Below are 144,179 nucleotides of genomic sequence, written 5' to 3'. Positions count from 1 at the left end.
GAAATTGTATGGATGAGACTGTGGCTCATTGTGGAGTCTTGGAGTACAACTACAGATCTATATTTTTCTGAACTTAAGAGTCATCAGTGGGGCAAAGAACATAAACAATTCACAAAAGAACAAAAGCAGCAACAGATGTTTCCAATTCATGTTCCCTCCTGTTTTAAGTAACTTGGGGATTTTCAATTTAGGGTCAAAAAAGAAGGAAAGAGTTTTAAAGGAAATCTGAAAAGAGAAATAAGGGCAAGGGGCAAGGACATTAAGGGAGCATATGAGTTTCCTGTTGCTGCTTTAACAAATTACCACAAATTTAGTGACTTAAGGACAACACAGATTTATTATCTTAGAGATCTGGAGGTGAGAACTCCAAAATAGGTTGTATTGAACTGAAAATCAAAGTGTTTACAGAACTGCAATTCTTCTGGAGGTTCCAGGAAAAAATCTGTTTTCTTGTCCATTTTTAGCTTCTAGAAGTGGCCTGTGTTTCTTGGCTTGCAGCTCCCTTCCACCTTCAAGGCAGCAGCAAAGCACTAATTCATTTAACTCTCTCTCTCTCTCTCTGTGTGTGTGTGTGTGTGTGTGTGTGTCTCCCTAATTCTTAGTTTCCTATCTACTCCCTTTACTTATAAGAATTCATGTGTAATTGCACTGAGCCAATCCACATAATCTGAAATAATCTCCTGCATCTGAAAATTCTGAACTTAATCACATTAACAAAGGTTCTTTACTATTGAAGGTAACATATTCACAGGTTCTGGGATTTGAAGGTGACATCTCTGGGGCCATTGTTCTTCCTATTGTGGGGAGCATGACATACTATCCCCTTGCATACTCTGTGGCCAGAGCCTTTATAAAGAGAGTGGGTTGTGACTAAAAGATGGAGGAGCAATATTAATAAAGGCATTTACAAGACTCTAAGCATAAGGTGGTGTCCTATATGAAGCCCCGGTGACATTTCTGCCACTGTGCTACCCACCCTAAGTGCAGTTTTGGAACACTGAGGGCTTAGGAAAGCTACCGGCAAAGCAAAGCTGCGACTAAGAGAGAACACCAGCAGCAGAGGACTTGGGTGCAGCACCTCCACAGTGAAGAAAAAACTCTTCTGAGATACCACCAAACTGGGGATGACCCACATAACTGGAAAGTCATGGTTTATGGGAGCTGAGGGCTTGAAAGAGCAGGTACAGGTTAAAAATAATCATACTTTATGCATTAATAGAAGCAATGCAACAGTAATAATAGCTATCATTTATTGAGTACCCACTATGTAAGGTATGTTTTTAATACACATATATTATACTTACATAGGTTGACTGTGACCATGTTAGTACTTACAGGTTAGCCAAGCCTGGGGTGTTCTTACAAATGTTCATCACTGGGGGGCCTGGGTGGCTCAGTTGGTTAAACGGCTACCTTCTGCTCTGGTCATGATCTTGGGATCAAGCCCGGCATTGGGCTTCCTGCTCAGTGGGGAGTCTGCTTCTCCCTCTGCCTGCTGCTCTGCCTACTTGTACTCTCTATCCGTCAAAATAAAATAAATAAAATCTTAAAAAAAAAAACAAATGTTCATCACTGTTAATAATCAGAGTGTTGTCTATTAAATAGGAATGAGTTTTTAATCTTCCCATTTAATTTTTTAATTTTAATTCCAGTGTAGATAAGATATAGCATTACATTAGTTTCAGGTATACAATATAGTGATTCACAAAACTACATTGAGATACCACCTTACACCAGTTAGAATGGCATAAATTAACAAGGCAAGAAACAACAAATGCTGGTGAGGATGTGGAGAAAGTGGAACTCTCTTACACTGTTGGTGGGAATGCAAGTTGGTATAGCCACTTTGGAAAACACTGTGGAGGTTCCGCAAAAAAATTAAAAATAGAGGTACCCAGCAATTAGACTACAGGGTATTTACCCCAAAGATACAGATGTAGTGAAAAGAAGGGCCACATGCACCCCAATGTTCATAACAGCAATGTCCGCAATAGCAAAACTGCAGAAAGAGTGGAGATTCTCGTCAGCAGAAAAATGGATAAAGCAGATATGGTCCATATATACAATGGACTATTACTCAGCCACCAGAAATGATGAATACCAACTTTTTGCATCAACATGGATGAGACTGGAGGAGATTATGCTGACTGATATGCTGCTTATTAGTCAAGCAGAGAAAGTCAATTATCATATGGTTTCATTACTTACTTACTTACTTGTGGAATATAAGGAATAGCACGGAGAACATTAGGAGAAGAAAGGGAAAAATATACTGGGGGGGGGGGCAGAAAGAATGGGAGATGAACCAGGAAAGACTGTGGACTCCAAGAAACAAACTGAAGGTTTTAGAGGGGAAGGGTGAGTGGATGGGTTGACCCAGTAATGGGTATTAAGGAGGGCACATATTGCATGGAGCACTGGGTGTTATACATAAACAATGAATCTTGGAACACCACATCAAAAACTAATGATGTACTATATGGTGACAAATATAACATAGTAAAAATAATTATAAATATAGTGATTCAGCAGTTTCATATATTACATTATATCAGAGTTCATCAAGATAAGTATACTCTAATCCCCTTCATCATTTCACCCATTTCCTTACCCTTCTACCCTTTTGCAGCCATCAGTTTGTTTTCCACAGTTAAGAGTATGAGTTGGGGTAAATTGGAAGGGGAGGTGAATCATGAGAGACTATGGACTCTGAAAAACAACTGAGGGGTTTGAAGTGGCGGAGGGGTAGGAGGTTGGAGTACCAGGTGGTGGGTATTGTAGAGGGCACAGATTGCATGGAGCACTGGGTGTTGTGAAAAAATAATGAATACTGTTTTTCTGAAAATAAATTAATTAATTTAATAAAAAAAAGAGTATGTGTCTTTGTTTCTTTTATTCCCCTTTGTTTATTTGTTTTACTTCTTAAATTCCACATATGAGTAAAACCATATGGCATTTATGTTTCTCTGACTGGCTTATTTCTCTTAGCACTGTACTCTTTAGATCCATCCATATTGTTGAAAATGGTAAGATTTTATTTTTCATGGCTGAATAATATTCAATCCATTTATACATCACATTCATATGAATTTATATATATATATATATATATCACATTTTCTTTATTCATCTGTCAGTGGACACTTGGGCTGCTTCTATGCTTTGGCTACTGTAAATAATGTGGCAATAAACATATGGATGTATATATCCTTTCGAATTAGTGTTTTCATATTCTTTGGGTAAATGCCCAGTAGTGCAATTACTGAACAGTAGGGTAGTTCATTTTTAACTTTTGGAGGAAACCCCATACTGTTTGCCACAGAGGCTGCATCAGGTTGCATTCCCACCAACAGTGCACAAGGGTTCATTTTTCTCTACATCCACACCACTATTTTTTGTTTCTTAAGTTTTTGATTTTAGCCATTCTGACAAATGTAAGATGATATCCTTGTGGTTTTGATTTGCATTTCCCTGATAATCAGTGATGCTGAGCAGCTTTTAATATGTCTATTGGCCATCGTGATGCCTTCTTTGAAAAAATGTCTGTTCATGTCTTCTCTCCATTTTTTAATTGAATTATTTAGTTTTTGTATAAGTTCTTTCTTATATTTTGAATACTAGCCCTCTATTGGATATGTCATTTATAAATATCTTTTCTCATTCAGTATGTTGCCTTTTAATCTTGTCGGTTATTTTCTTCTTTTTAAAATTGTGTTATGTTCATCACCATATTGTACATCATTAGCTTTTGATATAGTGTTCCAAGATTCATTGCTTATGTATAACACCCAGTGCTCCATGCAATACATGCCCCCCTTAATACCCACCACCAGGCTATTTTCTTTTACTGTGTGGAAGTTTTTTATTTTGATGTAATCCCAGTATTGTATTTTTGCTTTTGTTTCCCTTACCTCAAGAGACATATCTAGAAGGATATTGCTATGACCAATGTCAGAGAATTTACTGTCTGGGCTCTCTTCTAAGATTTTTATGGTTTAAGGTCTCACATTTATGTCCTTAGCTTCATTTTGAGTTTATTTTTGTGTATGGTATAAGAAAGTGGTCGAGTTTCTTTCTTTTTGCATGTAGTTGTCCATTTTGTCCACCATCATGTATTAGAGACACTGTCTTTTTCCCATTGCATAATCTTGCATTCTTTGTCAGAGAATAATTGACCATATAATTGTGGGCTTATTCCTGGGCTTCTTGTTCTATGTTCTATGTGTCTACTTTTGTGCCAGTACCCTATTGTTTTGATTACTACAGCTTTGTGATATAACTTGAAGTCTGGAATTGTGATTCTTCCAGTTTTGCTTTTCTGTTTCAATGTTACCTTGGTTATTCAAGGTCTTTTGTAGTTTCATACAAATTTTAGGATTGTTTGTTCTAGTACTATGAAAAATCCTGTGGGTGTTTCAATAGGAATTGCATTAAATGTGTAGATTGCTTTGTGTAGTATAGACATTTCAACAATATTTATTTTTCCAACCCAGAAATTTTCAATTTCTTTCAGCAGTGTTTAATAGCTTTCAAAATACAAGTCTTTCACATTTTCATAAGTATATTCCTAGACATATTAGTTTATTCCTAGACATATTATTATTTTTATTTTATTTTATTTATTTTATTATTTTTAAACTTATTATTTATTTTATTTTATTTTATTATTTTTGGTGCAATTGTAAATGGAATTGATTTTTTAATTTCTCTTTCTGCTGCTTCATTATTAGCATATAGAAATGCAATGGATTTCTGTACATTGACTTTGTATCCTAACTTTACCAAATTCACTTATCAGTTTTTTCATCTCTGATTTAATTTCCTAATGTAAAAAAAATGAAGCAGATATGTATATAATGAAATGCAAATTCATGTGCTACTAATTCACTATTAGTAGCTATGCAAACAGACACAATTCTTTTAGAAAGCACTTTGGCTTTTTATCTTCTGTCTTTCAAATCATAAAATGTTCATACCTTTTGACCTAGTAAGTTCATTTCTTAGGAATCTATTCTAAGAAAATAATCTAAAATATGTGAGGAACATGATAAATACAATATTTTTATCATAGTAATTAAGGAAAAATTGAAAATATTAAACATCAAATATCCAAGTTTTAAGAAATGTGCAAGTACATGGTATTAAGAACTATCTGTTGTTAAAACAGAGAAGAAAACATTATTATGAAGACCACATATCTGGGGGTGCTTGTGTGGCTCAGTCATTAAGCATCTGCTTTCAGCTCAGGTCATGATCCCATGGTCCTGGGATCAAGCCCTGAATTGGGCTCCCTGATCACTGCTTCTCCCTATTCCTCTCATACTCCCTCTGCTTGTATTCCCTCTCTCTCCTTGTCAAATAAATAAATAAAATAATAAATCATAAATCAAATAAATAAAATCTTAAAAACAAACTACATATGAACCTGAAAAATATTATCTATGCATATACATAGTTATTATAATGTGAAGTGAAAGGTAGGACCTGACAGCTTATGTATATTCATGGTAGAATTATATGCAATTGCCAAAAGGTAGAGGTAGACCCAAATATTCATTGATGTATGAGTGGATAAACAAAATGTGGTGGGATATATCCATACAGTGAATTCTTTAAAAGGAAGGCAATTCTGGGGCACCTGGGTGTTGCAGTTGGTTGAGTGACTGAGTCTTGGCTTCATCTCGGGTCAAGATCTCCAGTCACTGGGGAGATTGAGCCCTGAGTCAGGCTCTGCCCTACATGACAATTCCGTTTAATTTCCAGGGCAGAGTCTGCCTGAGAGGTTTTGTCCCTTTCCTTCTGCCCCTCTCCCTCCAAATAAATAAACGAATCTTTTTTAAAAAAAAAAAAGGCAATTCTGACACATGTTAATCTTGAAGATGAATCTTGAAGACATTACACTAAGTAAAATAAGCTGGTCACAAAAATACAAATGCTGTGTAATTTCACTTATAGGAGGTATCTGGAGTAGTGAAATTCATAGAAACAGAAAGCATAATGGTGGTTTCCAGGGCCTGGAGGCAGAGGAGGAAGTGGGAATTGTTGTTTACCTAATAGACTAAACTAATAGAGTTACAGTTTTGCAAGACAAAAAACTGGAGACAGGTTGCACAACAATGTGTATATACTTAATACTACTGAACTGGAAACCTAAACATTTTTAAGATAATAAATTTTGTGTATATTTGACCACAACTAAAAAATGTTTGACATTTCAAGTATATTGTAATTATATGCCTAGGAAAACTCCATATAAATAGGATAAATACACATAAATTATATTAGTGGTTATGCTAAATGGCAAATTATGGGAGATTCTTCATTTATTATCTAAATTGCAGTAGAAAATGTAAAAATAGTCACCAGTAAAAAAAAAAAAAAATAGCTCATTCTATATGCTTTTGGACTAGCTAACTCTGAGTCCTTGATATAGACTAGTGATTTCTAGACAGAGCAGCTTATTGAGAGCAATTTGGGACTGAAATGGAAGTTTGAGGACCTTTGATAGTGGTTTTGTTATCATTCCAGTTAAAGCGGCTGGCACACAGCATCATCAGACAGATAGATTTTTCTCCAGACCAAATAACATGCATAACCTAATTACTCTTTTGCCTGTGACTGACATAGCCTGCCAGAGCAGATGGTCTGATAGCTCAGACCTAGAGGGTGCTTTTGTTTCTCATTGCTTCCTGGTTTTCTTGCTGTTGAAATATTGAGCAATCGTTTCAGACTTCCTCTTATATCAAGTGTGTATGTCAACGTTCCAGCCTCAGACTAGAGGGGTTTGGTTCCTGTCATAAGCTTCTGAAAAGAACGCCAAGAAGATGTTACTTTATGGCAGCGATTTATATGGTATTGTAAACCCTGCAGGAATGGGTTTGTGTCCAAAAGGCATGGAAGTGCTATGCCCAATAAACTGAGGGAAGAGTTCATTTCAGAGCAAGGGAAATGAGGTAGTTTAAAACCAAACTCAAAATAAGCTGGAACTTCATAGAATAATTGTATTGTAGGGACCCTGGACACAAACTGGATAAAATGATTAAGTAGACTGGAGATTAGGGAAATTCAGCATTCCCTCATTTCCAACCAACACCTCTTGATCCCCAGTGTTCTTGAGGATATAGCCCTGCCTATAAGAGATAGCAGACTCAGGAATGTCTAAAACCAAAGAAGATAGAAAATTTGGCCGTATGATAACCAGCTTCTTTATCCCTAGAGCCAGGTCCCTTCAAATTCAGTCTGGATTTCCTTTAGCCAGGCCTACCAAGAGAAGCCTGCAGCCCTTCCATGACAGTAGTAGGTATCTTTGTAGAATTAGGAGGATTTTCTAGCTGTTGATTCTCACCTGCTATCTCAGTCATTTCCTTTGTTTCTTCAGTATAGACCTAAGAATCATATCCACATGGCTGCCTATCTTGTACTTTCTACCTGCTTTTAATCTAACCTGATAAAGTCCCTCCCTTCTTTCTAGTTTCTTATTGCCTTTCAGTATGTCATTTCAGAAATTCCCCCTTGCTATCAATTTTCTGCCTGCTGTCTTTCCCTGATTATCAGGGTGCATCATTTCTGCCTAGTGTGAGTCAAGCCCACTGTGCTTAGGAAATGCAGTCCCAACTACATTTACCAGTCAGTGCTTCCATCTCCTTTCTTTAGTGCCCACCTTGGAGCTATGCAGGAGAACAAGACTGGCCAAAATCCAGAAGCAGAAATACGATACTTTATTACACTTGTGGCATTTTTCTTTGAATTGCCATTATCTGCTTCTAGACTGCACACCGCTTAAGGGCAGGGTTTTATCTTCCCCATCTTTGCATTCCACATAGCACCTGACATCTTGCCCAGTAGAAGTACTTGATAACTAGTAGTAGTAGTAATTGTTGTTGTTGTTGGTAATGATGATGACAATGATGATAAACTTTCTTTCCTCTTTGAGCATTGCATAAAACTGGTGAAGCATTAGTTGCCTTGAAAGAGACTTGCACTTTCCAGACACTCACTGGTTAGGAATGGGAATAAGGAAATTCCCTTTCCATATGGATTTCAGCTCCCACTCACACCCGCTTTGACTTGTGTGAGCAGAATTCCACAAGCAGAATTGAGATTTTTGAAATCCACCACTGGCCCTTGGGATCTCAGCCTCAGTCATGGCTCCTTCAAAATTAATTCATGGATCAGGGATGGAAAATCTACCATCTCATGCATGACTGCATTGGATCAGAGAGTGTATAGAAATATCCATGACTTTAGTAGGCTATTTTTAGGCCACTGGTATTGTCTCTTAAAAACAAGGGCCATGTTTTCTATAAACATATTTTTATAAGCACAAAGAAACAGAAAAGATACACCTGAATTAGCAAGGTTTGGGTCCTGGTTTCTCTCTTTCCTAGCTATGAAACTTTGGATAAACTACCTGACTTCTTTGTGTCTCAGTTTGCTAACTTCTAGAGTTTGTGTGGAGTAGAGTAATCTACTACAATGAGTAGATTAAAAATGAGTACCTGTAAGAGTACATGGCACACAGACAACATATAATATTAGATTCTATGAACTTATTTATCAGAAAAACAGTAAAACATTGACTGTGCTCCAACTGAATTCTATTTTGGAGTAGAATTTACAAATACTAAGTTTCTTAAAATAAATTCCTCTTCTAACTGGATCATCCACCATGAACCACTTCAGAGCTATTCCTTCTTGTTTACTATGATAATTTACATGCCTGTTCAACTCACATCAGACACCCAATTAATGTCCCTCTGATCAAAATTCTTTCCAGATTCTAACTGAAAAGATTTGCATTTCCATGGATACTAACCTAACCTAAGTAAATCTTAGCTGAGTTTCCCCTTACCAGTTAGACAATCAACATGTCATTTTATGCTGTTTTGCCTGTTGATTTTTGTCAAGTGTGTTAAATTTGTCACCACAATTTAACCTTTAGCTTCTTAGAAATAACACTTTATGATATGTCATCTTTACTTTGAATATGTGACACAGGCCCAGAGAAACTGTCTGCCTGAAAGGACAAAGCTCAGTCCAATGTAGTCCACTCTGCTTACCACTTAGGAGGAGAAACATGTACTCTAGTTCTTCCAATGCTAGGCTTTCCAATGCCTAGCGCCATGTTGAGTTTATTACCAGTATTCATTCAATATGCACTTGTTGATAAAAAATGTCATTTAAGTGCTAACTGTACTTCTTTAATGAACACATGAGGCCTTCCCTAGTGATGGTCAGATGGAGACATTGAGATTGCACAGGCATGTTGCCATGACAACTAGTGGCACAACAGAGATGATCCAGCTCAGAATAAATCCTCGATTTTTTCCTGAGAATCCCAGATATTCTAAGTCTAGCTTGTTTCCATGTCATCTTTGCAACCAAAGTAGGAGCTTCAGGCAAACACCAGTTCAGTGTCTGGGTCTCAGATTCTCATTTCAGAGAATCAGAATCCCCCACCTTTATCAGAATTAATTTAGTCTTCCAAAGGACCCATAAATAGGGATAGAGTAGACCATCTAGAATTACTCTGCATCAGAGGGAATCTCCCAGACTTAAAGAAATGTATACACAAGTGACAGAGAAAAAACTAGGCAGTTGAAGACCAAAAAACAAAAACAAAAACAAACCATGGTCTAATGTCTAGGAAAGTTAGATTATCTTCTTAGCTCTGCTACTATATTGCTTCTGAAATTTGGGAAAATCACTTTCTTTCCCTGAGCTGCAGGTTCCTCATCTGCAAATTGTCCAGTTATATCTAGTTGATTCTTATTGTCTCTTCCAAGTCAAATAACCATAAACTAGTCTGAAAGGTAAAAACAATGAGTTTTTATCAAATACTAACTCTGTGTCATCTGTCACTACTTTCTTTGACCCAAATTCCTTCCAGGTCTCTGTAATACAGAAGTTTTCATTTGCTTGATTGTATACCTATTTTACCCCTAGTCAAAATTTCTACCTATTAAAATAAAAACTCTACATTTTATTTTATTTTAAGATTTTATTTATTTATTTGACAGAGAGAGAGATCACAAGTAGGCAGAGAAGCAGGCGGGTTGGGGGGAGCAGGCTTCCTGCTGAGCAGAGAGTCCAATGCGGGTCTTGATCCCATGAACTGAGCTGAAGACAGAGACTTAACCCACTGAGCCACCCAGTGCCCCCAAAACTGTACATTTTAAACAGAAACATCTTAACATTCTTAATTTTGTTGCTGATTAAAAAGTGTAATGGAGGCTGAAGCAAAGAAAAAAAAATTTGGCAGATAGAATACAAAACTTCCCGTAACTCAGAGGTCACCACTGATAACATGTATTCCTTTTCAATATTTTCTCTGAGGGTATGTGCACAAATACAAATAATAGAGATTATACTGTGTATTCCATTTTATATAAAATTTAAACTTAATACTTTATTATAAAAGGCATTTTTTATGTCTAAATGTCTGAATAATATTCTATCAAAAAACATATCAGCATTTATCCAACTGATTTCCTTTTGTTTGGAGTATTTAGGATGAGAAAAGGCTATTTAGATCTAAGGAAAAAAAAGAAAGGCTTTGACAAGGGGTACCTGGAGTTTCAAACTTGTTCCCACTTTACACTACTAGGCATGATACAGTCAGCACCTGATAAAGGAACTTCCAACCATTGTTTTTTTCTTGGATTTACATGTTTAAACATTTAAGCCCAAAGTCACACTGTACAATAAGAGATAGTCCACACTGAGACTGGAGCTGCTGACTCTGAGTCTCATGTTCTGAGCTACTCACTCAGTAGCCATTGCTCTGAGTATAGGGGGACCTCTATTGTTCCCTTCCCTTCCACAACACCTCAGTGACCCTAGTGACATTGAAAATAACACAAAATAAAACCAAAGATCAGTTTTCAGGAAGTCAATACAGTTTTCAACCTACAAAGCTCACTTTCCATCTGATGGTCAGAAATACAAGATAACCACAGTTTGGCGACCGTGGCCATTGCTGCTATAAACATTGGGGTACAGATGGCCCTTCTTTTCACGACATCTGTATCTTTGGGGTAAATATCCAGTAGTGCAATGGCAGGGTTATAGGGAAGCTTTATTTTTAATTTCTTGAGGAATCTCCACACTGTTCTCCAAAGAGGCTGAACCAACTTGCATTCCCACCAACAGTGTAAGAGGGTTCCCCTTTCTCCACATCACCTCCAACACATGTTGTTTCCTGTCTTGCTAATTTTGGCCATTCTAACTGGACGAATGGATAAGGAAGATGTGGTCCATATACACTATGGAGTATTATGCCTCCATCAGAAAGGATGAATACCCAACTTTTGTAGCAACATGGATGGTATTAGAAGAGATTGTGCTGAGTGAAATAAGTCAAGCAGAGAAAGTCAATTATCATATGGTTTCACTTATTTGTGGAGCATAACAAATAGCATGGAGGACATGGGGAGTTAGAGAGGAGAAGGGAGTTGGGGGAAATTGGAAGGGAAGGTGAACCATAAGAGACTATGGACTCTGAAAAACAATATGAGGGGTTTGAAGTGGCGGGGGCGGTGGGAGGTTAGGGCACCAGGTGGTGGGTACTAGAGAGGGCACGGACTGCATGGAGCACTGGGTGTGGTGCAAAAATAATGAATACTGTTATGCTGAAAATAAATAAAAAATAAATTTAAAAAAAAGAAATACAAGATAACCAACACAACAACAATGAGAAAGTATACACACACACACACACACACACACACTCACACACACAAATACACTCACACCCATATGCAGGGTTTAATTAGGTTCCTTTCCCATATGATGCAAAAAATTTTACATAGATGATTTCACACTGGTTTTTGCGTTCTTACATGGAAATGCACAGCTCTGTTTATTTAATCTACTGTGGTTTGTCTTCACAATGCTTTCCTTGATCAAAATTTTCCAGCAAGTGAAGAGAGATACACTGTATATGGGGAAAATTAGATCACTGGCATGAGCTTTTCTTTCACTTCCCTTCTCTGATTTTCTTCCCAATAATAATTTGTAATAAAAGAATAAACTTTTTAGTTTCTTTGTGAGATGTTGATTTCTAGGTGCCTTCTTTTAATTCCTTGAGAACTATCACATAAAAATCTTTCTCACTGACATATGGATGCTCACTGACAGAAGGAATTGAGAATCAGCCCAAAGTCACACTGTACAATAAGAGATAGTCCACACTGAGACTGGAGCTGCTGACTCTGAGTCTCATGTTCTGATCATGTTCCCTACTGCTGGGGCCAGCTGTCTTGTATTCCTTTGGGGTAAAGTAAGGACAAGATTTTAGCAAATAATAAAAGGACAATAGCCAGCATATGGGATGAGTATTCCTTAGGAAAAAGAAAAAAAACTCTCTGTATGGAAGTATAAGATTGGTGAAGAGCTGCTCATCTTCAGAAAAAGAGCAACACATTTTGAATAATCTAATCGCTATGTATTAAATATTATGTGCAAGTTGCCTTGCTAGGTACTATATATATAAGACACAAGAAAATTACAACATTTAATGTATGCTTACTATGAACTAGTTAGGTAAACATGCCATTTACAAAAGCTATAGAAAAGAATCTAACATATAACAATTAATATGTAAATGTTTGATCAGTCAGAGTATATAATAATAACACTAGCTGAAACATATTTAGCTTTTGCTATTTGCCAAATCACTCTCTTTTATTGCTTACAAATTTATGAAAAAGATAGTATTATGTTTCTCAGCTTGCAAATGAGACCTAGAAAGAATTAATAAACAAATAATTTTTTCAAGGTCATAGAACTAATAAAATCAGGACTCAAATTAAATCTGTCTGGCTCCAGAGGCCCTTAACCCTAATACTGTATTCCATTCCTTTCCTCAGGTTACACTCTCTGCTTGAGTGTATGAGTTTAGATAGTTAATTTCTACTTTAAAAGCAAAAAAAGAACCCTTAAAAATTCAATATCAATTATTCATATCAGTGCATAATGTCTCCTGGTTTTTATCAGCATACAAAAGTGTTTTATGCTATTGCAACTGGTATGTATTCGTGTTTAGCTCTTTTTACTATTGTTTTGTACAAATAGTTCCATATACTTAAAATCCACTAGTTATATATTATATGCATACTAATACTCCATTAAATATAGATCCTTCTACTAAAAGTCTATTAGAAGTAATAAATGAATTCACTAAAGTTAAAGGACACAGAACTAAGATACAAAAATCTGTTGCATTTCTATACACTAATCATGAAGTAGCAGGAAAAAAAAATAAGAAAACAATTCCACTTATAATTGCACCCAGGAATAAACTTAAACATAGAGGTTAAAGGCCTATATTATAAAACTTTATAAGACACTGATTAAAGAAATTGAAAATAACACAAATGAAAATATATCCCATGCTCATAGGAAGAATTAATATTATTAAAGTATCCATATCACCAAAAACAAACTACAGATTCAATGCAATCCCCATTAAAATACCAGTAGCATTTTTCACAGAACTAGAACAAATAATACCAAAATTTGTAAGAAAAACTCCAATAGCCAAAGCAATTGTGAGAAAGAAGAACAAAGATGGCAGCATCACAATCCCAGATTTTGAGATATCTTACTAAGCTATAATAATCAAAATAGTATGATGTTGACACAAAACGGACACGACAAGGGAAGAAATAGTATACAATGTGAAAAAATGATCTCTTCAATAAATAGTGCTGGGAAAACGAGACAGCTACATACAAAAGAATGAAACTGGATCACTTTGTTACACCATACAGAAAATAATCTCAAAATAGATTCAAGATGTAAATGTGAGACTTGAAACCTTTAAAATCCTAGAAGAAAACATAGGCAGTTATCTCTCTGACATCAGCCTTAGCAACATATTCATGGATTTGTCTCTTGAGGAAAAAGAAACAAAAGCATAAACAAACTATTGGGATTACACCACCACCAACAACAACAACAACAACAAACACACAAACTTTTGCATAGCAAAGGAAGCCATCAACAAAGCAAAAAGACAACCTACTAAATTGTGAGAAGATATTTGCAAAAGACATAACCAGTAAAGTGTTACTATCCAAAATATATAAAGAACTTATAAAACTCAATATTAAAAAAACTGATAATCAAATTAAAAATGGCAGAGGACCTGAATAGATACTTTTCCAAGAATACATGTGGATGGCCAAAAGACACACAAAAAGATACTTAGCATCATTAATCATCAGGGAAATGCAAATTAGAAATGTATATGTATATGTATATGTATATAATGGAATATTATTCAGTCATCAAAAAGAATGCAATCTTGCCATTTACAGTGGTATGGATGGAACTAGAGGGTATTGTGCTAAGTAGAAATAAGTCAGTCAGAAAATAAAAATACCATATGATTTCACTCATATGGAGTGGAATTTAAAAAACAAAACATGAACATAGGGGAAGGGAAGGAAAAATAAAATAAGAGGAAAACAGAGAAGAAGGCAAAGCATAAGAGACTCTTAGCTATAGGGGACAAACTGAGGGTTGTTGGAGGGGAGGTGGGTGGTGTGATGGGGTAAATTCATGATGGGAATTAAGAAGGGCACTTGATATAATGGGCATTATGTATTGTAAACAACTGATGAGTGACTGAAACTAGTAATACAATATATGTTAATGAAATTGAATTTATTTTTAAAGACTTTTTTATTTGAGAGAGAGATTGAGGTCACAAGTAGGCAGAGAGGTGGAGGGAGGGGGAGTAGACTACCTGCTGAGCAGGGATTCCCAGGACCCTGAGATCATGACCTGAGCCGAAGGCAGAGGCTTAACCTCTGAGCCACCCAGGCGCCCCTGAAATTGAATTTAAATTGAACATTAAGAAAATAAATTTTGAGGTTAATACTTTGCTTATGTACTGTAGACCAAAACTGATTCCTGCTTTCAGAATAACAATTACATAAAACTTTTTAAAAATTAAGAATTTTGAACTACTCCTAAGATAAAAGGTGTAATTATATTAATTCACCTTTTTTTGTTATTCAAGATGTAGAGTCAACCTAAATGCTCATAAAAAGGAGATGTTAAATCAACTACAGTAGATTATACTATGGAATATTGTGTCAAGTTTCAAGACAATGAAGTAAATTTTTATGCATTGATATGAAATGAAACCTAGATTTATTATTAAATAAAAAGAGCAAGTTATAGAACACAGAATGGTATGTACAACATCATCTTATTAATATTAAATACTTACACACACCTCAAATCTGTATAGATACCTATCAAATTGACAAGACTGGTTCCCTCTGGATGGAACTGGATGGGAATCAAGAGAAACTTTTGACTGATTTGTGTTATGCACATTTAAAAAAGAAAAAATAAATTACTGTATTACTTGTTTGAAAAAATTAAGAAAACAAGAAAAACAGGTATAACAATAGCTGATAGTTTGATATTCATTATCTGAAATGTACCTACTATTATGAAAAATTAACGTAAGAATACTAGATTGTATTTTTATAAGAAAAAAAAAGCTATTGTATACACGGGAAAAAAAAACAGCACAAAAATCTATTAAATGACTGAAACTACACAGACAGGTTATTAAATTAAAAGAATTCTCTTGGGGTGCCTGGGTAGCTCAGTTAGTTAAGCATCTGCCTTTGCATCAGGTCATGATCTCAGGCTTTGGAATCGAGCCCCATGTCAGGCTCCCTGTTCAACAGGGAGTCTACTTCTCCCTCTCCCTCTGCTCCTCTCCCCTACTTGTACTCTCTTTGTCAAATAAATAAAGGCTTTTTTTAAAAAGTAGAATTCTCTCACATATATGCATATATCTACATATATACTTTATACATATAACTAACTAGATTTATACTTATATAAACTTTTACATATATACTTACAATACTACATATTTATACACTACTTAAAATGTATACAAATTAGGGGTGCCTGGGTGGCTCAGTGGGAAGCCTCTGCCTTCAGCTCACGTCATGATCCCAGGGTTCTGGGATCCAGCCCCGCATGGGGATCTCTGCTCAGCAGGAAGCCTGCTTCCTCCTCTCTCTCTCTCTCTGCCTACTTGTGATCTCTGTCAAATAAATAAATAAAATCTTTTTAAAAAATCTTTAAAAAATGTATACAAATTAATCTACTTTGCAATAGCTTTTTTTAAAAAACAACAATAATTTATTTTGAAAGATTTTTTTTATTTTTAATTCCAACACTTAAGGCTATGAATTTTCAAAGGTTAAGGAATACCTTTCACTGGATAGGCCGTAACTTATGAATGGGCATCTAGATTATTTCTAGGTTTTTGGCATTTCAAAATGTTTCAATGAATATGACTGTATATATCCGTGTATATGCATATAGATTAATATAGATCACATATCATATAATAATATACATGATGTATATGTATCTAATTAATATGTAATTGAAAATATTTATAATATATACTGACATAGATAAATACATGATATACAGATGAATATGATACCAAATTGCTTTTCTAGATAATATACCGATTATATTTTTAGCAATAAAATATGAAAATTCTTGTTTCCTTATGCTCTTGCCAACTTAATTATTGCTATTCTCACAAAACAAAATGGTGTCTGTTTTCCCTTTTTTTCAATAATTATTAAGATATACTAAATGGTGCTCAGTATCACTCAAATTTAAGGAACGTTTGTTTCAGTGATATGGTTCAAACGAGCTGTGAGCATTTATACGGAAGGGATAATGAGATTCACCTAGAATGAGATGAGATTCACCTAGAATAGACTTGAAATAACCAAGTAATGTTCATTTAATTTGTAATATACCGTCCAGATGTAAAGTTCAAACCCTAAAATTTTCACATATGTACAAAAGGTTATTGTTCTCTATTAAGCATCTATCTCCCCAGCATATCACAATGATTTTCTAATGGCCAAATATGATGAGTATTTCTAATACTTCGATCACTTGACTTCTCTTCGGTTTTCGGCATTATACAATAATCTTTCCTAAAGATTTTCTCTTCCTTTTGCATCTTGGACATGTGTTCTAGGTTTTCACAACTCTAATATCGTCCAAATTTGATTGCAGGATACTCTTCATTTATTCATCCCCTGATTTTAGTGATCCCTTAAAGATGATCTTTAGCATCTCCCCACAGTGCACACCTGCTCTGACCTACATATTTTATTTCCTTGTTAGGTACCTGGTGATAAGTCAGAAATTTTGATATTGGTTTAGTCTAGATACCTCCTTGTGAGGCACTAACCCATATAATTCACTAGAAATCTCATTCAGAATGAGATTTCTGGAAACTTAACACATCCCCAATTAGCTTTTCTCTTTTTCTCCACCACCACTGATGAGGTTTTTTACTTCCTTCTCTATGCTGTACCTATAAACAGCACTGCAATCAATTCAATCACTCAGGCCCTACGCCTGGACTGTCACCTCCTATAACCATCTAGTCATTTTTGTATGAGTTCTTCCTTTAAAATAATATTGAAAGATATTACACTTTGTGTTTCACACCGTCCTAAATAGTCCACTATATGTTTTTTAAATGGATATATCAGTAAATAAATCGGATAGGAAGACAGTAAAGTGCAAGAAATGATAGCACATACTACTTTATGTTAATCACTAGAATAGGTTTTACGTTTTTTGTTTTTCAAAGTGGTTTTTCAGCACTTTCAGTGTCATGAAAATGGACACCAGTTGACCTTTTCTTGTACGTGCTTGCCTTTCTTCCCCCTCCCTCCCTTCATGCGCATCCTTTTTTCCTTGTTTCTTCTCTTTCTTTCTTAAGTCGTGCCTTTTTTTCTATCTGGGACCCTCTCAACGCTTCTCTTCCGTCCCTGGCCCAGCGCCCTCCCTCGCAGCACGCTGGTCAGCTCCTCTGGCCAGTGCACCCGCTCAGCCCCGCCCACGCGGAACTCGAGTCGCAAGGCTGCGGGAGGTGCGCTGCGCAGGGGGCGGGGCGAGACCGGCGCTCTGCAGCGGGCGTGGGCGGAGTCGGGAGCAGGCCACCTCTGCTATATCTGCGCCTGCGCTGGGCGGCTGCGGAGCCAGTCGGGACGGAGGAGACAAGATGGCGCTGCGGGCGATGCGGGGGATCGTGAACGGGGCCGCACCCGAACTACCCGTGCCCACCAGTGGGCCTGTGGTGGGATCTCGGGAGCAAGCTCTGGCAGTTAGCCGGAACTACCTTTCCCAGCCTCGCCTCAGTGAGTATCAGAGAAAAAGACGAATCCTGTCTTGCTCCTTAGCTCCAGCCTCTTGCTTCCATTCACCTGCTTAGCGGGGGAGGGGGCTTTATTTTTCCTTTCTCATCCCACCTGCTCTGACTTATTAGTCTGTCTCTAGAAGGAGATTTGAGTGTACCTGATGTTTTCGTAATATAGGTGGCGGAGGGCAAGAGCGTCGACGAGAACTTTTTCCTGGGGTTGGTGGGCTCCTGGCTATTGACCCGCCCTCTCCAACTTCCTCGACTGGAGCACCCTCGGGCTCTTGCTTCTTGTCACTTCAATCTTAATCACCCTCTGACCTCAGCGGGATCTGTAGGGGTCGAGGGAACGCCTCTTCCCATCTCCTCCCACCAGTGTAGATCTTCAGGGCTGGTCAGGAGTTCTTCCGAGGGAGACTAAGTGCCATCGCTGACGTGGTCTGGCCCTTGGTTGATGAAGGTCAGGCCCGCAGCCAGAAGGAGATGTTCTGTGGAGGGGCTGCTCCACAGGAGGACACGTTGGTGTCAGAGACGCTACAGCTGAAAAGTACCCTGTAGGTCATCTAGTCTAACCCTCTCATTTTACAGTAGGAAGCCTAAGGTTCTGGGAGGGACAGGACTTGCCAGATTTTAAACAATTATTGGCAGAACAGAAACTAAAATTTTCTTTCTTTCTTTCTTTCTTTCTTTCTTTCTTTTTTTTTTTAAGTAGGCTCCATGCCCGGCGTGGAGCCCAACACTGAGTTTGAACTCAAGACCCTGAGATCAAGAGTCACCTGCTCAACTGACTTGAGCCAGCAGGCTCTTCTGAAATTCCGTTTAATTCTCTTTGGTCCTCCTTTTTTTTTTTTTTTCTTTTTTTTTTTTAACCATTGTCTCTTCATTTACTGACAAGTTAAACCTAACACAATTAAGTGCAAGGCTATCTTGGGGAAGCCAAGCAGCTTTGGCCATATTATATAGTATTTTTAAAAATATTTTATTTACTTATTTTACAGATCACAAGTAGGCAGAGAAGAGGTGGGGATGCAGGCTCTCTGCTGAGCAGAGAGCTGGATGTGGGGCTCGATCCTGGGACCTGAGATCATGACCTGAGCCGGAGGCAGAGGCTTAACCCACTGAGCCACCCAGGCACCCTCATATTATATAGTATTATGTGCAGAATATATCATATGCATGTTTAAGTGCTGTGATTATTTAAAAAAAAAACAATCCTGCCTTAATAAATGCGGTTTTACATGGACTACCCAGTAGTTCCAAAAGAAATTTTTTTTATTACTAACCAGTACAGTTGTACAGCGGCAGAGCTCTTCACAGCTTCCTTCAGAATTCAGGATGAGCCTTGGAAATAGACTCTTTTTAAAACTTGGGAAGCTGATGTTTCCCCAGGTGGTGAGACTATGTTTGCACTGGTTAGTTGCCAGAATGCTTGTTTGTGGGTGGCTCATTGCTTTAAAAGAATTTCAGATGGAAGTGTTTCAGTCTAGCCACCCTCCAGTCTGACTAATCCTATCCTGATCTGTCACTAGGTCATATGACAGCACTGCAGTATGAGGAAGAAGAAAAACACAGTTGATTCCATGGTTTTCTGAGATGTGCTTTTTACAGTGGGGATTAATCTGAATTATCTGAGAATGCTTACTGGAGGTTTATATAAGCTGAAGTGAATGTTTCAAGAAATTAACTGATGCTGCATTCTTCTGTAGATTTTGACAATAAATTTATACCTAATAATTCATATTCTTTTATGAACTGCATTTGCATGCTTTACTTTTCTTTGGGTAGACAGATACTAGTGGTGCTTCTAGGAAATGATTATAGGGGTGCAATAGTTTCCATATAATTATTCATTCTCTGTCAGTTCAAAGAGTATCAACAGAAATAATAAAATTGTTTCAAGAGTACACCATGATTGTTAACCCTTAAGGGAGATGAGTACGCTTTTTCAGTATTCTTTGTGTGGTTAGCCAGTGGCTGAAGAATTCAGATGGGGGGTGCCTGGGTGGCTTAGTGGGTTGGAGCTTCTGCCTTTGGCTCAGTCATGATCTTGGAGTTCTGGGATGGAGCCCCGTATTGCATCAGGCTCTCTGCTCAGTGGGGAGCCAGCTTCCTCCTCTCTCTCTGCCTGCCTACTTGTGATCTCTCTCTCTCTGTCAAATAAATAAGTAAAATCTTAAAAAAAAAACAAAAAACAGAACAAAGCAGAATTCCAGATGAGATTCCTCCTGACAAAATTGTTATTATATAATGTTTAAAACTGAACCTCAGGAACCCTTTTTTGTATCCTCACTGCCTATCACAGTACTTGACACATAGAAGGTGTCTTGTAATTGTTTTATAACTTGCATTTAAACCTTGTTCTAATACTTGAGTAGATTCTCAGTGTAGCTGGAATCAGAGTAGGGAATTGCGACACTTGGTTGAGTTGCTTTTCTGTATCTGGGTTATTCTGAATAGCATAAATGATTCCATACTTAGGCTAACAGCGAACTACATTTGAATATCATCCTTTTCTTAAATTGCCACATTCTTTATTTTAGCCCAACAGTTTTAATTGCTTCTCAATAAATACTAATTAACCTCTTAATTTTTCTAAAGATTGATTATACTGTCTTAGGTGCTATATTAATGTAGTTACTTAATGTATGCTTTTGAATGAAGGAATGGGACTAATAATATTGGCAGTACCACTGTACAAATTGGATCCTGTTTTAAAACAACTTCACGATACTGGATCTGTTAACAAGAAATGGGAAATGAGATGCACAGCCTTAGAATAATCTTGAGCACTTTAGTTGAGTCTCTAAATTCACAAGGAAAGAAAACTTAATTATTTAAACTTTGAGCAAAGTTCAGTAATATATACTGAACTTTTAGATACTGGACATTTTGAATTAGATAATCTCCATTGTTCTTGGGACCTTAGATCAGAACTAACCTTGTTTCTTATTTCATAAAGCAGAGGTAGCCTCAATGAAAAAGTCAAGTAAAGGAATCATAGATCTACTTTTTCTGGAACCTCTCCCTTTTTGTCCACCTGTCAGGGTGTGGGTCTCTACTGTTCTTGCACAATAGAAGATGATTGCCGGGGGTTTTTGTTTTGCTAATAAGGTAGAGACTAGAGTACTGGATCTCTTGTGCAATGACTGTCCAATTTTCTCGTTGAAAATTTCACAATCATTAAGTGGCCTTACTAGTGTTGAACAATCTCATATCCTACAGGAGGAAGAGGATGTCATCTTACAGAACATATGCTTCTACAAAAACCTTTATAGATTTTGGTTTTGAAATATTACTCCATAAATATTTATTGCCTGCTTGATAGTTCAGAATCAAAGATGTAACTTTTTGGTCTTAGAATGTGCTCACCATATAAAGTAATTTGTGTCAGTGTTGTCAGAAATTCTGAATATCACCTGCAGACTTAACTTCTTATTCATTTGGAAATTTTCATAAGAAGAGTGTTCATTATTTTGGTGAACAGAAATTTTTATATAACTTGTGAAAAGGTTTTGAAAACAATGAATACTGTTATGCTGAAAATAAATAAAAAGTAAATTTAAAAAAAAAAGAAGAGCAGCTATAATATCTTTGGCAGCATTACTTGAAACTGTTCTCTCTACTTTGGGCCATTAATGATAATAGTGAGGAAGGCTGGATAAATACTGATTAGAGTTAAGTAGAGTTTGATATCATTTTTTTCTGCTTGTATTTTTTTAAACATTTTATTATTATGGAAAAGAGCTATAGTTGCTATATAAACTGTCTTCTAGTACCTGTTTGTAATCCAAAATGTTAGGAACTGTGTCATCTATATTTTTTAATTATATTGGAGACTAAGTTCAGAAATACTATAAAGTCATAGAATGCCAACCTTAGAATTGGGGTGGGGGGTGGGGGAAGCCAAACAAACCAAAAACCAAAAAAAAAAAAAAAAAAAAAAAACCCAGCTCCCTTTTAGTAACAAATTTCTCAGAGCCTTAGTTTCTTTAAATGTAGAGTGGGTATATAAGCCTACCCCCAGCATTTTGTGAGCCTGAAATGAGATGACCTATCTGAAGACATTCTGTGTAAGTACAAAGCACTCTCCAAATGTAGTTTGGTGATATTTCTGTTTGGATTTGGGTTATTGTTAGTGTTAAATTTGTATATGTCAGTTTAATTTAAATCATGCATGCTCCTGGGGCACCTGGGTGACTCAGTGGGTTAGGCCTCTTCCTTTGGCTCAGATCATGATCCCAGGGTCCCAGGCCCCACATCAGGATCTCTGCTCATCCGGAAGCCTGCTTCCCTCTCTCGCTGTCTGCCTCTCTGCCTACTTGTGATCTCTGTCTGTCAAATAAGTAAATTAAAAAAAAAAAAAAAAAAATCCATGTTCCTTAAGCTCTGATTGGTATCCGAAGTAGTTTCCTTGCTTTTGTGTGTGTGTGTGTGTTTTTTTCAGTGAGGGGAAACTGCTGAAGAAAGCATCTCATTAGATTCTCCCTTTTCTGCTTAAAAACTCCAGTGGCTATACTCCCATTAGAGAAAGATTGTTTAGCAATAGTGACAAAATGTAGACACAAGAAAAATACTGTCCAGTGCATTAAATAGTAAAAATAGCTTGCTTTTTTTTTTTTTTTTTTTTGCTTACTTTTTCATAGCTAAGTTGCAGCCTCCTGAAATTATTTTGAGATAGTATAGCTAAGTAAGTCTTGCAAATAATTACAAGAGTGTACCAGACCACAAAAAAACAACCAGTTTGTTTTGGAATTTGAGCTGCAGTACAGAGTTAAAAGAACAAGGGACTTTGGTGCCAGACTGTAAGTTCAGATCTTGGGCAATTTACTTGAGTTCTGAGTATCATTTTTCTCTTCTATAACTTGGTAGATCTTTTATGGAGATTAAGTGGGAATTCCTGACAAGTACTTATTAAATTATATTGATGGTGTAGATATTAATCAGTTAATTTGAATAGTTATTTGTAGGCTTTTTATATGAAAAGGCTATATACATTGTTGCAAATTTAGAGACTGCTTTTGATGAAGTAGAATCTTAATAGAAGTCAGCTTGATTCACTGTTTCCAGCGAAAACGATGAGTAGTGTTTCTTTTTCTTCCTCATGCTTATGCTTGTGACTGGCAAAACTTCCTAATTTTAAATGAGCTTGAATTTAAACATGAGATTGTGAAGCATGTTTGTTGTAGAGGTTAAAGTTAAAGGAGGTGAAATCATGGTGGAAAAAATTTTCAGAATCTGAAGGATTTTGTTGGTTACATTTTATTCAAAACAGTTGCTTCTAAATCTTAAAACTGGATCTTCCCCCCAACCCCACCAGCCCTCACCCTATTCCTATCCCTTTTTAAAGTAAAGGTTTTGAGCTGCTATTCCTATATTTTTAAAAATTGGTTTCTAAGAAAAACATGTTTCAAATGTAGCTCCCTCTGCACTTCTATGTAGCAGTTTTAGAAAGTCATTAAAAAATTGAATGTTTGAACACTAAAATTGAGAACAATAAATTTTTTAGGGGTAGAAATTATTTTTAAGAGTATTAGTTTATTTTCATACAGTGGGGAAGATTTTCATAAAAAATAAGTGTAACAGCTGAGGTTTTTCTGTAATTTAAAGGGAGCAAATGATTAATTGTTTTACATTACCATCCATTCAGGTAACTTAAGTTTTTAAATTTGTGACTTGCTTCTTATTATCTGAGGTTAAAAAAGTCATTTGGGAGCCTTTTAAAATTATTATTGTAGATATTTAGGCAAATATTAGGATCACGTTTAAATGCCCTATGAGTATGAATGAAAAGTAAGTGCCCCAATAGTGCTTTCCTGCTTTCAGCATTTTGTACCAGGGTACTGGCTTCCTGTTTTTAAGTTCTCAAGCCCCTTGAGTGGACAGACTAGATATATTAAATGGTTTCCTCATTCTTGGAAGTCTACATTTGTGCCAGAAATTTCTGTCCCAAGACCTCAGAAGAAATCAAGCAAGTAAAAAATTCTGTCAGTGGACAGTGTATCACAACATATTCAATGCCTTGTAGTAAGTTTTCTTCATTTTTTTTTTCAACTGTTCTGATCATTCAATTTAGTTAATTCTGACATTGTTAGAATTACTGTCTCCTGAATGTTCTGTTTTATACTAATTACCATTACATTTGACATGTTTGTAGGTATGGTAGGGTTGCAGGATAGCTACCTCCTTTCTAAAATGAAGGATTTGAGTCATGCCCTATAGACTAGTAGTTTAATCCTAGAGTAGAAAATAGAAGCCTCTAAACTGACTTTTTTTTTGTCTGTTTGTTTAAGGATCATATTTGATCTCTGGCCTTTCATTCCATTAGCCACTCCCCTCTTCCTAAAGCACTTTTCCCTGTAGTTTTTATGACATCATTTAATTATGGCTTTTACCTCACAGATGACATTTTCTCAGATTTCCTTTGTGAGTTTTATCACTTGTGCTTCAAGTTGTTGAGACTTTCCTTTATCTACTTTGCTAAGTGCCTCCTCTTCTTTAAAGCATTTCCTTTTCTAGGTAAGAACTCCTTACCTAGGTTTTTCCTCTGCTCCCACAAACCCTCTGTACACCTCTGTTTTAGCCCTTAATTCTTCCCCCTTCTCCATATAAAACTAGGAACTCTTCAAAGAACTCTGCTCCTCTGTGTCTTCTTTGTTTTTGTATTCTGGGTCCTTAAAGTGACTTACAGTAAGAATGCAAAATGGTTTTGGTTGGATGAAGGTAGATTATGAAAAGTTGTACAGGCACAGGTATATTTTATAAATTCAATTAAAAAAATTTCTGTTTGAGTGCTCCATATTATAATAAGTGCCATAGAGAGAGGAGCTTTTTGATAATATTGCAGAGGTAATTGTAGGTTGTCCTGTCTGACTGACTAAAGCTTGATTCTTTTCTTTCTTTCTAGCATACAAGACAGTATCAGGAGTCAATGGTCCACTAGTGATCTTAGATCATGTTAAGGTAATACCACTGTGATAATCATTTAACTATTTATGTAAAAACATGGTTCTGTTCAGTGCACTTTAAATTTTATGTTGTGATTTTTTAACCCACTTTTTGGTCTGAATGTCAGTGCTAGATAGGAGATGAGTTTTAAATCAAAAGTCAGAAGACTGGATTCCATTGGTGGATCTAATATGGATTCTGTTAAGCTACATCATCTGCAGAATTCTTTTTTGGGGGGGTCAATCCTACCTCATAGGTTTATGAGGAAAAACAATAATAATATATGATTGTGTTTTATAACCTATAGGTTATTGTGTAGCTCTGATAGCTTCTGGTTCCTGTCATAGACTGCCATGTGTTATAACTATTTGTTAATAGTATTTGTCTTTTTTTACTAAATTTTAAGATCTTTCACTGAATAAACAAAGTTAACTTTTATCTTTGAGGGCCTGATACTGGTATTTAGGTAGCAAACAAAAGCAGATTCTCTCAACAGTGATTAAAGCCCTAAAGCAAAGAATAGTTTTTACTTAGTTTGTTTTAAGGATGTGGAGTTATATCTTTTTTTTAATTTTTTTTTTGCCACACCTGTACATAAGAATTATAAACACTAAGACTGTTATCATAGAAAAAGTGACGTAGAACATAGACCATAATTGCATACCCTACAGAAAGCCTCCTACCTGAGCTTTATGATCAAAATATCTTCAGAGAAAATAATTGATATAATATGCTCTCTAGAACAGTAATTATGTACTGGTTGATGTTGGGGTACTTTGGGCGTAAGGCACATAATTATTGTTTGTTGAGAAAAGTAATGATGGAAATATGTTTGGCATGTGACCCTTCTAGAAGCAGAAAAGAAATTTAAAAACAGCTCATAAAAGAAAGGGCAAAATGCATTGTTTCTTCAGTTTTATCACTAAGATTATATTTTTATGCATGACAAGGTATCTATACAAATTAACCTCAGTATTAAACATAACAAATTTACCTCCGGGCCATAATCTCATACTAGTAGTCTGCAATTTGATTCAAAGTCTCAATATAGTGTACTCAATTTGCACAAAGTTTAGATCAGTACCCATTAATGTTTTGTGAAAGAGTGGAGCCTGCACTTTTATTTTTGAGGAAAAGATAGGAAGTTTTTTTTTTTTTTCTATAGTCTTTTATTAGATAGCATTTTTGGCTTACATTTTAAAAACATGAAACTTTTTTGTTAGCAAATGTTATTGAAAATAAAAATATTTGCCTTTCTTTCTTTTTTCTTTTAAGATTTTATTTATTTGAGAGAGAAGAGGGAGAGAGAGCATGAGAGCATGAGCAGAGGGAGGGGCACTGGAAGAGGGACAAGCAGAGCCCAACACATGGCTCAGTTCCAGGACCCTGAGATCATGACCTAAGCTGAAGTCAGTGTTTAGCTGACTTGAGCCACCTAAGTGCCCCCAAAATATTCAGGTTTCAATTATGTTAAACACTGAGCTCAGAATAGAAGATACAATGGGGAACAATGAGTCCTCCCCCAGTGGAGCATCATGTAGGGGAGAAGCAAATATAATGCAGATAAACATACCTAATTAGTAAGTGCTATGAAGGTTAAGTGGGGTGCTGTGAGAATAAGGAGGAAGACTTTAGAAGACATCTTTGAGGAAGTAACTTTAAGAGTGTTCAAAAAGCTTCATTGAATGCTTGCTTGGGGTAGATAGAGCTCCAGCTGAGGAAAAACTGGTAAATAAATGATAGGTAGGTGTAGGAATGGTTTTATAACCCCAGATTTATAGTGGCTTTTTAATTTAAAGGGTAAAGGAAGAGATAATCTTAACACAAATTTTGTCAGATTAGAGATGGAGACTGCTACTCAAGTCATGTTATGAAATTGGCTTTTTTTTTTTTTTTGAGATTTTACTCATTTATTTATTTGTCAGAAAGAGACAGCATAAGCAGGGAAAGTGGCAGGCAGAGGAAGAAGTGGGCTCCCTGCTGAGCAAGGAGCCTGATGTGGGACTCGATCCCAGGACCCTGGGATCATGACCTGAGCTGGAGGCAGACACTTAACCAACCAAAGCACCCAGGCATCCCTGAAATTGGCATATTTTTAATTTCCAAACCAGACAAAGGGTAATACTAGAAAAGAAGAAAGATAATTATCCTCACTTAAAAGCACAGATTCCAAAATTCTTAATAAAAATATACTCATATATTGGAAATTAGCAAATATAATTATGTAAAAAAATAATAGAATTATGACAAAGTAGAATTTATCCCAGTAATACAAAGATGATTTGATGTGGGCACCTGGGTGGCTCAGTGGGTTAAAGCCTCTGCTGTCGGCTCAGGTCATGATCCCAGAGTTCTGGGATGGAGCCCCACACAGGGCTCTCTGCTCTCCAGGGAGCTTGCTTCCTCCTCTTTCTCTCTGCCTGCCTCTCTGCCTAGTTGTGATCTCTGTTTGTCAAATAAATAAATAAAATCTTTGAAAAAAAAAATGATTTGATGTTAAGAAATGTATCAGTAGGGGCACCTGGGTGGCTCAGTTGGTTAAGCAACTGCCTTCGGCTCAGGTCATTATCCTGGAGTCCCGGGATCAAGTCCCACATCAGGCCCTCTGCTCATGAGGGAGCCGGCTTCTCCCTCTGCCCCTCGCCCCTTTCATGCTCACTCTCTCTCTCTCAAATCAATAAAATCTTTAAAAAAAAAAAAGGTATTTTTTTTAAAATTACATGTAATTTAAAATGTAAATGTATTTACATTTTTACATTTACATTTTTACATTTTACATTTACATTTTTATATGTAAATGTAAAATGTAAAAATGTAAATTATTTTTTAAAGATATCCACCATAACCTATAGGAAACAACATACTTAAGAGATTCTGGTAAAATTCTTATTTAAATCAGAAACAAGATGACGATATCTGGTTGTTCCCGCACTATCCGTCTTTGTACTTAGAACCTAACCAGTGCTGCAGAGGAAAAAGAAATAAGGGTATAAAGTTATTAGGAGGGAAACCTAACCAGTGCTTCAGGGGCAAAAAAGGAATAAGGTTATAAAGCTTTTAGAAGAGAAAAGGCACAGCAGTCATCATTTCTTGGTGATACAGTTAACTAAACCAAGTCATTCAGTGGGCAAACTATTAGAAATAATGATGTAACACAGTTGCTGGATACAAGAATCAGTCTACAGAAATCAGGAGTGTTGTATATTCCAGAATTCATTATTTACAGAAAACCATAAAACTTTGTTGGAAGACTTAAAATAAAGGGAGATTCCATGTTTGTGAATGAAAGGACTCAGAGTAAATATATTGATTCCACCCAGGCAACAGAATCCGTTAGAGAGAGAGTAATTAAAATTAAAGACTGGGCGCAGGCATAAGCAGTTGTATCAGTGGAGCAAAATTAAGCACTCTGAAACCAGTTCTTATTACACTGGGTATTTGACTTGGGTCAATGATAAAAGCATCATTACAGGTCAATAGGGGACAAGTTGTGCTGCTTAGTAAATATTATTGGGGTAATTGGTTTTCTATATGAAAAAGAATGAAAATGAGAAAAGTAAATTTGCATACTACAAACAAAGCCAATTGAATTAAAGGCCTAAACCTGAAGAACCTTTTAGAAGACAAAATCAAAAACCATTTATATAAATTTAAATTAAAAGGTTTTCCTAAACAAGATACGAAAGGCACAAATCATAAAGGAGGACAAGTCATTTTAGTACTTAAGAAGTTTTGAAACTTCTGTATGATAAGATAAAAAATAAAGGGCAAGATAACAGAGTGGAAGTCTATATTTTTGAAAGGGTTGATATCCAGAATCTAAAGCTCCTACACATTAAAGAAAAAGTAGATCTATTTGAAAAGTGGAAGAAACATAGGGAATATAAAGAAGAGATATAACCCAATAATAGGTAATTAAGTCTCAATTGTCAGTGAACATGAAAAGCTGTTTAATACTGGGAAAATACAAGTTGAAAAGATGCTAATTTTTCTTTATCAAAATGGCAAAAATTAAAGTTCAGTAAAGTAAGATTGACATAGTTGTAGGGAAATGATGATTTTGTATACTGCTAGGGAGATTGTAAATTTAATACAATTCCTTTTCAGAGTAACTTGAAAATTTACGGAATGGGCACAGCCTGTATGTAGCCCACCGCTTGGTTACCCTAGGGAAAACACACTTGGCCTGAGGGAGCTGCATAGAAGAATGCTCTTGTTCAATGTTTGTAATAGTGTAAATTTGGAATAGCCTTGAACTCCATTGACACATAAGATGTGTCATTTTAACTACATTTGTTTTATTTTAACATTGATTCTAAGATGCCCATTTATTCATGTTACCATCTCCATAATCAAGAATTTTAAAATCAGTGATGTACCATATTTTAATTGAGAGATATTTTCCTTCACATCAGTCAAAGTAGTGATGTGCTTTTCAATAGATTAGGTTGATAAAATGAGGTAAATATTACCAAAATAATATAAGGTCAAGTGACGAAAACGAAAAGTTGCAGGATAATATATTTAGTATGTTGTCATTTATGTAAAATAACTAAAATCTATTTTTGGAAACTGCATTTTTAATTATTAAAAGTGAAAGAGGAATATGTATTTGGTTAGGAGAATTTGAGGACACATTTATCTTATTATAATAGTGATTATTTTATTATTTTTTTAAAGATTTTTTAAATTTATTTATCAGAGAGAGAGGGGGAGAGAGAACGAGCACAGGCAGACAGAATGGCAGGCAGAGGATAGTGATTATTGTATTTTTAATTGGCATTTTATCCCCCTCCCCACAAAGCATATAGGTGAGTACACACAGAGCCCAGAAGCAAACATCAGTTCTGAGTGATGGGAATGTGGTTATTGTAAGTTTTGCGTCTTTCTTTAGTCTCAAAGTTTAAAACCTGTACACCGGAGAAAAAACAAATTGCTGCTGTTTTATGGATTTAAGACCTTTCTCACTACCTTATGCTGTGTTTACCAAATTATATGTGCCAGTGTAAGTGTTTTAAGGTTGTAAACTACCTGAGGATGTTACAGACTCTCAGTATATACCTGTGTGGTTTAGAGAGGTGGGGAGATTTTACCTGTATACATGCTTTGATAGAGATAGAGCGTATAGAATAATTTGGGGAGCTTTTAAATATTGGTTATTGACCCTTTATTTTATCTGGTATAGTTTCCCAGATATGCTGAGATTGTCCACTTGACTTTACCAGATGGCACAAAGAGAAGTGGGCAAGTTCTAGAAGTTAGTGGTTCCAAAGCAGTGGTTCAGGTAAGCATCACTTTCCAAATCTGGCCAGCTGAACAAAAACATAAGGAAAACCTCTTGCCTTTTCTAGAGATCATTGAGTAAGTCTATTTTTAGAGATTGATTATTTACTGTGGGAAGAAAAAAATTATTTTTTCTTGTTGTCTTGCTAAATGATAGCCACCTATGTCTATCCTAGTCCAGTACCTCCACTGCCATTGGTAAACTTTTTTTTTTTTTTTTTTAAACAAAGCAGATAATCTCACGGAAGGAGAGAGATGAAAGGCAAAATTTATAACTTACGGGATAAAACCAAAGCAGTATCTGAGCCTATTTCTTTAAATCGTCTCTTGTAATACCTAGTTTTTAATGTTACCAATTATGGGAAATGCCAGTTTTCTCAAATTACATGTTCCCCTAAAAAGTAATCTAGAGCAAGTTTTCTGAAAGGGCTAGATAATAAATTGTTTAGGCTTTATGGGACAACCAAAGGTCTCTAATGCATATTCTTCTTCATTTCTTTACCTTCCTTTCTTATTTTCTTAAACCCTTTAAAAATGTAAAAAACATTCTTAGCGTGATGGAGTTGGACTAGAGTCATGATCCTTGGTCTAGAGGTTGGCAGTTTGGTTCATCACCGTGGACCTTTCTTCGTTATATTGAAAATAGTTTGTATATATGTATTTTACTTTATATGGGCTGTTGAACAGACAGAAATAATACTTAAGTACTTACAATCTAAATTCCTTTTGCCTTTCTGATTACTTCTCTTTCTCACTAGGTATTTGAAGGGACATCGGGTATAGATGCCAAGAAAACATCCTGTGAGTTTACTGGGGATATTCTCCGAACACCCGTGTCCGAGGATATGCTTGGTAAATGGATGTTGTTATGTATTCTGAGCAGGGATCTGTTTTCTTTTAAACATATTTCCATGGCGTCTTTCTTAAAAAATTACCTATTTGAGTCATGGTCCACTCTGTACTATCTTGCTACTGTTTCACAGGTCGGGTCTTCAATGGATCAGGCAAACCCATCGACAGAGGTCCTGTTGTACTGGCTGAAGACTTTCTTGATATTATGGGTAAGATAATAAATGGGTTTCTGTGTTTTGAAGAAAATAGCCTCTGTTTTATATCTTTGTCAAATAGTGATTTTTGTGATAGTTTAAGTAGATAACCAATATGGTCCCTATTAATTGCTTTATTTAATAAATTTATGTTTTTTGGAAATCATAAAAATTTTATGTAAAGTATTTTAAGGTATTATAAAATGTCACTGTGACGTATCTGAAATGAACATTGCTTTGAAATATAAGTGGCTTCTAAATTAGGATTTTTTTTCTTACTTACTGTATCTTTTTTTCTTTAGGAACTTGTTCTGCTACCATATAGTTTGTAAGTCTACAAAAGACTAATGGGAAGATTTCTTAAATAGTTTCAGATTTTAAAAAGCTGATTTTTTTTTAAGAGAGGAAAGAAATGGCTTATATGTTTTAGTCTTAATGTCTTAAAATTTTCTCTTTTGGAAATATATTAGGCCAGCCAATCAATCCTCAGTGTCGAATCTATCCAGAAGAGATGATTCAGACTGGCATTTCGGCCATAGATGGCATGAACAGTATTGCTCGGGGGCAGAAAATTCCTATCTTCTCTGCTGCTGGCTTACCACACAATGAGGTGAGAGCTAGGATCTGTTTGGTCTGAAATTTAACAAAGGAGAATTTCTAAATGCTTCACTGTTAATAAGAAGCTAGATAAAAGGTTTTTAACAATACTCACTTGTACCCAATATCCATTTTAGCAATTTTCAATGTTACTGTTTATATAATCCAGCTACATTGAATCTCAATCTATGCCGGATGTCTGTGTTCTTGCTTACTCTTACAAATCTTTACAAAAAGTACAAAGTAGCTTTTTGGGGTAAGTCCTTTAGAACATAATTTCATTTATTATAATTGCAATTACAAAAAGTTTAGGATAAAAGTTATTTGTTGTAGAAGTATTATTTTAAATTTCAACTTAGTTCTCTTGTACTTCTCATCAGATTGCAGCACAAATCTGTCGCCAGGCTGGTTTGGTAAAGAAGTCCAAAGATGTAGTGGACTACAGTGAGGAAAATTTTGCAATTGTATTTGCTGCTATGGGTGTAAGTATAATTTTTTTCTGTTTTGGTATGACATTATAAGATTATTTATTTTATTAGAACAATGTAGAAAACCACATATATATCATTGGATTTATTTCTAGGCAGAGAAGTTGCAACTTGGCATTTTGGATAAACTCTGGATTAAAATTTAACATTTGACTGCAAACTTGTTTTTATTTTTTATTTTATTTTTTAATTTCTTTTAAGTGTTCCAGAATTCATTGTGCTCCATGCAATGTGTGCCCTCCCGTAATAGCCACCACCAGGCTCACCCAGCCTCCCACCATCCCTCCAAAACCCTCAGATTGTTTTTCAGATCCACAGTCTCTCATGGTTCATCTCTCCCTCCAATTTCCCCCAACTCCCTTCTCCTCTCCCATCTCCCCATGTTCTCTGTGTTATTTCTTATGCTCCACAAATAAGTGAAACCATATGATAATTGACTCTCTCTGCTTGACTTATTTCACTCAGCATAATCTCTTCCAGTCCTGTGCATGTTGCTACAAAAGTTGGGTATTCATCCTTTCTGATGGAGGCATAATACTCCATAGGACCACATCTTCCTTATCCATTCATCCGTTGAAGGACATCTTGGTTCTTCCACAGTTTGATGACTGTGGCTTTTGCTGCTATGAATATTGGGGTACAGATGGCCCTTCTTTTCACTACATCTGTATCGTTGGGGTAAATACCCAGTAGTACAATTGCAGGTTGACTGCAAAATTTAAGAGTAATTTTCTTTATGCCCAATGCAGTTTGTTTACTCTGTTGGCTTTTATGAAATTTTGTGGGTACTTGAGATTTCAAAAGAGGGAACAGTGTAGATCCATAGATTAGCCTTCATCAGAAATACTGAGAATTTTTTTTCTCCTAGCACTGATGAAGTCATTGCTATTTAGGTAAACATGGAAACTGCCCGGTTCTTCAAATCTGACTTTGAAGAAAATGGCTCAATGGACAATGTCTGCCTCTTTTTGAACTTGGCTAATGACCCAACGTGAGTAAATAGAGCTGTTTCTTTCTGTTCCCTCAGGCTTCAGATCAAAAATGTTACCTAAGACAAGGGAAGTGAAATATGACCATGAAAGGAACATGGGGCTAGGAGTAGGAGAACTGTGGTTAATTAAATTTGGCTCTATTTCTTGCTGGTTACTAGGCTTTGGCCAAATCACATAGGCTCTAATTTCAGTTTTCTCTTTGAGGAAATATAAGTAATACTTGTCTCATACTGTTGTTGTGCATTTTAAGTGAGATAATACATGTAAATTACTTAGGACCCAGACCATACTTAATGATCTTTTCCTCTTACCTGAGAAATCTAGCCACTCCCCTGTTTCTTCCCTCCCTCCTTGTTTCTCTCTCAATTTTGAGAGGAATATAGTTCTGAGAAATTATGGGTCCATTTCTAAAATAATCTAACTTTGTAGCATTAGGTAGTTCTTATTATGAAAAAAATGACTACTTATTCTAAAGTAATAATTGCTTTTTTATTTTTTAAATTAAATTTATTTAGTTACTTAAAACCTAAATAAATTTTCTCAGTTTATTTAAAACTTTTGAAGGGGGACTCTAATTTCCAGCATCAAGTTGTTTTGTCTTTTTATTTTTATATATTTATATAAAATAGATTTTAATATAAAATATAAATATAAAATATATTTATATAAAATATATTTATATATTTTAATTTATATTTATATTTTTGCCTTTTTATTGGAGTAACAAAGGACTTAATATTCCATTTCAGTATTGAGCGAATTATCACTCCTCGCTTGGCTCTTACTACAGCCGAATTTCTGGCCTATCAATGTGAGAAACATGTATTGGTTATCCTAACAGATATGAGTTCTTATGCTGAAGCCCTTCGAGAGGTAACTTTTTTTTCAAAATGGGTTACTTTTCAGAGTTTTCTGTCTCTTTACAAGTTTTCATTTTTCTTTTATCATCTTTTTTTAAGCTTCATCTCTCATGTATTAGTAGAATACCTAAATTAATTGAAAAGGAAAACACAACTTTTTTGTGTCTAGTTGGAGTGATTATAAATTATATATAATTATTAGCCTAGTTATACTGTCACATCTTTATGTATTAAGACTTGACTCTAAAAGGCAGCAAATGATGCAAGCTCTTTGTTCAGTTACTCTCCCAGGATGTTTTGTCCAGATTGTCAATTTTTAACCCTTTTCAGAACTTCATTTTTAATAATATTAATATTTAAATAAATGAAGAGCATACTCTTGACTCCACCCTTTTTAGAACTTTTTCCTTCAGAAAACATGGTGTTTATTTAAGAACAGTGTTAAGATTCTAACAGGTACCACCCAGAAGTTTGGGGTGTTCATTCTAATACAAATTACTGAAATTTTAAGCAAGTTACTCTTCTAAACATGTAAAAGGGGATAAAAAAGCTTCTTATATAAATACCTGGCTATATAAATACCTGGCTTCTTAAAAATCCTTGAGATCCATCACCATATCTCACTCTGCTGCAATGGTTTTTCAGGGAAGCATTTTTCTTTCCATCTGTCACAGACCAGTAATTTTCTAAAGTACAATTAAAATGAGTTATTAGAAAATGTTTTAAAGACGATACATAACTTACAACCCTAGAATTTCTTTTTCTTTTTTTTTTTTTTTTTTTTGCCCCACTAGATCCAACGGACATAAAAGCACTCTGTCAGATTGCCATTAGGGTTTTTAAATGCTTATCCTACTTTCTGTGTTATCTCATTATCCACTAATAGAAGCTGGTCTGCAGACCACACTTTGAATAACACTGCTATAGGATACTCTTTGGAGGTGCCAGAGTAGCACCTAAAAGTTGGGCTCAGTGCTTTAGGGTTCTTGGTGGTTATCGATTAATATACACAGCTATATTATAATGTGCATGTCTCCATGAGAAAGACTATTTATTCTTATTTTGCACAGTGAATGGGCTCCTGGCTCTGTGATCTTGGGAAATTATTTAACTGTCCCTTGATCCCAACTATAAACTGAGGTTAACAACAATCCTATGAGGATTAAATTAAATATGTAAACTGCATCAAATGATTCCTGGGATGTATTTCCTCCCCTTTTGACCTTTTTAACATTAGCTTACATAAATATTGCAAAATCCGTGGCATGACATAGATCTTGTGAACTAAAAATGTTCTTTTAGTTTTAAAATAACTTCCTTTGATTTATAAAATTCCAAGCAGTTTTTTTTTTTTTTTTTTTTCTAGCAAGCTATTTAAAGATTTGCATTATGGTGATAAGATTGTAGCAAAGCACTTTCGGTCCCCAATTGTCAACATTTTTGTTGCAGAATAATCTGGAGTTTTGTTGCTAGATTTTTAAATCATCTTCCAGAGACAGTATTTAAAAGTGAAAGATGATACTTCCAACTTTGCATTTGGGTATGTTCAAGCTAATGTGTTCTAAGCTTTACTTTTCATATTCAGGTATGTCACATTCTTCTTCTTGACTTACTGTCAGGTTTCAGCAGCCAGGGAAGAGGTGCCTGGTCGGCGAGGTTTCCCAGGTTACATGTATACAGATTTAGCCACGATATATGAACGCGCTGGTCGAGTGGAAGGTAGAAATGGCTCAATTACTCAAATCCCTATTCTCACTATGCCTAATGATGGTAAGTTTTTGGTCTTTGGATTATAGCAGACATAAACATTTTAAGGACTTGATTCTGAGAACATCTACCTTTTTGAGTTGAAAATTTTTTTTTCCAAGTTTTTACTTAAATTTCAGCTAATTAACATATACTGTAATATTAGTTTCAGGTGCAGAATTTAGTGATTTATCACTTTCATACAATACCTGGTGCTCATCACAAGTGCCCTCCATCACCATGACCTGTTTTCCCATCCCCCAACCCTTCTCTCCAGCAACCCTCAGTTTCTTCTCTGTAATTAAGAGTCTGTTTCTTGGTTTGCCTTTTCCCCCATGTTCATTTGTTTTAGAGCTGAAATTCTTTTGAAGGTTTATCCTTTAAGAGTTTACCTTAACTACGTGATTTGTATCTAAATGAAACTTTTCATTTGTAAACTGCCCATAGTAATCATCCTTTTGTAGAAGAAGAAAAGCAATTTCCTTTGTAATTAGAATTTTTAGTTCTCATTTGTTATGTTACTGTTGAGTGTCTACTATTTGTGGGACACTGATCTAGATACAAGGAAATTCTTTTTTATTTAATTCATTCTCTAATGTAAGTTACTTGATCTTTTGGATTGATTTGGGTATTTTTTATGTGCATGCATCAATAAGTTAAGCTAGCTTAAGTGTCAGATAAAGAGCACAAATAGTAAATGTCACAAGACTTTCAGGACAGAGTGATCACCAGAGGCCCATTAAAAGAGGACTCCGTTTTACTTGACAAACAGTGCAGTACCTGTTTGAATTTATGCTCAAGAGTGAAACAAGTCAGTAGTCTTCTTCTATGACTGCTTTTTGTTCTTGTCTCAGTGTTTAAAAAGCAATTTTTGCAAGGTATTTTCAGAATAATAACTCATATAATTGAGTGCTGTTTTTAATACTTTATAAATATTACCTCATTTAATCCTCATAGCAGCTTTAAAGTGAATGCTCTACTCTGAGGCACAGGGAGGTAAAGTAATCTCTTGACGTTAGGAACTGATAGTTTTAGAACCCAGGCAGTCTGAATTCATAATTCATACTGTACTGTCTCTGACTTGAAAATGATTATTTCAAAAAAGTGCCTGTAAGATTACTTTATGTAATTCAACTAACTTAGAAACGTCTTGCTTTGTAGAACTTTCTTGGTGCTGCCCGCATAATGGTGTTTTGCTTATCTAACATTCCTGTACTTCTCATGTTGAAATGGTTTATATCCATCTGAATAGCTTAAAAACTAAGAATGCTTTCTCAGTATATGTTAAATTGGCAAACCTCTGCCAGGAAATTTTTGGAGTTTTATTTATATTTTGGGGGGAAATAACTAGGAGACCATGGTACTTTTCCTAAATGCAACTAATTTACTTTATGTGCCAATAGATATCTAACCGTGCTGCAACTCAGTAAATAAAACCATCCAATATGATAGTCGCTAGCTACATTTGGCTGTTTAAATTCCAGAGTTCATTAAAATTAGATAAAATTTGAAATTAAGTTTTTCACTTCCAGTAGCCACATTTCAAGTACTCAGTAGCCACATTTGGCTGGTGGCTACCAGCAAAGATACAGAACTTTTCTGTCATCATACAAAATTACTTTAAAGAGCACTGTTTTTTATAATGCTGTATGTAACACACACGCTTCCTGTGATTCATTTATATGATATGGATCCTTTAACTAATGTCAGATGTCTTCCTCTGGTAGATATCACTCACCCCATCCCTGACTTGACTGGATATATTACAGAGGGGCAGATCTACGTGGACAGACAGCTGCACAATAGACAGGTATTTGACATTTAAGCAATGCTGCAAAGCTTAGAAATCTACTCTTCAGTTACTCTTTAGCGATTGGTGACTTTGACTTTGCTTTAAGGAATTATTTTGTTAGAAAATACCAAGTTATTTTCCATATGGTTATATAGTTGTCATTTTTGTATACCAAGATCCTCTTGTGGGTAAGAGTGCTAGTATTAATGATGAAGTCCCAGAACCTAAGTCAGGTTAGGTGGGGTGAGGAGGTTCGGAGCCGACGACTAAGAAAGAATTCTTAAGACGTCGTTGGTGCAAAATGGTGGTTTATTAAAGCACAGGGACAGGACCCGTGGGCAGGAAGAGCTGCTGCCCCGGGTTGTGAAGGTGGGCATGTTATATACCCCACGGTTGGGGGGAGGTGGTGAAGGGATGGGAGGTTTCAACAGAATTCTCACATGTTAGGGAGGGCCTACAAGGTGCCGGGTGGGGGGAGTCTTTGCCCTTATGGCTTGATCAATGTCGTCTTTAGGTCAAGCACTAACATCAAGATAATGGGGGATTCTTGGTGGGGCATTATGATCTGGCTATCATTTACATTCCTTTCTACTCCAGTCTCCTCCAGTTTATGGTGGGAGGGGGACATTAGGGCTTCAGGAACCAAGAGTTATTTGCCTCTGGAAATTTGTGCTATTGATAAGGTAACCTCCCTGTTTAGGTCTCTAGGACATCTTGTAGAGCAAGGGAGATTCCTGTTCTGCAGGATTGCGATCGCTGCAAGTTAACTATTTATCGTTTTATGGCGATCAGGGGTGCCTGAGGAACGCTACACATATGGAGGGGAGCGGGTGAAGAAGGGGTGCAAGGCGCCAGCTTTTGCTTTGTCCTCAGCCAGCCTCCTGCTCCCTCATCATTCCCCCCTGAACAATTTTGACCTTTAAATCTTTAAGGTGGTTGAAGGTGGAAGGTCTCATCTTCTGTAACTTCATGCTAAATAGGGGCGTAGAGCTGTCCCTACCTGCTCGGGTCAATATTGATCAGGGTAGGAACGTATAGGGGAGTTACAAAAGGTGGAGGCAGCTGAATCCAGCGCTGACAGTGAAGAGGCGTCCTCGCGCGTGACAAGGACCGTCTGCCGTGGTGTAGTCATTTTAGCAATGGAGTCTCGGCACCAAGTAGAGAAACATGGAACAAAGCAACATATTAAGATTAATAAGGCGATAAGAATAAGAAGCCCGAAAAGGAGATTCGGCCATAGTCCTCCTTCAAATTAGGAACTTAACCATTTACTGAGAGAGAGAGAAGGATCTTGTAGGGCCTTAATCTGGGTGTTCATATCCTTTATTATTCCTGTGACATTTTTGCAATAGTCTGGGATGTATATGCAACATTCTGTCTTGATAATTGCGCATGTGCCACCCTGGGCTGCTGTCAGGACATCCAAGGCCATCCTATTTTGTAGGACTGCCTTGCATATCTGTGACACTTCGGTATTAAGCTGGGAGATGCTATTTAGTGAATCATTGAGTGCCTTTGTAGTATATTTATTAAGCGCTTCTACATGCCACATGACATCCTGTAGTCCCGCAGATGGAACAAAAATGGATGCTAAGTAATCATACCATTTAAAAACAGATCACTTCTTTTTTTTAAATTGGAGAGATTAGCTGGAGTTGTAATGGTTTTAGTAATGCGCCCATGGATCCAGGCAAATCCTAAAGTACAGCGACCTATCCACCCTGGAGGAAGCCAGGGCCACAGGTTGGTTCCACATATCCAGTGGGTTCCATTTGGAGCTGGCCATCTAATGCCAGGTCGCCTTACCCAGTCAGTAGCAAACCAGTCAGTAGTCTGGAGTACTATTGTCTGGGAACACATTTCTAGTGGTAGCCATCCCAGATATCGTGTGTTATTTGCCCAAGTACCACTCGTATGATTCTTTTGTTCCCAGCATAAAACTGCCTTTTGACTGAGCCGTCCAATTGTGGGCGTAAGCCACGATGCTCATCCCAGATTTGATATATACCATCCTTAGTATAGCGATAAGGAGGGTTTCATAACTTAGGCCCTAGCCGGTGAGTATCATCTTGTGAGCCTGTAAAGCCAGTTAGAATTTTAATAGTTTGAGAATATGAAAAACTTTGATTATGTCCTGGTGAACCCCATGTTTTACTGATCATGGGCCAGGAAGAAACATTTTGATTAGTAATAGATTTATCCCAGAATGTGCTGTCTCCATCTACCATCTCTGAGATATAATTTTGTAGAGAATGCCAATCAGTGCCCTGTAAAGGAGAAACCCACCAGGGTAATCCAAACGTACTTGAAATAGGCAAACTTCCACAAATCCAGCAATCTGTCTGATTATGTAGTTCAGCAAAATGCTGTGCCCACTGTAGAAAGGAATTGTCAGCTAAGACAAATGAAAGGAAGACAAAGAGAATATATATAACCTTCATTTTCGTTTGAAGGGAAGTTTGAGGTGTTCTAGGGGCTCACAGGAGTAAGAAGTCACGTTGGTTTGTTTGCTCGGTTCCTGTGGAGGAGGTACAGGTTTTATTCTAGATATATGAACCCATGAGGAGTATCCTTCTAATTTCACCGCAGTGGGGGTACATAATATGACCCGATATGGACCTTTCCATCTTGGATGTAAGTTTTCAGTTATATCTGACTTCCAATTTTTTAAGTAAACCATATCTCCAGGATTTACATGGGGTGGGCTTTCAGTGATAGTTAAATCAGGTTTGGGGAGAATACGATTAGTATACTCATTAAGTGACTTATGAATTAAACCAGCTTCTAGTGAATAGTTTAGTAAGGCATTATAATCTTCATCTAATAACAGATCTACAGAAAGAAATGGTCTCCCATAAACTAACTCAAAAGGGCTAAGTCCTATAGGTTGTTTTGGGGCAGTTCTCATCCTGAGAAGTCCTATTGGTAGGAGAGTAACCCAATTTTCCCTCATCGTTAACAAGCCAGTCTTGTGCGTTTTTAGTATAGCCTCGCTCCTGAGCAATATGAATTTCTTGGTCTGAATAGACTGAAGTTATGGACTCCATTGGAGTCAAGACTGGTATAAGGCTTAATATCTGTTTACCCTTTGCTGCCTCTTTGGCTGCATGGTCTGCTAGGTTGTTTCCTTTAGATTCCAAGGTCATATCCTTCTGATGTCCTTTGATGTGAATCACCGCTACCTCCTTAGGCAAGTGTACAGCCTCAAGAAGGGCTACGATCTCAGGACCATACTTGATTAGGGAGTTATGGCTTGATAGCAATCCCCTTTCCTTCCAAATAGCTCCATGAACATGTAGTACCAGGAAAGCATATTTGGAGTCAGTATAAATGTTAATTCTTAGGCTTTGGCAATTGCAAAGTGCTAGTGAGCACTATAACATACCTCATCAGAAAATCAACTGTCATTCGTATTTTTAACAGGGGCATCTTAAATCTGGCCATATAGAGTAAGCAAGATCAATAACCGTTTTTGTTCTATAGAGGAAGAAGTACAGTGGTCAGGTTCAGGCATACAGGTAACTAGGTTTAAAGTTTGACAAATTTTAAGTATTATTTCTGGCATATCTATAAGTATAGTCCAATATTTAATTAGTTGGCCTCCGTCATCCATTGGTGGCCTTTGGCTTCTAAGACAAATCTGGACCTGATGTGAAGTCATTACAGTTAGGGACTGTTCCATAGTGAGCTTTGAGGCTCCTTTTATGAGGGCTGTTCTATGCTTAGCTAAAGCATCTATTTGCAATTGCACCTCAACAGAGGTGGCCTCTAGGATAAATATGACTAAGGGATGAAACCAATAAGAAGACCTTTGAGTGGTCCAGCCTTAACAATATCCTGATTACAGAGGATCACTGGCAAGTGAGAAAACTTGTCAAGAGATAAGGGGAGTTCCCCATGCATCATTCAATCCACTCATAAAGAAAGTGGGGTAATCCATTATCTCCACAAGTCCATGGTTAATACTATGGAGTGCGATAGGTTGGCTTTTAGGCAATTTCCTTATCCCAGCCACACATAAGGTGTTAGTTAAGTTATATAATTGTTGGGGAATCAATCCCATTTTTTCAGTTGTTTAATCATGTGCCACGGGGTTCTGCTAATATCCCCACGAAATAGTAAGATCGACTAAAGAAGCTATTGTGCAACTTCTCTGAAGTTTACCTCAAATTGTTTAGCTTAGGTAAACAAGCATTTAAAGACAATCAAATCTAGAATTCAACATCCATAAAGGTGTGTTATTAAAACACAATTTTTCTAAAATAACCCTCATTTACAGAGATAGCCAAATCAGGACTAATTCACTTGTGAAACAAGTCCAGTTTTAACAAACTCGGCCCATTATTTACATAAGCTCAGCAAGAACAGTGAGTGTGATCAATAGATCTTTTAGAATCTGCTTTGCTGGAACTTTGTATAAGGAATCTCTGGGTTGAACTTTTAGTAGCTTCTCCGGGCCAGAAGCCAAGCCCTGTACTTGCCATGAGGCATGCCTGCAATACCTTTGGGTGAATTCCTCTTCCTGAGAGTGCACCTACCAAGGAGTGACATTCTTTACTCACCTGGTGAGGCTGCTGGGAACTCTGTAAGCAAGGGGCTTTATGGCTCCAGGTTTCATAAAGTCAACCTTAGTTCCTTAAAGCTGTCTGGTCATATCTGAGTCTTTTCAAATATGACATCCCAGTCAAAGCCTTGGTAAAATAACCCCTGTTTCCAATTCTTTCCTGTTACAAGGAGAACAGATTCTTATTGAACTTATGCAAATGACTGATTGCCATGGAAGAAAGAATACTTAACTGAGACCTTTTGGTCTCAGAGGGTTCATATAGAGAGAAAAGATGAATGCTTTGAGCACTTTTACAAATGAGCACTTTTACATCTCTATAAGTAACAGATAACTAGGAGGGAGTATCCCTAGTCTGGAAGAGCAAACATTAGAGAGAACCAGCAATGTTTAAAGTAAGACAAAACATTAAGAAACACAACACTATAATCTTTTAGTTCATTTAGTCCCATGTTACTAATTCTGGTGAATGCGGCTTTAGTCAGTTTTGGAAATTCTTACCCATTTCAGTTTTAGGATTTTCAAGCATATCAAATATCTGTATTTGTCCTGAAAGTCCTTTATAGGAATCTCCTTGAAGATAAAACTCATTTTACCAGAGAATTAAAACAATTATAAATGACAAAAACTCAGAATGGATATGGTTAGAGCTAAAGAGACACGGGAGTTTACAATTTAGCTGCAAGGAAATCAGGTTATTTCTGTGATACGTAACTTTTCCATAATTACAGTATCAAGCGATGATCTCTCAAAACGTTAAAACTTTAGGAAGTGCGTAGAATCTCTAGAATAGTTATAGTATTTTCCCAAATGTAATCCAAGGTTTATCATTGGTTCAGTAGTACTTCATGAACAACTTCACATACCAAGGAAAAGCCGGAGTTAAAGAGATTTACAATTTAAATCTTGTCAACATTTGCTAAAATCTTAGAAAGTGTTGAAGCACATGCCTAAATATAATTAGGGATGTTAAACACCTAATAAAACAAAACATAGAAACTGGTTTTTCTGGGCAGGCAAAGAGAAAACCATTTACATTTTCTTAACAGCAGATCAATTGATCTAAGAAAACATTGTCCTTTTTAACAGAGACAATTTCAGTCTTGTACCAATGTACCTTTAAAACCTATTCATTTCAATCTTAGTCCATTCTTGACCATAGCTAAAATTCCTTTTCTGAAGATTTCCCTTCACAAACCTTCTACACTTTCCTTTGCATTCAGGTTTTGTCCCAAGTCATTTCTTTCTAAACAACCATCTCATTTAGGACAAAATTACCTTCCCTTACCTTCCACAAAATGTATTCCCATTCCTTAAGTCTTTCTTACATATCTCCTACTTTCCTACATACAGAGTTTCCCTTTATTTCCATCAGTCTTAGTTACACTAAGCAGAACTTTGTATTCTTAGAAACACCTTTAGTTATTAACCAATTGTGAACTGCTACAACAATTCTTTAGATGACAAATTTATGAAACAGTGCAAATTTATGAAAAGTGCCAAACACGTTTACCAACAGTTTTAAATACTCTTAGTTTCTTTGCAGTAAGAAGTCAAAAGCACAAACCTACATCCAGTAATTAACGACTTAGCACTTTATCCTGTTTGGTTAAGATATAGATGTCCACAATTCAATTCCATTTGTCATCCAAGCAAAACTTTAAAACTTTCGGGTTACCAAAGACTTTGAAAGCTACTTCAGCAATTACCCATTAGAACTTTGAGACAACAATTAACCATCAGTTTCGTCATTTCTTTGCTAACAAATTTTAACAAGTAACACAAGCTTATTTGACCTTCAGTAAACTTTGATAGAATAAAAGTTTCACATTTACTGCTGTAACTTCAAAGACACGTCTTATCTTAATTAAACCAACAAACTTAACTTAGTTCCAATAGTGATTTATGTTCCACCTGGGCCCACTCCACTTTGAATGTTTACCTGAGACATGCGTGGGAAGATCTGGAGTGGCGAGTGTTAGGTCCAGGGGTGCTCTTCTTGCTCCTTTACAGTGGAGAGAGAAGGAGCCGTGGTGCATGATCTAGAGGCTAGTCATGCAGGCTGCACACATGTTGGTACAGAAACACGTAAGGGGGAAACAGAAGAAACAAAGTGCTGCCAGGAGGCAGAGAAAAGATTCCCGGTTTTAGAGCTCATAAGCCCCAACAGAGGAGCAGACGCCATGCTTTCCCACCAGCAAGGGGGAAGGGGTTAGGCAGTCCAAGTCAGGCCAGAGAACACAGGGAAACTTCCCCGAAACAAAGAGAGTTTCGGCAGCTGCTTAGGAATTTTCCTTATGGTCTCTGTCTCAAGTTAGACCAACCCCACTTGGCTCCAGTTATAGCCATTAACACGGGACGTGAGTGAGGGAGAAGCCCCCACATCTATTAAGAGAAACAGAGAAATAAAGCCAGAGTCCCCTTTGCTAGGGATGGCCCAGCAACCTGGGTTTACTAGAAGAAGGCTTATTTACGTAATTATCATCGAATATGTCAGGAGAAAGTTTACAGCTGACTCATTTGGGCAAACACATTCCACAAAAGCCCCTTAGTCTGGGGTCCTGGTGTAGAGCAATGAAGGCCTAGGTATGAGTAATGCAGGTACCCTAGGTCCATTTGCCCTGCTTCCTGCAGAGGAGATCTAACTGATAGATCCCACTGAGGCCATGCAGTGTTATAGGAGCTCGGTCCTTTCCTAAGTTTTGCAATCCAAATTATTTCCAGTGGGTTAAAAGGCACCCCAAGGTAGAGTCCTTGGGAACTGAAGCCAGAAAAGTAATGAAGGTCCATTACCAAATCCCCTGACTCCTGGGTGGCGTCCCACACAGGGTATGTCAGAGGTTTTAGGTGTCAAAAGCGACCGGAGGCGTCCCTCAAGATACGCTATTGATCACCATCCTGCCTTAAGAGGCCCTGGAGGGGTGCCGGCGTCCCTCCACTTCCCCATCGCATCCTAGGCTACAGATGGGTGCCTGGTGAATGGACTAGGAAATTGTGCCATGCCATTGTCTGTCCTGAAAACTGCATACTGTTTTGCCATATTAACCCATGGAAATACTAGAAAAGTTTGGCAAGGGGAAATTACCCAATTTCATAGCTTTAGGCGGTTTGCAGAAGACACTGACGACAAACAGTAAAGACTGAAATCCATCATGGTCTATGCGACCTTCCAACACATGTGGTCCTTGCAGCCAACTTCCCTAGGAAACGGTCCCCGGTTGCATTTTAATTCAATCCGGTACTAGTTTCGGCCGGCTCCCAGTGGAGGTCCCGCGGCCAGAAGTGGCTAGACCAGGGATGTGGAGGGGATCACATTAGATCAATCAGGAGGAAACCTCACACGGGAGTCTTAAGATTGGCAGCCGTCCTGGTGACTTGGGTGGCTGTCCCGTGCCCAAGAGAGACAACTTTCTATAAGAACAGGAATAGAGTGAGGCCATCAAGTTTCTGGGTCTTATTGCCATTCTGGCCAGGGTACTAGCTTACAGCCAAAAGGCAGACGTTCTCCTCCCCGTGGAGTAGCGGGCTAGAGGATTACAGCCTGAGCAATTGACATGCAAGTGTTCCAATAAGACCATACTCCTTGAAAAAGCCCTGGAATGAGAGTACAGGAAAAGGAGAGAAAAGTACTCACCAATTTTGCACCGAAGCTCAGAGTCCAAATGTAAAGACTCACAAATCTCCTGGCTGGCTCGCCAAAAATGATGAAGTCCCAGAACCTAAGTCAGGTTAGGTGGGGTGAGGAGGTTCGGAGCCGACGACTAAGAAAGAATTCTTAAGACGTCGTTGGTGCAAAATGGTGGTTTATTAAAGCACAGGGACAGGACCCGTGGGCAGGAAGAGCTGCTGCCCCGGGTTGTGAAGGTGGGCATGTTATATACCCCACGGTTGGGGGGAGGTGGTGAAGGGATGGGAGGTTTCAACAGAATTCTCACATGTTAGGGAGGGCCTACAAGGTGCCGGGTGGGGGGAGTCTTTGCCCTTATGGCTTGATCAATGTCGTCTTTAGGTCAAGCACTAACATCAAGATAATGGGGGATTCTTGGTGGGGCATTATGATCTGGCTATCATTTACATTTCCTTTCTACTCCAGTCTCCTCCAGTTTATGGTGGGAGGGGGACATTAGGGCTTCAGGAACCAAGAGTTATTTGCCTCTGGAAATTTGTGCTATTGATAAGGTAACCTCCCTGTTTAGGTCTCTAGGACATCTTGTAGAGCAAGGGAGATTCCTGTTCTGCAGGATTGCGATCGCTGCAAGTTAACTATTTATCGTTTTATGGCGATCAGGGGTGCCTGAGGAACGCTACACATATGGAGGGGAGCGGGTGAAGAAGGGGTGCAAGGCGCCAGCTTTTGCTTTGTCCTCAGCCAGCCTCCTGCTCCCTCATCATTAAGATTTAAGTATCCACTTTTTTTGTGTGCCTTAAAATGGAGCCAGTGGTCTCAAAGTATTTTGGGGGTATTCTATTATATAATTATCAATCTTATTATTAGTACAGAATTAATGTTTTTTTCTATTTTTTTCTTTACTGATATATAATTAATAGTACATTATATTGGCTTTAAGTACAGAGTAATGATTTTACACTGATATATATTGCAAAATGATCACCATTAAATCCATTTTACCATTAAATCCATTAACATCCATGAATATACATAATTATGAAATACTTTTCCTTATGTTAACTTTTAAATCCAGTCACCTAGCCACCTTCAAATATGCAGTACAGTATTATACATACTCTAGTCACAATGTTCTGGATTTTATCTTTATGACTTAATTCATTTTGTAACTGGAGGTTTGTACATTTTGACCCCCTTCACCCATTTCGCCTAGCCCCCATCTCTGGCAGCCACCAGTCTATCCATAAGCTCATGGGGTTTTTGTTTTGTTTTGTTTTTTTAGGTTCGACATAGAAGTGAGATCATAATAGTACTTACCTGTTTCTGTCTGATTTATGTCACTTAGCATAATCCCCTCAGGGCCCATCCATCTTGTTAAATGACAAGATACCATTTTTTAATGACTGAATAATCAAAAAAAGATTGATGGTTCTGTAACAGATTCCAGCTTCTAATATCAGTGTTTAGGTGAAATTACTGTTAATATTTTTATTTGGTATGTGTTTATATAAGTCAGAGCTCAGAGGCTATTTAGATTTGATACTGTCAGCAAATATTGAAAATCTAGTTTTTCAGTATCCCCTTGAACTGGTTTTTGTAGACTTCACTTTCTGAGTTTGATTCTCAAAAGAAATGCCATAAAGTCTCACTTCATTTTCTAACTAGGAGAAGATACTAGAACTCCTCTAGGAGATAAATAGAAGTTTTATGTAATTTAAGGGATAATAATGAGTTTCAAAATGCTTTTTTACTACTGATAAATCTTGAATTTTATATTTAAATGTATTTTTTCTCTCATGTTCTATTCAAGATTTACCCGCCTATTAATGTGCTGCCCTCATTATCGCGGTTAATGAAGTCTGCCATTGGAGAAGGTATGACCAGAAAGGATCATGCCGATGTATCTAACCAGCTGGTATGTATATCCTCTTGAGAAAATGAACACCTTTCTTAGTCCATTCTTTCTGCTGTCTTACACCTCTTATCTTTCTCCCATATCACTGTACTTATCCCCCATACAAGTAGAATTTTAGTATGGGTTACATGTGGAAGATAAAATCGTTCATTAGAACCAAACAGTCTTCCCTTTTTTCAGAGGATAGTTGTGGATTCTCAAGATTAAAATCCTTGGCTTGAAACCCACATCTAATGCTATACACGATAATTTCTAAATTAAAAACAAGCCATAAGGCCATTTTAGGTTTTTATTAATAACCATAATAATAAGTACAGAATATTCCTAAAAAGATACTCTAATTTCTTATTTAAGAAATTAAACAATCATCAGAACACTAAGAGATACAGCTTTATTTATTCTATGGAATCTTTGGTTTCTGTAGTTGCTGTTTTTTATTTGACAGAGCCAGAAAGCAGCAGGGTAGAAAGGGAAAGGGAGAAGCAGGCTCCCCAATAAGCAGGGAGACCAGTGTGGGGCTCAGTGCAGGGCTTGGTCCCAGGACTCAGGATCCTGACCTGAGCCTCAGGTACTTAACCGCCTGAGCCACCCAGGTGCCCCATAATCCTTGGTTTCTGTAGTTGTATGAGATTGTACACTAAGTGCAAAGAAAGAAAAATACCTTTGACCTTAAAGTAAAAATGGTAAACCTACTCATACCACAAATATTTTTTTTGAACTTTGAGATGGGTTTCTCTGTGGTATGAGTTCTGACTTTCAAATGCTCTTTAAAATGTAAGCTCCTTGACATACTAAGGAAGTGTATTTTTTAGAGTGTTAGTAGCATCTGTGGACTGCATACCTGAAGACTTCTTTCTCAGTGAGACTATTTTATAATAAAATCTGGTACTTTCATATGATTTATGTGAATTATGTTTGTAAATAATGTGAAATTCCTTCTGTGGTCTTACAAAGACAGCTACAGAAATACTCTTAATTTATAGCCCAGATTACTTTTAACATTTATAAAATCTTACCTGTGTTTTTTTAAATATTTTTTTCTCTGTAGTATGCATGTTACGCTATCGGTAAGGATGTACAAGCCATGAAAGCCGTTGTTGGAGAAGAAGCCCTAACCTCAGATGATCTTCTTTACTTGGAATTTCTGCAGAAGTTTGAGAGGAACTTCATTGCTCAGGGTAAGATGACTATTTTCTTGCAAACATAAGCTCATGTGTAGTTTTGAAGACTTCTTTCCCACTCTGAGAGAATTGGCATTGATCTCCAGATGATTTTCCTTCTAATTAGAAAAGAGGTTTTTCTAACTGCCTGTCATGTCTTTGCACTTAACCCTCTGGCTCCTTCCTCTCTGCCTTCAAGTCCGTTATCCATTCAGCTCCCATCTGAACTTTTCCCTTCCTTACATCTGGCATTTTACTCTGCTGCCTCCATTGCTGGTTCTTCTTCCTTACCCCTCTGAAATGATCTCCTCAGGCTTTGGTAGTGTGCTGCTTTTGTGATTCATTTATTGTCATCTCCTTTTCTGATTTTGTATCTTCCTGTTCCTACATTGTTTATGTTTTCAAAGGCCTAGTTCCCTATTCTTTCTTTTTTTTTTTTTTTAATATATATTTTATTTTTTATTTTTTTATTTTTTATAAACATATATTTTTATCCCCAGGGGTACAGGTCTGTGAATCACCAGGTTTACACACTTCACAGCACTCACCAAAGCACATACCCTCCCCAATGTCCATAATCCCACCCCCTTCTCCCAAACCCCCTCCCCCCAGCAACTCTCAGTTTGTTTTGTGAGATTAAGAGTCACTTATGGTTTGTCTCCCTCCCAATCCCATCTTGTTTCATTTATACTTCTCGTACCCACTTAAGCCCCCATGTTGCATCACCACTTCCTCATATCAGGGAGATCATATGATAGTTGTCTTTCTCTGCTTGACTTATTTCGCTAAGCATGATACGCTCTAGTTCCATCCATGTTGTTGCAAATGGCAAGATTTCATTTCTTTTGATGGCTGCATAGTATTCCATTGTGTATATATACCACATCTTCTTGATCCATTCATCTGTTGATGGACATCTAGGTTCTTTCCATAGTTTGGCTATTGTGGACATTGCTGCTATAAACATTCGGGTGCATGTGCCCCTTTGGATCACTACATTTGTATCTTTAGGGTAAATACCCAATAGTGCAATTGCTGGGTCATAGGGCAACATTTTGAGGAACCTCCATGCTGTTTTCCAGAGTGGCTGCACCAGCTTGCATTCCCACCAACAGCGTAGGAGGGTTCCCCTATCTCCGCATCCTCGCCAGCATCTGTCATTTCCTGACTTGTTGATTTTAGCCATTCTGACTGGTGTGAGGTGATATCTCATTGTGGTTTTGATTTGTATTTCCCTGATGCCGAGTGATATGGAGCACTTTTTCATGTGTCTGTTGGCCATCTGGATGTCTTCTTTGCAGAAATGTCTGTTCATGTCCTCTGCCCATTTCTTGATTGGATTATTTGTTCTTTGGGTGTTGAGTTTGCTAAGTTCTTTATAGATTCTGGACATTAGTCCTTTATCTGATATGTCATATGCAAATATCTTCTTCCATTCTGTCAGTTGTCTTTTGATTTTGTTAACTGTTTCCTTTGCTGTGCAAAAGCTTTTGATCTTGAAATCCCAATAGTTCATTTTTGCCCTTGCTTCCCTTCCCTTTGGTGTTGTTCCTAGGAAGATGTTGCTGCGGCTGAGGTCGAAGAGGTTGCTGCCTGTGTTCTCCTCAAGGATTTTGATGGATTCCTTTCTCACATTGAGGTCCTTCATCCATTTTGAGTCTATTTTTGTGTGTGGTGTAAGGAAATGGTCCAATTTCATTTTTCTGCATGGGGCTGTCCAATTTTCCCAGCACCATTTATTGAAGAGGCTGTCTTTTTTCCACTGGACATTCTTTCCTGCTTTGTCGAAGATTAGTTGACCATAGAGTTGAGGGTCTATTTCTGGGCTCTCTATTCTGTTCCATTGATCTATGGGTCTGTTTTTGTGCCAGTACCATGCTGTCTTGATGATGACAGCTTTGTAATAGAGCTTGAAGTCCGGAATTGTGATGCCACCAACGTTGGCTTTCTTTTTCAATATCCCTTTGGCTATTCGAGGTCTTTTCTGGTTCCATATAAATTTTAGAATTATTTGTTCCATTTCTTTGAAAAAGATGGATGGTACTTTGATAGGAATTGCATTAAATGTGTAGATTGCTTTAGGTGGCATAGACATTTTCACAATATTTATTCTTCCAATCCAGGAGCATGGAACATTTTTCCATTTCTTTGTGTCTTCCTCAATTTCTTTCATGAGTACTTTAGTTTTCTGAGTATAGATTCTGTGCCTCTTTGGTTAGGTTTATTCCTAGGTATCTTATGGTTTTGGGTGCAATTGTAAATGGGATCGACTCCTTAATTTCTCTTTCTTCTGTCTTGTTGTTGGTGTAGATAAATGCAACTGATTTCTGTGCATTGATTTTATATCCTGACACTTTACTGAATTCCTGTACAAGCTCTAGCAGTTTTGGAGTAGAATCTCTTGGGTTTTCTACATATAGTATCATATCATCTGCGACGAGTGATGATTTGACTTCTTCTCTGCCGATTTGGATGCCTTTAATTTCCTTTTGTTGTCTGATTGCTGAGGCTAGGACTTCTAGTACTATGTTGAATAGCAGTGGTGATAATGGACATCCCTGCCGTGTTCCTGACCTTAGTGGAAAAGCTTTCAGTTTTTCTCCATTGAGAATGATATTTGCAGTGGGTTTTTCATAGATGGTTTTGATGATATTGAGGTATGTGCCCTCTATCCCTACACTTTGAAGAGTTTTGATCAGGAAGGGATGCTGTACTTTGTCAAATGCTTTTTCAGCATCTATTGAGTGTATCATATGGTTCTTGTTCTTTCTTTTATTGATGTGTTGTATCACATTGACTGATTTGCGGATGTTGAACCAACCTTGCAGCCCTGGAATAAATCCCACTTGGTCGTGGTGAATAATCTTTTTAATGTACTGTTAAATCCTATTGGCTACTATTTTGTTGAGTATTTTCGCATCTGTGTTCATCAAGGATATTGCTCTATAGCTCTCTTTTTTGATGGGATCCTTGTCTGGTTTTGGGATCAAGGTGATGCTGGCCTCATAAAATGAGTTTGGAAGTTTTCCTTCCATTTCTATTTTTTGGAACAGTTTCAGGAGAATAGGAATTAGTTCTTCTTTAAATGTTTGGTAGAATTCCCCCGGGAAGCCGTCTGGCCCTGGGCTTTTGTTTGTTTGGAGATTTTTAATGACTGTTTCAATCTCCTTACTGGTTATGGGTCTGTTCAGGCTTTCTATTTCTTCCTGGTTCAGTTGTGGTAGTTTATATGTTTCTAGGAATGCATCCATTTCTTCCAAATTGTCAAATTTATTGCCGGAGAGTTGTTCATATTATGTTCTTATAATAGTTTGGTGTTAGTTGTGATCTCTCCTTTTTCATTCATGATTTTATTTATTTGGGTCCTTTCTCTTTTCTTTTTGATAAGTCGGGCCAGGGGTTTATCAATTTTATTAATTCTTTCAAAGAACCAGCTCCTAGTTTCGTTGATTTGTTCTATTGTTTTTTGGTTTCTATTTCATTGATTCCTGCTCTGATCTTTATGATTTCTCTTCTCCTGCTGGGCTTAGGGTTTCTTTCTTGTTCTTTCTCCAGCTCCTATAGGTGTAGGGTTAGGTTGTGTACCTGAGACCTTTCTTGTTTCTTGAGAAAGGCTTGTACCGCTATATATTTTCCTCTCAAGACTGCCTTTGTTGTGTCCCACAGATTTTGAACCGCTGTATTTTCATTATCATTTGTTTCCATGATTTTTTTCAATTCTTCTTTAATTTCCCGGTTGACCCATTCATTCTTTAGAAGGATGCTGTTTAGTCTCCATGTATTTGTGTTCTTTTCAAACTTCCTTTTGTGGTTGAGTTCTAGCTTCGGAGCATTGTGGTCTGAAAATATGCAGGGTATCTATTGATACCAGCTGAGTCCTGATTTAGGACTGAGGACGTGATCTATTCTGGAGAATGTTCCATGAATGCTAGAGAAGAATGTGTATTCTGTTGCTTTAGGATGAAATGTACTGAATATATCTGTGATGTCCATCTGGTCCAGTGTGTCCTTTAAGGCCTTTATTTCCTTGTTGATCTTTTGCTTGATCTCTCCATTTCTGTGAGGGGAGTGTTAAAGTCCCCTACTATTATTGTATTATTGTTGATATGTTTCTTTGATTCTGTTATTAATTGGTTTATGTAGTTGGCTACTCCCATGTTGGGGGCATAGATATTTAAAATTGTTAAATCTTCTTGTTGGACAGACCCTTTGAGTATGATATAGTGTCCTTCCTCATCTCTTATTATAGTCTTTGGCTTAAAATCTAATTGATCTGATATAAGGATTGCCACTCCTGCTTTCTTCTGATGTCCATTAGCATGGTAAATTCTTTTCCACCCCCTCACTTTAAATCTGGAGGTGTCTTCGGGCTTAAAATGAGTTTCTTGGAGGCAACATATAGATGGGTTTTGTTTTTTTATCCATTCTAATACCCTGTGTCTTTTGATTGGGGCATTTAGCCCATTAACATTCAGGGTAACTATTGAGAGAAATTTAGTGCCATTGTATTGCCTGTAAGGTGACTGTTACTGTATATGGTCTCTGTTCCTTTTTGATCTACCACTTGTAGGCTCTCTCTTTGCTTAGAGGACCCCTTTCAGTATTTCCTGTAGAGCTGGTTTGGTGTTTGCAAATTCTTTCAGTTTTTGTTTGTCCTGGAAGCTTTTAATCTCTCCTTCTATTTTCAATGATAGCCTAGCTGGATATAGTATTCTTGGCTGCATGTTTTTCTCGTTTAGTGCTCTGAAAATATCATGCCAGCTCTTTCTGGCCTGCCAGGTCTCTGAGGATAAGTCAGCTGCCAATCTAATATTTTTACCATTGTATGTTACAGACTTCTTTTCCCGGGCTGCTTTCAGGATTTTCTCTTTGTCACTGAGACTTGTAAATATTACTATTAGGTGACGGGGTGTGGGCCTATTCTTATTGATTTTGAGGGGCGTTCTCTGAACCTCCTGAATTTTGATGCTCGTTCCCTTTTCCATATTGGGGAAATTCTCCCCAATAATTCTCTCCAGTATACCTTCTGCTCCCCTCTCTCTTTTTTCTTCTTCTGGAATCCCAATTATTCTAATGTTGTTTCATCTTATGGTGTCACTTATCTCTCAAATTCTCCCCTCATGGTCCAGTAGCTGTTTGTCCCTCTTTTGCTCAGCTTCTTTATTCTCTGTCATTTGGTCTTCTAATTCGCTAATTCTTTCTTCTGCCTCATTTATCCTAGCAGTGAGAGCCTCCATTTTTGATTGTACCGCAATAATAGCTTTTCTGATTTCAACCTGGTTAGATTTTAGTTCTTTTGTTTCTCCAGAAACGGCTTTTATATCTCCCGAGAGGGTTTCTCTAGTATCTTCCATGCCTTTTTCGAGCCCGGCTAGAACCTTGAGAATTGTCATTCTGAACTCTAGATCTGACATATTACCAACGTCTGTATTGATTAGGTCCCTAGCCTTCAGTACTGCCTCTTGTTCTTTTTTTTGTGGTGAATATTTCCGCCTTGTCATTTTGTCCAGATAAGAGTATATGAAGGAGAGTAAAATACTAAAAGGGTGGCAACAACCCCAGGAAAATATGCTTTTACCAAATTACAATAGATCCCAAATTGTGAGGGGGGAAAAAGGGGATAAAAAGAGGTTCAAAAAGAAAGAAAGGAAATTAAAAAAAAAGAAAATTATAAAAGAAAACGAATAAAGAAATGTATAAAAAAGAAAAAATATATATATTGTATATATATATAAACTAGTTAAAAAACGTTAGAAAAGGGTAAAAGTTAAAAAAATTAGCAGAAGAAGAGAAAAAAAATGAAAAAGAAAAAAACTTAAATTAACTGCAAGACTAAAAAATCACAGGGAAAAAGCCATGAGTTCCGTGCTTTGCTTTCTCCTCCTCTGGAATTCTGCTGCTCTCCTTGGTATTGAAACCGCACTCCTTGGTAGGTGAACTTGGTCTCGGCTGGATTTCTTGTTGATCTTCTGGGGGAGGGACCTGGTGTAGTGATTCTCAAGTGTCTTTGCCCCAGGCGCAATTACACTGCCCTTACCAGGGGCCGGCCTGTGTAATCTGCTCAGGTTTGCTTTTAGGAGCTTTTGCTCCCTGAGTACTTTCCGTAGAGTTCCGGAGGACGGGAATACAAATGGCGGCCTCCTGGTCTCCGGCCTGGAGGAGCTGAGAGCCCGGGGCCCCACTCCTCAGTGCGCCCTCAGAGAACAGTGCCCAGTTACTCTCGTCTGCCTGACCTCCGGCCGCTCTCCGAGCTCTCCGAGCCTGTGACCGGTTCAAGGTAACCCCGAGCTGTGAGCTTACTGTCGGTTCTGTCTCTGTAGCCGGCTTTCCCGTTCCAATACCCGCAAGCTGTGCGACACTCAGACACCCCCGATCCTTCTGTGACCCTGCGGGACCTGAGGCCACACTGCCCCCGCGTGGGCTTCGCCCCGGTTTAGCCTCTGGAGCGATGTCCCTCAGCGGAACAGACTTTTAAAAGTCCTGATTTTGTGCGCGGTTGCTCCGCCGCTTGCCGGGAGCTGGCCCCTCCCCCCGGGGTCTATCTTCCCGTCGCTTTGGATTCACTTCTCCGCCGGTCCTACCTTTCAGAAAGTGGTTGTTTTTCTGTTTCTAGAATTGCTGTTCTTCTCTTCGATCTGCTGATGGATTTGCAGGTGTTTGCAATCTTTAGATAAGCTATCTAGCTCATCTCCTGCTAGCTGAAGTAGTCTCAGCCTGCTACTTCTCCGCCATCTTGACTCCTCCCCCCTAATTTTTTTTGTTCTTATTTAAAATAATCCTCTTCTGGCTTCATTTCCATTAGTGTACCTTAGTCCATTGTTTCTTAAATTTTAATATGCTTTTGAATCAATTGGAGATCTTGTTAAATTGCAGATTTTGATTCAGTAGAACTAGATGGGGCCAGAGATTCTTCATCTGGACAAGTTCTTGGATAATGTGGAAGGCTATTGATCTGTGACCAACTTTGAATCTTAAGGCCTAGTCTAGACCTTTGTCTCATCATCTTGGTCATTGGTGCCAGCTTTTTCACCACTTTTCCTTACTCTGTATATCCCTCTAATATTTGCCAGAATAAACTTATTACTAATTGTATTGATTGTGTTTCTAGTAAAAAGGCAGTAACGGTTTTCATTACATAGCACATGTACAATTTTCAGGCTGTTTTGATTGGTCTCTCCCTTGCCACTATTTTTGACCTCAGTGGTACTAAACACAGATGTGTTAACTTTGGAATAATGCATCATGCTCACTACACTCTTATATTTACTTGATGCATTTCTTGTTAACATTAAAGCCAAAAAGATGTGTATATTTTTTTTTTAGTGCAGCACTATGATACCTTAAAAAGATAAAAAATGAAGTTTTTCTGGTAGAGAAAAGAAACCAGAATTCCAGCCACTCTGACTCCATAGTTAAGAAATCAAATTTATTTGCAGGATAAGAATGACTCTACTACTAAAAATAATTAGTAAACACTTTGAAAACAACTAGCCTATTCAAGGTGTTCAGTTGACATTTAAGGTTTTGTAAATGTCTGTACTGCCCTCCCTCACATTTCATCTTTTCTTCCTGGAAAACTGCCTTTCTCAGTAATCCATAGACAAAACACTGGGTCTAGTTTCCATTGCTCCAGGTATTTAGATCCTACCCAGTTGTCCACATGGTTGTCCACAACACACTAGATTGCCCACTGCCTCTAGCCTGCAGGCTTCTCCCTTTTCTCTGATTCCTAATGGTACTTACTCTCTGTACCCTCACATACATTTGGTTGCATCTGGCCTTAAGAGACCCAACTGCTTTGTCTTTTTTGTTGTTATTGTTAATACTTGATGCTCACAGTAGTCCTATATAGTGGAATAAATAATAACACTGGTAAATTGTAAGTAGTTTGCCTTTATTCATTCAATTTCAATTTTTTCTAAGGTCCTTATGAAAACCGCACTGTCTATGAGACTTTGGACATTGGCTGGCAACTGCTCCGAATCTTCCCCAAAGAGATGCTGAAGAGGATCCCTCAGAGCACCCTGAGTGAATTTTACCCTCGAGACTCTGCGAAGCATTAACTGCTACTGCATCGCTGGCTTGATACACTTGTGAAATACTGGTTCTGTTTTCTTTATTCCTTTTGCACTCCCCCATTCCCCCATCTTTGTGTTGGAGTTTACGTTGTTACCCTGTAATTAAAAACAAAGAATAGGTAACATACTGTGCCAGTGTTGCAATGTTTTAAACTTCTAACAGACTTTAAAATATCCCCTGTTCAGAAAACCTGGATCATCAGTGCTGTTTTTAAAATAGCTACAGAGATGGAGGTGAAGTTTTCCTACAGATGTGTGTGTTTGTACATAGTGGTGTAGTTAGTTGCCTAATAATGTCTCATTATATGGGTCTCCTTGACCTTACCTCTCAGCCCCCTCCAGAGTATCACTGTCTGAAGTTATAATGCTTTGATCTGCAATTTAGAGCCAGGATCAGGTCTAAAAGAAGCCGCCTCTCTGAAGAGCCAAGGGCCTCTTCCCTGAGCATTTGTTTTTGGATTGTTGCTGTGCCCATAGGTCTGTGTTGCTGCTCTAAGCAGACGGTTTTTACTGTCCACCTGCTCTTTCCTATTTAATGCCTAGATTAGAGAAGGAGTTTCATTTTTCTCTTTAGTCATTATGAATTGGGATTCCTGTGTCTTACTGTTCTCCCTCCCTCTGAGTAACAGAATCCTGCAGCTTTTGCACAGCTGGCATTGATCTGATAGTAGTGAGATGCCGTTTCTTAATGATCCTTACTGGGTTTCCTTACAGAGAAATCGTAATTAAAATAACTAATAGAACTGTTGTTTGGAAAGAGTGGGGGTACAATAAAAGAAAGAAAAACCCATATCCATTCTACATTATGACATGATAACAGTGGTTTAAGTTTCTCAAGTGTTTACCAGATGCTGAGGGCAAGGTGGAGAGGAGAAAGTTCTTCTGTGTATGGATATTTTAAACTCTGTTAGAGAGCAGCCTTTGGAAGATCCCCTATTTGATCCTATTTTCTGACCCATCTCTGCCTTTTCAGGGTAACCTTGTGGCACAAGTGATAGCATTTAAAAGCTTTTGCCTTTAATTCTCGCTCCTTCTTGCTGTGAGTTCTGAGCTGTCTTCTCTGCACTTCTGCCATGTCTACTGTTTGGTCTCTTTGTGTTCTTTGTTACTTGGTGCAATAGCAACTTCTCTGTGCATTCCATCTTTCCAGTTATGTAAAGTTCTTCCCTTTTTTCTCTGAGGGTATAGGGGGTGGGGTGGGGAGTCAGCATGATTATATTTTAATGTAGAAAATGTAACATCTGGATATAAAATGAAAATAAATGTTAAATGGATGTTACCTAAAGTGACTCTGTATCTTCTAATCAGGAAAGCAATATCAACAAATGGATATATAATATATAATAATGCACCTCTTTGATTTATAAGTTTTGAACATCATAACCAGTGTTGTGAGCCAGCCCCCTGTGTTATAGGGACATGGCCCAATTTTTATATCCTTCTGTCTTCAGGCTGCCCTTTCTACCCTTTCAGGTGCTTTCCACAGTAATAGATCTTCCAACATATACTATATTTTGATCCAAGCTTAAGAGTTACTACAGGTGTTGCATTCTTTGTTTCAAACCTATCAGCAGTGAGTGATAGAGGATGGATAAATAGAAAATGAAATACATATTGAAGCCTTGCTTCAAATAAAATCTTAAATAGATGTCCAGAATATAAAGAAAACATGCTGGTTAAGGACCAGGGTGTGTGGCATCACGGACCTTCCATTTCTCTCCCCTCTTCAATTTTAGGAGATGTAGACAATCAGGCAAGAGCTAGGTAGACCTGTGTTCTAGTTCTGGTTCTGCCAATAACTGGAGGACCCTGTTTCATTTTTTAACAAATTTGAGTCTTTTTGCCTAGATTCCTTTTAAGGTTTATTAGAAGTACCAGAGATTCTGTGTATGAGACAGTGTCTAGTACTAGTACTGCAAACAAGACAGTGCCTGATCCAGGGTAGGCCCTCACAATAGGCTTTTATTAATAAACTTTTATTAAGGTAGATTTGACTTACTATATAATTCTTAGCAACAGTTGACTTAGTAGCACCCTTGTTACTTATTTTTTTTTTTTTAGTGGAAACATTTTCTTAATACAACTTTTTGTACCAGCAATAAGACCTAATTAAAGGACCAGTTAAAATGAGGTCTTTAACATGGACTCCCACTGTGATTACGTCATTTTAAAAAGGGAATGTTTCAGTCAGCTTAAAATACCTGGGAAGAGAAAAGGTATCTTCAAAAGGTCAGCCTAACTAAATGACTCATTAAACATTTATTGCTTGCAATTGACTGTCACTTCAGTTTGTGAGATTTCATGTAAGTGAAAAAATGTTCTCAAAGTAATAAATTCCTCACCAAGCTGTTTTATTTTCAGATGTTTGAGGTCAACAAAGTATTGTGTGCTTTTAAGATTTTCTGATCATTAACACTAGTAAGGGAAAGTTTGCTTAATCTATAAACAACAGAAAATAGTCTCCAGACCAAACTAAATATACCATTCGTAGACTACAAGAAAAACTTGGAAAGGGAATTCTTGAGGGAAAATTATCCCTTGCAGAAAACTTAAGTACAAAGAAATGGGCTTTAAAAATGAAAGTTATGTGCCTTACTCAGTTACCAACTCTAGTTTTATTCCAAATCCTGTACCAAGTTGGGGTTGAACACCTGCCTAGTGCTTAAGTGAGCAGGTGACTTGATGTTTTGGAACAGTGAGAAATCACTTTCAGTGACTAATCAGTCCCAGAGCTTTGTATACTCAGCAAGAACGGCAAAACCTGCCTGGGAAACTTAGTAAATGTTTTCGGACACCTGAACAACCTATCAGTCTGCCTGTCCCTGATCTGTCTGCTACAGTTCCTGAGGAAGGGAAAAGAAGAGATTCTGCCTGTGGCTATATCTGAGGTTGAATACACAAATGAGCAACACTTCCAGTTGTCTGGTTCCCTTCGTTAGAAGCCTGGGGATCCCCTAATCTAGAACAGAACATCCAGCCATTTGCTCTGATGAGCAGCTGTAAGAAGTGCACATATATTTGACCACTTCCCAAAAGGATTACATCTCCAAAATCAAAAACCTTTTTATACATGTAACAGATCTGCGACTTATTCAAGTGAAAATAAGGAAGGGCAGAACATGAGCTAGAATCTGTCTTTTAAGTTAATCTAGTGCTCTTTCCATAGTGTGATGTTAAAGTTCACTTCATAAACTGAAATGGCATCCCCGGATTGTGTCTACTCGAAACCAGGAGTTTACATTGTGACTAGAGTTCCAGTATTCTATGGGTCATAAGAGTGTGTGGTGAATGTGAACAAAAGGCCCTGAGGGGCTGGGGTCTGGAATTTCAGGGCTCACACCAAAAAGTTCAGCTTTTTTGAGGAGAGGTAAGACCAGGCTCTATGTGTGGACTATAACCTCAAGTGCGTCTTGATTACTTTTGAGCGTCATATTCTTCACGTCCACAAGAGGGCAGCAGCTCTTCACAGCCCTGTACTGGCTCAACACTGCTCCAGACACTTCAGCGGCAGCAATAGGCCAATCAATGATTCATTGAATCACATGGTGTTTTTTGGACTACACATTGACCTGGGGGCTATACGGGGCCATGCTGTAATAAAAGCAAACCAAAATCGGTGCCAAGAGCCCAGGACTGGACTCAGAAGTTCTGGGTTAGAAGGATTTCGGAGGTCCAACTTTCCTGATAATTGAAGGCCCTTTTAAACATCAAAAGCATGGAAACCTGGTTCTGGTTAACGGAACTGTCTCAGGAGGCAGTCTGTTTCAGGAATTAACCTCTCTGATGGTCGGGTTCCCAAGTAAAGGTAAATTTCTCTATAACTACCTTTTTGAAATTTTTTTTTTAACCTTGGCCTGTCCCCCAGGGCTCTTCCATGTGATAACCCTACATGACTTTGAAGATAGTTGCCACTTTTAAGAATTCTTCTAATTTTCCTAGTTTCCTTACTTTACGGGTGATGGAATTTTTTACCTCTTTAGTAAGTGAATAGGATTAGGAACCATATCTAACCTCCTAGAACAGGAATCTTTGTACTTCTGTTACTAGCATTCTGAAGGAGAAGTTCTCCAAAACAGAGGCTCAGCTCATGATAATCAAGTACCCTTCCAAGCATATAGCTGGAACCAAAATCATGGAAACACTGTACATGGTCTTTGGGATCAATTCCCATTGAGGCAAGTACTCTGATTCAAGCTTAGGTTACTGGAAATCTCAATATGCTCTGAGGCAAGACATTCTGTTCTCTGGTTCTATTGTACTTTCCCCTAGGATCTGCTTATTCAGTAGTTCTCAGGTGGAACTCAAGCACTAGGGAAGTTTCATTAATGGTTTACCTAATAGATACTCACTGTACAAGTAAAACTCAAAAAGTACAGATAAGGACAAAGAAATAAAAATCCCATAATCCCCACTCAGAGAAACAACACTGTCATAAAGAGGACCTTAACAATCATGGCTTTGCCAGCTGTGGCTTTGCCCAGTTAATCTCGTTAACCCAAAACCCATGGCAATTATGGCTTCTTTCTCCATAGATTCTATCAGATTATGAGAATCATGTCAACAGGAGGTGTGGTTAAACTACAAACTCTTAATACAGAACAGCTATATGTTTTAATCTGTGTGCTATCAGAGTTAACACAGCTTGTAACAACAATAATTTCAGATAAAGTTCTTTTGTTCAGATTTCTTCAACTACCATGAAGGGAATTACGGTTTCCTGGCAGTACTTCTTAAGAGCCCCCTCACATTGGCCCACTACTTCTATCTCCTTCAGCTGCTTTGATCAAGGTCACAGGCAGGTGTGAGGAAACTATTTTCCATTAGCTGTTTTCTGTGCTTCTCTTCCCCTTTCCATCATGAGACCTCAGGAACCAGAGGAGTCAGGCTGAACCCTGTGGGAGGGCAAGGAAGGAGAGCAGGCTGAGGTATGAGGAAAGCTAGAAGCCCTCATCCTTACTGGAAGGCAGAGGCAGGGTAAATGCTGAAAGGTTTGTATTGCTCATTTCTGGGCCATCTAGAGAGTGACTTGAGTCAAGAAGTGTACCCCCTGGCTTCAAAAATGCCAGGCACAACACCTGCGTGTTTTGCCAAAGATTCTGAAAGACAAAAAAACAGAAAACAAAACGAAACTACACAAGTATGAAAGAGGTTTTAAGTTAATAAAGGCTGGCATAGAGAAATTTAATCACAGGTTCAGGCTGCACACCATAGTTTACAGGAGAATCTGTTTTGACAGATCATTGCCTGAAGCACTGGAATGTGCCCTGGACCATTGCAGGTCATAGAGTTGCAGATCATGCAGGAGAATGGTTACTCGTGTGTGTGTGTGTGTGTGTGTGTGTGTGTGTGTGTGTGTGTGTGTGTGTGTTTACTAGAGCTGTATTAATACATAATTTACATGTCATACAGTTCACCCATTTAGAGCATGCCAGTCAGTGTTCTTAAATATAGTCACAGAGCTGTGCAGCCATCACCACAATCAATTTTACACATTCCGTTATTTCCCCCCCAAAATTTGTACCAATCCGAAGGCACTCCCTATTTCCCCCAACCCTATCAGTTGCTGTGGGTTTGCCCATTCTGGACATTATACATAAATGGAATTATGTAATAAATCATCCTTCGTAACTGCTTCTTTCACTTAACCTAATGTTTTTATGTTTTTAAGTTTCACCCATGTCTAAGCATGTGTCATCTTCATTTATTTTTATTACTGAATAATATTCCATTGTAGGGGTGTACTACATTTTATTTACCTGTTCACCAGTTGATGGATGGGTCTGGGTTGTTTCCATGTGGCTCTTCTAAATAGCACTGTTGTGAACATTCATGTACAAGTTTTTATGTAGACGTAGATTTCATTTCTCCTGAGTATATATCTAGAAGTAGCATTGCATTGGTGAGGCATGTGGTGACTCCATTTAATCTTTTGAGGAACTACTGTTTTCCAAAGCAACTGCATCATTTTACATTCCCATCAGCCATGTGTGAGGGTGGGATTTTTTTTTTTTTTAATGCCAAAAAACTCTGTTTGCTTGAGAAGCGAGTGACTTCTAGAACTCAGAATTCTTACTATGAGATCAAGTGCTTAAATACAGTCCAAACTAAGAGACATAAATGCTGCATCCTGCCTTTTTACGTAGTTGCCTAAGAAGATGCACTTACCAAGCACTCATACAGTTTAATGACTATATAACACTTTATCATAAACAGACCATATTTCCTCTATTGTCTAACACTTGGGACAGTTCTAATTTTCACTTATGCTGTGATGAATTTGTTGGCATGTAAATAATTGTCTGTATTCTGAGATACTTACTCAAGATATTTCCATAAGTATAGGAAAAAGAATACAAACATTACTAAAGCTCTTGACTTGTATTGGCAGATTGTGTTTAACAAATATTTATGACAGCTTATGGTCCTACCATCAGTGTATGAGTATTCATTTCACTGTGCCCTCACCAGCACTCGGTGTTCTTTCTTGCTAAACAGAATCAGAAGCAAAACCTTAATTTTATTAAGAAAAAATTCCATTCAAGTAACATATATAGAAAATTACATAAATCATTAGTGTATATAGCTTGATGAATTTTCACAAAGTGAACACACCTATATATAACCAGACACAACTCAATAAACTGGAAATTTCCAGCACCTCAGAAGTTACCATTATGCTCCCTTCCAGTAACCCAATCATTCCCTGCTCCCTCCCCAGGGAAACCACTATCCTAACTTTTAATATCATGGAGTAGGGTAAGCTTTGCTAATTTAATGCATAAAAATACATATATTTTAATAGTTGAAGGAAATCAAGTTACCACAAAATTCCCAACCTTTTTAGCCATTTGTGTTTCTTTTGGAAATCCAGGGCTTTTACTTTGCAAAGATATATTTATTTCAAGGTCACCCATTGGATGGGGAACCAAGAAACCCACATGATTTCTAAATCCCAGGATCTCAGATTTGACCTGGGCCAGTGTGTCATGCTTCTTGTGCCCTGTACTCCTCTTGGGAATCCAGTGGGACTTTCTAATCATCTTGCTTAGGTGTTGAGGGCTTTTTCCTTCCCCTCATATATCATCAGACCAACCCCCACAGAATGCCACGCCAGGATTCCAAGCCAGAATTTTCACACAATGAATGAAACATTTTACCCAAGACAAGACCACTGCTAAACTCTACTCCTAATCAATTTCTCTATAAGTGATGAACTCCTTTCTAGGACAGGATAGAATAAGTATTAGGAAGCCATTGCTCTTTCCACCCCCCCACAGACCTGGGTAGAAACCTGGAATGGAAGAACTCCTGTTTTTCTAGGTCTGGGAACACAGGATACATTTTTCAGAAGATTCTCCAGCCCTGCCTTGTCTGCTCAGTTTCCTGTCTTTCTCTTACACTAAAACCCAAGAATGAACATACCAGAAGTGATGTCACCACAAATTAGAAAAAATTAGGAGATTAGAACACTTACTTCTATGCTGCTACCATGTAAAAAGAAGAAATAAGGAAAATAGTGTTTTCCCCAGAAACTCTTGGATGATACAGTGTATTGCTGTTTTCAGCACCATCTCCCAACCCCAATGAAACCCACCATACCGTTGGGTTTTTTACAACTATCCTAAGATAGGCCAGGATAACCTTATTCCTTTTTATCCAAGAAGCAGAGAAGTCAAATAATTACTTGGATTTGCTGGTAGAATAAGAACTGAAACTCAGGGCTCCTGAAATCTAGTTGCATACCTTTCTGGCATTCTGTATCTTGGCTGTGATGAGGAGTCCTCAGACTGGCAGCCTAGTGGGGGTAATCATGGGTATTGGAGAACAATGGGTCCAAGAGGAAATCTATATTCTACCACCAAATTATCAGAATTTAGGCAAATTATTTACCATCTCTGACCCTGCTTATCATATAAATGGGGACAATACCTACTCTAAACTGTTAGATTAAGTGAAAACACCACCAAATACCTAGCAGAATATCTAAGTCGAAATCTCTGTTTTGCCTCTTTCTTGTTGACTGAAGTACTGTTTACTCTCTCATCCTTCATTTCTATGTGTGTAGTAGTATGCCTTTTTTTTTTTTTTTAAGGAAAGATAAGAAAAGCATTTTTTTTTAAATTGATCATCAACTGATTCACAGTTATGGAGAAATTTAATGCCTCCACCTCAATGAACAAATCAGTTAATTTTAGCTTCCTCAACTATAAATCAATTGGATCAGGAGTCATCCCTATAATCATCAGGTGGTAATACAAATCAAAAGTAAATGAAAACTACTTTATAATGCATGATTAAAAACAAAGTAGAAATATCAAGGCTTCATGTTTCTTAAGAGTTTATGACCTTAAACCTTGAGTATTCAGAAGAAGCTAACACATCTCTTGTATGGTGGCTTGTGAGATACTTTCTATTTTATTAGTGTCATCACTGAAGCTAGATGTTAAGTAACTCACCCAAGATCACATAGATGGTACACAATTGACCTGGGTTTAACTCAGAGTTTGTTCTCCAAAGACAATGTTTTTTAGAATAAGAAGTTCATGAACAAGACCTTAAGTCTTATTAGAGAAATAAGACCTATAACCATAAAGGTGAGTCATATGAGTTTCTTAGTGGGCTACCAGGATTATATTCCTAAACAAAAGTGTTTGGGGAAAGAAGAGGTCAGGACTAGCAACTTTTGTCAAAGAGCAAAACCAAATATCACATAGTGACTCTGTACTGTCTTCTCTCCCCACCCATCACCATCACTCCCAACCAGATCAGCAGAGAGACCTCAAGAGAGCATGGGACCTGGGACCTGGGAGATCTGACTATCCCACCAACCCAAGAAGGCCTCTCATCTCTGCTATGTGATATCTCCCAAGGACCAGGTCTCAGAGGACAGAGATGGCAGTGACTGAGAGCCCTCATAGCTTCAGGGCAAGATAGGATCCTGAGGCTTCTGAGGGACACAGGAAGGTGTAGGAGCAGGTATCAGCTCCAGAAAGACTTTGCCCTTCAAGCTCCAGTGAGTTTCGGTGGCATAGCTCTCTCCCTTCCAAGAGAGGGTGTCTTGCCCCAAGAAGTTCTCAGAAGGCAGCCTTGGCACAGCCCCAGGTAGCAATTGGACATGCTTGAGAGAGGGAGCCCTAACCCCAGCTCTTGGACCACAAGCCCCAGCCACTGCTGCTCATGGTTTGATCATCAGAGATGTCAAATGTTGGGTAGGCCCTGCATTTCAGGTAATGCCTGCTTCATTCTCAGGTTGGAAGCTGTGAGAAGACCATGCCCTGTTAACCTTAGCCAAGATAGATCAGCACTGTGGCCCTGGAAGAGGCAAGTGACCCTGTCAAGTAGTAAAGGGACGAGGGCAGAGAAGGAACAGAAGAAGGGGGTGGAAGGAGGAAGAAGGAAGGGAACAGTCTGTCTCCTGCCTGTCTGAGCACTGAGGATGCACTGAGACCTAGACTGCCTGATGTTTTTTTCCCAAGTCCCTTAGCCACCTTCCAGGGGTGGTGCTGCAACTTTAACCTTTCCCGAGGCCTCCTGCATCCTCATGGGGAAAGAGCCTGTTAGATATTATTGGTGGGCACTGTGTTATATATACTTTCTCAGGCCCCTCCCCATGATCCATGCAGAAACACCCACTCCTATTGTACAGATGAGAAAACTAAGGCTTGTACTATAGCTATCTTGACCGCAGCCCCACTGTGAGTGGGGTGTACCAGTGACAGTCACCACATCTGTGCTGATTCCCAATCTCCAGGTTTGGGAGCAGAGCCCTGCCTAGTCTTGGGTGCGGGCTTTGGCTCTGGCTTTAGGGTTGGAGGTGAGCCAGATGGTGTTACTGTGTTACTGGTGTTACCAGGAGCAGGAAGCCCCTTCTGCCAAAGGGATGTCTGTGCCTTCTAATGACCAAATTCGCTCACTGATTCTTATCAAAACCATCCAGTGTCCTATCCCTTTCTTGTAAAATAGCTCAAATGCCCCGAAGGCTGCCTGGAAGAAAGCTGCCTGTGAAACAAAGAGTCCCTCATGCCTTCCTCCCCTCCCCCATCACCACAGCCCCTGTGGGGACAGCAGGTATCTAAGCAAATGGCAAAGCAGGACCGCAGCTGCCGCCCAGCACATTAAACACTGTTTTCTTAATTCTCTCTCCCACTAAGTGGCGATTACCCGGACTGCCTGGGGGCTGATCCTTCCAGCCACCTGACTTGAGCCTGTGCTTCTCGGAGCAGCTGTCGGGCACACTTCCGGCAGGGGCAGAACCAGGCGGCAGATGCTAGGCACTGATTATTCTGGGGGTGGGAGGGAGGCTGCATGGAGGGGCCCTCATTTGCACTTCAAAGGGGGACAAGGCCCCATTGCTCCACTCTTGGGACCTGGATCTATTCTGGGGAAAATCAAGTTGCTTGGAGTGAGTTATCCACTGTGGCCCACCCCTTCCCTAACTGGGGGGAGAGCAGTTTTAAACGAACCCCCGCCCCCACCCCCGAATTAAGGGGCACTGACTGGAGACTCCCAGGTCCTTCCTCTATCTCGACGCTCTGCTTGGATGGGGTTTGTTTCAGTCTCCACTGGGCAAGAGCAGCTGGGGGACCAGCTCCCATGCTGTATTGATGCCCTTTGATCTCGGACCTCCCAATAAGCCCTTGTTATGGGTGGGCTTGTGTCCCCCGCAGAGATATATTGGCGTCCTTACCCCCACTACCTTATTTGGAAATAGGGTCATTGCAGATGTCATTAATTAAGGTGAGAACACCCCTAATTGGATATGACTGGTGTCCTCAAAGAAGAGCAGAGAGACACAGTGAATGCTGGTGAGGGAGGGACATGGAGGAGGTCAGGGAGATGCCAGCAGAGGTGTGATGATGCTAAGGAACATGTGGGGCTGGCTGCAGAAGCTGGAAGAAAAGGAAGCGTCGTCCCTTGGTGGGTTCAGAGGGAGCAAGACCTTACTAACCCCTCGATTTCAGACTTCTAGCTTCCAGAACCGCGAGAGAATAAATGTCCATTCTTTCAGGACACCCAGTTTGTGGTGTTGTGGTGCTCATTAGGCAGCCCTAGGACAGTAACAGACACCTGAAAAGGAGGTGGCATTATCCTTATTTAACTAAAGAGGAAACAAGCTCCAGAGCTCCCCTGACTTCCCTGACTTCCCCAGGAGCAGGAAGCTGAAGTTCTGGGGCCTCGCTATCCACACACCAGCCTTCTTGGAATAATTTTGCAAGGACCTCCTTATAAGCCCAGAGCACTCTGTTGTGGAGGGAACAAGCCCTGGCGCCCTTCCCTAGCCCCCATGGGATGGGCCTCCTGGGAATTAAGGTACAGTAACAGCACCATCCATGGTGACCTAATGGGTCAGAGGGAAGGCTGCTGGGATCCAAGGGTGAGGTTACATCCCTACCCACAACCCGCCCTGCCCAATCCCCCAATCACCAGGAAGCTGAAGTTTTCTTTCAGAAATGTTGCCCATCAGCATTCCAGGGAATGCAAGCCAGTTTGGATAAGCTCAGGAGATGCAGATTGGAGCACAGTGAGGGGGAAAGACAACCAAGGCAGAGCCAGGAGAAAGTGTTCCAAAGGTCATTAGCTACATGGGTGACTGCGGCAGTGTCCCAGTCATTCATGGTCCTATGAAATAGGGATAGCATACATCACAGTACAGGGTTGCCATGGCTTCTGTGGGGCATGGACCTGAAACCATGTAGCCAACATGCTTTTCCACAGGGTCCATAGTTCTGGGCTCCCCCCTTTCTGTGCCTCTGAGAGAAAGGAGGGACTGTTACTGTGCCTGTCCTTTTGGGGACACAATGGGGAGAGGATCCCTCCCCAGCACAGTCCTGGCCCAGCCTTCTTTCCAGGATGCTGAAGCAGACTTCATGATTTCTACTCACCTCATTAGGCTATTGCATGGAGAGACCTCAGCCCTCCCCAGGCCAGTCTCCCCACTGTCACAGTCATTTGTCTTCAGACCTTTTCCCTATCCTCTATGTAGAGCATAATAATCTGGAAATGTCTACTTCTTCTGTTATTTACTGTCTGGGATGGCTTCACCAGGCCGCCCAAGGGTAAGAGACTTGTTATGTACCCTCCAGATCACCAGGACCATCTGGGTATGGGAAGCCAGGCCCTTGGAGTTAAAGGGTTTGCTCAAGGTCATTTGGGGAACTGGCAATGAAGATCCATGGGAAGTCTGACTCCACATCCATAGCCGTCTGCCAACTACTAAACACCCAGTGTGGCCAAGAAGTTGCTGGGCCAGCTTCTGGGCTACTGCTCGAGGTTAACTACAACCGAACTGGCAAGCTGGTTTTTGGGCAACCCACAACCCAGCACAACCCAGCACAACCCCCCCTGAGCCCTCCTTCCCTGGCCAACTCTAACTCTGGTTGGACTAGCTGTCCTGTGTGCACCTGAAGTTCTGCCATTGGAGAATTGCTGGAGATATCCAAGGATCCTGAAAAGTGTGTGTCAACTAAGCACAATGGAAATACTCAACAAATGTTCCTTCTGTCCTCTGTAATCTGTCCAAGTTTATAAACAAGTTTGGTTCTTGGCAGTAAGCATCTCTGAGCATCTGTACAATTGTATTTTGGAAGCAGAAAGGGGATAGTTGTGAATGTAGCCTGTACTTCAGCTTTACCCAGGACCCTTGGTTTGGGTCCTGAGGGCTTGGAGGGTGCCTAGAGCCCCCACCGCATCCATAATGCTTCGGTTTGTGGTGCAGTGTTGGGGGGTGGCAATTATAAGGATGCAGAGAGGATGGGGAGAAGGGAGCATAGGGGACATGGTGTAGGCCATGGTAGGTGGCCCAGATTCCCCCTCTAGGACGAGATTCATTCTCTCACCTGCTAGCAGTGTAATGGCTACAGCTCTCAGAGGAGTCCCTCTCTGAGATTTGCCCTGGGCACCAGAGAGCTTTCTAGACCATAGCCACACTCCTTCCCAGGGGTCCCCAGGTGATGGCTAGGATGGAGGGACAGGTGAGAAGATTGCATAAGGCCCAGCCCTCTCAGCTCATCTTGCGTGAGGATCTGCTAAGGCCTCTATTGTGACTGCCTCAACGTGAAGTCCTCCCTGCAGCTGTAAATTTCAGTAACAACTTAAAAAACATCTAGAAACTAAAGAAAAGGAACACTTTTTTTTTTTTTTAAATTGGTCTACTTCTGTGTATGTGTGTGAGTGTGTGTGCGTGCTCATGGGCATGTGAGTATATGGGCATGTGCCGAAGAAAAGTGAATGATCTATCTTCCTAAGTTTTTTCCTTTTCTGATATAGTTGTGCTATTTGAGAATCAATAAGTAGAAAAATACCCTACCAAACCAAGATTTTTAAAAAAAATTTATTTATTTATTTGAGAGAGTGTGTGTGTTTGTGTGTGTGAGCAGGGGGAGGGGCAGAGGGAGAAGGAGAGAATCCTCAAGCAGACTTTTGCTGAGCTTGGAGCCTGATATGGGGCTCATTCCCCGGCCATGAGATCATGACCTGATCTGAAATCAAGGGTTGGCCACTTAACTGACTGAGCCATCTCCGTGCGCCCAAACTAAGATATTTTAAAGATAGCAATATGAAATTGAACCTGAGAATATTTTGCTTTTCTTGGGCTCAGGAGGCAGGAGGAGGGAGGTGGTAATGAGATTAGGGAAACAACACTTTGGGGTGGGGGCTTTTATTTTCATTTTCCTGTAGCTGTATCTTTCTGTGATGCTAGTTCTCGCTTGGAGCTGGCCAGTTGGCATCACCATGGCCCCTCCTGCTTTCTAAGTACAGTTTTTGAGGCTAAGCCAAATGAGAGCCACAGCCAGAAATTCCCTGGAAAGCATTTGCTTCCACAGGGGCAGGGGCAGGGGCAGGGGCAGGGGCAGGGCCAGGGCCAGAGAAGCTGGTGCAGAAGGCTGGTGGGATTGGAGGGTGTGTCAGTCCCTCCTCATTTCTTCTTTCCTGGAGTGGGCAGGGCTCCCTTGGCCTGTCTATATATAAAAGGGCTTCAGTGGATTGTCCTGAGGTTCCTCTCAGGCTGATCCTAGACTGGTGGTGACAAAAGCTGGGGCCAGAGCAGGCCAAGCTCTAAGCTGCTGAGATTGTCATTTTCAGGGGTTGGAGGGTGGGTGGATCTAGCAAGCCTGGGTCTGTCTTGTGGATAATGGGGGAGAAAAGCAAGATGACCTTGAACCAACTGACATTTGTCTACTAACCTCTGCTTTCTTGCTGTACCCTCTTCCCCTCCACCACCACCCTGGGGCCCAGATGTCTGCTGTAACTCTGTTCTTCTCCACTTTGGAAAATGCCTCAGAAAATGTCACCTCTCCTGGGACACTCATGTTTTTGAAAGCTCAGCCCAAAGAAGAGCATTTCTATCAGTGGAATTTCAGGATTCTGATGGAAAAGGCCTGCATTGAGAGGGTTGTGGGACCTCTCTCAGTCTGTGGAACAGTGAGGAACAGGAGCTCAGAATACAACCTTCTATGGCTAGTCGGGGACAGCTGGATCCAAGGGCTGGAATATAGACAGAAGGAAGAAGCAGCTAGTGTCAGTGAGAACTTGTGTTGTGGTCACAATTAGGCCCCACAGATCCGTCATATGTAAAATGTGGGGTTGTTGTGAATAAGAAATGCAGATACCAGCTTGAGAAGCCATCCAGCCCCCTTCTCCTGGGAATGGGCTGTGCCCCCCTTGCGCTCACTCCCTAGCCTGCTCTATTGTGTCCCTGTCTTCTTGCCTGAAGAACTGATCAAGCAAAGGGAATCTCAGACCTGGAACTCTCAGGCTAGGTGTGGACTGCCTGGCTCTGCGACCCGCAGCCCTAGAGGGTGCCTGCCGGTAATGGGTTGTAACAGGAAAATTGTACTGTTACTTCTGGTGTGAGGAATTTAATTTGCCTCACCTGTCACTGATTACAAATGCTGCTGTAAGCTGACTTACAGCTCAATTAGTGATAATGGAGGCAGTGGGGGATGGTAGACACTGAATACAGTGGGGACTCTGCGTGTGCGCTTGTGTGTGTGCTAGAGCTGGCATGGTGTTGCTGGGCTAAAGGAGGTCTATTTGACAGGAAAGGCTACACTTAGAGGGGTGTGAATTGGACTCTAACTGGCTCTCTTTGGGCATGGGGTTTTGGTCAGTGGCACAGCTGGCTCCAGCCTAGACCTGCCCCACATGCTGCCTAACATAAGCCCTCTCTGCTCCTTTCTTCTCCTAGCTACATGCCCTCCCTCTCTCCCAGGGGTTTTGCCCCACAAGTCAGCCTTCTGGAGTTGAGAGCTGGAGAGAAAAACTTGGGCAAGGGGTTGACTAGAACAGTCAGCTCTTTCTCAAGGGGTAGGGTTTTGCTGAGTCTGCTGGAGTACTGGGCACCAGTGTAGTTTAGCACAGCTGGAAGTAGTGATATTTTATTAACAAATAATAATGGTAGCAATAAATCATGATAGTGGCAATAAAAATAATAGCAATACTTTAGCTACCTTTCAATGGGTATTATGTCATTTAATTGTCAAAAAATCCTCTGAAACAAAGGGAGGTTAAGTAACATATCCCATGTCATGAGCTCAGCAGTGACGGAGTCTGGACATGAACTCAGCTCTGGTTCTGCAGTTTGGGCACTTGACCCTTTGTCACACTGTGTTCCACTAGGGTATCTCTGGCCAGATCTTAGGGTTGAACACAGTGTTGAGAAACAGAACAGGTTTTTCTCACAAAGATTATAACTGACAAGAGGAATGTCGTGGCATTTATTGAGCTTATATTGATGGTAGATGTGATGTTTCAGGAAAGTGCTCTAGGTTTACCAGGGGTAGGTGTCAGAACCATGAAGTGGAGAGACCCGAGGCCAGGTAAGGGGATTTAACTTCATTTGGAGGTCGGGGGGAGCCCCTGAAGGTTTTGAACAAGGGAGAGACATGGTGGGAGAAGCAACAGGTTGGGGTTAGGTGATAAACCTGCATCTTTTATGTAAACAGATTTAATGGACTAGAGTGGGAGCAAAGAAATCAGTGGGGTTATTAGATTGTCAAGGTGACTACCTCTACCTGTGTGATTCATTCACTAGCCGTGTGACCTCAAAGCTGTCCTCTCTCCTCTCTGGGTATCTCTTTTGTCATCTATAAAAGTGAGGTGGTTGTAATCAGAAGATGTCTAAGAGGTCTTAGCACTCTGGGAGTCTTTTGGTGACCTTGGCTGGCCAGTAGATGCAGGAAGAAATAAGGGTGGAGGAAGGGCTTTAAGGAGATTCTACAGGATCTAGGATCTGATTGGATAGAAAGGATGATGGAAAGGCAGTGGGTCAAGGATGGCTCCAAACTGCAAGGAAAGACTGGTGGAAGAGAGATATCCTGCGGGAATAATCTGGATTACACAGTAGGTTGAATAAACTGCTCGAAGTCCCAGCAAAGCAAACCCCTCCCACCAAAACAGACATTAAACAATGTGTATATGGATACAATAATTGAAGCATAACATTTCTCAATCATGTTACATGAAGAGATGCTATTTTAACATTAGCATCCATATAAGGATTGTGTCATTTCACAAAATTCTGTTTTTAATTTTCCTGTGTGGAAGGACAATGTTTGATGCCAAATTCAAGCCTTCCCATGCTCTTCACTGGGAGGAAGAGGGAGCTGAGGGAGAGGAAGCTGAGGTTGTAGGTTGTAGGAGAGGCTCAGGGCTGAGGAGGGTGAAGTGCTGCTAGGTCCCTGTGGAGAAAGTGTCTGCTGAGGCCCCCAGCAAGAGCTGGGATTTCCAAAGGAGGAAACGTGGGGTGGGAAAGGGAGATCCAAGTCAGGAAGGGATGAAGACTGACACAGTCTCCCAAAATGTTGAAATAAGAGGACATTTTGGCTCTTCAACCTTCCTTTCCCAGTATTGATTTCCCCCATGCCAGCCTTCCATGTAGCACCACCTGTGCCCAGCCAGCTTGTATTGTCCTGTTTCTTTCCTTCATGGCACTTCCCTGATTGAATTGAAAATCATCTGATTTATTTACTGCCAGAGTGAAAGTTCCTAAGGAGAAAGGTCCTTCATTATTTTGCATCTAGAATAGGGCTTGGCATAAAATAGAAGCTCAATAAATATTTGTTGAATGAATACATGCATGCACACATGACTGAATGAAATGGTGATGTTTCAGGCCCTCTGACACCTGGATTGGAGAGAAAGTTGGAGGCAGCTTGATCTTCTTCATGTAATTCAGAAAACACCTTCTGTGGAGGCCATCTCGGGACGGTGGCCACCCTGCCTCCCACCTCACAGGCACAAGTGTGCATACTCTGTTCATGAAGTCATGAAAACCCTGAGACTGCTCCCAGCGCTGGTCAGGCTGAGGCTTAGCTGTTTATTGTCAGGGGAGCAGAAGCCCTTTTTTCCTTTTTTCTTTCTCTTTCTCTTTCACTCTCATTTCCCTTTTGTTCTTTTTTTTTCTCCCCCTAAAATGGTAAGTAGGTTTGGAGTTTAAGACTTTGTCCTCAGCAGTACTCCAGGGGAAGATGGGCAAGGAGAAGGCTTTGCTCCCTACTTTGCTGCCACTTACTGCCACTAAAGCAGTCTTTTCCATGGCCCCATGCCTTTCCAGGAGTCCTGCCTTTCTATTACTCTTAGCCCAACAGACAGAGTCTAGTTGCAGTGGCAAGTAAGGGGGTTGCCAGAGAGTGTCTGTTTATCTATTTCTTTGCCACATGAGAAATCACCTTGGATTCAGTGGTTTAAAAATACTATTTAATGTGCTCATTCTGGAAGGGCAGTGGGAGAAGCAAATCCCTGTTCCATGGGGTCTGGTCTGATGGATCAGGAGCCTAGTTGGGACAACAGGATCCCTCCCACTCCATGGAGGTCTCTCCAGCAGACTAGAGGGGCTTTTTACATTGGCAGTTCAGGGCCCCCAGGAAAATAAAATTGAAAGCTTCCAAGCTTAGGCAGCCTTCTAAACTTGGAACTGGTGGAGCATCACTTCTACCGACTTCAATTATTTTTTTAAAAAAGTGAGTCTCAGGTCCTGCCAAAACTAAAGGGGAGGGGGCCACTTAGGGGTGTGATTAGTGGAAGGCATAGTTCAGTGGGAGCCACCAATGCAACAACTTACCCACCATGAGCCAGTTCTAGGACAGAGAACAAGAAGGGTTACTCCAGGGCTGATATGACCCATTTGTCCAGGCGCTGGACCTTGGAATTAGACAAATACAGGCTCCTATCCTGACTTGGTCACTTCTCAGCTGCCTGACCTTCCTTGAGCTTTGGATATCCACCACTCCCTGGCCTCCTGCCTCTCTTGTCACCTGTATAGACAGGAAGGGAGCCCTAAGCTGGTGTGAATGCCTATCCCAGCTGTGGTTCCTGTCTGTCCCTTTCTGCCCACTCCTCTTCTGTCCCATACTTGCCCCCAGACCCTTTCTTGCCTGCCACCTTCCTTGGAGACCCTGACTTGTCCCACTTCAAAGGCATTGCCATTTATCCCTCATGTGTTCCATTTCCTTTTTACAAGTCCCTTCTGTCTCCTGCCAACTGATTCGAAGCCCTTTGTGTGTAGGATTTGAGCCCAGAGCAGTTGGGAATGCTTGTCGAGGTGAACGAGGCAGGTTGGCACGGAGAAGCCTGGACAGATGGCCACCAGAGTGACTGCACCTTCCCAGCTGGGGGGCCCTGAGGTAGTAAGAACAACAGCCACTCTGGTCTCTAGCCAAAGAGCCTGGCTTTGATAGGCCAAGGAATTGGAGAGAGAGGGAGGAGAGGCCCTAGGTTGGGGCTGGGGTAGGGTCCTTCACAGAAAAAACCACAGGGTTGGAGAGTGGTTCAGACTGCCTGGAAGTCTAGCTGATGCCAAGGCCCATGCTTTCCTCCAGCCAACACTGCCTTCATCAAAGCTGTCTGCCCCTCCTTCACTGGCAGGGAGGGACATCACCTTTCCTATTCCAGAGGGAGGCGCCCGGAGGAGCTGCCATGCCCTAGCCTAGAGAAGCAGGGTAGCTTGAGGAGACAAAAGTAGCTCTGGAGGGCATGAGAAATGGCATTCTTTATTCATAAATAGAAACATAAAATTATCAGAAATAGTTTACATGGCCAAAAAGGGACATCAAAAATAAAATGAAGCTGTCAAAAGCAAATCAAACAAACAAACAAACAAACAAAACAAGGAACAACCCAGAGAAAAATAACTATGTACATATTCTTCCAAATGCCAGTCTATCCAAAGCCAGCCTTGGCTGGAGGTTCCAGCTTTGTCTGCAGACTCAGCACAAGACTGATCACACAAGAAGCATCTGTTGTACAGAGTACACAGCCTCCTGCCATGGCAGCTCTGGCTCAGGAGAACTCAGGACCCACAGGAAAAGTCCTCTCACAAAGCTGCTGCTTCTTCAGCAAGAGATGGTCCAGGCTGGGCCAGGACAAGAGCAGGACAGGGAGTAGAGGGTCAGCAAGTGTTTCTCAGGGGAGAGGTAACCCTCCCCAGTCCCTATGGAGCTCAGTGCCTATGGGGATCAGAGTGCACCCAGCAGGAGTTACCTGAATGACACAGCAGCCAGAAGACATACCTCCAGGGGTGTCCTGCCAGGGTCTGGTCATTGCAAGGCCTGGAGGCAGAGTCTCCTTTTTGGTGAGGAGGTACTGAATGCTGCTGTGTCTTTGCAGGCAGCCAGAGCATCTTCAGGCCAAGCATCCTTTGGAAGAGCAGAGCAGGTTGATCTGACTGAATGAGCAAACATGCCAGCAGGAGTATTCAGAGCGAAGGGCAACGAGCTCATGCTGGCTGGCCCTGGGCCAGGCCGTCTGCTCTGAAGCCCCATCATCTGATTTCCCAGTCCCTGCTCAGCCTCTCTTGTTCAGATCCTCCTTCAGGAGAGGCTGGGTTTGGCATGGTCTGGGAATAGTAATGATGTTTTTCCATAGGGAAGGGAAGAAAAACCACATGGCAGTAAGGTCACTATGTTACAGAACACTGTTGCACTCTGGTGCCACTGTGGCCCACCCTGGGGTCTTCAGTGGGTGGCGGCCCAAGGGGGGCATCCTGGCCTTAGGCAGGGATGTGGAGTGCTTGGTATGGTCACATCATGGTGGAGCACAGATGTTGCCCCTCAGTGTCCTCCCCTGGGCTTATCACCCATCTCTTCTCAGCAAGGCAGGACAGGGCACAGGGTTTTTGGTTGCTCTTTGGGGGTGGGGAGTAGTGTATCTCCAACCTGGGGAGGGAACAGTAGCCCCTTTATCTCACAGCAGCCTCACTGGGAAAAATAATTCAAACAAGGCACAGGCTGGTGGAAATAGAGGGGGTGAGGGCTGTGTGTAGTGGTGCTGACGATACGGACTCCATCTTTGGCCCCCAGTCTTGCTTGTGTTTGCTGGATGACCTCTCCTGGGGCTGTGTTCTGGGCCTCTAGGAGGTTAGCATACATACATACTTTAGAAATGCCTTCCAAAGCTGGGCTTGGGGGAGGCTTGTTTGGGCCCCCCGTGAATGCGTTAGGACATAGTCTTCCCTCTTCCTGGGGCACAGGTGGTGTCACAGATCTAATTAAAGGTTAGCTGTCAATTAAGGGCATGCAAACCCTTTGATCTCACTATAACGCCCTTCTCTGTGTCCCACAGCTTTATAAAATCTGTGCACTAAGTTCCAGACTTTGTGGAGAATAAGTCATCTTCCACCCAATTCTCCCATCAGTAAATTACCCTGAATAAAAGTCTGTGCAGACTGTGTGGAGTCACTTCCTTTGTTTTCTGGTCTCAAACTGCCTTCTCTATTGAAAGAGAGTTTACTATCCCTCTCCCACCGTCTCACAGCATGGCACAGGGAGTGGGACATTTTTGACTTGAGGGACTACATTGTGCCCAGTGGAGGGTACTCTCCTCCAGGCAGAAGGGGAGCATTCAACCTGTTCATTTCAGGTTTAAATCTGGCCTACGACTAAGACCAGTGGCTTGAAATTCCAGAAAAGCTCCTCTGTCACAGGCACAGCTTAACCCCAGGGGCCAGAAGGCAGAGCCCGAAGGCAGGGGGTGATGAGAAGCAGCTCCCACTCCCACTCTGGGTCCTGCAAGGACTGTGGTCGGAGAGGCAGAATCAGACTGCTAAATACCCAGGCTCGCTCATCCCTCCTACCTCAGTGAAACCCCCTCAGCAAGCAGGCATGAAGCTCAGGAATCCACCAAGGCTTGGCTGTCCTAAGAAAGAACAACAGCTGTAGTTTGAGTCAAAAATAGAACATGGAACGGTTCTGGTTGCCTGCTAGATCTGGCTTGCTTCTGAAAAGATAAGAAAGAAAAAAAGAAGACCAAAAAAAATATATGTTTTTCTTTCTCTGAACCAAGCTACTGAGGAACTCCACCATTCTCTCCTCCCCCAGCTCTGCACATCTGCAGAAGAGAGACACCAGCCTCCCCCAGGCACTGGCCCAGCCCCCCCAAAACTGAAGCTCCTGGATTCTTGATAATTGGTAGTTCCTGTGGGGCCCAGGTAGAAGGAGGCTAGCCAGTGGCCCTGGGGTAGTTCATAAGGCTGTATTTGTGTCTCTTCTCCCTGCCTGGGGCTCTGGCCCACCAAACTCTGGAGATTGTTCCTGACCTGAAAGGAGTCTTGTCTGACTTTAGGACTGGAAATACAAAGGGGAAAGGGTGTGCCCATAACCTGAGCCACAGGCAAAGGAGGGAAACGTCAGATCATTCCTGCACCATTTTAGTTGTATATAGGTTATTCTGGATCAAGCAAAGGCTGGATTCTTGAGAAGAAAATAAGTTCAGAGTAGCCACTGGCCAATTTAAACCAAGTGGGGAAACCCCTACCTCTAGCCCCATGAGGAGAGATCTGGAGGCTCTCCCAGGGACATTTGGAAAGCCATACCTTCCCTATGTCACAGTGCATTCAATCCTCCCCACCATAGGGCCTCAGTGTCTATGGCTTTAAAAAGAGTGGTCACTGAGGTCAAAGGTTACCAGCTGTCCAAAGGCTGCTTACCTCCAGTTAGCAGGGCACAGGAGGGTCTGACCCTTACTACCTGGCTTTTTCCTCTGACTCCCTCTGGGCTTTGTTGAGTCTAGACATTCCTGGGATGCCCCAGATTTCCCCTTCTTTTTGTGGCTTTCCAGGGTTGGGATAGCTCTGATGTTGCTAAGCCAGGTCCTCCATACCAAGATCCAACCCCTACAGCTCTGAGACCAAAGAAAAACTGCTCAGGTTATGACCGGGTCAAGTGCCAAGGTTTATGATCACAAATGGCTTCTTTCTACTCTCAAGTCATCCCAATGTGTCCAGGGACAAAAAGTGGTTGTGGGAAGAGAGAGAGGGGAGCTTCTGTCCTGGGGTGGCCATCGGCCAATACAGCAGTTACCACCTGGGTGAGGGTCCGAGTATTTTTGAACAAAAGGCAAGGTTTAGAGATCTCTTAACCAAATGATGGAGATCCTTGAATCCATTTCTTAAGGAAGCTGGAGGTCTAGTGGGTTGCAGGGATGGTAAATGCTGGAATGTGGGCAAGGATTGGAAAGGTTACGTAGCAGTCCTCCTCTCCCCTCTCCTGGATAATCCTAGGTCTGTGCCCTGGAGAAGGCCTCTCACAGAGGCCTGAGTTACTGAGCAGGGGAGTAGAGAGAGGAGCCCTCCTTGACAGGCTCTGTACCCCTGCATCCCAGTGTCAGATCCCTGGCTCTCCCTCTCCCAGCAGGCCCCTCAGATCTCAGTGGCTATGATGTCCTCATAGGGGATATCGGCCCCTTCAAGGTCAATTTCAAAGGGCTCCCCTGCACTGTCCCCACGGGCCAGTTGCTGCAGAGCCTTCTCCAGGCGCTGGTTCCGCTGGTACATGGCTAGGTAGCTCTGCTGTAACTGCTTCTGGTACTGGATCACCTTCTCCTTCTCCTCCTTCCACACCAGGCGCTCATGCTGGAAGCCTGATGACATCTGGTCGTGGCCTTGCCGCTCCTCCTTCAGCTCCGCACGCAGCCGCTCCAACTCCCGCTGCAGGGTGGGGATGTCCTCAGAGAACGTAGTGCCTGGCCCAGGCCCTAGTCCTGGCCCCAAAGACACAGCCTCTCGCTGCAGGGCAGCCTGGGCCCGGAGCTCTAGAAGCTCCTGCTCCAGCAGGTTCACCTTCTCTCGAAGAAGCTCAGACTCATTTTTCTTGCGCTGTAGCTCATTCTCACAGACCTCTAGCTCTAGGCCCTTGGTACGCAGAGAACTCTCCAAATCCTGAGTCTTCAGCTCCATGCCCTCCAGTTTGCTCCGTGTGTCCTTCAGCTGTGCCTTCAGACTGAGAATCTCACTAGTCTTGGCATTGATCTCTGTCTGAGAATCCTTCAGCTGCTGTTTCAGGAGAGAGATCTCCCCTGACTTCTGGCACACCTGCCAAGGGTTGGGTTGGGGAGAAGAGAAAGTGTTAAGATGTAGGAGGTCCTTACCTGGGGCAAATAACATCTTAACTGCCTGAGGAATTAGGCTGGTCCTAACACAGTCTCAAGAGCATGATGGTCTGGGTGACCCATGAAGCCTGCGCCCTCTCTGCACTTCCTTTCATTCTGTGGCCTGACTTGATCTGTCCACATGCAGCCTCAATCCCAAATCACAGTCTAAATCTGAATCTGTACCCAAAGATTTACTATTTACTATGTGTAAATCCGTGATCACTACTGGTAGCTCCATCTTCCACACTCAACATCAATGATATTGATTTGATGTCTGCCAAACTTCTATCATTCATGCTTGTGCCTATATCCTCTGACCTCACCCCTGTGCATACCCAGCTGCCCTCCCTTCCTACTGGGATAAAGACTGTCTTCAATCATTAACCGCTGCACTCCAATGACTAGCAATGTGCCTGGCTCAGAGTGTCAAATCCAGATCTGCCAAACAGAGAGCTACTATGTTCTCCCCTGGCCCCACCTCTCTACTCTTCCCATTCTTATTTCTTTTCTGAAGTTGGCCAAGAGCAGCAGAAAAAACCAAAAGCACTGATTCAGATCCATGAGTCTCCAGGGTCTCGGCCATTTGTGGTCATAGGTGGCTCAAAAGATTGGGACCAGTTTGGTTGGCTGTATCCCAAGAGTGATTTTTCTCCTGCCGGCCTGGGGGAAAGCTGGACAGACTGAGGGTCATGTCCTGGGCCTCTACAAAATGGATTCTTTGATCAGACCAGAAGTCACCCTAATTTCTCCTCACTTCACTCACAGTAGTAACCCCCAACCCCTTGTTCTCATGTACCATTTAGGAAGCAATGCCGAACTCCACCGACAATGCTTGTGTGGGACCAAGAAGGCCTTTCTAAGACTAAGCCTATATTTGCTTCATGGAGGGAACAACATAGAGTCATGGTTGAGGCATGGGCCTGCCTTTGAATCCTGGCTGGATCACGTATGATAAAATGGGCTGATCCTGGTGACACACTACTTCAGTGTTGTGGCACTGTGGAGTAGTGATTAAAAATGTGAACTCTGGAGCCAAAGTGTTAAGATCAAATCCTGGCACTGATACATGTTATGTGGTGACCATCGGCAAGTGATTTAACCAGCTATTTGCTACTAGAACTTCTATGTACCTCAGTTTCCTTAACTAAATTAAGGATTAGTAACAGTACCTACTTCATAGGCTTATATAAGAACTAAGGGAGACTCTAGGGCTTGGCACTTAAACACTTGATAAGTTATTATTATTCTAACTATGTTTGTAATATATTATCTGTTATTATATTGATTGTTTTGCTATACAGTCTGACTGGACAATCTGGGAATGAGGTCACGGCAATGCCCAGCTTAGTTGGGGAATTGGGCAAATAAGGATGAATGCCTAGTGCCAGGACTAGTTTATATCTCTGAGATGCCCCAAATGTCCTGAGCCCTGGCTGAAAAACAAGGGCTCGGGTGGGGTCTGCTGTCCCAGCATCAATGGGAAAGAAAAAAGGCACTGTTCCCACTGCCAGCATCCTTTCCTCTTTAGGAGACCTGGCAAACACAAGTGATTTTCCCTTCTCACCTGTCCAGTTCCCCATTCATCTCTGCCACAGAGGGGATCCTTTTCCTCTGAGGGAATCCATCCCTGATGACTCTTGTCATTCTAATTTCTAGAGTAAGTACAGAAAGCTCCAGTGCATGTAGGTAGCTGGACCTGGGGGTGGTCCTGCTCTAACCAGACACAATGCCTCCTCAGTTCCTTTCCAGGGTAGGGGTCTTTGGGGAGAGTGACAGAGTAGCTATGCCTACAGCCCTACCTTCCCACCCCACTCCCACCACCTTGAGAGGTCCCTCAGGTGAGGAAAGCTACTTTCTGGAGAGCAGGATGTAGAGGTTAAGGAGGCTTTCCAGCAAAGCCTCATTTCTAGGTGTTGTGTGCCCTTCTCTTGTACTTTTATGTTTCCACTGCAGCCCACCAAATCAAAGCCCCACCTACACTTCTGTGAGGAATGAGCCACTCAGTCAGTCAGTGATACCTGCCATAAGTGAGGTCACTCTTACCAGTGGATGAGGTCCTTTCTCTCAAAAATAACTAATACCATGCTCTCTTGTGGTCTCTTGAACCAGTGTGAACTCAGATTTGAGCATGACTTATGCTTCTTTTGAGCCTCCTGCAAGATGAAGTGGGTCAGCCCTCAGATTGCCCCACGAGGCCTCTGTTCTCCTGGTTCCAGCTTCTCAGTCAATGACTCTTAAAAAATTCAATTCCAGAGGCCATGAGGCCCTGGGGTAGGAGAGAGTAGGAAACTAACACTAATTGTATTCCCCAACATGGTTTATCATGGAGCTCCTTCTTTAGGTCGCAAGGCTGGCACTTTGGCTCACTTTGCTTAGGCAGCCTGTGTTCAGACACTATGGGCTAGGACCGGGAGAAACAGCTGACCCAAGCCTACAGGGTAAAGTCTCACCTCCCACTGGGTCTCTTCCAGTGCGGGGGCGAAGCTGGTCTTCTCCTTCTCGTAGGACCTGAGCTTGGTCTCCAGCAGGTCCTGCTCCTTCATGAGGCTCTCAAGTTCCTGCCGGAGCTGCCGCTTCTCTTGCTGGAGCTGGAGCACCTGGAGGTGCAGCACCTGCTGCGTGCGCTGGCTCTTCTGGGAGGCCTGCTTCAACTTGCTGCTGCACTTCTGGTCCAGGCCCTCCAGCTCCTCCTTGCAGCGCCACTGCCGCTCTTCATAGGCCTGGCTGGAGGCCAGCTCCTTCTCCTCAAGGCTGCGCTGCAGCTTCTGGAGCTCACCTTCTCTCTCCAGCAGCTTCTGCTCAAGCTCCTGGATGGTGCATTCGTCTGTGGAGATGGGGGAACGGACACATGAGGAACTTTTGTCCGCCTTGCTTGGGTGGGCCAGCTTGCTACCCCCATCAGAGAAAGACAAAGCCTTCAGGCTCATCATGTTGCTGTCCTGGAGGATGATGCCCTGGGTGATATTGTGGGCTGAGCCTCCAAAACGGCTGGTGGGCCCCACTGGTGTAACCAGTGGGTCCAACTGGTAGCTGCTGCTGGTGCTGTGTGTGGGCAGGCTGGACATGGAGTTCCGGCCGGAGTCAGACAGTGCCCCAGAGCACAGGCTGGGCTTTGGCTCCTGTTCCTTGGGCCTGTCTGGAGGGGCAGGGTGCAGCTGGTGGCTGGAGCTCTCAGGGGATGAGTGGAGGATGGCTCCTGACCGCGGCAGCACAGGCTTGAACGCTGTGGGCCTCACTGCACCCTTCTCTGAGCCCTGGTGAGGAAAACAACCATATTGATCCCATGTCTCCCTTCAACTCCCCTCTCAACTTTCCCTCCCTTGCCTAGGTATGTGTGCCAGCCACATAGCATCCTTCTTGGTCCTAGCCATAGGCAACCTTGCCTGTTGCTATGAAGCAGCTAAATATGGTGAGTCCTTCTCAAGGAGGATAAATTCCTTTGTGCGTAGGGGATATCCTTAAGGATTACTGAGGTACTTGGCTTTATAAATTGCCAGCCTGTCATGAGCTTGTCCCAGCCCTCCTGAGAAAATGAACAGCATTTTTAGGTTCACTTGCTGAGATCCCTGGGCCAGGGCTCTGGCTCTGGGTCTCTGTGTGGTGTAGGGTGTGAGCATTGGGCTGGATGAACAAGGTGTCCCTGTGGAGGTCAGGCCCTTCTTCACCTTCACTGCCCCTTCCAGTAGGCCGGGAGTGAGAAAACTGGCTGTGACCAGTATCAAAAGGCTGGGGGAAATCACTTGAAATAACAATACTTTTCTGAAAACTGTCATTTTCATTGGGAGAGTAGACTACAGTCTACAAGCCCTTTCATTTGAAAAACATAAAGCTTGATGCAAACTAGGGGGGTCTTTTCCTAGTATATCAAAGCCATGGACTGATCCCCCCAGGTGGGGGCAGAGGATTAACTAGGAAAATTGTTTTCAGGTCCACTGGTGGGACCCATGAAAGTCTAAAATGGCATAAGGGCCAGATTTCTGAGTATGTAGGGCTCTTTTAACCTCATCCTTGCTAACCCGATGATAACAAATTTGGCTTTTTTCCAGCCAAAGACACTTCCAAGGCCCAGCTTGAGTGAGGAGCTGCTGCACCACAGGAGGAGTGAGTGAAGGAAAGGCCCATCTCCAGGAGTGTGCTAGCAGCTTCTCTGCAACCTCTCTCCAAGTGGATTCTCCATCCGCTCTTCCAGATATAACAGAGCACCCTCCTCTTGCCATGCACTTGAAAATGCTGCTGTTGGTCCTGTTTTGACAACCAGTTGCATTCTAGTAGAGCTCAAAAAGGCTTTCATTTCTCCTTTTTGCTTAGGGCTTACCCCTTGGGTACTCTCCCAGATTAGGGGATTGGCCAGGGCTTCAATTCCCTCATCCAGCCTTTGATCTCTGTGGCGTAACTGAGCACTTCTGTCCTCACCACCCCTGCTCTCGCCTCTTGGAGGCATAAATGTTAGTATCATCACCTCCGTTTCCCTCCCTGCCTCCATTCTCTTCATTCCCATTTGGCTCTCTATTGGTTTTCCCACCCACCCACCCTTTCCAGAGACCCTTGCTTACCATTTCTAGCTGATTGGAGAAGGGCATAAGCTTGGGTGGGGTGGATGGGCCAAACTCCACCCCAGCCTGGCCGCCTATGTCCCCACTAGACAGTGCAGTGTAATCTGGGTGGTGGGAGCCCCGGGCTTTCTGGCTGACCTTGATGTAGAAGAAGTCTTCGCTCTTTCCCATTTTTGAGCTGGACTTGCCATGGCCTGAATCCTGGGAGAAACCAAATCTCAGCAGCCCATCTGAATACCGATTGAGCTTCTTGAGATGGGAAGACTTGCCCAACTTGTATCGTGAAGCCCGGCAATGCTTGCCGTGGAAGCTGTGGCCAGAGATGAGGCTACTGACACTACCCATGCTGACTTGGGGCCAAGGATAGATAGGGTAGGATGGGGATCTGGTGTGGCTGCGGCAGCAAAGGGCAGTCCTGGTAACACGAAGAAACTGTGGTCATAGCAGAAGCCTCACAGAGCCTGGGAGAGCTGTACACCTGGAAGGGGACAGAAGGCAAAAGTCAGCTTGAGATGGGCCAGTCATTCCACAGTCCTCGATGGTGATGTGGAGGAGTTGGTCTGACTGCTAGGTCTGAGTAGTAGAGAAATGTATGCTTCTTCTAATGAAAGCCTCTAATGAAAGTTCAGTGCTGACTGTTAACTCTTTGTTCCTTCTTCCTTTGTCTGCTAAGTCCACAAACATTCACTGACACCCTCCTTTGGGATGGCCTTCCTCTAAGTCATGGGATATTCTCTAGTGACTAACATGGCTACAGTCCCTGCATTTGGGTTGTGTTCAGTATCATGTGGACAGACTATCAACAAATCCGTGTCTACTATCCTTAGTGTTATACATGCTATGGGGGAAAATGAAGCAGACTGAGTAGCATAGAATTCTGGGAGGTGGTTATTTTTCACAGGCAGCACAAAGGAGGCCTCGCTGTTATGGTATCATTTGAAGAAACCTCAAGAAAATGAGTGAGCAAGCCAGGTGGAAATCTGGGGGAGGAGAGAAGATGCTCAGAAACCCCAAGAACAAAAGCCTTAAGTTCCTCTGGTGGTCTGTGCTTGGCATATATGAGACCAGTCAGGAGACAAGTCTGGCTGCAGAATAGAATATGCCCCTGGCTGGGACATAGGACAGGCAGAAGTTAAAACTAGCAGGTACCAGGAAACATAGGGCCTGGATGGACACAGGGCTGGGATTTAACTCTGGTTGAGATAAGGAGCCCCTGCATGGCTTTAAGCAGCTGATTACTTGATCTGGCTTGGGCTGCAGAGGGTCACTCTGGCTGCAGGTTAGAAAAATGGCTGCTGATAGGCGTGGATGGAAGGGGCGCCAGATACGTTAGGTGAGTGGCTAACATGGATGTGTCAGGGTGGTAGCAGTGGCTTGCATTTTAGATGTAATTTTAAAGTCCAGATGACAGGATTAGCTACAGGACTGGATGCAGGGAATGAGAGAAAGAGAGGAGTCAAGGATGACCTCGATATTTTTATCCAAGCAACAAGAGGACATAAGTTGTCATTTATTGAGATACAAAGGACCACGAAAAGAGCCAGTTTAGGATGAGGTGGGGTGGAAAATAAGAGCTTGGTTTAAGACATTAAGTTTGCAGAGTCTCTTAGGCATCCAAGGAGTGCTGTAGAGTAGGCAGTGGGATGGGTGGAGAGATGCAGATTTCCATGTAAAAGCTGTTTATTATAGAAGCCAGCTATGCAACTAGGTGACATAACTACAGAAGTGAAGGCAGGAAGGTAAGAGAAGTCAGAGGACTGGTTCATGGAGGTGAGGAGGTGAGGAGGAATGAGACAGAGAAACTGAGAAGGCTCTGATTGATGGAGGAAAACTAAGAAAAAAACTGTTCCATAAGGATGGTGTCAAGTGCTACTGCTGCTAACTGAGAGTTGGTCAGTGGGTCTGGCCATGTGGAGGTAGGATGTCAATGACCTTCACAAGAGCAGTTTGGGTGGAGGGCTGGAAACAAAGGCCTGACTGAAGAGGATTCAGAAGAGAAAGAAAAGGGAAATAATTGTACCCCCAAATGTTGAGTTTAAAAATTTTTTTTAAAGTAATAGGAATGCACAATTCAGGAATTGTACTACTGGGTATTTTCACTAAAAATACAACAACACTAATTCAAAAGGATACATGTACCCTATGTTTATTGCAACATTTTTTACAATAGCCAAATTATGGAAGCAGCCCAAGGGGGATGGATGGATAAAGAAGATGTGAAAAACACTGTGTATACACACACACACACACACGTACATACATATGATGGACTCAGCCGTAAAACACAATGAAATCTTTCCATTTGCAATGACAGGGATGGAGTTATAGAGTATTATGCTAAGTGAAATAAGTCAGTCAGAGAAAGACAAATAGCATATGATTTCACTCATAAAAGATGATGTAGGGGCACTTGGGTGGCTCAGTGAGTTAAACCTCTACCTTTAGCTCAGGTCATGATCTCAGGGTCCTGGAATCGAGCCCCACATTGGGCTCTCTCTGCTCTGCAGAGAGCCTGCTTTCCCTCTCTCTCTCTGCCTGCCTCTCTGCCTACTTGTGATCTCTGCCTGTCAAATAAATAAATAAAATCTTTAAAAAAAAAGATGATGCATGTAAGTGTTAAATTACGACTGTACGTTATACTGGAATTAGAATTTTAAAAGTTAAAAAAAAGTAATAGGAATGCATTTTATAACCAATGCTGAAAGTAACAACAACCTTGCCAGTCACCACACAGAGGAATATATTGGGATGTCAACATCAGCACATTTGCAAATTTGGACAAATCACTAAGCATAGGTCATATGACTTTCAAAGCTGGGAAAATCTGTGTTGTCATGCATTGTGAAGGAGTATTTCTTAGATAAAAGATAGATGATGGGGGAACTATAAGTTTAATAGAACAGGAAGTGCAGAAGAAATCTTGCATTCTTTTAAAAAAATTTTTTTTTTTAAAGATTTTATCTGTTCATTTGACAGAGATCACAAGTAGGCAGAGGCAGGCAGGGAGAAAGTAGGAAGCTCCCTGCCGAGCAGAGAGCCCGATGTGGGGCTCCATCCCAGGACCCTGGGATCAGGACCTGAGTTGAAGGCAGAGGCTTTAGCCCACTGAGCCACCCAGGCGCCCCGAAACCTTGCATTCTTTATTCTGCTCTAATTTAAACCATTAATCCTAAATTGTGAAAGAAGTCCCAGGTGGGTTATAGAGCACTATATGTGCATAGTGGAAGACAGGACTCTTCAGAAGCTGAATAAGAAAGCCTGAATTCAAACTTGCATTCTTAGCCTGAACTGTAAAGTGGTTATGTTATAAGTGCATTCTATATTCCATTAGTAGAGACACAACACAAAAACATATCAGGCGTAAATGCAATGTATGTTTTCTTTGAAATGCTTTTATTAAATTGATGGTCTCTTAGAATTAAGGAAACACAGTTATGCCTACCTCATAGGATTAATAAGAGAAGTTTATGAGACACTGAAATAAGCTAATAGGACTGGTGCATTTGCTAAATGCCCATATATAATAGGCACCCCATAACTGGCAGGCATTTTCCTTGGTATCTATCATTGTTTTCTGCAGCATTCATCATCCTTCTGTTATCCTCAATGCCTCACCTCATTTTCCAGAAATAGTGCCCTCCATTCCATTGGGATGCAACTTCCTGCATCCCAATTCCCAGTGACATTACTGAGAAGTACAGAACTCCTCTGGTAATTTACCAGTTGACAATGACAAAATGTGTTTTCACCCCCACATCAGCCATCTCTTGTTTAGCTGGGCCTTCAGATCCTAAGAAGCAAAAATTCTACTGTTGTCCATATGCAGGAAGGTGTTAGGGCTCCTGTCCTGGATAGCAAAGTAATTTTCCAGGCATTGGGAAGAGAAAGGCTAGAGGAGAAGTCAGGGTCCATGGCCTCTAGCCATAGCCTCATTTCCCTTTTGGGAAGATGACAATAAGGTTTTAGGAAGAGGTAAGCTTCTTGGTTCACATAAGCAGCAATGTGAATGACCTGTGATGCATGAATACTGTGGTACAACCTAGAGGATTGAGAGGAGTTAGACAAATGATGCCAAGGAGTGCAGGAGAGGAGTGGGTGCCGGATGGTGACCTCTGAGTGCATTCCCGTCCCACAGACCCGGATCCCTACTCTCCACTTCCTAGGTCTTGACTCAGAGAAGAGCTTTGAAGTTTGATATTATCCCCAGATACACCTGAAGCTAAACTAATTACTTTTAAGTGTCTGCACTTGTTCTCTTACCAAGTTGGAGAGAGCATCACAGAAAATGTGGCTATGAGCCATCCTAGTTCCCAAACCCTAGGTCTTCCCATCCACCCACCACTGCCAGACTTGCTATCTATCCACTCAGGAAGGACAAGGCAGAGGCACATTTGTGTTCCTGGGAAACAAATCCCTACTGGCCCAGACTACTGTACGTACCTGGGGTAAAAATAAGCAATCACGCAGATCCTAGAGGTTCGAGAAGGGGAAAGAAAGAGGGAAGAGGACAAGAGAGGAAGAATAAGAGCCTCAGAACCTCTCACTGAGCGTGTCATAGCGACCTTCATGACCTTCATGACTGCCTACTGACTTTCTAGAAAGAATCAAGCAAGAATTAGACTCCAGGTTTAGAGAAAGGAAGAAAAGAAAAGAACAGCCAAAAACATCCGGGAGAAAAAGACCCCCTAGCCAATACTTCTTAAAATATGGCCCCAGGGTATTCAGGAGACTCCCCACTGCCCAGTAACAGGCCAGTCCTCTCTGTCCCCTACTTGACCCCACCCCCTGCCTGCCCTCAGTATGGCCACTACAACAGAACCAAGAAGACCTTGGAATCTTGGAAAGCCCTCCCTTCTGAGCTGCTTCTACTCCCAGCACAGCTGCTCCTACCCCGTTCCATTTTGCACTCTCTTTCCCAAAGAAAGCCAGGGCTCATGCCAGAGTGACATCTCTCTCTGATCCCCCTTATGGAATGTGGAGATGGAGACGTGGAGTTGAAAAAGGGTCTGTCTATACTTATGAAGGTGAGAAAGAATACTACTCATCCTCCCATCCCAAACCCCAAGGAAAAGCAGCTATGGCCTTGCCCATGGGAATCCAGATTTCTGGCCTGGAAGAGTGAGGATCTATGCCAGCTGTCTCCTTTCCCCTTGCCCTGTCTGGAGCAGTCACTCATAAGATCATCATACTCAGCCTCTGAAGGGTTATTTTCCCTCCCACCTCTCCTCCCTGCCCAGTCACTGCCCAGGGAGTGGTCCTGCAGGAAGGTCCAGCAGAAACCCACTGCCTTGCTGTGGGGCATCTCTGTACCTGGCCTGGCACCTTCCCATGGAGATTCCAAAGCCCGTGCTCACTGGAGACTCTGGGAGGAACAAATTGCTTGTCTTGGATTAATGACTTACTTGATGACTCCCTGCTTCCCTTCTGGGTCTGAGGAGATGGGAGCAAGGAAAAGAAGTGAAACTAGAGAAACTATCTAGTCTCACTTCCTATCACCTGAGTGCACCTCCTCCTCCACTCCACCGTCCCATGCTCAGACTCCATGGTCCTGCAACCCTGCTTTCTAAGAATTGAAAAGATTTTGGAACTGCTTCAGAGATGGTCCAAGAAGTGAAAGGTAGCAGGCATTGGAGGAGAGAGCCACCTAGACTGTGATGGACAAGGCTCCTTCCAGGCAAGGTATCTCAGCAGTGTTTGCTCTGGTACCTGACATGTCACTCTTAGAGCATTCTTTGTCCACTAACTTTAATTTCAACCCATTTGTAAAATATTGAAATACCATAAATATAATCTAAGTAACCTGTGCAGAATTGACAATTGTTAAAATGTTACTTGTTTCAGAAATAAAACATCTCAAAGATAAAATCCGCATTACTTCTTCTCTCTCCTTTCCCCCATATCTCTTTCACTGGGAGAATCCCTATTGTAGATTTCCTGTGTACCTTTTTTTAAATCACATAAAGAATACCCATGTATCTTTTTTTACCTTATATAAATGGTATCCTGCTGTATGTATAATTCTGCAACCTTGATTATTTTATTCAACATGATATATATGGGACCAGTTCATGTTCCTTCTTTTACATGCTGTGCAGTAATCCCACCACATTCATTCATTGCGCTTTACTCAGATGTTTCCATTTTGTTGCTAAAACCCTCTTGTATATAACTACTTCTCCACATGGGTGGGAAGCTTTCTAGGATTTATTTTCTTTGAGTCTTAGATGTCTAATTTTTAGGAGAGGTGACATCTGAGATTCTTATTGGTCAGTACGTAATCACAAGAGGGCAGCAAGAGTGAGGCAGTGACCCCAATTTACACTTCACCATATTACTCTGGGGTGAGGAAGTGGCACATTGCTGATATTAAGAGGGTGCCACTGGCAGAGCAGAGGTGAGAGGCAGCATCCCTGTGATGGGAGAGGGCAGTAAAGGAGTTTTGACCAAACAGAGAGATCATCCTGCTGCAGGTAATAGAGTCTGGACAACGAGGACAGCATCTTCCACGGTCAAAGTGTCAGAATGCTAGAGATAGCAGGACCTCAGAGATCCTTTACCCCAACTCCTTTACTACACAGAGGCTACAGGGAGTCCTGGACTCAAAATTCCCATTTTGCCAATGGGATACGACCAACTGGGTTCCAGTTTCCAGATTGGGGTTGGGGCTGTATATAGGCCGCATGTGTAAAGAGGGGCTGTGGGCAGTGTGTGTGTGTGTGTGTGTGTGTGTGTGTTTGTGTGTGTGTAAGGCTGCCTGATACAAATGAGATTCCATCCTGTGGGCTGACAGTACTGTACCATTCAGAGGATCACTCAGTCGGCATAGTGACTGAGAAGGCAGAGGTCACTGGAGGCTCTGCATGGGCCCCAGCCACAGATGGGGAGCTGACCTGCCTCCAGGAATGGCTGGTGTTTGCTGGGCTGGGGTCAGAGATCTGATTGCAACTGCCTCCTTCCTTCTGGTGGGATGTCACCAGTCTAGGATAACTTTGAATCTTAGCCATGGGAACCACATCTGTGCATCCTCATGTTTCGTTCTGTCTGTGGAAGCTGGAGAACTTCACACTGTTCATAATTTACATTGTTTCTTGAGAATGGACCACATGTCAAGCAACATGTTGGGTGCTGAGAAGAAGAGGGGCAAGGCCTCTCACAAGGAATTTGATTTGGCAGTGAAACTGTAGCTTCTTTTCAAAGGAAGAATATGGCCCTCTTCCAGGCCTGGCTAGTGTGGCCCTAGGGAAGACCTGAAGACCACAAGAAGCCTCTCTGCTGGGCCCACAGTTGCTACTCAGTGCTTGGCTCAGTAAGCACTCAAACTTCAAGGCCTACTGACAGCTCTTACACTATTGAATCTTTCAGGGATGAATGGTTATCTTTCCAATTATCTTTAAACTTCTTGAAAGCAGGATAGGCTGAAGCTTCTTTGTATCCTACATAGTATTGAGCACAGTGGTAAGAACACAGTAGGTGCTCAATACATGATTTTAATAAAATCAACTCACAGGGAACAAAGGGATTTACTGAGCAAGCTTGTGGAAAGGAAGGCGAGGCACAGGGAGAATTTATGACTTAAACTGAGATCCCACAACAGGTAGATAGGAAACCAAGTCTTCAAAACTAGAATCCAAATCAAGTTTCAATCCAAATTTCCATCTTTTAGACTTTGAGTCAACAGGTTACTTGGGGCAAAGTAAGTTTACCCTCTCCTTCATTTCCCAGTCCTGTTCCAAGTTTTTGGCCAAGACAAAGAAATATAAGGCAGTGTCTGTTTTTAAGGATCTGGTTGAGAAACGAGACAAGTACACCTAAATAAAGAGCTTAAAAAGCAGCACTGGTTTAACTGAAAATACAGGAGGGACTGGCAGGAGTTTGCTGAATTGGAGCCAGCTCTCTCTACCCTCAGTACATGAGTACTTCTTAATATTCATTCTTTTGTATGGAAGTGAGGTAAAAGTTCTCACTGTATTGTCTGACTATCACAGACTGCAGGTTTGTGTCCCTCATAAAAATGACATATTGAGGGGCACCTGGGTGGCTCAGTGGATTAAGCCTCTGCCTTCAGCTCAGGTCATGATCTCAGGGTCTTGGGATCGAGTCCCACAAGCTTCCCCCGCTTCTCTCTGCCTGCTTCTCTGCCTACTTGTGATCTGTCAAATAAATAAAATCTTAAAAAAAAAATGACATATTGAAACCCTAACTCCCAATGCAACTAATAGTACTAGGAGGTAATTAAATTTCAATTAGCATGAGGATAGGACCCTTATGGTGGGATTGGTGCCCTCACAAGAAAAGACCAGAGACCTTGTTCTGCTCATTTGTTCTTATTCTCTCTCTCCCTTTCTCTTCCTGCCAAGTGAGAATACAACAAGAAGGTGACCAAGGAGCCAGAAAATCTGCCAGTGCCTTGATCCTAGACTTCTAGTCCCCAGAACCATGGAAGATAAATGTCTGTTGTTAAGCCCCCCAGTGTGTGGTATTTTATTATAGCAGCCTGAGCTAAGACACCACCCCCCAACACACACACATATACCCACACCAGATACCCTGGCAGAAGATGCTGTCTGGGCTGTCAGGTTACCCTCTTTCTGGCATTGTCTTCATAATCTTCCCTCCTGCTTCTCTGTCTGCATGGTGTTGATAGCCCCAAAATGCAGAGAACTGCTGTTCTCGGGGAGAGTTCTATAATGGAAAGATTCTTGGGGGGAAGTCAAGAAAGTTGAGTTCTAGTTCTCTAATTCTGCCTCACCCCAGCTCTGAGATAAACAGGCAGTTCACTTTCTGGACCTACTGGCTAGAACTTCTTTGCTCATTTAAGCAAAGTCCTCAAAGACAGGACTTGTGCTTGCACAGTTGTGTGTCCACAGGAGGAATCATCAAACACCATTCAATTAGGTACGTTCTACCTGCATTATCGCATTAGGACTTCAGCAAAGGATCACAGATTGATGGATCTGTTTTGTCATCTGACATGAGATTTAAACTTCCAGCATCTCTATTTCCTTATATGTCAGATGAGCACAGCTGATACCTAACTCACAGAGCAGGCATTCACAGGATTAAATGAAATCACATATTTGATAATGCTTGGCCCCAGAAAGAAGAATGGTACATAGGGGATGGATTTAAACCAGTGCTTGTGAAATTACAAGTCAGTATGAAAAGATGCTAGAACCAGAGCCTCTCATGTCTTGAAGTTAAAAGAGCACGTCTTTACCTATAAATACAAAGAACAAACTGAGGTTTGCCAGAGGGGAATGGGGGTGGGCAAAATGGGTGAAGCAGAGCAGGTGATACAGGCTTCTAGTCATGGAATGAGTAAGTCATGGGAATAAAAGGCACAGCATAAGGAATATGGTGAATGATATTGTAATAGCAGTGTATGGTGACAGATGGTAGCTATACTTGTGGTGAGTATAGATAAACTTGTCAAATCACTGTATTATACAACTAAAACTAATGTGACATTGTGTGTGAGCTACATTTAAAAAAAAAAAAAAAGCAGGTCTTTAGGGAAAGATAACCACCCCTACCTAACCACCCACTACCACTTCCTGTGGCTGACATGGCTAGATTCATGGGGACTTGCCACAGCCAGACCTGCCTCTCTGCCTCCAAGAGGGCAGCTGGGGCTTACAGAGATGTGAGAGCAGCTCTGTGGCATCTGCCAGCTGGGACAGGAGGGGGTGGGGGCTGTGGGTTGGCTGGTGGGTGGGCCCCTAGCAAGCTCCCCAGCAGAGGTCTCTCTGGAATTAAAATGGGACAGGTGCCCAGAGTTAACAGATTCCCTGTTCAAGATGACTTTCCCCCTGACCCTCTGCTACCCCACCTCCACCCACAGTATATTGACTGATTCTGCTTTTCTTATCTAGAATTCCAGTGTTTGTATTCCTGTTCTTGACCTCTCCTCCCATTTACTGCTCTGGATGAGGGTCCAGGGCTGGGACCAGCGCTAGGGCAGGTTAATCATCTCAGCTCAGTCTGCAAGTCCCCAAAATTTGGTTGGCTAATGCCTGGTTTGGTTCTGCGTGCAAAGATCAGTACATATTTTCTGAGTAAACTGGTGAATGAAAAGGAGGCGAGAATGGAGGAGGAAGAGGTGGAGGAGTGTGGGCAGCATGAGGAGTGGCTGAGGTCTGAGGGGGAGCATGTGGCCTGAGGGTTGGGAGCAGAAGCCCACGCAGCTCTCAATTAAGTGCACTTGGGTCTGTGAAAAGGCAGAAAATGAAAGGGAAATCACTGGCAGGCTGAGTCATTCCATTGGGGTGAACAATCGGAAGCAATTCTGCTTCCCACTGCTCAGGAGGAATCAAAAGCCATTCTGCCTGGCAGCCTTTTGTGTGCAGGTCGTCAGCTTTCAGCTGTGGCAGAGCCTTCCTCCATCCCGGTGGGCAGCTTGTGATGATTGACATTTCTCCTCAGGAACATGATTACCCACCGATCCCAACCTGCCCTTCTCTCTTCCAAAAATAAAGCCACAGTTACATGCAAAACTCATGCAAATTTAACCCTGCTGCTTTTAGTGCAGCAGCTGCTCCCCTGTGAGAAAGCAGAAGGCAAGCCTCATCCACATTCATGACTCAGGTGCCGGTAGACACAAGGGTCCCTGTGAGCAGGGCAGCACCCAGTGAAGAGAGCCACTTCCCCTGGTGAAGGGGGTAGCATCCAAAGAACAGTGACTCTGATCTTAAATGAGAGAGTGAGTGGGATATCCAGATGAGGTCTGGGAAAATTGCTGGGCTCCTTCCCATCTCATCTGGTCAGACATAAGGAACCCAGGACCCTTAGGACTTTGGAGGCCAGAATGCAGGGGTCAGATAGCCCCCCTTCCTGCCAAACCCTTACCATCCTAGAGTACATACTGAGTAGGGCACCTCCTGGAAAGGTGGATTTGAAGATAGGTCTGCATCTAAGTGACTGATGGTCAGAACCAATAAGGTCTTAGACAGTGATTGAAACAAGTTTTTACATTTGCCATCTTCGTGGCTGCCTAAAGTATTGTGGGGCCAAATTTAGGTTCAGTAGGAAAGAATCTGTAATAAATAAGCAATGTGGGCCATGGTCTGGGAAAGGAAGGTGGTGACACACTATTAGCTACATGACAGCCCTGGTCCAGGTACCAAAGTTGGCACCTGATTAGCCTTTGACAAATTAGACAACCTAGCATTTTGATTTGGATGGGAGAGTCTTCAAGTTCCCTGAGGATTTTTGGCTCTGTGGAATGCTGTTGTGGCTACACCTCACCAAAAATCTGATTCTTCCTTCACCTATCCCCAGCTCCATACTGTGGTTCTCTTCACTCTCCAGAGCAGGTTCCTTGGTCAGAGAAAAATATGACAGGTGAGCTACCTCCATTGCATCCCAGGAGCTTGGGGGAGGAAAAGGGCCACCTGACAGTGAGATGATTTTGAGGCTCACTGAGACAAACATCTAATTACCTATTCATGAAACCCCTCCTAAGGGGCCTGAAGCCCCAGGGCAAGCAGGATGAAAAAACACTTGGTACCAAATCATAAATAGAACAGTAGAAGGGAAAAAGCTTTTAAAGCCCTGGGATACTGCTTCAGTGTTCCACAGTAAGAGGCTACTGATACCCAAAGAGTTTGGGTTATTTGTCCAAAGCAAGGTAGGAGCAGAGCTGAGGCTAGACACTTGGCTTCCTGGTTCCCTAGTTGGTGTTCTTCTCACTTACATATTTGTTAAACAGGAGAAAAGAAAGGGCTGGAGTGGAATTATTCTATGCTGAGAGATACTCCTTAAAAATCCTCAGATCAAAAGTGTCAGACAAAAGATGAAATCAAGCCCCCATGCCATATGCCATATACCAGCAACCTGTGACTTCATGGGTCATCACCAGCTGTAAACAGAAGATGAACCCGGGTTATAAGTAGTACCTTTCCACAGAAAATCAGTGGAAAACTGGAGCTCCTGAGTTTGCTTGGTGTGAGGGTGTGAAAAGGTACAAAAGGTAGCAAGACAGAATAGAAAGAAGCAGGCAGAGTACTAGCCTTTTTCACCTACAAGACCCCTGAGAAAGAGCACCAATTGGGAAATTGAATAGGAGGACCTTATAGCAGAAGGCAATGACTCTTAAAGAATATAGGGAATTGTGAGAGGAGGATGGAGGATGGATGAAGTGGGGGGAGAATGTGCTTGTCCTAAAGAAGCTCCCCTTCCCTTTTCCCCTCATCTCTACCACAGACTGGCTTTTATATCCAATGAGTATGTCCAATATATACAAACGTGTTCTGGGGGGCAGGGAAGATATCTGGAAGGTTTGGTACTCAGAAAGGGATTGGAATTAGGAAAGCCCTGGTGGAGGGCCAAGCTCAGATTCCTGACTGTGGACACTGGAAATGACCTAGAGTGGCTTGAAGAGTTCAGCCTGGTCCCTTAACAACTGTGGCTTTTGGGATTTGGAGTTATCTCTGTGCTTTTGAGTGTGTTTGTATGTGCTTAAAGGCGTAGTCTATCTGTTAGGATCCGTATGCACAACATGAGAATCCTGTGACCATTCCTGATGAGTCTCCACATATCTGGAGTTAATGTTCTCTCAGTACCATTGGGTGTGTTTGGTTGGGGAATTTTGATTTTGTCACCTCTACCCTGACTTCTCAACCTCCCTGCTTTCTATTCCAGAGTGTGTTCCTGTCAGTGAACTTGAAACCTCACATCTTGCAAAGGAGCCTCTGGTGAACTTAAGGCAATCCTTCTGCCCTCCTGGAGTTTGATGTCACTGGTCCTGAGAGTGAGATAATTAACCTCTCTCCAAAGCCCAAGGATCCTCTAAGGTTGGCCCATGACTGTTCCTAAGTCCCTCATTACTCTCCTCATCACCTCTGTGATACCTTCTAGTAAGTGTTACACATTAAAGAGACTCTGAAGTGCTGTATGGAGATGCTGGGAATCGAGAGTTATTACAGCTTTGCTCCTGTCCCTCCTTCCCTGTCATGCTCCAGTGATGCTGAATGGCTTATGGTTCCCCAACTTGCCAGTCAGTGCCTTTCCACACTCACTTTTCTTTGCCAGGAATGACCTCCCTGACCTTGGCTACATCACAGGGAAAGGTAGACAAGCACCTCTTCCTCCCATGGCCTTCCTTGGCTATGTCATAAGGAAGCAATGCCAGTCTTATTCCCTACTAGGAAATCAAATCCAAAACCACAAATGTCCATTCCCTGCACTCTAGGGGAGCGGAGGGTTGGGCACATGGCAACTCCTCTTGGGGGACTTAGAACAGAAGTTGAGACCTAGGGGGTCTTATAGAACCCAGCACAACATCTCCTATGCTGTGTCCCTTCACTATTTTGACCTGGAAAAGCACACTGGGTCATCTATTTCCTCAGTGCCTTTGTGGACAATAACCATACCTACTTCATCCAATATCTTTGAGGATTAAATGAAAAATGCAAGTAGAACACTTAGACACAGCACCCCGCTTATCATAAGCTCAACATGTCAACTATCATTTGATATCCCAAATCCTATTTATCTTTTGAGCCCCACCTCAAATGTTGCCTCCTCTGTGGGGTTTCTCACATAAATTTGAGGTAGTGAATGTCTAGATCCTCTTTGGCAGCGATACTCAAATTGTGGCCCTCATACCACCAGCAACAGCTTCATCAGGAGCCTTGTCAGAAATCCATTCTCAAACCATCCCAACGCTGATTTCTGGGGACCAAAAATCTGTGTTTTAATGGCCTTTCAGAGGAAATGGAAGTTTGAGAACTGTTATGATATTTTCTTTGTATTCTATCATTGTATTAATCATAGTCTGACCTGAACTATCACTGTAAGCTCTTTAAGGGTAGGAACCTTGTTTTATATTCTGAGGAAATGCTGGGTAAATCCTTGTGAATTTGAGTTAGGTGAGCATTTTAATTAGATTTCAACTGAATAATTTCTAACTCCCCATTTCTCCCAAACCGTCTCCTGATCCCCTCAACCTTTCCATCCACGCAAGGCCCTGAGGAAAATCTTAGTTGCCTTCAGTAAGAGAAGATTATCTTCTTTCCTTCATTCCAGCCTTCCTCCTTTCCTTTCTCTCCCACTTCCATCTTCCCAATTCAGGGCTCATGAAATAAACAGAGAGATTTCTGGAGTGTCAGAAAGAGCCAGATATTTAAAAGTTTGGGTCAGGAGTATAAAATATTGTCCCTGCCCCAGTAAAAAACCTTTTAGGTGCTTCTCAAATCGAGCTAATCTCTCAAAATGCAAAAGCAGGGCAAAGAAGTCTGGCCCAAACCCCCTTATACACAGAGTCCTTCAAGGACACCTGAACAACTTGCTTACTATAACCTTTTATATTATAGTCAGGTAGAAGAGAGCAGAAGGTATGAGAACTCCCATTAATACCTACCCCATCCAGCCATACTGGTTATAGGACTCCCATTCTCTGCCCTCGGGGTAATATAACTAGAAGACGGGGTGACTGTAGCCAATGAGATACATATGTTGCATAAACATGTTATTTAGCCAACCTGCCAGCCAGACTTGGTTATCTCTGTGTCCAAGTAAAGCCACTGATTTGCAAACATAAGCTTTCCAGTGAACACAGAAGCTATAAACAGAGTACAGGCTATAGTAGGGTGACCATATAATTTGGACACTTTTAAAAGTGAAAGGAGACACTAGTATCTCCTTTACACCAGGACAACAGACATAAACTGGGGCATATGGTCACCTTATGTATCAGCCATTATTTATTCCCATGAGGGCCAGGCCATGGATGAGGATGTCAGGAAGGGCATCTTTAGGTTCCCATCCTCTCCTCTCAGCCACTAAGTGTTCACTGATTATAAGAAACAAGGAATAGGGGCTCCTGTGTAGCTCAGTCCTTAAGCATCTGCCTTCGGCTCAGGTCATGATCCCTGGGTCCCGGGATCGAGCCCCATGTTAGGCTCTCTGCTCACTGGGAAGCCTGCTTCTCCCTCTCCCAATCCCCCTGCTTGTGTTCCCTCTCTCACTGTCTCTCTCCATCAAAAAAATAAGTAAAGTCTTAAAAAAAAAAAAAAGAAGAAGAAGAAACAAGGAACAGGAAGAAACTAGGAAATAACTAAGGGACACAGGTGATTTACCTATAGTGATGCATGGGTTGTATGAGAACTTATAGGTTCATCACCTTTGCAATGGGTTCTTTTTTTTTTTTAAATTAGCCAACTTATGGCATATCATTAGTTTTAGATGTAGTTTTTAATAATTTATCAGTTTCATATAACACCCAGTACTCATCACATCATGTGCCTTTATTAATGTCCTCACCAAATTACCCCATCCCCCCACCTCCCCTCCAGCAATTTTATTTCCTATAGTTAAGAGTCTCTCATGGTTTTTCTCCTTCTTTGATGACTTCCCATTCAGTTTTCCCACCCTTCCCCGATGATCCTCTATGCTGTTTCCTATATTGCACATATAAATGAAATCATGTAATTATTTTTCTCTGATTGACTTATTTCACTCAACATAATACCCTCCAGTTCCATCCAAATCAATATAAATGTTAAGCATTCATCCTATCTGATGGTTGAGTCCATCGTGCATATATATACCACATCTTTATCCATTCACTTGTTGATGGACATCTCAGCTCTTTCCAAAATTTGGCTATTGTGGACATTGCTGCTATGAATATTGGGATCCAAGTGCCCCTTTGGATCATCACATTTATATCTTTGGGGTAAATCTATAGTAGTGCAATTGCTGGGTCATAGGGTAAGATCTATTTTTAACTTCTTGAGAAACCTCCATGCTGTTTTCCAGAATGGCTGTACCAGCTTGCATTTCCACCAACAGTGTAAGAGGGTTTCCCTTTCTCCATGTCCTTGCTAACATTTGTTGTTTCCTGTCTTGTTAATTTTAGCCATTCTAACTGGTATGAAGAGGTATCTCATTGTGGTTTTGATTTGTATTTCCCTGATGCCAAGAGATATGGAGCATTTTTTTCATGTGTCTGTTGACTGTATGTCTTCTTTGGAGAAATAACTGTTGTCTTGGGTTCATATTTCATCTGTGCTCACCACAACCCTGGACAGGTATTATAAGAAGAGTTCCAGGGGTCACAGCTAGAACCCAGGACTAGATACTAGAACCCAGGACTCTGGTTCAAAGGCCAGAGCTTGACTATTGCCTCATACAGCCTAGTCATGGGGCAAGAACGGTAAAAGCAGGATTGAAATGCATGGTGGGGCAGGCACAGCTAAGTGTCACCTCCCAGTCAGGTGTCAGCAGTAACTTGGATAGGTAGAGAGATCTGCCACTGTGGAGGTGAGCTTCTGGGAGTATCATTGCCTTTGTCTGATATTCACAAGTATTTGGAGAGCATTTACTATGTGTACTCACTATCAGGACTCTATACAGTAGTGAGCAGAACAAACATAAAATACAGAAATACAGAAAACATGTAATATAGAAAATGATAGATCTAGCTTACATTCAAAGTCCTGTACAATCTAACCTCAATCTGCCTTCTCACTTCATATCTTACAATCACAAGCTTCACCAGCTAAGCACTCTTTCTGACTGGCCCCAGTACTCAGGGTCATGGACACTCAGAGTTGCATCTGACATCTAGAGTGACCTCCTTCCTAACACCTTTGACAGCTCCCAGGGACCCATCTAGTCTTTCCCCTTTTCCATGCCTTTGTTTGTGCTGCTTCCTCCCATATGAGTCACAATGCTTATCTGCCTTTACTGGATCCAGCCCTCCCTGCCATCTTCTACTCTGCACTGTGTTTTCCTGAGTAGTGATTTTGTCAACTAAATTGATAAACTCTTTCTGAGCCTGGATTCTAGTGTCTACACCAAAGAATAAAGATCTCTTAGCAAGCTCAGGCTTTTACTGCTGCCTTTTGTATTTCTCAAGTCACATCTATTAAGCCTTCAACGTGAAAGCCCTGTACCACCTCTGCATCTTACTCCTTGAAGGCAACTTCATCTCTACAATACACAGATAAGTAGAAGCACTGGGAGCAAACTCCCTCAATTCCTTGAACCCATAAGCTCACTTACATTTGAAGTGATTCTTGCCTCCTTTGTGCCTGTCACAATGGAATGTCTTCACACAGGCTAATCCTTCTAGCCATGGCATGATTCCATCATCTCCAACCTTCTCAGGGGTCTGGCACTAACAGTTATGTTCTATTCCTTCTATTTCTCCAAGTTCTGGATTGCTATTACTCCATCTCATGAGCATTTGCACATGTAGAAGTCTGCCAACTCAAAAGCAGCAGAGCAGCTCCTAAACATCATCCCCTCACCCCCCACCCTACGAATTACTGCCTTTCCTCCTGGTCACAAACAAGCTTCTTGAAAGAGAAGACCATACTCACTATTGCCATTTGCTCATTTCCTACTTGTCCTCTGTCTACCAAAGCCCGGTCTCTGTCCCTGATAATCCACAAGAGATGCTCTCCAGGGATGGTGGTAAATCCAACCCAACTTTCTAACAGTTGGTAAATCCAACTTTTTAACAGTTACAAACAGTTCTGATCTCTCAGTCACTCCATGTTTCTTTGTTCAGGTTTATTCCCTTATTCCCTCATATCCTGAGTATAAATGCAGTCCATTCCTTTTGAGATACTCTTTCCTTGGCTTATATGATACTGTGATCTCTTGGCTTTCCCTTTGGCATCTCTCCCTCTCTCTCTCTCTGTCACTCTTCCCTCTTCTGATCTGAAAGACTGGTGCTCTTCAGGTTTCCATCCTGGACCCTATCTTCTGCTCCTGGTTTGTCCATCCTTTCTGATGGCTAAAGCTGCATCCAAATAATAATGGTTTTTGGATCTGTGTCCATAGCCATAGACAAGCCTCTCTTCTGAGCTCCTGACTTCAATATCCAACTACTTGTCAGCCATCTTCACTGGGATGGGCCACCACATCTCAAAGTCAACATATGCAAAATGAAATTCACCATTCTCTCTCCTGTTACCCACCTTCCTCAAGTCCCTCTTTCTAGGTTCCTTATCTTGGAGAACAGTACAACTGTGACCAAGCCAGAAATCTGACCCTGAGAAACTTGATCAAGCCCAAAACCCTTTGCTCCTTCTTCTCACACCTATAACTAACCAATTACCAACTCCTGTCTTCTTAGTGATTTTCCTGAAAACCAGTATTTCCTTCCAATTCTACTGCCCTTAGTCTAAGTTTCTATCATACTTCCCTTGGCATATCAACAGGCCTGTTATTTGCTCTTTTCCAGCCTCTCCCAAGGCTTCTCTATTGCCCAAGGAACAAAATGAGAATTTCTTACCATGGCAGAGAAGGCCTTCATGATTAGAACTGTTTATCTTTGTATCTCCATATTATATGGCACTGCTGCCTTCCCTCCCTTGACCCTTCCCTCCATCCATTTTGACTGACTTGAGATATGTAGTATGAGATGTGTAGTATTCTTCCGCAGGTTTTCCATGCTGCTCCCTAGGCCTAAGTTCCTGAGACTTTCCTGAGACAGGGGTTCCACCGGAGGCCTTCCTATGTCTTTAACACACCCTCTGCTTGTTCTTCTAACAGGGTTAATTACACTGTAGTGCAGGTCCTCTGTATTCACACCTCTTTCTCAATAAATCACGAGGCTTTTATATACTGTTCTCCCAGCCCAGGGCTCAATATGTGTTTGTTGAATAAATGGATAAGCATGTGCTTAAAAATTATATTCTAAAAAAAAAAAATCATATTCTATGTTATGGTTTGTGGGTTCCACAAGCTATCCTTTCCAAGTTGGAACACCAGAAAACACTACACAGTGGGAGTTTACAAACGTTTTCATCCCTAACTGCCACCCCCAGAACACACAAGGTAGCCTGGAACACAGTTATGACAATTTTGGTTCCATCATGCTTTATAGAAGAAAGCTTCTCTGTGTAGCACTAGTGCCTGAGTGGTGTCCTATCTGAGTATCTGGTGCCCATCTGCAGGTGTGCTGGAATTTGCAAGTTTGTATGTTGGACTTCCTTGCAGGGTAAGAGTACAGTTGAATGACACAACCTGATGGAGCTGAGTGTGCACTAGATTCAACATCTCTATGGGTGCTGTGATTTTCTAGGTCATCTATACTCTGAGTTCCATTCTGTGAAGAGACCAGTTGTGCCAGGACTGTGGAAATTCCTAGGATAGTAGACTGTAGCACTAAAACAAGGAATGTCTCAGTAAAACCCAGATGGGTTGGTGGCCTTATCTAGTCAAGAAATTGGGATTAGCACAAAAAAAGACTGAATTAGTCCTCAATAACACCTTGACCTGGCCCTTGACTCCTCCTTGGGCAGCTCCCTGGGCTGACTCAACAGAAAATAAAGAAAGAATGGCTGGATGTGTTTCAAATAGTTTACCACTCAGGTCTTGGGATTGTGGAGGGAAGTGTCTGTCAGGCTACAGTGCAGGGCAAAGAACAGTGTGGAGGAGAGGTGAGTTAATTTGCAAGGAGAGAAGGAAGAAATGGAAGAATTCATCCTATCTGTTAGCTCCCATCTCCACACCTCCTCAATTCCCTGCTTTCAAGCAGACCCAGAGAGAGGAGAACAGGAAGTGGAGCAAGGGCCTGAACCGGAGGTGGAGGTCTAAGTGGATGTGGGAGGAGAGGGATCCACAGGGGTGAAGGGAAACCAGGAGGGAGGGGAAGAGAATGGACCAGTGAGGAAGAAGGAGGAAACAGAGAAAGTGGATAGCAGCAAGAGGAGGGGACTGGGCCTTCATTGTGATGTAAATATAGTGATTGGAAAGCCAGCAGGAGCTGAGTGAGGGAGGGGGAAGGTACTGTAGGGTAACAGCAGTGGAGATGAAGGCAAAGATTATATCATAGCAGTTGGTTATGGAGACCTGATTTCTTTTGTGCAGGCATCACAGGCTGGGTGAGCTATTATTAACTAAAAGAAGTCTGGGCTTAGTAGCAAGGAGGTGTGTGGCTAGGTGCATCTGAGCAAGGTAGAAGAGATGGGACTGGAGCACATTTTAATGTCTTTAAAGCTACTAGCCACACCCCTATCCCTTACCTGGGACCACCACCAGGACAAAAAAAAAAAAAAAAGAAGAAGAAAATAAAAAGCACAAGATGCCTCAAGGTTATCAAGAAACAATATAAACCTGCGATATATTTGTTTTATTTTATACATTTTAACATATAATGGTTTGAAGAGCGAACAACTGTTAAAGGGGTCCCCAGGACCAGACATCAGGATTGAAGGTGAGTATAAATCTGGTATTTGTTTTAATAAAACAAAACAAAAAAAATGGTTTAAGAACTGGCCCTTTATCTGGGAATTTTCACTCTGAAGCTTCCACTCTGGAGGATTTTCACTCAGAGAGTTGAAGGGTGGAGGGGAGAGGGTTACAAAACTCCATCAACCTCAGGTGGGAAAACTGTCCTAAAATTATGTTTTTCTCCATTTCTACCTATCTCAGGGGTTAGAATCTTGTACAAGATCCAAAACAGAAGGACTCGTCAGCATCCTGGAAATTTCCCAGAGAGTTATGTGTGCCTATTGCCAATTCTGGCTTGGTGCAAAGTTGGGAAATTCTGGGACTGGAGGGAAGCTGGCAATAAGAGAATTGTGTGAAACCCCCTCTGTTCATTCAGGAGTGTCCTGGTGTGCCTCAGGAAAGAAGTGTAGAAATAATACCATCAAATGGGAGTCCCTTGAAATGTCTTATTCACCATTGTATCATTTGGGAAAGTACTTGGTACAAAGACAGTTGGGGCTCAATAAATGCTCACTGAATGAATGAATGAATGAACAACTTCCTCCCTTAGGTTTCTTTTAGCTCGGATCAATCTTCTACACTACAGCACCTAGAAATTACCTTGCAAAAATGCAGACCTGATCAGTTCATGTTAAAATCCTTTTCAGCTTCTCCCCTTGGAAAAACTGTCTTAATTTCCTTTCTCTGAGACCTGCACTCTCATTCATGACTCCACATGACCCAAGTCCCAGCCCCCCTTTCCAGTTCTCTTCCCCAGTTCTCCACTGGTTCCTCACCATTTCCTCCAAATACCCCTCAGTACATAATACCCTCAGAGGCTCGCTTGGCTCAGTTTAGAATTTCTTTCACAACTTGCCCCTGTGACCCAGCCTTCAGCCTGTGAATACCCATTCTTCAGGATCCCACAAAAATATTGCTTCCTCCATGAAGCCTTCCTGTCTTTTTCTTCCCTCTTTGTCCGTGGTTTCACAAGAGAGGACCTGAAGCTATGGCAGCACTGATTTCATGTTCTCTCTCAAGTCACTTGTTGTTTACCTGTCTACAACCCCTCTAGGCTTTTGACTTCTCAAAGACTCACACTTTGATTTATCTCCACATATTCAGCTAAATGACTGAGTGAAGGAGTGAGGGAAGCCAGAGAGGCTCAAAGAAGTTGGAAAAAGAAATGTTAGTGGGATGATGTTAGGAAAATATAAAATGGCAGATACCTATCTAGCTTTGTCTCAGAAATTGCTATAATCAGACTGAGCTTCCCATTCCCCAGCCAGCTTCCATCCCAAGGAGTAGAACTTCTACTGACCACAAGAGGAGAGCAAAAGACCCTTTGTCCAAGGAAGATGTTCTCATTCCCTTAGACACATCCCACCCCACCAAATGTCATCAGAGTAAAGATGAGGTTGAAGTCCCCTACTTTTCTCAGTCTTTTCTTTCTAGGAATTGGCCCTGATCTTCTTAGAGGATCCCACACAAAGAGTGTCCCTTCCTCCTGCTTTTATCTGCCTGGTAATAGTGCTAATTGGAGGGACTCCAGCTCTTTCTGCAGCCTTGTTTTGTCAGGCATAGAAGTCCTCTCTAATTTTCTGGATGTGGATACCATTCCCACTGGCACCCTTCCTTTGGAGTTCAGTTGTCACTCAGGCCTCATGAAAGGCGACTTACAATTCATTCATTCACTGTACCTCATTGTCCCTGTCTATTCATTGACATTCACTGGGATTATTCCTCCTGCTGCCACATGCACAGAGACGCGTGCACATGTGTTCAGACCCCACATCCCATTAACAGCGAGGACACTTAAAATAAAGAGCAGCACTGCCTGAATGTGGGACTGCCCTCCCCCTCTAATAGCTGGGGAGTCTACCACACTAATGTTATTTCAAGAAATATCAGAACTGGCGACCTCTGCAGAGAAGGCAGGGAGGGCGGGGTGGGGGTGTTCCTGGCAGCATCTTTCACTGAAACACCATCAGCTATATCACTCCAAGATATTGTTCCCTAGCCCTTCCCCTTCCTCCTTTCTGCCCAGAATCAGCTAGTTCTTGAGATCCAGTTTCTGCTTTCCTCTTATCCATTAGCCTTTTATTCAAGTACCTTCGACCAGGCTTATGTGCTATGTCCTCCTTGAATCAAATTCTACTCCTACCAACTAGGTCTGCTCCTATGATCTTTAGCTCACACTTTGCTTTATATATTCTCTCTAATCACTGTTTAGGGGCCAGGTGGTGGCAAAAGCATAGAGAACAGTCACTGTACTTCAGCAACTTGGCAAAAATGGTGTCTTTTCCACATTTTTAAAGCTAATAGTTAAAAAGATGGTTGTTAGGACTATGATGAAAGTCATGAGAGGAAGCAGAGCAAGAGTAAGATCATGAAGTAAGAGATACAAGAGAAGAAAGTCAGGAGAATGGTGGTGCTTTGTTATGATCTGTTGTCTACCCATCACAATACAGTACCCCTCCAGCCTGGCCCTGGAGCAGGCTCATTTCTCCCTGGTGTAGGATCCCAGTTCTCCACATAGTACTGAAACCCCACTACCAGGCCTGCCAGGACCTATTCTAGCCCTGTCCTTCCATGAAGGAGACATTCCCTGATCCCCACCAGGGCCCACAGTCTTTCTGATTCCCATGAGCTTCTTGGTAGTACCCTGGCATTCAAAAGGCCACTGCATGTGTACATACCATACCTACTCTGAGATCCCAGATTTCTGGAGGGAAGAGGCAGTGGCTCATACCTCTATGACCCATTTGGCTGCTGGTCAGGCAAATGCAAATTGACTGCTTAGTCAGAGACAATGACATTTGTTCTTTCCCAGGGCAGATAAGACCTGGTAGTCAGTTGCTCTGGAAAGGGAGCATTTTATAACTAAAAAAACAGATAGATATGGACTGCAGCAGAGTTCTGCCACTGATTACCTTTAAGAACCGTGGGGAAGGAAGCTACTTCACTACTTTGACACCAGATTATCATTTAGCATTTATAAGTTGCAGTTGGGCTTCTCAGCCTTGGTGTTATTGACAGATTGGACTAGATAATTCTTTATTATAAGAGGATATATATATATATATATATATATATATATAACCTCCTCTCTCTACATATATGCATATATATCTCCCAGATGCCTATTATACCCACCATCTGCCCTACCTCTCCCGCCCAGTTGTGAAAATTAAAAATGCCATAGACGTTGCTGAATGTTTCCTGGGAGGTAAACCAGTTGTAAACCACTGAAGAACACCTTGGGATTATTCTAAAGATTAGATAATGTGATAGCATATATAAAGCATCTGACAGCATCTAGCATATAATAAGGACTCAATAAATGTTACTACTATCAGATATTTTAGGTCAGATTTGGCAGTTTCCCTTCCATCTTCACCCACCACAGAGTGTCCCTGGGGCCTCAAAAGTTGGGTGGAGTGGGGATGCCTCTAGAAAGGAAGCTCGATAGAAGTTGTCTAAGCCCAGTGATCTCTCCAGCATGTTCAATGGCCTCAGAGGAGACATTTCTTGGATATTCAGGTATGTCTCAGAAGTGTCTCTGGGTAAAGGGATGGTGTAGCTGGAGGCCCAGAGAGAAATGCATTCAGCAGTTTTGACAGAAAGCCTTTTGTAAGCAGGCGGCCCATTTGTGCTTCAGTTTCTCCTCCCTACCTGATTGTTTCAGGGGCAGATATATGGCTCATTCCAGATGAGGACTATGTCTCATGTAGAGAAGCAGCTTGTACCAGCGAGGAGAGAATGTGGAAAATACTACTGAGACACTAGCTGGGTTGGGGTGCAGGAAGGAAGGACTCAAAGGAAACCGGCTGTAGAGGACAGCTGTAGACCCTAGAGGACAGCCTTCCTGCCCACCTTGCCCTCACTGCATCTGGTCTCTGCAGCTGCCACATTCTGCCTGCCCAGCTCTAGGCTTCCCTACTGGGGTGGGAAGAACAGAGGAAGGAGAGAAGTCTCTAGAGGCAGTACTTCCTTCAGGCCTAGGATATATGGAAATCTTCCAAGTCCACAATTGGCTTCTGTGAGAGGCAAAATGACCCCACATAAGGAATTTCAGAGTTGTCCAAGCTATCAAAAACCCAACTCTTTTTTTTTTTTTTTAAAGATAGAGTAGAAAGGACAATAGACTAGGGCCTTGAATTGTTCCTCTGGGCCACTGACTGGTTGTGTGGTCTTGAGTGAGTCATTCTCTCTGGGGCTCCCTCTGATCATCAGCACTTCAACTGCTCTTTCCAATGCAGACACTTTGAGAAGCTCCAGTGAGATCAGCATCTAAACATGTTTTGGAAAGAAATAATTCTTGTGCACACCACCAGCAATTTCAGCCTCACGCTAAGGAAGAACAGACTGCACAAGAGCCATGTGAAAGGGCTAAGAGGACAGAGCTCCCAATATGAATATAGATGGAGGTGGGCCATCTCTGGGGGGCTGGAGTAGAACTGCCCCCTGAAGGTTACCAAGGTCGTGTGTAACAGGAGCTGGCAGAGAGGGGTGTCTAGCGGAACAGGTGAGGAAAAAAGAGTTCATTGTTTTGATTTGGTTTTAGTTTTAATCATGAGATTAGCCAAGAGAGGGTAAACACAAGCCATGTTTCACTCTTTTTTAATTGGAGAGTATGTGTTGCTCAAGGGGAGCTGTGGCCTGATCCAGTGGGTACCTGGCCCATTGTGGTTCCTTCCTCTGTATTTGCTCTCCCTTCTCTCCCCGAGGGCCTACATCATCTCATGCCTAATGTGGTGACGACCTTCAAGATGGCCTGCCTCCTCTTCCCACTAATCCATTCTGCACAAAGGTCTTATAAACACAGATTTCAACACTTGCCTCACTTATCTTCCTGATAACCTTTTCCTGCTCCCATGGCCTAGCTCATTAGGACCAAGGCTACCATCTGACAGCGTTAGAAAACCTCCTCACTAAGTAATAAAGTCAAAAGTCATGTGCTTAAAACTTATTTTACCAGTACTTTCTCAGGGAGAGAACATGGCCAAGCCCCTTAACTCTCTAAGCCCCTTTCCTTATCCCTGAAAATGGCATAAGGACCTCATAAGTGGTGATTTCATAGGTGAGCAGTAAAAATCAAGGACACAGTAGATGTGGAAGGGCTTTACAAACTATAAAGTGCAGCACCAACATTAGAATCCATTCAGATCTCTTGAATATCTCTCAAAGTTTATTCTAGATGATTTTCTTATTTTCCTATTGTTTCTCTCTGTAGGGATTTTCCCTCCTGTAATTAACAGGCAACTCATTCCCTTCAGAGCTCAACGACCTTCCTAGTCTGATGTTTTCCTCACTATCCACACCTTCTTACTGAGTCTCTGATCTGCTTCAGTTCTTCAGCACACAGATCAGAGTTAGTGAGCTCCCACCAACAGGTATGCTTAGGGTTTACCCAGTATCTCATTTAATCCTTGCGATAAATTTAGCAAAGTTTCTGGATACAATGTCAGTATACAAAGCCAATTGTACTTCTATATACTATCAACAAATAAACAGAAAAATTTTAAAAACATTCCATTTAAAAATGTACTTTTTAAAAATAACTGAAGTTGTACATGGTCTCTACATTGAAAACTGGAAAGTATTATTTAAATTGTTATTTAAATTATTTTATTAAATTATATAATTATATATTACATTAAATTATCATTTAAGGGGCACCTGGGTGGTTCAGATGATTAAGCATCTGCCTTTGGCTAGGTCATGATCCCAGGGTCCTGGGATGGAGCCCCACATCAGGCTCCCTGTTCAGCAGGGAGTCTGCTTTCCCCTCTGCCTCTGCCTCTCTCCCCTGCTCATGCACTCTCTCTCTCAAATGAATAAGTAAAATCTTTAAAAAAAATAAAATAAAATAAATTATCATTTAAATTATTTAAAGTAAAGTATTTTTGTGATAAAGAAAATCTAAACAAATGCAGACATATGTCAGGTTCATCAATTAGAAGACTCAATATTCTAAAGAACTAAATTGTCCCCAAATCAATCTACAGAGTCAATACACTACCCAAATCCCAGCAGCTTATATATTGAAATGCAAAAGTCCAAGAATAAACAAAACCATTCTGAAAAAAACAAAGCTGGAAGGTATATGTTACCAGATTTCAAGACATACGAAGTGGCAATAATTAAGACAATGTGGTATTGACATAAAAGTAGATGGACTGACCAATAGAATAGAGTCCAGAAAGAGTCCCACATGGACATAGTCAGTTGATTTGTGACAAAGGGGATAGTACAGAGCCATTGGAAAATAAAAGTTGTTTTTATTAATTGCTGCTGGGTCCACTGGTATTCATTTATAAAAAATTTATCTTGACTCTACTTCACACCACATACAAATAATTTCTGATGAACTGCAGATGTAAATTCAAAAGGTAAGATGCTAAAGTTTCTATTTAGAAGAAAACAAAGTTGTTACTTCTTGGCCTTTGACTAGGCAGAAATTTCTTAACCAAGACATAAAAAATACTAATCATAAAGGAAAAATACTGATCAGTTAAGAATTTCTGTTCATCAAAGCTCTCCATTGAGAGAGAAAAGACAAGCCAAAGAGTGGAAGAAGGTATTTCTAATATACATATCTGACAAAGGACTCTCAACAAAAAAGAACTTTTGTCAATCTCTAATATAAAGATTAGAAACCAAATTAAAAATGAATGAAAGATTTTAATTAGTCACTTCATAAAATAAAATATGCAAATGGCCAAAATGTATAAACAGGTATTCACAATGATGGGTCATCAGGGAAATACATGTTAAAACCATTAATTAAATACAACCACAACAATGACAAAATGAAAAAGCCAGAAACCCATGAGGCATCCTCTGAGCAGATATGCTCAGCAACACTAGGAAAATGGTGGTATCAGCTCAAGTTGGACATATACCTGCTTTATGACCCAGCAGTTCACTGCTAGATGAATATGTAGAAATGTTCCCATGTGTTTACTAAAAGACCGAGCAGCATTATGTGTAAGGGTCCCAAAGTGGAAATACACAGAAACCCAAGTCCTATCCCCAGTAAAATAAATGAGCCATGATGTATTCAAACCATAGAACTTTGTGGGGCAATGAAATCCATGGAGCTACCATTACACATAACAACACAGCCCAGTGTCTCACAAAAGGGTGCATGCTATATGGCCTTATTAAGAAAATGTTGATAAAGAGGACAAAGTTACGGTATCAGGATGAGGGATAGAATTACAGAGGTAAGGGGAACAAGAGGGATTTGGGGGATACTTTTAAAGTTTTATTTTTTGCTTTGGGTTCTATTTATATAAAAAATTTTTGAAAATTCATCAGTTTGTTCACCTCTGCTTTGTGCACTTAAGATTTTCACTTAAAAAATTCTCACAATGACCCAGGCAGAAAGTGATTCTTTCTCCCAATTTGCCAATGACGAAGGAGGCTCAGGGGGAACAAAGAACAGGTCCAATGTCAGATGGGGATGAGCGGCAGAGAGCTATGCAAACCCACCATGTGTACCTTCCTTAACACGTCTCCTGAATTTACATCTAGTTCCTCACTGGGGCTTTGCACCTCCAGAAGCAGAGACCCTGACCCCAACCTGCCTTGTGTTCCCTCTGCTGCCTGCACACAGCTGGGTATGGCAACCCCACAAATGTGCAGTGCTATGGACTTAAAGTTTTGCTCCACTAAATCATATGTTGACTGCCAACCCTAGTGTGATGGTATTTGGAGGTGGGCCTTTGAAAGGCAATTGAGTTTAGATGAGGTTATAAGTGTAGGGCCCCCATAATGGGATTAGTGTCCTTATAAGAACAGTAAGAGGCCAGAAACTTCTTTCTCTACCACATGAAGACATAGCAAGAAGGCAAGCCAGGAAGTGGTCTATCACCAGACACCAAATCTTCTAGCACCTTGATCTTAGGCTTCCCACCCCAAGAACAGTGAAAAATGGATGTTTATTATTCAAACTACATGGTCTCTGATATTTTGTTATAGTAGTTCAAGTTAAGACACTCAGTAGAAAGAAGACCAGAAGATAAATCTACAAACTTGCCCATCTACCCTTTTCCTTTCCCTACCTTCTACTCTCTTTTCCTTCCTGGCTCTAGAGAGTATTCCTGAGCTTGCCTGGTTCTTGACTCTGTCCTCTATGACTCTGCCCTCTATTTGGCAGAGTGGTGCCAATTTTCAGTTGGAGATGGCAGAATGGTATCAGCAAAATGGCTTCAGCAGTGCTCCCAGAATGTGGTGCAGAGGTGGAGTGGGAGAACTTCTCTGGTGCCCTCATATCCCTCAGGCCACCTGTGCTGGGCCACCATCCAGAAGGGTGGGGAAAGATGAGGTAGGAATCAGACTGGTGTGGTTCAGCTCCCACCTCTCTCTGTCCCCAGGGGGACAGACTCCTCCACTTCCATTTCAGGCTTGAAGCTTTTTTCTCCTCCTGCAGAGAGGAGGGAATGAAACTGTCCCTGTTGGCAGATCCTTGAGCAGAGCTCCCTCCCCCACATAGCTGGGTGTTTCTTCAGTCCCCACCTCAAGAATCAGGACTTGGATGCTGTCAGAAGCCTCTTTTGAAAGGCTGAGGGCCAGCCTCCCATGGCTCAAGAAGGAGGTCACCCCTGTGTGGGAAAGGTTGTTGGGAGACAGTTTACCAGTTTACCTTCCTACTGCCTCTAGCCAGAGGTAGATGCCCAAGCTGAGCTAGCAGAGTCCAGTCCCCTTGGATGGTAACCTGAGGGACAGAGTTCCTCTTAGGCTCCCATCTGCTTAGTGTCTCCTTAGGTTTGGATGAAGGACTATACATACATGATCTGGAGCAAGCTGTACCCCAACACTGAGGGAGGACACTATTATTATTCTCATAAAACAGATGCAGAAAATGAGGTCTCAGATTTCATATCTAACAAGGGTCAATGCCTGGGTTTGAACCTGGGCTGCAGTCAACAGTGCTCTAGCCATACACACTATCTGTTTACCTCTAGTGGCATCAGGTGCTCTGTAGACCTCAGCACCAACCAGTGATCCTGCTGCCCCTTGTCCAAACCTCTCCCCACAGGCTTGCTCCTCCAGACCTTACCCTAACCCTGACCTGTTACCCTCCATCATCTCCCCCTGCACTCTGGCTTCAGTCCCTAATCCTTTTCAGTCCTTTATGCTCCTAGTCTTGGGCCACCACTGCAGCCTCTCCAAGCCTCCAACCCTGTCTGTAAATTGGAGCTAACAGTAGTACCTTCCTCATGAGTTTCTGGTATGTATCGAGTGAAGTTTTATTTGTAAGGGAGCTGGGATAAAATTAAGAGCTTAGTAAATGGGAGATAGATTTTTATCTTTGTTTTTGTTTTTTAACATATGGAACTTTTGGACTCAAAGCATTTCTGGGCTCTAATCTTAATATACTTTTCTCCGACTTCGTTGGTCTCTGGGTTCCACTTTCCTTTAATTAGCCAAATAACTGGGGACATTTCCATGTGGGGCCTTTAAAGATTAGATTTTCTAAAAATATGAGTAATCATCTATCCATTTTTTGTAGGAATTGCTCTTAAAGTGTTTAGAAATCACTAATGTAACAAATAAATAGCAAACTCCCTGAGGATGCTGAGTATCCTTGGGGCCTAGCACAGAGCCATGCCCAGCAGAACTCAGTACATTCAAAGGAGTAGATAGCCAGCAGCACAGGTATAAATAGTGGGGAACAGTCCTAGCCTCTTGAGCTAGCAGCCCCCAACCTTTAGAGGGCTATGGGATGGGGGACATCTCATTCCCCTTGCTCTGAGTCATAGCCAGTTATTAGCAGGCCAGCCCCAGGGTGTAAATGAGATCAGACACCTCTGTCTTCCCCAGAGGCATTTCTGCAGGTCTCAGGCCCTAAGGTCCTCTTGGGCGAGGCATGTTAGGGTTAACGCATGTGATGCCTGCTCCTGTCTCTTGCTGCTACTGTTCAGACCACATTTTCTGCCGCCACCTCCTTGAGGAAAACTAAACAGGAGCACCTGTGAAAAGTCCTACTCACCTGCATCCATGGAGGGGTAGGGGGTAGTGGCGGACAGAGAGGGGGAATCCAAAAGATCATATCAACTCACTGGCTTGGAGCAGGGGGAGTAAATGTGAAGTAGTACAGGGGCTGGTTTGCACGAAGCAATGCCTCGTCTTGCACTGGATCTGGTACATACTGAACACCCTGTGGTCTTCTGGCAAGAGAAAGCTTCACAGTCATGTCTTAGAAAACAGACTCTACCTTCTACTGGCACACCCTTATGATTCAATGTGGAAACATATTTTTCTGCAAAGACTGAGACCCTAAAAACCCTTTCTGGTCCATGGGGGAAGTGGCTGATCTCTGAGGTCCTCCCACCACTATACCCCTGCAGATGCATCCTGGCTGCCTTGCAAGGGCTGTTCAACCAGCACAGGTCTGGGCCAGGCATGGAGAAGAGTGCTGCAATTAGACCAGATCCCAAAAACCCCACCTGCCTCCCTATCCCCACTCCTGAGCTGATCCAGGGCCTGCCCCGGGAGTGGAGTGGGGTTCTCAGTGGCTGACAGAAAATGTGTGAGGAGGGAAGGAAGAAGAGAAGAGCTCTTGGTTTGTCTTCATTCCTTCATCCTATTTTCCTGTCCTGGGACACACCTGTCTAGTACCCTGCAGATGGAGTCATCTTAATCAGGGACCTCATAGCACCATAATTTTTAACCCTTGGCAGTCGTCCCTGAAACCACTTTATGCTGATGAAAGTAAGGCCTAATTCCAGGCTGCCTTGTGTTTCTCTAACAGGTTCCACATTTCTCATCAGCCTCTGAATCCATGAAGGGCAGCCAAGTGGGAGTTTATAGCTTCTGTCCCAGGGATGGTACAGAGGGCAGTTCTTTGAACTCTGTCTCTTTCTGCAGGCTGGAGATTCCCACCACTGCTTAATGGAGGAGGGCAGAGGCTGCTGGAGGGAGGTCCCATAGCTTCCCTTGTTCCTGGATAGCTCATTAAGATCTCTTCAAGCTATTCTGGCCCTAGAATCAGACAGCCCCAAAACTAAGCTAAAATCACCTCTCCCAGTTGTTAAAAGCCATGAGAGCCTCTTGTTGTTGGAGGCACTGTCTTCTCCCCAGCAGATACAAACCTGCTAGAATGGAGAAACTGCTGAACTCTGAAGATGCAGGTTCTAATGTCAGATCAGAGACCTAACAGATGTGTGCTGTGTGCCATGAAATCACCTCAACTCTCTAGGCCATGCCATTAAGTGGCCTCCATTAAAAACAAACAAACAAACAAACAAACGGCAGGGGGAGAAGAAAAACAAACAAACACAAACAAAAAAACAACAGCACAGAGAGAGATGCAAAGGCAGGTGGAAGGTGCATTAAATGCCAGACTGCTCATTTCCCATGGAAGGATTTGTGTATGTGTCCCTGGTACAGAATATGTGTCAAGACAGGAGCAACTCCTCCTTGGTCCATCCAGACTGCCTGACCCCATCTTGTTTAATGCTGTTTAGGCAGAATAATGTTTGTCTAATTTCCCAAGGCAGAAGTAGACTCTTCAGCTTTCTTCATTCTCCTGTGTGAGAAAGCCAGGCCTGGGCTTTCTTACATCTGTGCATGTCTCATAAACTAAATGCAGAGAGAAGTTTTGTTTTATTTGTTTTGCTTTCTCCCCTTTTCCTGACCTTATGTGCTATATAATCCAGAAAATGATCCAGATGGGAAAGGCATTGGCTTTGAAGCAAGAGGCAAGAGAGGAAAAAAAGAAAGAGGCACAATATAAACCCCCTTGTATCCAATGTTAACTTTGGAGAGAACTCTTCCTCCCCTAACTCCATTCCACACATGTTCCAGATGGGGTTGTGGAGTCTTCCTGAGGGTGGAGGGAAAACCCAGCGGATCTGCAGGGTCTCTGAGACCTCCCCTCTCCTACCTCCTGTCCTCCATACATTTGGTGTAAGCCAATGTGAGCAAGAAACCTCCTTTCAATACCGAGTCCCCGCCTTAGGACATTCAATGATGCCACACTCATCTGCTCTACACAATTTCATCACTTTAGTCAAACTGATAAGGTAGATGGAGATTCAGAGTGGCCAAGTCAGAAGTGTTCCGCTCCCATTTTGCTTTTAGTTGCAACTGTTTCCCTCTGCTAGAGTAAGCAGATAAGAGAGTAGTTGTCAGGCAGCACTGCCTGATCCTAAAGTTTCCCCTCCCTGCTCTCCTGTACATGTCCTACACCAAGGGCTCATGACCTTTCTGCACAGACATCTTTGTCTCATATCTGCTTTCCTTCCCCTGAAGCTGATGGGATAGGGAGGAAACATGAAAATAGAGCTCCTGTTACATTTCACATGCCTTTACTTATATTGGATCATGTAATTTTCATAAAAATTCTCCCCAGGACACAATACATTTTATAAATGAGAAAACCGAGGCTCAGAGAGGCTAGGTGACTTGCCTGATGCCATACAGTTATTAGGTAGCAAAGCCAAAAATCATGTTCTTTTTGCTCTCCACTCCCAAACCTGCCTGGAAGGGTTGGCAAGCATGACAAAGGCCAAGCCTCACCTTTAGGACTTACCTGCTTTATCTACCAGGGCTGTAGGTTGCTATCCAGGTGAGGATGAACTTCTCTGGGAGACTAAGGGAGCATGGCATGAGCTGAAATGTTTCCTGAGCAAAGCCTTGTCTCCAGGGGTCAGTTACCTCACTGGAGATGTCAGAGGACACTGCCATGGTCTTGCCCTTAGCTAGTTCAACTTTTAGCAAACACAAGGGAAGCTCCTGGGTAGGTAGAGGAAGAGAGAGAGTGATGTTCTAAGATCTTCACTGATCCTGTGAGCAGGATGACCCCCCGTACCCTGTTCTTTTGAGATCAAAGGAGGTCTCTACTTGACCGGACCTGCCCCTCCTGGCACTGGGAGGCACACCTGTCTTGTGGCTGGGACTCTTTCCCAATGTGGCATCAACTGTCTGGGTGGTTAGCATAGCTCACTGGCACCCACAACCTTCCCATTTTGTTCGGGTTTGGTTTAAATTGAGTACATATGAGGCAGAGACAGCAAACTTGATTTTCATTTTGGAAAGGTGACAACTGGTCACAACTGCGACTGGCATAGTAAACCTTCACTATCACATTAGATGGGAGTGTCTTAGAACTCTTAGAACAAATGAAAAGGAGGAGGAAAGGAAGGAAATCAAACATCTGGAGACCCCAGAGATACAAGGACAGAAAAATGGAGGCCATGAGTATTAACTGTCACCAAAATAAAGGGACTCCTTTGGCTTGAGGGGGGAAATCCACTAAGACTGAGAACACCTCATTATTGACATGTTCTCATATGTCCTCTGAGGCAAACCTGTCTAACACTAAAGATTTGAGAATCTGATGAATTCCACTGGCCCTTCTATCTTTGTCCACAAATAGCAGTGGGTTAGTGTAAAGGGGGAACACCAGTCCTGGTTCTGCCACTAACGAGCTGTGGGGCCCTGAGCAAGTTCCTCCCCAGTCTGGGCCCCCACCTGGGTCTTCACCTGTTGAAAAAAAAACCAAAACAAACAAACAAACAAAAAACAAACAAACAAGAAACAAGGAAAAGGCCCCCTGTGATTCCACATCCAAAGTGGTGCAAAGCAACGTGTTACCCATGTATCCCATCATAAATAATTTTCTAGACATACGGATACCTGGACCTTTGATATTAGACTAGGAACTTTCCTCTCCTTGAAGCTTTGGCACCCTATGTTTCCAGGCTATGTCAGAGCTCTGGGAACATGTGCTATCAACCTGGAGATAAGAAGGAGGATAGAAAGTCATTCTAATAATAATCTTTTTTTTCCTAGAAAGAATCCTCTCCACCCTCAAATCTATTCTTTTCTCCATTGCTAGATTAATGTCCTAAAACCAAGGTCTACTATAAACCACTCCTCTACCTATCACATCAGTCACTTCCCATTGCCTACCAAATAACAAGCAAACTCCCAAGGCATGTTCAAGGCCCTTCTCAATTTGATTTAACTTGCTTTTGTTCCCACCACCTATTGTCCCCTATCTTTGCCACCTACCCCATTCCATCTCTTAAAATCATACCCAGACCACAGGGTACTTCCCAAGTTCTATGTCTTCCATGAAGACTTTCTGTAGAGTGATCTCTGTAGAGTGATATTTTCCAATGCATCTGTTGTCTCCCCCAGTACCAAGCCTGTCTGGAATAGTGTGTCTCATTTTTTTGCTCCTCTTAGGATCTGGTAGAGTGTTTGATATGAACCTAGCTTTCTCTGGCTTTAAAAGAATGTAACTAGAAGGGTTTTGGGGGGATTGAGAATAGGGCATAGAATAGAACTTAAATGTCCTTTCAAGTCTGAGATTTTGTGTTTCCATGCAGAGTACTGGACATATCATCAGCACAGTCTTCTTAGTTTCCTGATAAATCTTGGAACCTTGGGCTTGGAGGTCCTATCTGTTGCTCTAGCATAGAAGTAGCTCCAGTCAAGAGAAGTTTTTAAATCCTGAGGAGCTGAAAGCTTGGTGCTCCTGGTAGATGAGGCAATGTCTCAGGAAAGACCAAGCATCTTGCCCATACCTACTCCCTGCTAGAGCAGTGTCTTTTAGCAGAGCAGCTGCAGGCCCATGGAGGGGAGAAGTGTAGGCAGCTGTGAGCAGGCAGCTCCCTTCAGTGGAGTACTGCCTTTTCAGTGCAGGTGGAGGCTGGGGCTTTGCCTGGTGGCTCTCACTTTCCCCACCTTCCTGCAGTTCAGTTTGCCTGCTGGTGCCACTCAGGTGTTGGGGCTGGGGAAGGCTGTCTCTTCAATATGTGAGCACATTCTAATCCCTCTCAGCTCCTTCGTGTATGCACTGTTGAGATGCCCTTCACTGGGAAAGAGAAGAAGAAAGCTAAAGCTGGAATGTCTGAAGGTTTCAATAAATAAGGGAGGTGCTCTGAGCGGTTAAAGTATCCTTCTGAAACAATGCTGTCCCTGACTTTGCTGCTGAGGTGGCCAGGGTGGACCCAGCACAGGCATCCCCCAGACCCACTGGTCAGATTGCATCTTAGAAGTTGGCAGAAGGTGAAGACCAATCTCAGGGCTCATTCCCCTAGACTTCTATCCCTTGACATACTCTGTGAATCCCCCATTGTCCCTGCCTCCCTAGTTGTGCGGTGGCTTCTACACTCAGGGTTTTCTTAACTTCCTTAAGGGGAGGGTGAGAGGGAAGGAACCTGGGTTGGACGATCCATCAGGTTCCAGGCCAGCTTGTGTTGGTGCTGTGTTCCCTCTCCAACCCCCTCCTTGGGAGACCAAACAAATGTTATCAGTGACTCAGAGAACCTCCTGTCAAGGTCACTCTGTTCTGCCTGATGCTGTCTCTGCTGTCTGACATGAGAACCAACTCTGTTCTCCACCTCCTACCAGCCCCAGTGCAATCACGGGTGCTGATGAGCTGACAAAGAGTGCCCCATCTGTTGGCTGGAGATCACGTGGAGCCTCTGCACCAGGACAGAAAGTCTCTAAGTTTCTACTTCCCTAGCTGGTCTGTTCCTATGTGGTATAACCCTTTCCCTCCCTGAAGCTTCCCACTGAGATAGTAGACCCAGCCTTGAAAGTTCTCCCATTACTCTTTCTCATCTTGCCTGCCTGGGTTCTCAAACTCTGTGGTCCTTGGACAGCACAGGGAGATCTGAATGGGTTGAGATGGAAGGGTCACCAAAGGCCTCATCACCATTACCCTCAGCCGTTTGGGGCTGTGCCCTGACTGTGTCCAGAGCCTGGTGCTATAGACCTGAGACATGACACATTTTCCTTTCAAGGGATTTAAAATCTAGGTTGGGAGGAAGGATAGAGAAGCTAAATAATAATACATGGGAACAGATGCTCAATGGGTGTGATAGTACATGTTGCAAAATTTAAGGAACAGGGAGCTGGGGTGGAGGGGTCTTTCTCTCCCCACAGCTGATGTCCTTTCTTCCTTCCAGACCAGGCAGGTGCAGCCCCTCAATAGTGAATGTACCTCTCTCACCCTAGAATCCTGTGTTTCATCCTATTAGCCAGAACACACTCACCTATTGCTCACTACCCAACACTCCAGCGTTATTGGAGTTACCCGGGAAAGGTGCTGGCAGACCCAAGCTTTGTTTCCCTGCCTCCTTAGCTTTCTCTTACCTCCTTCCCTTGCATGCCTATACTCAATTCTCTTTTCAGCAGGAATATAATGTTCAGCTGCTTTACACCCACTCTCTGAATGCTGCCAGCGAATAATGACTAAGGTAGTGGGTGGAAGTACAGCAAGTTGAGACCAATTTAGCAGTCCAGGGTGCCAGGAGGAGGGTGATTTAGCAGCAAATGGCTTTGCAATAGCAAGGAGAAGGAAGATGCCCCCGAAGCCAACAGGCCAGTGAGCCAAGTGCACTGCCCTGCCCTGGCGCCTCAGGCAGGGATTGCCTCAGCCACTTGGCAGTCTGTGCTTTACAGTTGGATTCATGCACAGGGCAGGGTTCATCCTTAAACACCAATTGATTTTCAAAGCAATGCCCACCCTCACCCTGATCTCAGCTCCACTTTTGACACTTTTGAAGGGCCTGTGTCCTTGAGTACTCCTCAGCGTGAGAGTCTCACCTAGAATTATCCCTCTTTGCCTGGTGAATAGTGTGACCTGGGGAGCTTCTGAAGTTCTGAAGAAAGACTGCTCTGGGCATGGCAGAAACTGAGGTTCTGTGGCATCAAGGAAGGGTTAGCCCAAGCACACTTTATATCATGCCACAGAGAGGCCAATGCAAGTAGACATAGGTGTGGCTCTTCCAGGTCCTGCTATCTTGGGACGTCTGAGGATTCATGTTATGGGATGTGACTGTGAGTGTGGATAGAAGAGAAGAACATGTCTCAGTGGAAGAGTTGAATGAATGAATTTGGTGTGTGTGTGTGTGTGTGTGTGTGTTTGCTGGCAGTCATCCTGAAGGCAGTTATCTTCTCCCACAGTGCATGGAAGCATATCTATGGGTGATCTGGATAGGGCGACTTTTTATTATCTTTGTTCCAGGTACTAGACAAAACCCATATCATATCTGCTTAGACACCAATTTGGCCTAACACTTAGGAAGAAAAATCACCAGTCTACTGGATTGACTAGAACAATTAATTTTAACTTTTAGCTAACAAACACACACACTCACATTCTGTTTGCTAATTAATTGGGTGATTATAGCTCAGAACTGGGAGTCAGGACACCTGGGTTCGAATTCCAGCATTCCACTTAAAATCCTGGGTGAACTCCTTCACCCTGGATAAGCTCATTCCGTTTTCTCGTATGCCAAATTGTGGAATATATCTTCTCAAGAGATTGATGATACTTAACAACAACAACACTAATAATAATAATAATAATAATAATAATAAACGTCCCTTTTTAAACTGTGAAGTCATGAATAAATAAAAAGGATTATTAAGATTATTATTACCAGAAGCCTAGAGATGGTGATAGATTGTTGGGTGGAAGTTGATGTCTGGCAGGAAGCAGGAGAGCTACAGAAGCAGGATGGATATTGCCGATACAGAGGTAGCACTGCCAATCGGCAGCTAGCCCAAAGCCCAATGCAGCCATGCTTGATTTTGACACATCTCCACCCACTTCTCTAAATCTTTGGAGAAGGGGATCTAGAGCCAATATGAACACTCATTTTGCTGGAGGCAATTGTTAGAGGTGATTTATTTCCCATCCTTCATTTCCCAGCTCTGTCTGGTCTGGGTGTCTTGCTGAGCTGCATGGAAGGAGGAAACAGGCTCCCACCTGGGTTCCCTTGGGAAGAAAAAGCTCCATCTCCTCAGGTCTCAGGTTGCATCTTGGAACTATGACCTTGCTGCTATATGTCTACTATTTTTATACCTTCCTGAGGTTCAACTTCAATGTTCAGTTCATGACTACCTTTTCCTTGGTGTCTTTGAGTTCACCTCCCTCGTGCTCAGCAGCTGCTGTGTTCAAAGTTAGTACAATCCAATTTTCAATGTTCTTGTCAAGATTCGTGTGTGCTGGTTCCTCTTAATTCTCATCACAAATTTTAGTCTCAAGCCATTATTGAACCATTTTTTTTTAAATCCCCCACCTTCCTGGCACCTTGAGTGGGTAAAACCTTGAAAAGATAATGAAGTACAGTTTTAAGGAAACTAAAATCATCACAAACCCCTGAGAAGGCATGTGGCAACCCTGCTATGAGAAATAATGGGGTGGTGTAAAGGGCATGGGAAGGGAGTCACCAGACTGAAACCATGTGACCTTGGGCAAATCATGACCAGATTACCTCCCCAAACATGGTTGCAATTCACATTCCAAACAACAGCGTGTCTATTTTAGATCAGCGATTTTCAGACTGCAGTAGCATAAAGATCTATTCAAAAGCAAACTCAAAGACCTACCACTTAAATTGCCTAAAGATTCCCCAGACAGTTGGATACTTCTTTGTTGGAAAACGCCTAGAAACACCTCATTACTGGTCTGGAACCACTGTCCTCCTTGGTTTCCAAGTAGACAATTTTAAAAACCTTAACTCTATATTATACCTAGCACCTCCCACTGGTATATATTTGTTGGTTGACTGACCCTGGGATAGAGTGTCCAGCTTAGCAGCATGGTGGGGGCTAGGTTTTCCTTGTGTTCCCAAACTGAAGTCAGAACTGAGATGGAGGAGCCCTGTCTAGGCAGAGGCTCTGAAGGAGATGACCCAGTAATAGAGGCAGGAAAGCCAGAGGCCACACCAACAAAATGTGTCCCTGCAGAAATCTGCTGTTGGGAAAATGCTCCCTACCAACTGTCTCTGACAGCTCGTCCCCTTCCCATTACTTTATTAAACGAGCATTTACTAGCCCCCTACTCATAGTAGCCAAACAGTATAGTCTGAGTCAGGCATCTTTGTCTCTAAGAACTTTGCAGGCTCTTCAGGACCAGTGGGTCAATACTGGGATAGTGTGAAATGATGGTAGGAACTCAGAGGAAGGCATGTAATGAAGACTAAGGGAAAGGAGAGGGGAAGATTTCTTGGAAGAGTTGATTCTCATGGTTAAAACCAGAAGTCCAAGTGGGAGCTTGTTAGGTGGAGGGAGAGGGATAGGGCAAAAATACTTGACAGCGAAGAAACACGTATTTCTATTTTCAAAGGTAAAAGAAGAACACGGAAAGAGCCAAGTCTAAGCTGAGTGGAGTTCAAACCCTTGCTCTTTCATTCTCTACCCTAGCTACATTACTCAACTCTCCTCATTTAAAAATCATACACACCCTGCAGGGCTGTGCTGAGAATTAAATGAGATAATGAATAATGAGTACTGGGCACATAGTACACTTAGTGAACGGTATTATGTGTCATTAAATATTACTGATTACACCAGTCTATAAGCTGATTAACCAGAGATTTGCCCTCATTACCTTATTCGTCTTTGTAGCCTCATTGCCTGGCCCAGAGGTTTGCATTTTGTAGGCACCCAATGAGTATTTATGAAGTGAATGTCGAATAAGTGCAAAGACATATAAATACATTTTCAGGATTAGAAAGCCACTTTTATATGGATGGAACCCCTCTACCTCTGTCCATACAGGCAGAAACATGGCTTCTCAAAACTCCCTGGCCAGTCTTTCCCCCACATACTCCCAAAGCGTTGGCTCTCTCCAACACACACTGTACAGTGGCATACCTTTAACGGCAGCAACACACATCTACTGGGGCACACACAGACAGATAGGAGGCTCCTCTACGGACACCCAAATGCACAAGCTGAATAGTTTTTGCTGCACAAAAAGGTTTTACTTTGTGAGGTGCACAGAGGGGGCCATAAATGTTAAATAACAAGCATCTCAAATGTCCCATCCTTCTTGTTCACATATACACACTCTTGAGAGACAACATTTTTTCTCTTACCTGGGCTTTTTCTCACTTCATGAGGAGTGAATGTCCACACATACATCCTCTCAGGTGAGACCTCATAGTTGGACTTCCACTTGCTAAACCTAATTTTGTCTGCATTAGCTGTGGACCTTAGGGAAAGCCCTGCCCCTCTGGTGCCTCAATTCTTCACGGTAGAACACAGAGAATTAACTGTGTTTCATGCCAACCTGGTAGTTACGTTGTGAGGATAAAGGAGATAACAAATGAGATAACGTCTGTGATGTGCAGAAAGCACCTCAGAAGAAAGGCACTGGATAAATATAAGGTGTAAATACCACACCTGATTAGTGTGTATGCCTCTGCCCACAGATTTCCACCCACACATTCTGCTATTCTCCACCCTTGAACACAAACACCCTTCCTGCCTGTAAACGCTGTCTCTCATACCTATTTTCAAATGAGTATATACATATATATACATATACATATATACATATGTGTATATATGTACATATATGTGTGTATATATATGTACATGTGTATACATATACATACACATTTCAACATATATATACACACTTCAGCACCTGTATTTTCCCCAGCATGCCTACAGAAAATTGTTTTTGAACTTGGAACAACTTCAGGTTATAAACACTCTCTAGGCCCTACCCACAGACTCTTCTCAAGGGTCTCTGGTGCTGGAAGAATTGCCAAGCACACAACTCATCTATCTGGGGCTGGACTCCTTGGTTCCCATGATTGCAATTAGGTGGTGCTTCCAGCAGAGCAGGAAACCCTTTATCTCGCACAGCTCTTGCCAAGAGCTCTCCAGAGCTCAGTGCCTCCACGCTAGTTTGTCAGCACTTAAGACCCAAGAGCAGGGCTGATGTGAATGGACCCAAGGCAGGAAGGTGTGAATGGGAGAGAAGGGATCCAGGAAATACAGATGCTCAGATCCCTAAGCACTCTGTTTCTGGGGAACTGAGGGCTCTGAAGCTAGCACGTCCTAAGCACTTTTCTAGGCCTGACACACTCCTGGGCCAGGAGAACATTCATTTGCTCCACTGTTCACTCCTTTCCACTTGGAGCAGGAAGGACAAAGATCCTCTGGCCTATGGTGTTTTGATGCCTGTTGCTACTGAGCTGTATGCTATGAAAGCTGGAGTTCAGCATGTTAGACGGGGTGTGTGTGTGTGTGTGTGTGTGTGTGTGCGTGCGCGCGCGCGCGCGTGCGCACAAAAGCGCAGGGGTGGGGAGGGAGTCAGGGCCTGGCTGCCTTTGGTGGGTGAGAGAAAGAAGTGAATGTAGCCTGTGTGTAGGTGTGGGACTGTGTGTGTTAATTTGGCTGAATGGCAAGTCCAGGACTGATCCTGGTTGGCCCACAACTCCAGGGGGCCAATTTCCATGTTCATCAACACCCTCTCTATCCACCTCAGCCCCAGTGACATATATACCTTCAGTGAGACATTCCAAACCTCTAACTGCATCAGTGTCCCTGCCACCCTGTGAGTGCAGACACAGCCCATCTCCAAAGTTCCAGACAGAAAGTGTAGTGGCCTGACCCCAGCTGTCAGGCCCTCTGTCTGGGGCCTGCGTCCCTCCGGGATCACGCACATTCCCCTTTTCCTCATCTCAGACATCAGTGTCACCCAACACTTAATGTCCATCAAGATCAGATTTAGGATGGGAGCAGATAAAACCAGCATGCCAGAGACGGAGACAAAGACAGAAGGACAGACGCAGCATCCCTTTTTCCAGGCTGGGACCAGAGCAGCAGCACCCACCCTCGCAGAAGTGGAGACCCTGACAGTTACATGCGGAGACAAAGACACCTAGACAGACCCTGACACAGACAAAGACCGACGGACGCACCCGCACGCCGCGGGGAGCGCAGTTTCCCCCGGGAATGCCCGTGCAGCCGCGGCAGGAGCGAGGAAGACCCCGCGTCTACCGCACCTTACCTGGCCCCCTGCTCCTCGGACTGACTTGAGAATTTTTTTTCAGTGTGTTTTACAATGTGCTCCCGGCTGTCTTCCCAGAGCCGCCGGCCCGGCGGGTGCCGCGGCGCCGTCGCAGCCCGCGGCTCGGGCTCACCGGACCCGGCGGCCAGAGAAACTTTCGGCCTCCCCGCGCGCCCGCCGCCTGCCAGCTCCCAGCGCGCCAGCCTCTGCGCCGGGTCCCGGAGCCGAGGGCGGGGCGGGGCGGAGCGGGGCGGGGCGGGGCCTCCGCCGGCGCCGCTCATTGGCTGAGGCGCGGCCCGCAGCCTCTCACTTGCAGCTCGGCTGCCTTTGTTCCCGGCTGACAGCTGGGGCCGCTCCGGACCTCTCGGCTCCTCCGTGTCCGCCGCCCTCCATCTCTCCGCTCTCACTTCCCTCAGACCCCGCGGAGCGGCCCTGTCAGAGTCTTTCTCTCCACCCGCCGGCCCTTCCCGTTCTCCCGCTTTTCCTGTCTTGTTCTTGTCCCTTCCTTTTTTCCTTTTATTAGCGCGCTCTCCGTTCTTATTCCTCGCGTTTCCTGGATCCGTTCCTTCGCTTTCGCCTTCCCACCCCCCGCCCCGTATTCCTTGCTTGCTTTTCACCGCTTCTTCTTACTCACCAGTTTCCTTTCCCCAGCCCTGTCTTTGCAACCCCAAAGTCCAGCGAAAAGGCTGGATTTCTAGGTTCAAAGACGGGACGAGCCGCTGAGTGACCAAGCTGGGATTACAGACCGGAGCCCAGAAGACCCACTCCCACTCCCGAGACATTTCAAAGGCAAACTTTTTCAGCTCTCTCCCGGGGACTAGGTTTCGGGTGAAAACTGGGGCCTGTTCCAAGTTTATAGCTATAAATCTCACTCAGGACCTTTGTAACATTATCATTTTCTCTACCACGCTCCCTTCAGACTTCTAGCAGTTGGGCTAGGAAGGAAACCAAACTCAGAAGCTTTTTGGTAGGACAAAAGTCCAGTTAATTGGGGGTACCCGGTGTGGCCCGAGACGCTGGTCCTGAGGGTTCACCCAGGCTAATCTGCTAAAACCAGGCATGGCTCTACTCAGGGAATGTCATCCTCAGCCAAAAGAGGTATGTCTGTGTGGAGGACAGAAGACTGAGGTGGTTGGTCTCTGACTGTTGTGGGGGAAGATAGCTCAAAGAGAAGCAACACCATTTTGTTTCAGTCACCCGGCTGCTCAGAACCTCCTAAGAGATCCTTACTACTTCAGATCTTGATCCTGAACATCCCAACTCTCAATTCCAGGCTTCCTGGAAGGAAACACAACATAGTTTAAGAGCACAGACAGCTTCTGCTAATTATCATCTGTGTGACCCTGAGCCAGTGCCTTAAACATCTTATATCCCAGGGTTTTTTTGTTTGTTTGTTGTGTTTTTTCCCCTTCATGAAATGGGGGTAACAATTCCTGGAATGTAAACTTCCTGAGGGCAGGGACTTGTTCTTTTTTGTTCATAGCTGAGGGGCTGGGTCTGTTCTGTTCACAGAATGTACCCTCAACACCTAGAGCTTGGCTGATATATCATAGTCATGTTATAATTACTTGTTAAATGAACCAATCCCTAGTTTATAGGTTTGCTGGAGGGACTAAATAAGAATCCTTGGCATGTGGTATGTACATACACATGGTAGCTATTACAGGTAACATTGCAAATTCTCTGTATCAACTCCAAAGTGTATTTAGCCTTCTCAGAACATCACCTCTTCTCTTCCATCTTTGCACACACTTGTCCCTGTTTGAAAGACCTTTCTTTACCTGTCAACATTTGAGACCTAAAATGCAATCCTTATTCATACCATCTTTGATCACCTCAGTCAAAATTACAGGTCCTTTTTCTAAAGCTCCAGGTCTCTTGTCCCATTCATTGGCACAGCATATGTACACTTGCTTGCATGGTGGCTGTGACCGCAGGTCTGTCTTCCCCTAGACTATGAGCTATCTAGAGTCAGGGACTGGACTCTACATTTCCAGAGACAGATATGGTGCTTCACAAATGGGAGTTTCTCAAAAACATTTGCTGAATAGATTAATATAAATCAAACATCTCATTAAAAAAGGGTGGGGATAGAATCTTGGAAGGTAGAATAAGGTATCAGGCAGGCTTCAGATTTCAGTCAAGCTCATTTTTGTGTTCTTAAATGTGGAATTCCATGAAAGGGGAAAGATAATAATCCCGGAAGCCTGTTCCTCATTTCGGCCCTACTACTTACTATTTAAATATTCTTGGATAATCCATGTTCCTGGCTAGGCCTCAGTTTCTTTATCTGCAAAGTGGGTAGTTTAGGTGAGACTCTTTAAGGGTACTCCAGCACTGATGTATTGTGGTTCTCGGTCAGAGACATTCTTGGTGGAAGATAACGCATGGCATGTAGCTCTCTTATAATGACGGAGTTAGACAAAGGGTGTGGGCAGTGTGTTGGTGTGTATGTGAGGGGTGGAACCAGGATACAGTATGAAACAATAGAAGCACCCTGTGCAAGGGATTCTTCAGAGGTAAAGTAGGGTGCATTGAAAGTGGGGATAGAAGTAAGGAAGGAGAGTAAGGAGAGGAGAGCTGCCATGGTATAGCATGTGTGTGTGTGTGTGTGTGTGTGTGTGTGTTCATGAAAGCCTCAGGAATGTGGTCTCCAGAAGTAGAAAGCCATAATTAGCTCCCTGATTCAGCTGTTGGGTATGGTAATGCAATGACTGGGTGTGTCTGCTCCTAACACCCCTGGTGGGATTCTCAATGTGGCACCTCTTCTTTCCTTTGTTTAGTGAAGGAGTACTGCCCCAACTGGGCCCTGGTTGTCCCATCCAAACCTCTGCTTCCTTCAGGCTCTCCCTTGCCTGAGCTGAGTCTGGAAAGCTGGGTCACAAAACATATTTTTGTAAACAATTCCCTACCTCCCTCATCTGTTCACCACCTAAGATTCAGTCAGTTTACCATTCTGGCTTATGATTTTGTCCTTCATTTCTAGAGCCTTAGATTGGTCACATAGGAGCAGGCCCGTGGACCAATTAACCCAACATTTTCTCTGGATTAGAAATGCCTCTGCCTCTCTCAGTGTGCTTTCACTTATTCAAATTTAAATAACTGCCCATCTTCTTGTTTGTGTGCTCAACTTTTCTAAAAGTTTCTCGTTCAAAGACCGCATCTTTCTTGTCCAATACTGAATTCCCAGGACATTGTTGGTATACAGAAAGCACTCATACAATATTTGAAGGAATTCTATGGAAGGGAGAAAAACAATGTTTTAGAGAGAGGCATGGACTCAAATACAGAAGATTCACATCTATTTCCACTTCTTCAAATTTGTGGTCTTGTCACACCTTTTCTGAGACTCCATTTGCTCATTGGTAAAATGGGCCTATTAACATTAGCCTTACCTATTTTGTGACAATGATGCAAAGATGAGGAGAAACAGTCAGAATGAATCTGGTAAGAAAGGTTAAAAAATGTCAAATAATTATTAAACATTATTTCAAGTCTTAAAAAAAAATCCAGATACCTGTGTTAGAGAATAAGAAAACCTAACTATAGTAGCATGCCTGGCTGTCTCCGTTGATGGAATATGCAACTCTTATCTCAGGGTTGTGAGTTCAAGCCCCATGTTGGGTGTGGAGATTACTTTAAAAAGTAAAAGTCTTTTTCTTTTTAAGATTTTACTTATTTATTTGACTGAGAGAGCGAGAGAGCGCAAGCAGGAGGAACAGTAGAGGGAGAGGGAGAAGCAGGCTCTCTGCCAAGCAGGGAGCCCAATTCAGGGCTGGGTCCCAGGACCCTGGGATCATTACCTGAGCCTAAGGCAGATGCTTAACTATCTGAGCCCCCCAGGTGCTTCTAAAAAAATAAAAATCTTTTAAAAAATTCAAAAAGCTAACTATATTAAACTGAGGCTGCAAAAATAGATGAGAAAATATAGTGATATGTCACCGAGCCACTACTCCATTTATCTCCAAGCTACCCCAGGAAAGTATAGGAAGGCTGATTTTCTTGATGGACAGCCTAATGCCTCTTAACCTTAAAGGAAGCACCACCAGTGTCCTGTCTCCCTCCAGAATAAGCAGAAGCAAAAACAAACAAACAAAATTTCCCTGGAGTTTCCCTGGGTGTGAAGTTTTTATAACTAGAGTTTACATTCCTTACCCTTACATCCCTGGGCACCTTGCCTCTCTTATCCCTGAACTTTGGTAAACTCTTATTTGTGTTGGGAGGAACATCTCTTCCTTGACTTCTCTGGGGCTTATGAAGACAAATAGGATAAAATGCAAATAATGTTTTTTCTTTCCTAGAAAGTACCTAATAACTCCAAGGAACAGTTCATTATTATCATTGGTGGGATTATCTTTTGGAACTTCATTTTGAGTACTTAATCTATATTCAGGAAACCCGGGAAGTTGTAGAAGGAATAAAATACCTTTAGGAGCTCTAGGGAGAACTTGCTGACATCAGAATTCCTATCCAGTGATGACTCATTCACACAAACATGCTCAAGTTGATGTTAAGAAGTATGTCCACTCCACTCTTTCACTGAAAGGAAAACTGAGTCAAAGAGCAAGTTGAGAAATTTTCCCAGCTTTACTGGAGCTGAGACCCTAGGGTTTCGAAGCATGTGTCCTGTAACTTTCTCAGAAACCTTATAACTGATACAGTGCCTGGCTGCGGTTTAGTTTGGTTAGTGTAGACCAGAGGAAGGCAGCCTTCCTCTGAGCAGAGAGCAGCAAACCAGCTACCTTGGCAATGCAAAACCAGGCTCAAATGGAACTAATTAGCTTCTAGTGTGAATAGGCTTTTTTCAGCCATCAGCTGACAAGGTTCATGTGACAACCATTTAGCAAACCATTCATTGCAAGTGCAGGGCTGCACTAGATTACAGAGAAATAAGGAGGAAGTATTACGATTTGACATGTCCTGCACCACCCCAAATACCATTTCAGTAGGATAAATAGGCTATTCTAATTCAAGATCCTAGCTGTGAAAGGGCCTGGCCTATCACCTTTTCTGTAATCTATCTCTTCTGTTGTTTTAACTAGTTTGTCTGAAACTGAAACTGTGAATCAGGAGAATGTTTCTACTTATAAGTAAAAAAAAGCATAAACTAAACCGGTGAATAACAGGCAACAAAAATCTCATCAATTAATATATTAAGAGATCAGCTTCCAGGTTAGTTCATTCCATGGCCTCACAATGTCATCATAGATCAGATCTTTGCATCTCTCTGTTCTGCCATTCTTGAACTATGGGCTTTGCCCTCATGGTGGTTGTTTCATGACTTTGGTTGGATCTGCCAGCCTAGTTATCACACCCAGAACCAGTAATGGGTTAAGGAATAAAGGACCTTTGTTCCTGCATCTCTTTCTTAAGATCAAGGAAACCTTTCCTGGAAGGCTCTCAGTTGACACTAGACAGGATTAGAGACATCATCTAACAATCATTGGCAAACTCAAGGAGACTAGTATTATTGTCTTTGGCCAGTTGGATGGGGTGGAATAGATACTGGGACATACCCATGCATTTTACCTTTGTTTTCAAGGGGGAAGAGGGAAGCCATGGAGAAAAACAGCCATTGCTTGCCTATTATGTACCTCATCTGGACATTTTATCTATAGTATCTTATTTAATAATCATAGAAATCATTATCTGTTTTTGAAGAAATTGCAGCTCAAAGTGGCTAAATAATGTACTCCAAATCCCATCACTAGTAAGTGGAGGAAAAAGGACTGGAATGCAGTTTCATCCAAAGCCTTTGCTCTCTCTACTGTTCCAGGCTATCTCACTAGAGTTGACTCTTAGCTCTACCCAAGCTAGAGACTCCCAAAATGAATTGAAAACTTCCAGGAACCACTGAAAGCAGAAGAGATAATGTCTCCAACATCTCCATAGTGTTGCCCCCTTCCCTACCTACTAACTTTAATTTCACCCTTTAATCCAGCATGTTTGTCTCAGTTCTATACTACCTCCTCATCTTCATCAAGGCCACATTCACCTCTCAGCCCTTGCTCTCATTCAAACCATAATAGAGGTCTTCCAAGGCCCTCCCCAAGTCCTGACCTACCCTCCTAGATCGCCATCTCCACTTCACTGAAGTCTTATCAAATAGCACATCCATGTCCGCTATTCTTTCATTCATTGTGCACTTTGTAGTTTGTGTTCTATTATTTCACGTGAATGTGTCTCACTTTCCTAGTAGGTGTTTAAGTGCTCAACCCAATGCTTGGCCCATGATAGGTACTCAACAAATACTTAATGATTAAATGATGACAGAGACTGCCTCTTATTTTTCTATATCCCCAATAACATTCAGCCTGCTGCTGAGCTCATGGGTGGTAACTAATAGACTAATTGGCTTTAGGCTAATTTCTCCCCAAGGCTGAGCAATGGCATGCAGATGAAGAAGTTGACATGACCCTTGTCAGTTCTGAGGGGTCCATTTGCCAAATGGACCCTGTCAAGCTCACATTTACTTGTAGCCCTGAACTCATTTAAAGAAATAGAACATACGAGACCATGAATTCTGGGAAATCATTTAGTTCCCCTATGAGGAATGCTGGCATGATCATTTCCTTCCCCCCCAGGGGCAAGAAAAAAATATCAGAGCGCCTTAAGACCCTCAGTGCTGAAATTTAACTTACACATTTACTCAGTCATTTCTCAGGAAGCTTCTGGTGTGGGGGTGATCCTAGAAAGACAGGCCAATGCTGTACCCTAACAGTAGAATCAGAGACTGGTCTTCTGGGATGAGGGGTTACCCTGGGCTTGGGCTCCCACTGGCCTGCCTGGATTTCTATTTGAATCCTCCAGGTCACTGCACTTCTCAACAGGCATTGCCATTCTCCCCTTAAGTCTTCTGGTGTTAACCCCACTCCCTGTACTTTGGCTAGGTGTTGAGTACATGTTTTGCTTTATCCCCATACTGACCATAGTTATCATGAAAAGACTTCAATCTCATTGCCTGCAAAAATAGAGGAGCTAGAGAAAGGGACAGAGGAATGGAGGTGGTGGGTGGCTGTCACAGTTATTCTCTGAGGTTTTTTCCAGCATCCTGTGGCTCTTTTTGGCTAAGTTTGCTAGAAACAAGAAAGAAGGTCTGTTGCCCCTGTCAGGTAAGCATTCCATCCAGAAGAGGTTCTTGGTAAACTTTGAAGATTTTTGCTTTCATGAAACAATCAAGACAAAATGTCAAATAACATCAGTTTTCTGGATGTTTCCTAGTACTAGTGCCTACCTCACAGTGCTTAGCACAGCACCTGTTACACAGGAAACCCCTTTAGTTATGATTTTCTTTGCCACCTACTCTCCCCAAGTCAGAAACTCAGCTGGGTCGTTTCTTACTTTTATCCTCTGTTTCTGGCACTTTTGAATATTATTGACAATATAATTCTACAGGGAAGGGCACATACACACAAATATAGAGTAGATTAAAATATGTTTACTAAAATTATTGGGGATACATGAATGCTGTAAATGGAGCATGGACACTGACAGCTTTATATCGCTTCCTTCCCAGCTCCACTTTTCGCTCCCTTTCCAAAAATCTTTGAATTTTTTCAAAGAATATAATCTAATGAATGAGGCAAGAGTGAATTTTCTGGCACTATCAGTGGGTAGAGGAGGCACCTAGGAGGGCAATAGCATTTCATCCTGTCTTTGAGATTCCAAGGTTAGGTTCCCTGCCGAGAACAAAAGAGCTCCAAGTTAAGGGGGAGGCAACCAGGGGACCCTGTCCAAGATGGCAGCTTGAGAGGAAGTAGCCTGCTGCCTGTTCTGGAACCTCTCAAAGCAGTGTTTAGAATGTTCTCTCTCATTAATCCTATTTAAAGCTGAGAGGGGAGGCGGGGAGTCCTGTTTCAACTTGCAGTGGTAAGGTTCCCTGCTACCACTGCTGCAGGGCTAAGCCCAGGGCTGGGAGGGGGAAGGGCCACTCTGGCTGGCTCACAGCTTCTTAGAAGAACTTCTCAGACTCCCCCACCCTCAGACCTGATTTTACTGTCCTGTCCCTGGCCTGTGTTGAGGAAGAGGATGCTTGGGGAGAAGGCAGGAGGTGTGGGCTGGCAGGCTGGCTGTTCTGGTAGTGAGAGAGTGTTGGGAGGAAGGTGAGGAACTCTCCACTGAGGTGTAGGTGAGGCAGGGAGAAACAAAAAAGAAGGGGCCCTTGTGCAAGAGTGTATTCTGGGAAAGTGCCTCTCCCTCTGGGCATGGGGAGTTCTCTAACTGGTTTAAAAACACATTCTGTCTTTGGGGTTCTCATAAAAAAACCAGATCTAGGGAAAAGAGGTCTCCATGGCCTTCAAGAGGGAATGTGTGAGTGAATGTACCATTAATAATGTAGGCTCAGCCTTTTACAGAGAAAGGATAGTGGACAGTGCTTCCTTCTATAGTATTATTTCTGGGAGACCCTAAGAGAATTCTTTTCCTAAATATACTCCTGTAAGTAAGTGAGAGTCAGTACTTGAGATTCACCTACAGGCAAGACAAAATCTTCTAATGTTATCTGAAGGTCAGAGTTCATGGCTAGCTCTGATGCTTATTAGCTATGACCATGGATGTCATTTAACCTCAGCTGATTACCTATAAAGTGCACAGAGCAACTATTCATACACATGTGTCATATATATCTCACTGAGTTGTCACAAAGACCAAATCAGGTGACAATATAAAAGTTCTTTTAAAACTCAAGTCACTGTAGACACAAGGCGGATGCATCCGTTTCACTCCAGGTCTGCCCCACTGATGCAGGCTTTAAGCCCTTACTATATACTTGTTCCCCAATATTCTAATAAGCTTTCAGGGCCAAACACTGAAATCTCACAAGGACAAGCTTTCTTTCCTTGTTATTTCCTCTTGTCCTGAAGATCCTTTCTTAGCCTGGGCCTCTTTTAGGTTGTCTAGAAATGTGCCATGATAAATGTCGAAGCCTTTCCTAGCCAGACTGGGCAGGGGTTGAAAGATCTGTATGCTGGAGCTCCTGGATGGCTCAGTTGGTTAAGCCTCTGGCTTCAGCTCCTGGTGTCAAGGTCCTGGGATTGAGGCCTGGCATCTGGCTCTCTGCTTGGCAGGGAGCCTGCTTCTCCCTCTCCTCCTTGCTCATGCTCCCTCTCACTATCTCTGTCTCTCTCAAGTAAATAAATATAATCTTTTTTAAAAAAGAGAAGTATCTGCATGCCATATCATAAGAGTGAATTGGGAGTAGAACCAACCCATGGGAAAGGCAGAATCATCAAATATCTTACAGTGGCTAAAGACTTAGTATTAAGAGTAATTCGCCAATATGAAGCCAAATTATTAACCTCAAGTCCAGCATCAGCCTCCTGACTTTATAAAAGCACTTAACTGTTATGTACCTTCATTTTCCTCTCAGTAAAATGGGGCTAACAAAATGTGTCTTGTGCTTCCTTCGGTCTGCAAAAAGGTGATGGAGGATAGTGAAGAAAAGGCTGCAAATGTGAGGTAATTTAGACTTCTGGGGTTGTCAGGCATCCTTGATAAACGCCCCTTTGGCAGTGCTCCTGCTATGCTGAGGCACAGCCAACTTCACTAGATTTGCATTAAACTCCCACAATGCCAGGCACCATCATTATTGCCTTGAAAGCAGTAAAGCAGTAGGGTAAAATATGCTATTTTAGGACTTAAAACTGAAAAGCAGAAGAAAAAAAATCAATGTGAGCATAAAGAGATAATTTAACAGAATTGTACTCAGGAGGAAAGGGAAGACATTATATATTAACTTCTAGTCAAGTGGAACTTGACATTTACGTAGCAAGCGAAATCACCACAACCAAAAAACAAGTTAACAGTCTTATTATCCCCAGGCAGGGAAAGAGAAAGGGAGGTGAAAACTATCTCTAAGATGTCTAGGGGGATTTGAGGAAAAACAGTCTCACTTTAGTTTGACAGAATTTTGGCCTGGACATCAGAAGACGTGGTGCTGCAGGATTTTCTTTTCTTCCTCCAGAGCAGAGACTTAATCTATTTGTAGAGCACTTTATACTTTTGAAGTGCAAACATTATCTCATTTGATCTTGGCCAATCCTTTAATGTATGAAGAGCAGGTGTTATTATCCCCACTTAACAGATGAGAAGACAGAGGCTTGGTAAGATTAAGTTGCATATTTAACAAACCACAGAATAAAACGGAAGCCACTTCTTTCATTGGTTCACATTCTTGATCCAAACTGAAAAAATCACCCTGTAATTAGAATTTCATAGAGTTTGATAGGGGTAAAAATTATCCTGTACAACATTTCACCCAGCACAAGAATCCTAACTATGATACACAAAGCAGGAAGTTAGCCAATTCTGTTTGTTGATTATTTTAACAAAGAACTCACAAACCATTCTATTTCTGATTATTCTATTTTTGACATCTGTATGTGTTGGGGAATTTGGTGAAATTAAAATAAAAATCTCTCTCCTAGTAATATCTACCTATCATTTAATGGTTCATTAAATGTTGCAGCTTAATAATGATGAAATGAGGGGCACCTGGGTGGCTCAGTTGATGGAGCATCTGACTTCGGATTTCAGCTCAGGTCATGATCTCAGGGGTGATCGAGCCCCATGTAAGGCTCTACATGGAGTGCAGAGGCTGCTTGAAATTCTCTGTCTCCCTCATCCTCTGACCTTTCCCCTGCTCGTGCTCTCTATCTAATAAATGAAATAAATAAATAAATAAATAAATAAATAAATAAATAAAATATTTTTAGAAAGGAAGAACTGATGAAATGATGGCTCCAGTCTAAGTAATAATTCTCTCATGAGTTGGGGTGTGAGTTCTGGCTCTGACTGCCAGTCTGGTTTTCTTATCCCCAACACCATGTTAATTCTGCACACCTGAGAACTTAATAAGCCTATTACCTCTTCCACATGAAAATCTTGCAAATTTGAAAACCACAATCTAGTGTAAGAAGTCCAAAATCTAATGGAAAGGAGTTTCCTCTTCTCCAAATTTAATGTACCCATTTTACTTTACCATTAATCATGCAATGTGATTTTCTTATTTATTCAACAAACATTTCAAGATATTCCAAGTATTTCCTTTTTTAAAAAAATATTTATTCTTTGTGGGAGAGAGAGTTGGGGTGAGGGGTTGGGGAGAGAATCTCAAGCAGACTCCCAGCTGAACACAGAGCCCCATCCAGGGCTAGATCTCATGACCCATGAGATCATGAAATGAACTGAAACCAAGAATCAGACACTTATCAGGCTGAGCTGCCCAGGTTCCCCTCAAGTATTTCAACCATAGTCATCCCTGTTCTACGTACTAGGAACAGAGCATGGAGCAAGACAAATGTGTTCTTTTCTTCTAAAACCTGCAGTCTGGTGGGGACTATGGTCACTGAACAAACAAAATAAGGTGTAGCAAGGTGCTGTAGGAAGTACATGGATGTCTAGGAATATGCTAGGGAGGACACCTAATCTGTGCTGCTGCTAGCCATCCGTGTTGCTGTGTGCCCATAGGCTTTCTAGTGAGGATCTCTATAAAGTGTGGGGCAGTGGAGAATCCACATTAACCCAAGAATTTGTCCAAGGCAGAGTGCAGCTATTCTCTCTCTCTCTATCAACACACTAAACATCTGTTAAAGCAAGGTAAGATGGAGTTTGCTTTTTACCAGATGCACTGTACTGAGGTCCTCTCAAGTCTATATGATCTATTGTCCAGTCAGACCTGATTATTTTTTTTTAATTGAAAAAAACTTCATTGAAAATGAAGTTATTCACAATTTACTTGTATTAGATTTCATTTTCTTGGTTTTGGTCCAGGATCCTAATCTGTAATAATCTCTTTTTATCTCCATTTCTATTAACAAAGATATGTTTGCAAGAACTAGAAACTTGTTCAGGTTATCCTAGTTTATAAGAGTTTATTGTAAGGATAAGAATAGCTTCTGCAGATCCCACAAAGGGCTTTCAGAGGAGGGAAGAGGAGATGACCAGAGCAGCAGCAAAATGAGAACAACCCTGGGGACCCATCTGCCACATAAGTATTCTCACTTCTCTACCTCTTCTTCCTATTCTACTCTCTATTCTTTTCCTCCTTATGTCTCCCTGTGGTTTGTTCTTTTTTTTTTTTTTCCTTGACTTCTTTTTATTCTTGACTTCTTCCAGTTGCCTTTTCTCTGTGTCTTTCCACTTCTACACTATTTGTCAACTGCATTTGCTGCTTTTCGACTCCTAAAAGATCTGATTAAGTCAGCCATCCCTCTCAAGAATCAAGTGTCTGTATGGTGCTGGCTATTTGGATCAGGTTCCATCCTTAATCTAATCATCTATGGGCCGGATGTGGCATTGCATGGGAACAAGCATAAGAATCTCTTGGAAGAGAGATATAGATATGCAGGCCCCAGAACACATTCTCTTGAAGGCACTAATAGTGTCTGAGTGCTTCTTAATTTTCTCCTTACCTATATAGGGATTTAGTTCGCTAAAATACTTGTTTTCTGTTTTCTGAGTTTTATCCTTTCATGTCTCAGTTTCAGACCTGGGACTTCCCTTACAAAACGAGTAGTTTCACCTTTCCACTTTACATGTGTGCTGAAAGCAAGAATCATGATCCCAACCACTTGTCACTTGAACCAAAAGAGATTTACTACTTTTAATCTAAATGATGCCTGTTATAACAGGAATGTCTTACGCATTAACAAAGATACAGTCCAAACTTAAAGGAGAGTTGGCAGGTGTTCAGTTTCTCTTCTTGTCATTCTATCCAACCTTTGAAGCCCAACTGGAAAGGAAGACTCAGAGTCTGGCTCTCTGAAGAGGTAGGGACATGTACAGCTGTGGTCCCTGTGGTTAGCCATTGCAGCACTCTTGGTTTGGGAAAGCTTTATAGTTTCTTCAAAACTCGAAGACTGCCATTAAAAATGGTACTTGGCCAAGTTTCATTGGCTGTGTACTTCAAAAGTGGAATACAATTACCCCTCTGGTTGCTAGCAAGCAAAGAGTGAAGGTGAAATCAACTAGTGGCTGGGCTTCATAAAATCAGAACTTGGTTATATTCATTACAATATATGTTAAGATCAATATATCAAGAGAAGTCCTTTAAGTATGAAACTAAAGTCTTGAAAGATAGATGTTTCTGGGGGGTATCAATATACTCCTATTGTTCTTCCTACCATCTTCAACATGTGGGGATTTCTTAGGAATGCAAATTCCCAGGCTGGTGTCACCTACTAAAGAAGATCCCACCTACTAAATCTGAAACTCTGGTGTGGGGGCTACCAATCTATGTTTTAACAGGTGGTTTTAAAACATGTTCACTCTGAGAATCACTGCTTTTAGTCTGAGAACCAGGGTCACTTTTATTTTTACAAATATTGCTAATCAGGGTAAAAGTCAAATAGATGTACATTCTAGATGTTTACATGGCAAATGACAAAACCATGTATGTATGTGTATATATGTGTGGTATGTATGTATATATATATATATACATATGTTAATATATTACATATATAATTCTTACATATATTTCATATACAGTTGACCTTTGAACAACATGGGGGTTAGTGGTGCTAACCCGTGTGCAGGTGAAAATCCATGTGAAACTTTGACTCCCCAGAACTTAACTACTAATAGACAGCTGTTGACCTGAAGCCCAACTGATAACATAAATGGTTGAATAGCACATAGTTTATATGTTATATGTATTTATTATATACTGTATTCTTACAATAATACTTAAAATACTTAAATTTTTTACAATATTTTTATGCTATATGGTTTGTCTGCAAGTTTTGTTGCAAATCCCCCAAATTTTTCCACTTTGCTTACTGAAAAAAAAATCACATGTAAGTGGACTCAAACTGTTCAAACCAATTTTTTTCAAGGACAACTATAAACATAATATATATTTTCACTATTATGAATAATTTAAAATATATTTTATATTTTAAAAACCTAATATAAATATATCATCCTTTATAATATTTATAAAATTATATTTTATAGATACTATATCATACATACACATATATAAGCATATGGGAAATAAGCCTTGTAAACTACTATACAATTTGAAGATAATGTTCTTTTGGGGGTTTGAATCGCACCATTCTTTTCTATTTTGCATAACACCCAACTGTTGATAGGACAAAGAAAAAGTAGGTAGGGATGAAAACGTGATATACCATCTTTATTACTAACAGAGACCAGATTGGAGAATGTGGATTGAGTCGGTGGACAAATGTATTTCTTAATATACAAAGAAACCCTTCTGTGGGAAGATAGAGAGAAGTCAAGAATGCCACACTTCACATTAAAAGAAATACCAAGAATGGGGATGAAGTATTTCTCCCAAACAACTCTAGATGTTTAACCCACAGGGTTTAGCCATTAAGCTGAGTCAACAAATGAACATGGCCTTCCTCTTCAAGATTGGAGACCAGCGCTAAATCAAGGCAGTTGTGTTGTCCCCTGAACGCCCACTTCTTAGGGACCAGCTATGGCTTCTTTGAGTATCTTCCTGGGACCTCTGCAGGTTAGTTTAGTTTATCCTTGAACTCTGAAATTGGTCAGAACAGTCCCCTAGTTAAATAAATCCAAGATTATTTTGTACTCATGGTTGAAAATTGATGTGCTGTCCCATCCCAAATATATCTAATCACATTTTCCAACATAGTATACCAGAGGTTTTATAATGAAGTTAAATGACCCACTAAGATTTTTCAATTATACACTCTATAAAGACAATTCAATAATAAAACGTCAGTTATTTAGGAATGTCCCAGATTTGAATATAAATGTCACTTACTATCAAATTCCCAAGGGGAATATAAAGCTCAAAGACTAAATTTCCTTGCCAAGTCAAAGTTCAAAGAAACTAATCTCCATAATCAAATTTGCTTGCTTTTATGAGTTAAAGTTCAAGGAAATTAAAGTCTACAACTCATCCTCTGCATTTTCTTACTGCTTAGACTCAGCCAGAGAACTTCCTGATGGTTGGGTTGAACTGGAATCCCTTCAGCAGCTGCACCCTCACTCTAATTCCTTCAGGCTCTTAAGAGTTTTATTAATCCAATGCCAAGCCTCATATACCTCAGTTTTAAGGAGCTTGATTGGTTGATAGAACAATTAGTTATTACAGTATAGACTTTCTGTTTCCCCAAAGCCCAGACAAACATTCTCTCCTTGATCAATCTCTGTTCTGACTCCTCTGAACTCTTTTTCAACTAGGCTTGGTCCTTGCACATGTTCTTAAGAGTTCAGTTTTATCAAGAATTCTGCTAAATCAGCTAATCCAGAATCCCCCATCCTTGATATCTGATCACTCCTGATATCTACTCAGGTTCTTCATACCGTATCACCCCCCAAGTAATATCTGATCATCCTGGCCATCTTCAGCAAGAATCCTTTTTGATGATTTATCAAAATATCCCCTTACTTCTGGCGTCTCCTGTTAGTAACTTTCCATCCGCCAGCCTCTACCCTGCTCCTTGGCTATTAATCTCCACTTTTTCTTTTTGTATTTAGAATTGAGCCCAATCTCTCTCCCTTATGGCAAAACCCCATTGTGGTAATCCCCATACCTACTATAATAGGACCCCTTAATAAAGTCTTCCCTATCATTGTTTGACAAGTGTCAGAATAATTTTTTTTCCTGTAATACCCTGGCCCCATCAAAAGACTTTCAATATGTCATTTTGGTCTGAAAATTCAACTTTCTGCCCTATGCACCAAATGATGAGGTCCCTCAGTGGATTCAATCAAGGTACCTCTTTTTTTCCACCTCACCTCTGATGTAGATAAGGGCAAAGATATAAAACATGACTTACATCTGTGGGCAAATGAGTTTTCTAATTTCCTGAATTATACACACATATCCAACAAGTAATAGAAAATGTCAATCTGAGTGAGGACTCCCCTCCTTTTCTTCAGACATAAGACCTAGCACAGAGTAGAAGAGAATGGCAATTCCCCATAGGCAGAAGAAAAAGAGATGGGCACCTGGGTGACTCAGTCAGCTAAGCGTCTGCCTTTGGCTCACTCAGGTCATGATCTGGGGACTCAAGCCCTGCCTAGGGCTCCCTGTTCAGTAGGATGTCTGCTTCTCCCTCTGTCCCTAACTCTGCTTGTGCTGTCTCTCTCTCTCTCTTTATATTGAATAAATAAATATTTTTTTTTTTAAAGAGGAAAAGGGAAGAAATGAGCTCAGCCAGGCATTCCTAGTTTACTATCTTTAATTCACTAACCCAATTAAATGATACCTTTTCCCCTGGAAAGTAAGAAGTAAAGAGAAACCAGGAATATCACATCTCCCTTTAGAAGAAGCATCTAACATGAGAAGGAGGCTCATTCAGTTAAGTGGCTCCCTTCAGCTCAGGTCATAATCTCAGGGTCCTGAGATGGAGTCCCACATCAGGCTCCCTGCTCAGCAGGGAGTCTGCTTCTCCCTCTCCCTCTGCCTGCTGCTCCCCCTGCTTGTACTCTCTCTCTCTCTCTCTCTCTCTCTCTCTCTGTGTGTCAAATAAGTAAATAAAATCTTAAAAAAAAATAAAGTGAGGAGGAATTGTCCACCATCCATGTAGGAGAAATTATATTATAAAGGATTATAAGAACGATGTTTAATAAATTGACTATGCAAACTAGTTCCTAAACAGGGATTCCATGTCTTCTTTTCCTTAGTTTTTGCTCTAGAGATATATTAAAAATGAACAAACAATAAACCCTTTACATTGTTATGCTTGCTTTTTATTTTATTATTATTATTATTATTATCATCATCATGCTCTCCAGCTCATTCTACCTCTAAACCTTCTGCCATCCTTACCATTGTTTAATTTCTCTTTGAAATAGTTAACTATCTGAATGTTTTCCCTTAAATCTAACATTAGAAATACCTATGGCTGCCTCAAGTCTCATAGAGTATCTTCTCCTTTTTAGTTATGCAACCTGCTTCTCCAACAATAGGATCAACTGGCAATTGATTTTCCACACGGATGCCAAGGCAGTAAGTGAGAGAAAGAATAGTGTTTTCCACAAATG

General features: G+C 41.8%; 2 protein-coding genes and 2 long non-coding RNA genes across 6 annotated transcripts; 2 read left to right on the top strand and 2 right to left on the bottom strand.

The window, feature by feature from the left end:
• The first annotated feature begins 17,971 nt into the window (after positions 1 to 17,971).
• ATP6V1B2 (ATPase H+ transporting V1 subunit B2) lies at positions 17,972 to 58,593 on the top strand. The gene is made up of 14 exons (XM_082729311.1): positions 17,972 to 18,221; positions 25,125 to 25,180; positions 30,351 to 30,449; positions 31,207 to 31,300; positions 31,432 to 31,509; positions 31,965 to 32,104; positions 32,472 to 32,573; positions 33,473 to 33,570; positions 34,321 to 34,444; positions 36,051 to 36,201; positions 37,905 to 37,987; positions 47,972 to 48,076; positions 49,125 to 49,254; positions 57,160 to 58,593. The coding sequence occupies exons 1-14, from the start codon at positions 18,086 to 18,088 to the stop codon at positions 57,297 to 57,299; spliced, it is 1,536 nt and encodes a 511-aa protein (XP_082585437.1). The 5' UTR covers positions 17,972 to 18,085; the 3' UTR covers positions 57,300 to 58,593.
• Positions 18,229 to 21,791, top strand: LOC309864016. Its single transcript, XR_014311340.1, has 2 exons — positions 18,229 to 19,240; positions 20,232 to 21,791. It is a non-coding gene; the product is annotated as an uncharacterized lncRNA (long non-coding RNA).
• A 3,515-nt stretch (positions 58,594 to 62,108) lies between the features above and the next one.
• On the bottom strand, positions 62,109 to 68,890 carry LOC309863965. Its single transcript, XR_014311318.1, has 3 exons — positions 68,739 to 68,890; positions 63,071 to 63,193; positions 62,109 to 62,206 (listed from the first exon to the last, which is right to left on the bottom strand). It is a non-coding gene; the product is annotated as an uncharacterized lncRNA (long non-coding RNA).
• A 7,393-nt stretch (positions 68,891 to 76,283) lies between these two features.
• On the bottom strand, positions 76,284 to 127,410 carry LZTS1 (leucine zipper tumor suppressor 1). 3 transcript variants are annotated; one of them, XR_014310947.1, is made up of 5 exons: positions 127,191 to 127,394; positions 85,232 to 85,709; positions 83,129 to 83,932; positions 78,385 to 80,619; positions 76,284 to 76,948 (listed from the first exon to the last, which is right to left on the bottom strand). XR_014310947.1 is itself a non-coding variant. In XM_082727805.1 (4 exons), the coding sequence occupies exons 2-4, from the start codon at positions 85,574 to 85,576 to the stop codon at positions 79,948 to 79,950; spliced, it is 1,821 nt and encodes a 606-aa protein (XP_082583931.1). In that variant the 5' UTR covers positions 85,577 to 85,709; positions 127,191 to 127,410; the 3' UTR covers positions 76,284 to 79,947. The 3 variants fall into 3 exon arrangements, 1 of the variants encoding a protein (XP_082583931.1); XR_014310948.1 differs by having other exon boundaries at positions 76,284 to 78,446; positions 79,237 to 80,619; XM_082727805.1 differs by having other exon boundaries at positions 76,284 to 80,619; positions 127,191 to 127,410.
• Between the last annotated feature and the right edge of the window lie 16,769 nt (positions 127,411 to 144,179).

Source organism: Mustela nivalis, assembly GCF_964662115.1.
Source record: "Mustela nivalis genome assembly, chromosome: 4".
Lineage (NCBI taxonomy): Eukaryota > Metazoa > Chordata > Mammalia > Carnivora > Mustelidae > Mustela > Mustela nivalis.
This window is presented reverse-complemented; position numbering and strand designations above follow the sequence as displayed.

What these genes read in the sequence shown, in the direction of transcription:
- LZTS1 (XM_082727805.1), bottom strand. Translation starts at nt 85,576, where the DNA reads ATGGGTAGTGTCAGTAGCCTCATCTCTGGCCACAGCTTCCACGGCAAG. An exon ending in TCTCCAATCAGCTAGAAATG is followed by an intron (nt 83,933 to 85,231) that starts GTAAGCAAGGGT and finishes TTTCCTCACCAG; the next exon opens with GGCTCAGAGAAGGGTGCAGT. An exon ending in TGGAAGAGACCCAGTGGGAG is followed by an intron (nt 80,620 to 83,128) that starts GTGAGACTTTAC and finishes AACCCTTGGCAG; the next exon opens with GTGTGCCAGAAGTCAGGGGA.
- ATP6V1B2 (XM_082729311.1), top strand. Translation starts at nt 18,086, where the DNA reads ATGGCGCTGCGGGCGATGCGGGGGATCGTGAACGGGGCCGCACCCGAA. An exon ending in CCTTTCCCAGCCTCGCCTCA is followed by an intron (nt 18,222 to 25,124) that starts GTGAGTATCAGA and finishes CTTTCTTTCTAG; the next exon opens with CATACAAGACAGTATCAGGA. An exon ending in TCTCACTATGCCTAATGATG is followed by an intron (nt 36,202 to 37,904) that starts GTAAGTTTTTGG and finishes TTCCTCTGGTAG; the next exon opens with ATATCACTCACCCCATCCCT.